General features: G+C 39.6%; 4 protein-coding genes and 1 non-coding gene across 11 annotated transcripts; 1 reads left to right on the forward strand and 4 right to left on the reverse strand.

The window, feature by feature from the left end:
- The first annotated feature begins 19,091 nt into the window (after positions 1 to 19,091).
- On the forward strand, positions 19,092 to 32,407 carry PTGER4 (prostaglandin E receptor 4). 2 transcript variants are annotated; one of them, XM_032415310.1, is made up of 4 exons: positions 19,092 to 19,371; positions 19,470 to 19,662; positions 20,107 to 21,028; positions 30,445 to 32,407. In XM_032415310.1, the coding sequence occupies exons 3-4, from the start codon at positions 20,150 to 20,152 to the stop codon at positions 31,033 to 31,035; spliced, it is 1,470 nt and encodes a 489-aa protein (XP_032271201.1). In that variant the 5' UTR covers positions 19,092 to 19,371; positions 19,470 to 19,662; positions 20,107 to 20,149; the 3' UTR covers positions 31,036 to 32,407. The 2 variants fall into 2 exon arrangements, with proteins under 2 accessions (XP_032271201.1, XP_032271200.1); XM_032415309.1 differs by having other exon boundaries at positions 19,092 to 19,662.
- Positions 32,408 to 39,331: 6,924 nt separating this feature from the next.
- On the reverse strand, positions 39,332 to 76,022 carry TTC33 (tetratricopeptide repeat domain 33). 4 transcript variants are annotated; one of them, XM_032415297.1, is made up of 5 exons: positions 75,901 to 76,022; positions 71,804 to 72,025; positions 49,239 to 49,320; positions 47,634 to 47,765; positions 39,332 to 44,417 (listed from the first exon to the last, which is right to left on the reverse strand). In XM_032415297.1, the coding sequence occupies exons 2-5, from the start codon at positions 72,022 to 72,024 to the stop codon at positions 44,064 to 44,066; spliced, it is 789 nt and encodes a 262-aa protein (XP_032271188.1). In that variant the 5' UTR covers position 72,025; positions 75,901 to 76,022; the 3' UTR covers positions 39,332 to 44,063. The 4 variants fall into 4 exon arrangements, with proteins under 4 accessions (XP_032271188.1, XP_032271189.1, XP_032271186.1 ...); XM_032415298.1 differs by lacking the exon at positions 75,901 to 76,022 and adding an exon at positions 75,815 to 75,859; XM_032415295.1 differs by lacking the exon at positions 75,901 to 76,022 and adding an exon at positions 75,671 to 75,808.
- A 2,905-nt stretch (positions 76,023 to 78,927) lies between these two features.
- On the reverse strand, positions 78,928 to 112,629 carry PRKAA1 (protein kinase AMP-activated catalytic subunit alpha 1). 3 transcript variants are annotated; one of them, XM_032415293.1, is made up of 10 exons: positions 112,498 to 112,622; positions 111,160 to 111,283; positions 97,102 to 97,243; positions 95,360 to 95,453; positions 91,153 to 91,297; positions 89,732 to 89,819; positions 87,419 to 87,643; positions 85,572 to 86,058; positions 85,340 to 85,466; positions 78,928 to 81,981 (listed from the first exon to the last, which is right to left on the reverse strand). In XM_032415293.1, exons 4-10 carry the CDS (start codon positions 95,417 to 95,419, stop codon positions 81,737 to 81,739), a joined length of 1,377 nt encoding a protein of 458 aa, XP_032271184.1. In that variant the 5' UTR covers positions 95,420 to 95,453; positions 97,102 to 97,243; positions 111,160 to 111,283; positions 112,498 to 112,622; the 3' UTR covers positions 78,928 to 81,736. The 3 variants fall into 3 exon arrangements, with proteins under 3 accessions (XP_032271184.1, XP_032271183.1, XP_032271185.1); XM_032415294.1 differs by lacking the exon at positions 111,160 to 111,283 and adding an exon at positions 94,876 to 94,920 and having other exon boundaries at positions 79,010 to 81,981; positions 112,498 to 112,629; XM_032415292.1 differs by lacking the exon at positions 111,160 to 111,283 and having other exon boundaries at positions 112,498 to 112,629.
- A 24,971-nt stretch (positions 112,630 to 137,600) lies between these two features.
- Positions 137,601 to 140,231, reverse strand: RPL37 (ribosomal protein L37). Its single transcript, XM_032415415.1, has 4 exons — positions 140,112 to 140,231; positions 139,320 to 139,455; positions 138,994 to 139,078; positions 137,601 to 137,720 (listed from the first exon to the last, which is right to left on the reverse strand). The coding sequence occupies exons 1-4, from the start codon at positions 140,112 to 140,114 to the stop codon at positions 137,651 to 137,653; spliced, it is 294 nt and encodes a 97-aa protein (XP_032271306.1). The 5' UTR covers positions 140,115 to 140,231; the 3' UTR covers positions 137,601 to 137,650.
- LOC116639296 lies at positions 137,801 to 137,881 on the reverse strand. The gene has a single exon (XR_004300806.1). It is a non-coding gene; the product is annotated as a small nucleolar RNA SNORD72 (small nucleolar RNA).
- Positions 140,232 to 144,179: the final 3,948 nt, after the last annotated feature.

Below are 144,179 nucleotides of genomic sequence, written 5' to 3' on the forward strand. Positions count from 1 at the left end.
ACAGTTTGGTGTGTAAAACTCCCTGCTTTAAGTGAAGCAACCTATTTTTTTTTTTAAGATTTATTTATGTATTTGAGAGAGCAGGGGAGGGGGTGCACGAGGGGCAGAGGGAGGGAGAGAGAATCCCAAGCAGCACCCACACTGAGCAGGGAGCCTGACTCAGGGCTCAATCCCACAACCCTGAGATCAGGACCCGAGCTGAAACCAAGAGTCGGATACCTAACTCACTGCACCACCCAGGTGCCCCAAGGGAGCAACCTTTTTAAAAACATATTTGCAATACTCTACAGTGCTCTGTAGACTGCTCTGCGAAAGGCCTCACTCCCTGCCAGAAAAGATACCTCCTTCATTTCTAGAGACACAGACCCAGTCATGGCTTCATAACATGGGTATGCGCCACCCAGGGAAGAATATCAACCTTTACAGAAAGCCTTCCACAAAGTCCTAAGAAAAGAATCCTAGGATTGCTTAAACATGAGACTAGTAACTGTTACGATTTATTTTTTCCTAACACAATCTATCAACCCTTGTCGTTGAAAATTAAACAATAATATACTTCTCCCTCTGCTCCACAAAGCAATAACCTGTTTCCCTGCTGGATGATCAGAGGCCAAAGGGTGGGTAATTTATCACAGAAGAGAAATTGGGGGATTGCCAAGAGTAACAAAGGGGCAGTGATATCCTTGCTCCTACTGCACAGCACCAGCTTAATTAAGGAAAAGCTATAAACTTTACCCCTGATTCGCAACCACACAAGACCAAGTTCAGTCTTAAAGCCAAGATGGCCAGCCAGATCCCACAACATATGTAGGATGTAACAGATATACCATGTCAATCACCCTTTTTCATGTTTAAGAGCTATATAATCTGGGAATCAAAAGACTGCTATGTTATAATCTAGCTGGTTTCTTCAACAATCTCGGACAATATTTTATATAGTTATGTAAATTAACATAGTACCAGGAACTAAAAGAAACCAAGACAGGTCTCAGGAAAAAGAAAAGTTCTGTATCTTTTTAAAAAGAAATATATTTTTAAAAAGATTTATTTACTTGAGAGAGAGAGAGAGAGGGAGGGAGAGTTCACGCACATGCATGCAAGCGGGGGAGGGGCAGAGGGATAGGGAGAAGGAGGAAGCGGACTCCCCACTGAGCGTGGAGCCCAACGTGGGGCTTGATCCCACAACCCTGAGATCATGACCTGAGCTGAAATCGAGAGTTGGAGATTTAACCGACTGAGCCACCCAGGCGCCCCTAAAAAGAAATAATTTATAGATTATTTTTCATGAGAATTATGTGTGTGTGCATGTGTCTGTTTGAAGCCTCTGTGTTCATTCTCATAATCAAGTGATAGCTCAGCCTATTTAACACTTGCTGGAAATGACACTGAGGAAATAGAAAGTAATATTAATAAACAGATGAGGAGTTAATGCAAATTTCATAGCTGCTAAACTCTTTGCAGTTTCAAGCTTATATATATGGAAAGGGTGACGGTGGCTTTACATATAAAGTGAAACATGAGAATTCAAAGTCAGTGCTTAGATGATATAAACGTATGTGTATTGGTATAAGTAGAGAAGAGATTAATCGCATGGCTCATGTGGGGCACACATGTACATGTCTGTTAATTCAGACGGAAATAATCACTTTGGGTCGTGGAATCCTCAAATTGAAAACATCTTAAAGGTATTCTATTTCAGTCCCCCACCAAAAACTTGAACAGAATTCCCCCAGCTCCCTCTAGCTATCTCTTCAGAGAGAAGAAGTTCACCGAGGAAACCTCTATATGAGCAGTTTTGACGACTAGAAATTTCTTTCTAGTTGAGCAGCACTCCTTTCCCCTATAACTTTCACTTATGCATTCAGTGTTTTGTCTACAAGCTAGCCCTAGAAAAACTCATTCCCCCATTCATTAGACAGCTACTGAACGTTTGTAGAAGACCCTCACGTTTCCCCAAGGCTTCTCGTTACTATATGTTGAAAGTGATTTTCCCCTAAAAACAAACCAGATCACATCACTCCCTATTGGAAACGACTCTTCACCTATGAGATAATTTCCAAACTCCTTTGCATGGCAAGCATATGCCATGGCTCAAACCCAAGGAGTCTGTTTCTTACTTTTCTTACTAATACTAAATCCAAAATGAGGGTTCGTTATCTGCAGGCACCTATGCTCCAAAAGGTGAATCAAGAACCCAGGTGTTGTCCATCTTGTGACTGTGTTATCTCCTACAAGGGGCTTCTAAGGCTGCCAGGAATATCTACAGGGAGATGGAGACGAGCTTGTAGGAGACTTTGAAGGGCCAGACCTAGAATGGTGCAAATCACTTCCACACACATTGTAACCGTGAGAGAATTCTATCACATGGCCTCACCTAACAGCAAGAAGGAAATTTGTGTACTCAGGAAAAAGAGGAAACAGCCTGGTGAGCAGCTAGCTACTCTCTGGTGAGTCCTTAACTTCTCCTTTCTGCCTCATATCCTACCACTCTCTCTTAAGCAACTATATTCAAATCCAACCCAACCTCTTATCATTCCAAATCATATCAGATCCTCACTTAGCTTTATGCATGCTCTTTGCTACATGTAAGTTCCCTTACTTGTTTTGTAACCTCCTATTCATACTTGAAGTCCCAGGTCAAATATCACTCGCACTGTTCTCCATCTCATTTCTCGGACTACTAGTGTTATCTTCTGCCTCCTGTGTTCCCACAAAACTTTACACATATGATGCACTATAAATTTTATATATTTATACATTAATACATAAAAACCTCATTGTATCAATCTCCTTTGTGTTACCTTCATTATCTTTACAACTCTTAAATTTTCCTTTTTTCATCTCCATAGGCCTTCCATTTTCTCTTACAGGACCATCAGCAAAAGCCTCCAAACTGATCTCCCTTTCTGACCATCTTACCAGCCTCTGTACAGCTCCCAGAGCAATTTATTTAAATTGCAAATCATGCTGAGAACCTACTGAGAACCTTCTAACACCCTTAGGGCAGCTAACCTTAAAACTCAAGGGTCCTTGAGTTCCTCCTCCAGAGGGTCTAGAGTACGACTCCAGTAAGTCTAGAGTAGGGTTCAGGAAGCTGCAATTTTAATAAGTGCCCAAATGATTTGGATGTGAGAGGCTGGTAGACGATGTTTTGAGAAATACTGAGTTACAGAATAAAATCTAAAAGTCTTAGCACGGGAAGCCTGGGTGGCTCGGTTGGTTAAGCACCTGCCTTCGGCTCAGGTCGTGATCCCAGTGTCCTGGGATCGAGTCCTGCATCGGGCTCCCTGCTCGGAGGAGAGCCTGCTTCTCCCTCTGCCTGCTATTCCCCCAGTTTGTGTGCCTGTGCTTTCTCTCTCTCTAAAAAAAAAAAAAAGAAGAAGAAGAAGAAAGAGTCTAAGAGTTCACACTAATATAAACAAACACATAAATAAATAAATGTCAGAGAAAGGAAAGCTCTTTAAAAAAAAAAATAAAAGTCTTGGCATGCCATACGTTCTATCAATAGCAAATTACACAGACGTCCCTGTATATATGTTACAATCTCAGTCCAGTGGCGCTTCTCTACATGTTCTTCCCTATATTCAGATTGATCCTCTCCGGGTGGTCTTCCTAACAGATTTCTACTCATTCTTGAAAATGCTGCTTAAATATCATCTGTACTGGAGCCGTCCCAGTCCCTCCCTGCTCACAGCAGAATTAATCTCTTCCTCCATATAATTTCTGTGTCTTGTAAATACTTTTATTTTTACATATATCACATTGACATAGACACCACCAGCTTGGACTGAAAGTTACAGTGTTTCACGTAGCTACCACAATAATACAGATCATACCCATAAGATTGCCAAGATAAATAAGCTAAGGGTGATCCTTTGAAAAGCTAGATCCATTCTACCAGGTCAGTTCCAGAGATTTTGCAATCAAGGGGTGTGTTTTGAGCTAGATGTTTCCTGTTCCGGTTACACAAACTGCACCACCCCTATGTTAAACACCATGTGTCTAGGTCCACAGTAAGAAAACCTAGAAAGGACAGAAGAATGAAAAAATATTTTACTACATGTTTTTGTTTTTTTAAAAGAGATTCCATTTACCTATTTGAGAGAGAGAGAGAGAGAGAGCACAAGTGGAAGGAGGGGAGAGGGAAAAGCAGACTCCACACTAAGCAGGAAGCCAGACGAGGGGCTCGATCCCAGGACCCCGAGACCATGACCAGAGCCAAAATCAGACACTTAACCAACTGAGCCACCCAGGCGCCCCTATTTTATTACATGTTTTTAGAAACTGAGGTCATGCAATGTAGAAGGGTTGTCTTAGGTAACTGCTTCAATTACCAACATTTGCAGAATGTCTTTCTCCAAAAGAGACATTTATCCTCTAGAGCAGTATTACTGAAGTGTAGTCCAGGGGCTACAGCATGCATCAGCATCACCCACATGCTCATGAAAATGCAAACGCTGACATGGAACACTACATCACAAACTAATGATGTAATGTATGATGGTTAACATAACAATACAAAATTAAAAAAAAAAAAGAAAACGCAAATGCTGATTCAGTGAGCCTTAGCTGGGCCCCTCGAATCTGTGTCTAATCCATATTTACATACACTATCACTTAGGTGCCTGCATTATAGGTTATACTATTATGGCTTGCATAACTGAGTAATTACAAAGTTATGTGGTTTGACAGCCAAATGACATCAAGCCATTTCAAAAGAGAGATGTTCAGTCAGAATTATAAATCCACTATTTTACTTTATGAGGACAGTAACAGCGTTAAACGCGTATAAACCTTTCAAAATCTTCCCTGCTTCATAATTCAAAAACTTAGTGCTGGCTCTCATAACTAAATTGGTCAAAGCAAGGTCAATTTTCTTTCTTCAAAGGTTTTAGCACACAAAAAGGTCTTTAAACTTAAACTGGAAGTGAGCACAAGGACAGTGGGTACCGATATGTTTCTTGACCTAGGTGTTAGTTGTGTTCTCTTTGTGAAAATTCATCAAGCTAAACAACTGTGATATGTGAACATTTCTGTAAACAGAGTATCCTTCAAAAAAATTTATTTGACCTTTTAAAATACACAACCTTTTTAGGAGTTTTATAAAAACATGATATTTCTTACCTTTCAAGTTATTAACCTTCAGTGTTGATGGCTATTGAACTTTAATGGTCATTCTTATATACATTGCTTTTGAGGAATATAAATAGATGCAAGCCTTTTGGAAAGCAATTTGACAATCAATATTTGGCCAAAGGTTTTAAAACAATCAGAGGCGCCTGGGTGGCTCAGTCGGTTAGGCGTCTGCCTTCGGCTCAGGTCGTGGTCCCAGGGTCCTAGGATCAAGCCCCGCATCGGGCTCCCTGCTCTGCGGGAAGCCTGCTTCTCCCTCTCCCATTCCCCCTGCTTGTGTTTCCTCTCTCGCTGTGTCTCTCTCTGTCAAATAAATGGATAAAATCTTTCGAAAAAAATAAAATAAAAAATAAAACAATCGTACACCCATTGGCCTAGTAATTCCACCTTTCAGAATCTAGCCCAAGGAAATAATCTTTAATATGGGAAAGCTTAACTCCCAATATCCAAAATATAAACCCATATAAATAATCACAATAGGGGAACTATTAAGTAAATTGTAATACATTCATATGACAATATTTATACACTGGTGGTAAAAGTAAAAAGGAAAGCAATAAAATGATGGATAAAAATTCTTGAGGCAAGTGGTGAAAGGCAAAAAGAGCTCCTAAGTGTCTCCTAATATTCTGTGTAAGCTTGGTATATACACAGATGCTCCCATTATTATCATTATTTAAACTATACATATATTTTATATTTTAATATATTTATATATGCTATATTTTATAATATATAATTTTTGATATAATCTAGAACAAATAATGTATACCAAAAGTTTACTAACATGAAAAATGCTCATGTCATAATGGTAAGTTCAAAAAAGGACATAAAACTGATTATAAATTATAGTAGATAGATTATGCAAAAGAAAGTTGGAATCATCAGTACAAAGACAAAGAAGTCATTTCAACTACTATTTGACATTGTGCTGAAGATCCCAGTAAAGAATTCCTCTAGAAAAACAAAGAAGGAAAACATATCTAAACTGATATCCTTTTCATGTGATATAATTACGTATCTAGAACTTTCAAGACAATCAACTGACATGATAACAATTCAGTAATCTGACCAAAAATTGTCCTGGGGTGCCTGAATGGCTCAGTCGGTTAAGCGTCTGACTCTTGACTTCATCTCAGGTTGTGATCTCAGAGTCCTGAGATCGGCCCCGCATCGTGGATGGAGCCTGCTTAGGATTCTCTCTCTCCCTCTCCCTGTGCCCCTCCCCTTCCCCCCACTCCTGCTCTCTCTCTCTTAAAAAAAAAAATTGTCCTTGGGATGCCTGGGTGGCTCAGTCGGTTAAGCGTCTGCCTTCGGCTCAGGTTATGATCCCAGGGTCCTGGGATCGAGTCCCACATCGGGCTCCTTGCTAAGCAAGGAGCCTGCTTCTCCCTCTGCCTGCCTCTGTCTCTCTGTCTCTGATAAATAAATAAAATCTTAAAAAAAAAAAAATTGTCCTAGACACCAGCTGTAATAATAATAGCTAACAGTTTCTTGAGAGCTATTTACCAGTTACTGTACTAAGTACTTTCTAATGTGTTTACTATTTAATTCTGAGGGAGATTAGTATTATTATCCTGATTTAATTTATTTTTTTATCCTGATTTTAAAGATTGAAAACACTCAAAGGAAGAGACAGTTAAGAAACTTATGTAAAGTCATACAGCTAGTAAATGACAGAGCCTGACAGAGTCTGTGTACACAACCATGATATTATCTTGCCCTAACAATAAGCCATTAGAAATGTAATAGATCACAGGATCCTATTCATAAATCAAGAATCATTAAAAACACAAACAAAAAAATCAAAAAAAAAACCAAAGAGCTCTAGGGATAAATGTGACAAAAGAAAGTCATATTTTTGAAATTTTAAAACAAGACCAGATTGTTAGACTAAATATTACATTATATGTATGTTGATTCTCCAAAATAACAACAAAAAACGGCAGGGGAGGAGGGGTGCTGTCTTAAAACCAAAGAAAGTAAGCCTTGCCCTCCAGATAGTCTCCTCCACAGGCCAGTCAGAGAAGTCCCTGAAGCTAGAACTGCAAGGTGCTCCATTCACACAAAGAGCTCAAATCCAGGAACCTGGCTCAGCTACTTTGAGAAAAGGGTGTAAAGAGATCCCAAACAATGGCACACCAAAGAATGAAGTGTTCTGCTTCACTGCCACCCGGGAACCAAAGCAAGAGCGTGACAGCCCAGCCAACATTCACCAAGGTGCGGTCGGTACAACATTTGGCCACCGTTTTCCTGGTACAGAGACCTCCGGGATTACAATTCTCCAGCTACACAAAAATAAAAGAGCTTTCCCTGAGTCCCAGAGGGCCTGAGCGGAGTTAGCAGGATCAGACTGCCACTATCACTTCCATTCACATCAATGTTGTTTTTTGGTTTGTTTTTTTTTTTAAGATTTTATCTGTTTATTTGCCAGAGAGAGAGACAGACAGACAGAGCACAAGCAGGGGGAGCGGCAGGCAGAGGAAGAAGCAGGCTCCCCACTGAGCAGGGAGCCCAATGCAGGACTTGATCCCAGGACCCCGGGATCATGACCTGAGCCGAAGGCAGACGCTCAACGACTGAGCCACCCAGGCATCCCCACATCAATGTTGTTGAGCTGAAGTCAACCACAGGTGTTCTCCAATCCAGCTCTCCCTGCTTACAGATAAGCAAACTGAGGTCCAGAACAGGCTTCTCTTCCCAGGTCACAAAATTATTTTAAGCCAGAACCAGAGAGCTACTATCTCTCTTCCCCATGTTTCCTGATGATGAGTCTGAATATATATATATATATATTCAAATTACTGCAACCTATTTATCTTTCTCAATCTTCAGATACTCACCTACCACCCTCATGATTTTGCCATATCTATATGTTATTTCTACTATTATTCACTGTACATTTTCTTTAAATCTACTTATTTTTCACATACACAAACTTAGCTTCAGTCTAAGCAACAGTATCCATAAAACCATGAATGAGATACGCATTTTCCTAACACATAAAAATAAATACATATCTACTGTAACTACAATGTTTGTCTCTGAACCACTCCCCCAAATAATAAATTATCCTTTGCATATTAGGAAAGATCCCGAGTGAATTCCAAGGAATTCTAATCTGTATTATGTTAATAGGTATTACTGATGAAAGAATGCATGATCATATAAACCTGGGGGAAGTTAACTAAAACAAAGTTAAACAGTTTTGAATTTTTTAAATTGTCAGACATCTCAGGGCCTTTTATAACAATATGCAATGAGACTTTCTAACAGGGGAATAGAGTACAGCATCTCCAAAATGTATTTGACCATGAAAGCCTTTCTTCTAGACAGGATAGGTATTGAAAACAGGTTCTATGCCGTATTAATTTTCAAAAAGTTAGCTTTTCTTTTTGAGTCCATAAATTATACAAATAGATATTGTAAATAATAATTTATACTGTATCCCTATTAGCGTATTCAAAATACTTTTATAGTAGTAAAAAAGACTAGGTAGGAAAACATAATATTTCCTCTTGTCATTCTCGAAGGGTTGGTCTCTCCGAAAGGTAACTCAGCTTGTCCGGAATGAAACACCTGCAATGATACTGGGCATTCTAAAAGAATATAAATAACTTCTAACAAGTCATCCAAATCTTCTACATTATTAATAGTAGTTAATGACACACACGCTTTCCATTCAGGTTTGTATTTGTTGCCTTCAGGGCTTGTAGATGGAACTTCAAGAGCGACATGCCCGTAACATCAGATTTGATCTATGGGTGTGACTCTGAGAAAATGTGCACCTGATTTACCACCCAGTCATTTTCTTTTTTTTTCTTTCTGTCTCTCTCCTTGGTCCTTCCCCTCCTTTCCTTTTTCCCACACTCCCCCATTCAAATGCTTTGATATAAAACACTGAATTTTGGGGCACCTGAGTGGCTCAGTCATTAAGCATCTGCCTTCAGCTAGGTCATGATCCCGGGGTCCTGGGATCGAGCCCCGCATCGGGCTCCCTGCTCTGCGGGAAGCCTGCTTCTCCCTCTCCCACGCCCCCTGCTTGTGTTCCCTCTCTCGCTGTGTCTCTCTCTGTCAAATAAATAAATAAAATCTTTAAAAAAAAAAAGAACACTGAATTTTTGTCTTCTTTAGGCATTCTTATCTTTACGTGTTTGTGTTATCATGGAGAAAATATCCATAGTTACTAAGCTAATGCTTTTTTAAATATTTATTATCTGAGTGTAGTTGACAATGTTACGTTAGTTTCAGGTGTACAGCACAGAGATTCAGCTTCTCTACACATTATGCTCTGCTCACCACGAGTGTAGCTACCATCTGTCACCATAACATGCTGCCGCAATGTCACTGACCATAGTCCCTCTGCTGTGTCCTTTATTCCTGTGACTTATTTATTCCATGACAGGAAGCCTGTATCTCCCACGGCCCTTCACCCGTTTTGCCCGTCCCCCACCACCCTTCCCTCTGGCTACCATCAGTTTGTTCTCTGTACTTACAGGTCTGATTCTGCTTTTTGTTTGTTTTAAACTAATGTTTTAAAGCCAAAGTATATGAACATTTCTTTCTACTGCATTTTCAAATAAAACTAAGAACTAAGACTCAAAGCAAAGAAAATGCTAATACCCTTTCTTCAGTATTCATTTTAATGAAATTGAGTATTAAATGCTGATGTGTTGAGAAGAAAGTGTTTCTTCATCCAATCATACACCAATTCAGACCATTTTGAGTATATTACTCTTAAATACTATTTCCCAACAACCAAAGTTTCAATATATTCTTCCTCCACACCTTACAGAGGTTATCAACTTATCAAGTGAATTTTTTTAAGATTTACTTATTTATTTGAAGAAGAGAGATAGAGAGAACAGGGGGAGGGGCAGAGGGAGAGGGAGACAAGCAGACTCCCCGCTGAGTAGGATGAGCCCTAAGTGGGGCTCGATCCCATGACCCTGAAATCATGACCTGAGCCAAAATCAGGAGTTGGGACACTTAACTGACTGAGCCACCCAGGTGGCCCTCAAGTGAATTTTTGTTCTATAGAATGTGTTCTGTTCTCTTGTTCAGAAATATTTATTTAACTACAAAGCTCTATTCTTCTGAGGTTCCTCACCAAACACTAGAGGTCAGGAAAACATTTAGGAAAATGATTCACTCTTTCAAGTATACACATCTAACACTGATGCACTGCAGCATAACCAGCCTGAATAAGCTCAATCCTCTGGAATTTAAGGTAGGTACAAACTGAGACTAAAAATGGAGTTTTCTCCTCTCTCCAGTTCTACAATTGTAAACTGCACTGCATTCATAATGAATAAATAAATAGCATTTTACCCTTTTGATAAAGTAGATAAACAAGAGTTCAATTTGTAGAAATGTAATTAAAAATATATATCCTACTTTATACAAGTGAGAACTGTTAAAATACACAAAAGCAAAAGATAAAATAGATATAATTAATAAATGTTTGATCCTTTAGGGAAATAGTCCCAAAGGGCTCTATTATTTTAGCAAACTTCTATGCTATAGGTCTTAAATAATTCAATTTTCCAAATATTCATTTTTGTGTACATTTAGACATCATAGTATCTACTGAATAAAGTTAGGTTTTAATGATTGCAATTCATCTTTTTTTCAATCATTTACTCTCTACTTGGCTCCCAAAATTCTATTTGAGGTCCTGGAAGATTTAGCCAGCTAGAGCTGAAAACATTCAGACTTAAATGCCACAGTTTGACCCAAGCACATCTGTTTCTGCCTCTTCAGTTTGTGTCCTGCTACTCCCTGACTTGCAAATGTGGGTATTCTGCATAAAGTCATTTATTACACTATTAGATACATTCCAGACATTCTTGAAGTATCTAATAGGTGAATATGCTTTGCAAGACCCTCTATCTTGTGTGAGATTTTTTTTCTAGTTACATAATGATCATGATCTCTCTCCTGCTATACCCATTCACATTCTCTTAATACAAAGTTTGCCCTTCAAAGCAAAAAATCCCGATAAAAGGTCTTCATAGCCCTTCCATAATCTAGGCAAAAAGGACCACATGCACATATCGTCACCATCTATTAGGGTCTCTTAAAGCCAACTCCATACACATCACATGCTAGATCGAGCATGGCAAATGAGTTTCATTTCTTGTGCCATTGCTAGTAAATTGGTGGTGGGCCCTTAAAGGAAAGAGTGATGCTATTGATTAGCAATGTCTGTAATGAGTCTAGAAAGACAAAAAGGGACAGATGATCTATTTCTCCCCCCACCCCCATCCCTGAGTTATGCTAATCTTTCTTGATTATGCCCATTCCCACACCACCTCCCATAAAAGAGAGGTACCAAATGAATGGCAGATTTTCTTACTGACTTTACATCCTGATAGAGCTGCAGAGGCAATAATGCCAACTCCCTTGGAAGTTTACCATAAGTTTATTTAAGATAAATATAAAGGGCTTAGTATAACATATGGCTTATACTTTATACTTGATCAATGCTTTTTCATCTTTGGACACCACTGTCTGCTATTAGCTCAACCTAAGCAGGAAAGTTGATTTGGGCCCTGTCTGTGAACAGAGTAAGCCAGAGCTTCATAAAGAAGTATTTGATCAGGGTGCCCAGGTGGCTCAGTTGTTAAGCGTCTGCCTTTGGCTCAGGTCATGATCCCAGGGTTCTGGGATTTGAGCCCCACATCGGGCTCCCTGCTCAGCGGGAAGCCTGCTTCTCCCTCTCCCACTCCCCCTGCTTGTGTTCCCTCTCTCGCTGTCTCTCTCTCTGTCAAATAAATAAATAATCTTTAAAAAAAAAAAAAAGTATTCGATCATTTAAATGTCTTAGAAATTGTTATCGATCCCCTTGCAAGTTGCAGAAGTGATAACCTACTCCACATAAAGTAGAAAATTAAAATAAGTGCCTATAAACTCAAATCAGAAACTGTGAATTTTCTACTTCCTGCTTTTTGCACCTGCTTCTTGGCGGCACAGGGATGGCAGGTGTTTAGACTGAATATACCACTATTATTCAGAGAAGTTTTACCTGTATCCTTTATTAAAATGTGGTAGCCTTTTTGTTTGTTTTTTAAGGGATGGGCTGAGGTGTTTAGGAGTGGGCCCCTGCCCAGTGCTGGGGAAGGAGACTCTGTAATTCAATGGTCAATAACTTGCACTCTCTATCACAGCACTTATGAGCTCTGTGACCTTGAAAAATTGGGGTACCTGACTGGCTCAGTCAGTGGAGCATGCAACTTGATCTTGGGGTTGTGAGTATGAGCCCCACATTGAGTGTACAGATTACTTAAAAATAAAATCTTTTTAAAAAAATCACTTAACTTCTCTGTTTCAGTACCCTAATTTGTAACATAGGTAAAAAAATTCACCAAAAACACTGTGCACATTGCCTGGTACATGGTAAGTGCTTAATAAATGTTAGTTATTGATATTGAATAGGGAAATGGAAAGGGTGGGGAGAAAAAGAAAGAGGAAAGATCTGCTTGGCTTCTTTCAGAAGGTGTCTAGAATCCTGGTTGTCTAGATCCCAGGGTTTGTGGATTTAAGGCTAAACAGGGGACGGCTATGCTCAGGAGGCGCGGTGGGAACCCATTGTTGCAGAGCAGGGGGGGAATGTGTAAAGGAAATCTCTCAACAGTGAGCCTTCATTTGAATTATAGGAAAGCTTTTATCATTATTATGGCTGGAAGGGGGAAATGAGATGTTAGCATTTGCCCAAAGCTTAAAATGCCACTACAATTAACACATTAGCTCAGGGATTATAGACGTGATACTGGCTCTGCAAGGGAAATGATTCCCTCAAATTTCTAAAAATAAACAAGAGCTCCACAAACCTCCACACAGCAGTGTAGGGGTTACTTGGGCAGAACTGATAAATTCCTGAAAGAGGAATTTCTGATAAATACAGCTCTTCTAAAGCTACAGATCTCAGGCCTCTTTCTCTAAGAGTGGTGTTTGTGCAAATCAGTAAAACAGCAGATGCAACCCTCTAACCCTCTTGTACAGATCTCATCTTAGAAAAACACCAGGAGGGGAGCCTGGCTGGCTCAGTTGGAGGAAAATCCGACTCTTGATCTTGGGGTCGTGAGTTCGAGCCCCACACTGGGTGTAGAGATTACTTAAATAAAACTTTAAAAAAAATAAAGAAAAAAACACAAGGGAAAAGAAGTCAATGCAAAAACACATTTTGTTGAAGTCCTAAGAAAGTAAACTAGCCCTTAAAAACTGCAAGGGAGGGGCTCCTGCGTGGCTCAGTCGTTAAGGTGTCTGCCTTCTGCTCAGGTCATGATCTCAGGGTCCTGGGATGGAGCCCTCATCGGGCTCTCTGCTCAGTGGGAAGCCTGCTTCTCCCTCTCCCACTCCCCTTGCTTGTGTTCCCTCTCTAGCTGTGTCTCTGTCAAATAAATAAAATCTTTAAAAACAACAACAACAACAACAAGGGAAAATCCTTGAAAAATACAAATAACTGAGTTTTTAAAAATATATCTTTAAACCTTTCCTCTGTTAAGACTCAACGTTGGCAAAGCTAAAAGATTTGCTTTGGGGTTAGAAACTGAATGGTCTGTCACCTAAGCCAAAAAGAGAGATCCCCGGACTTTCTCTGACAACCTAGGATTTATGGACACTTCATAAAATGGGCATTTCTAGCACCACACCTTCAAGTTCAGGTGACCGCACAGCGTTGTAAGAAACTAAAGGAGCCTGTAAACAGGATCTCCAAAATTATGGGCGTCCAGGTAAAAACCTTATCTAACGTATATCCTCCTCCTCAAGAGGAAAATATATTTTATTTCTTTTCTTTTGGGGGGATTTTTTTAAAGTGTTCAATTTGGGAAACAAAAGATGAGATGCAAGCCAGGAAAAGGAAGGCAAAACTAAGTAATTCTTTTTATAGTTTGTTTGGCAGCAAAAAAAGCATTTTAATCCATAGGTAGAATACTCAGGTAAGAACTGCTATCAAAGTTTAAATTAGGGGCACCTGGCTGGCTGGGTCTGTAGAGCATGCAACTCTCGATCTCGGGGTTTTGAGTTCAAGCCCCACATAGGGTATAGAGATTACTTAAAAATAAAATAATTTTTAAAAAACCAATAAAGTCTAAATTAAACATATGTAGTTTAGAGTGAACTGCACTTTAGACAATGCACTGCCACTGTTCTTTTAAAAAACACTGCAATACTGGTGTAATATGATCAGAGATGAAGACAAATCATTAACACAGCAAGACAATTTTAAGAAGTATATCCTGTTCTTTCAGCTACTAAAATTTCACAAATTTTTTTACTTCTTAACAACTGACACCTTATACTAATTCATTATTGAGAGAAAAAAATCCATAGTTGATGCTCTGCCCTCACATGAGATAACCTCAAAATATACTTGCTTTTCTTCTATTAGATTCAATGAATGAATCTTTCTGCAAAAATGCTTTAGGTAAATTTTATAGCTCTTTTTAATATATAATCTATTATTTTATAGGAAAACAGACACTCAAAATAACTTGGCATCAGAAAATCATATTTAAAATTGCTTTTTTTATGTGAATAATCTAATCTCATTTCTTGTTAGATCAAACACTGTAGCTACTAAAAAAAAAAAAAAAAAAGATCAAGTTTTCCTGTAAAATTAGCTGTCCATCTAATTCATTTACTTTGAAGAAGGTGACCTGCCTCAGACTTTCATATCTCCAGACCTTCTTAAACTACAGTAGAGTTTCGATTCGGAACTTTAGCATGCTTTGTGATTAATACCCATTAAGCTGGAGGTCAAGGAGCAGGCCAGGCCAGAGACTAAATTTTGGCCTGAATTTCAACAAATGGAAATCCTACTTCATTTTGCCCTCTGCTCCCCAATTAAGAGCTCTGAACTTCTGTTGCAGGGGTTCACTAAGTATCATACAAGTGATGGATTCTCTCAAGTCACAGGTTCCTCCTTTCAATTGGCCTAGACTGATGCCTCAGAGAGATAGGTGGGTGTGAGAAGAAACTGAAATATAAATCAGAATGTCCATCTTCCTATAGAAAAGACTCCTGAACTAGTAAGGCTTTCCCTCTCCACATAAATCCTCAAGAATGGGCAACACTAAGTAATCAATCCGCTTTCTTTGCCCATTGGCCTATCCACAATGGCAGTGCAGTAGAAATACTTGAGAAAAAAGAGGGGAAAAATAAAAAGGGTAGAAAGCCATCACTTTGAGGAGTAAAACCGCTGGAGAAGGAAGCAACCTGAAGGAGTCAGTTGATGGCAACCAGCCTTGACAGCAGTTAATTTATCACCACAAGAAGATGTTGGCGAGTTAAGCACAGTACTGACATGTGTACAAACTAGGTCTAGTGCCCCAGCCTAAAATTCGTCAGAAAATGGTAATAATTGGGGACCACACATTTGCAATATACCACTCAAAAGGGAGGGCAGTCATTGGAGGGCCACAATCACAATGGTGGACCTCTCCTCATGCCCAAGGTCAGGTTAATGCCACACTTGTCATCCACTGAACCAACTGGATGAACACATGGAAGGCAAACGTGTCCAAGGGCACTGTGTTATTTGCACCAGATAGATGCCTTTTTCACTGTTTTTAGTATTCACATGGCCTGTCAGGAAAGAGGGACAGCAAACACAATTTGCTCAGATTTGCTACGTGAATGTTACTGCTTTAGGAATGCTCCAAGGTCTGGCCAGGTTAGGCTTAGGAAGCAATCCAGGCCAGATCTGATGTATCCTGCTGCCTTCCTCCCAGTTTTTACCTCTTCCTTACCCATTCCTTTGATCCAAGGAGGATTCAACTTAGTCAAAGGGAATGTGGTTGGTAGCCTCCAAGCAGCCTTTGCTTTTAAACAGGTTCCCACCCTCGGGTATTTACTCAATAGAGTAGTCAAATAATTAGCTAAAACAGAGCAATCACACTGATCAGTCAGGCAATTCTTAGACTAGTTCAAATCTCCAAAGAGGATTTAACAACAGTTCTAAAGAATTGAACCCAGGGGACGCCTGGATGGCTCAGTCGGTTAAGCGTCTGCCTTTGGCTCAGGTCATGATCCCAGTGTCCTGGGATTGAGTCCCGCATCGGCTCCCTGCTCTTTGGGGAGCCTGCTTCTCCCTCTGCCTGCTGCTTCCCCTGTTCATGCTCTTTCTCTCTTTCTCTGACAAATAAATAAATAAATCTTAAAAAAAAAAAGAATTGAACCCAGGTCTTCCAATGCAGAGAAGTAGGAATTGAGGTGAAAACTGCAAGGGAGGATAGAAAACAATTTTTAGAATAAAAATCTCTTCATTAAAATATACAAACAATGACAAGAACTGTCTACATGCTCATGAAAATCCTTCATTTCCTTTTGCAATGTAGATTCCTGGCAGAGTGTAAGGGCAATTGAACTACAATGTCCCAGTTTTCCAAATTAAGAAAATAAAATAATTGTTTCCCTAACCTTCAAATTCTACTTCTGAAGGCTAAACTTAAGCTTTAAGAATCACACACCAAAAGAGGGCACAGGTAAATCTCGTTAAATTTTTTTCATCTGCTGTCCTGGTTTCTCATCTATATCAATCTTCCTAGAACTACTGTGGAAAGAAAATTTAAAGGACCAATAAAAAAAAGATAGTTCCATTGATAAGAAGCCCAGCTTATCAATGACATGCTAAAACCTGTAACCTCACTAATCATTTCACCAGTGTGCCTCAATTGTTATATTTAATATACTCTTCATCCTTAAAAATTTAACAAGTACCAGGATGCCTGGATGGCTCAGTCAGTTAAACATCTGCTTTCGGCTCAGCTCATGATCCCACGGTCCCGGTCCCAGTCCCGGTCCCAGGATGGAGCCCTGCACTGGGCTCCTTGCTCAGCGGGGAGCCTGCTTCTCCCTCTGCCTGTCACTCCCCCTGCTTGTGTACTCTCTTTCTCTCTCTCCCTCTGACAAAGTCTTAAAAAAAAAAATTTAACAAGTACCAATCCTGTTTTCCATTTGAGAAACTTCAAATGGAAAGAAAACTGGAAAAAATATTTTTATTAACATAAAATGAGTGTAAGTGGAACTTCCCACCCTCCCCTTCATATATTTACTGATAACCACCTGACAGGGTGATAGTGATATAATGTGGTTAGGGAAGAAGGGGGGTAGGGTCTGCAGTTTCCTTTTTCTAGTGTTGACTTGTTTTCAGTGCTGACACAACCAACCCTAGAGGTTATACTACTCAAAGAAAGCATAGACAACAGAAGTGGTTATTATGGTGATTGAGAGAAGACTGAGAAACTGACCAATTGCCAGCAATTATTTTTATAGATTCCTTCCAAATCGCTGATATTCATGAGGAAATAGCATAAACAATAGAATAATGCTATATTAATACATCCATATGGTATCTTTAAGAGTGATTCCAAGTATTTCATGTCCTGTAATTAGCTGAAGTCTGGAATGCCCTCTCTGGTTCTCCTACTGCTCATTTGTTACTGTGCCATTTGACAGTAACAGGAGAACCAGATCAATTCTTAGGAGGTTTGTTTATTCATGAAATAACATTTAAGGAATGAATACCCGCTTATCACATAAAAGAATCGAGTTATTTGCTTAATCTATAAGGAGATGCAATATGTTAAAATGCATGTATCCGGCCCTTGGAAACAGATTTTTCTAGGAATTTAAAAGGCCCACAAAATCTCTTAATGGTTTAAAAAAACAAAACAAAACAAAAAAACGGCGAAGCAGTTATAATTACACCATGGAGTTTTGCAATCGTTTCTTTTTTGTTTTCAGTCCTGATTTTAGAAACCAGAGTACAAAGAAGTGAATAATGAGTTTACAAAAACACTGTTCCCACCACCAAATAAATCAAACTGTTAAATTAAAAAAAGGTAGAGCAATGAGGCGGTTCCAAGAGTTAATCGTGGAGATAATGACTGTTGAATTCCTTCACTGGAAAAACTTTCAACTCCCCGTCGCACCCTCCATCTGCCAGCCGCTCAAAGGATTCGTGGTGAAAGTATCCAACGTGCATACAACAGGGCCAAGGCTCGAAGCTCAGGCTGCCGTTCTTACTGGGAGGAGTAGTTCCCGGGAGGAGGAGAGAAAGATCTCCGCGGTTACACAGCCCTCCCACCCTAACTCTCCCACGTGGTACCTGCGGGTCATCTGTCTCCACCAACGCAGGGCTCCGCCACCGGCGTCGGGTGAGGCTGTGGTCCCGTCTCTCTCTTTTTTCTTTCTTTTCTTTTCTTTTTTTTTTTTGCCCGGGGATGCCCAACAGAGCGAAGCCCACAGCCTGGGCACTGCCAACCAACTAATTTCCTGGATGGACTGTAATTACTTTCGAAGGATAAATTCGTCGTTGTTTCCCCTGCCCAAACCTGGCACGCGCCCGCCCATCCACCCGCCCCGTCCGGAGCGCTCTCCCGACTTCGAACCCGGGGCCGCGCGCGCGCACCGCACCTCTCCACCCTACCTCCCCCGGGGCCGCGCGCGCGCGCGCACACACACACCTGGGCCGCTCTAAGGTGGAGTTCTAAAGCAGTCGACCTCCCTTCCCAGCGCCCAGGTGTTGAGATCCACGTGCAGAAGGTGCGAGAAATAGCTCACTCGGAGCGGGAGGCAATGGGGGAGAAGAGATGCTGGTTTCAGAGTTAGCCCCCTCTGGAAGCCGAGTTCGGAGTGGCTAAGAGCACCAGGGCCTCCCAGGGTCCCCGCCGACGGCGGCACTCGGCACACTAGGCTGAGGCGCGCGCCCAGTTCTTCGCGACCCCAGACCCGAGGAGGCGGGGCAAGCCGCGGGGAGGCGGCCCTCGCACGCAGCTCGGAGCCCCGCCTCCCAGCCCGGCGCGCGGCCTCGCGGCGCAGAGGACGAAAGACACGCCCCGCCCCCTTCCCGGCCGGCCAATGGGTTTCCGGGCCGCGCACCGTGTGTCCCCGCCTCCACCAGGGAAACTTGGAGCAGGAGAAAAGTTTGTACAGAGGCTGGAAGGGCGAGAGCGGAGCTCGAAACCCGGCAGCCAAGAGGAAGAAGATGAAAGATCCCAGGTCAGAGCCTCAGGCCGAGCGGACCTCAAACCGCCCCCGGGGCGTCGGAAGCAGCCTCAGTGGCAGCCGCCAGCCCCGATAGCCGCCCGTGCTGCCCAGGGCTGAGGAGGAGGGCGGCCCGAATCCGGGACTGAGGCTCCGTGCCACCTGCGCGCGCGGCCCCACACCTGCGCGCTGTCCGCCCGGGGACCGGACCTGCGGGCTCCTCAAAGTTTGGTCCCGTCTTTGAAGGTACGGAAGAAAAAAAGAAGAAGAAGAAAGAAAGAAAGAAAGAAAAATCCAAGATCAGGTTGCATTGACCCATCCCGCTACCCTTCTGGTTCTGCCAGGTGTTCGAAAGCTTGCCATTCTGACCCCAGTTCCGGAAAATTGGCAGCCGCAGAGACCCGGCTCTGAGAAGACAAAGGCTTGGCAAGCTCCACACTGAGCGGGCGAGACTGAGGGCAGGTTGGAGGCGTGTGGTGGACATCTGAGTCTTGACCCTGGGGTCCTCCGCGGCCGCCACCGCCGCGGCTCCCACAGGTAAGATAAGGGTTTGGGGGCACTGGGCCGAGAGCGGTGGGCGGGCGCTCCTCGAGCGGAGCCCAGGAGGAGCGAGTGCGCTTTCCAAATTGCCTTCCGTAACTTGTTTTGAGTGAGGATTTTATTGACTCAGAATCTGTCGGGAATAAGAGCGAACCACTCACTTATCCCTAGAGATAGGTCTTGTTCATTTTGGCAGTGGAGAGAGTTGGGCTGGGGGAGGAGGAAAGAATGGTAGTATCAACTGACAAATACCAATGGCAGGAGAGTGGTGCTTCTGGCAGGACGTATCCGGAGCCTGGCGATTTCGGTAGCTACAATCCACGATGCAGGATCCAGTTATTCCTCTTGTCTCATCAGCATATTGTTTCTTGGGCGCGGGTCTGACACCTTGCAAGTGGTCATTTCCGCTCACCGGGCCTTTGTCTTTCCTACCATCCCCAGACCCAGCCTCGAACTCCAAGGCTGCGTACCGAGGGCCACCACCATGTCCACTCCTGGGGTCAATGCGTCCGCCTCCTCTACCCCTGACCGTCCGAACAGCCCGGTGACCATCCCGGCGGTGATGTTCATCTTCGGGGTAGTGGGCAACCTGGTGGCCATCGTGGTGCTGTGCAAGTCGCGCAAGGAGCAGAAGGAGACGACCTTCTATACGTTGGTGTGCGGGCTGGCCGTCACCGACCTGCTGGGCACGTTGCTGGTGAGCCCGGTGACCATCGCCACGTACATGAAGGGCCAGTGGCCCGGAGGCGAAGCACTCTGCGAGTACAGCACCTTCATCCTGCTCTTCTTCAGCCTGTCCGGCCTCAGCATCATCTGTGCCATGAGTATCGAGCGCTACCTGGCCATCAACCACGCCTACTTCTACAGCCACTACGTGGACAAGCGGCTGGCCGGCCTCACGCTCGTCGCGGTCTATGCGTCCAACGTGCTCTTCTGCGCGCTGCCCAACATGGGCCTGGGCAGCTCGCGGCTGCAGTACCCGGACACCTGGTGCTTCATTGACTGGACCACCAACGTGACGGCGCACGCCGCCTTCTCCTACATGTACGCGGGCTTCAGCTCCTTCCTCATTCTCGCCACCGTGCTCTGCAACGTGCTGGTGTGCGGTGCGCTGCTCCGCATGCACCGCCAGTTCATGCGCCGCACCTCGCTGGGCACCGAGCAGCACCACGCGGCGGGCCCCGTCGCGGTGCCCTGGGCCCACTGCCGGAGCAACCCGACCGCCGCCTCCCCCGCCCTGCCGCGCCTCAGCGACTTTCGCCGCCGCCGGAGTTTCCGCGGAATAGCGGGCGCCGAGATCCAGATGGTCATCTTACTCATCGCCACCTCCCTGGTGGTGCTCATCTGCTCCATCCCGCTCGTGGTGAGTGGCCTCCCGGGAAGGGGGCCCTTCTGGGCCCTTTCCCCACATCCACCTCCCTTCTCCGTCTACCGCTTCCTCTATTCCCTCTTGTGCCTTGGCGGTGAACTTGTCCTCCAGGTCCAAGCTGGGCTTTCGACACTCGGCTTCTCACAGAGCAGGCCCAACCTCCCCAATGAGATGTAGCAGGTGCTTTTCTCCTAGGCCCCCGAGTTTCTTTCTCCGAAAGCCTGGTTTCCTTTCTCTCCCGGGACAGCCCCTACCCCTGCTGCCTGACATTGGCCTTGAGCCTTCCGAGAACACCTGCCACTGTCAGATGTGGAGGGGAAACCGCTGTAGTGTGACTTAAGTCCTCCACAGTGAACCGCAGAAGCCCGAAACCTCCGGGGTGGTGATCTCTTTGTTATACACCATTCCTTAGGGCAGTGGGTTTTTGGTGCTTTGATTTAGGCATGGGGTTTTTTTTCCTTTTGGTTTGTTTGTTTGTTTTGATAGATTATGTAGCAGTTTAGAGCTAGAGAGATTGGATGTGTTTTCTTCTAGTCTGACGCCCTCACATGACACAGGGCGTGACTTGCTTAAAATAATCTAGCAGAACTACACTGTCAGGCTAGATTCCCTGCTCTTTACCATGCTGTGTGCACTGCAGGTGGGGGTCACAGTTCCTACTAGGGCACGGCCCAGAGTCAGGTTCCTTCATTCTTTCTTGGGACCAGGAAAGCCAGGATTCTCAAGGGGCCTATGAAGGGCCGGCTGATGTACACGGGTTATTGAATTTGCATTCTCAACAACTGTGAGAGGTACTGTGCCACTCTTAAGAAAGGAAGCTTTAGAGATGGTGATCTAGTTACTGCCAAGCCAAAACCCTGCAGCTTGTGATGAACCTCAGACCCACCTGACTCCAAACCCTGTTCACATAATATTACATCATGTCTCACTCCTAGAACATTTCTAATTTTGGCCTTCGTACAGTGTGTGCATTTGAGTTTTGGCACACTTCACTTTTAGGACACCGCCTTCTTTAAAATTGCCTTTGGATTAGTTTTTAAAATGTTATAAGTAGAAAGGCTGAAAACGCACCTAGTTCTCTACTTTGCCTGTCATTAAACCAGAATGCACCAGAAACTGATGGGCTTATGCGCATAACACCTTCTCCAGAGCTTCTCTTGAAAGCAACAGGTTCTGAGTTTTTCCATCTCTCAAAACACTGTATTTCTAGAAATTCTAAACTACCAACTCAAAAAGAGAGGACTTTTCTTTCTTCTGCTGATTGGGAACAAGAGAAAATAAATGTAATGAGCTATTCTTCCTTTCTTTCTCTTATTAATATGGTCCAGGGATCTTTCATATAAAAATATTGCGTCTCTGATAAAAGTGAGTGTAAATGAAAGGAACTTAGATGAGAGCCAGCATACAGTAGCTTCTTGACAATTTGTATAAACAGAAATAAATATAATTGGCCAGAACGGCCTTTAAACCATTCCAGGATCCAATATAATTTACCGAGTTAAGTCACACTTGAGCCACATAAATATATTTTACTGTCTGTAATGGCAACTCAGAATACAGTGAGTTGCCTTTCTCTGGCTGCACCTTATGTTTTACAGAACAGTAAATGACAAAGTGAGAGGCTGTTATGTACAGAAGAACATCCACTTTAAGGAACTAGCATTACAGCTAGTTCAGCAACATGCACATACTTCTAAAATATGAAGGTAAGCATATGAAGCTGTTGATTGATTGCACAGTGACAGGTGAATTGTTTTCTTGGAGCATCTAGAGAGGCATAAAAAACTTCATTCATTTTATGGGCTGAAGTGGACCTGCCCCTGTGGTATAGGGCCATTTATCACAAAGCCTTTGAAGTTATTTGAGAAGCTAGAGGCAAGAAACTATAGGAGCTCTACTTGTAGTCTGCAAATTAGCCACATTGTAACTAACAAATACTATCCACTATTATATAAAGTCAGTAACGTACAGTAGATACTAAGTAATTTTACTCTGAAAATTGAAACTGGCTCAGCTAAGAAGTAATCATAGTAAAGTACTCATGTGCCTTTGTAAGTAATAAGGAATCATACAAATAATAGTAGCTTCAGTGTTTAGCCTTTAGTTCTGGCTACCAGACTCTTAATTTCAGAATCAATTTAGTTGTAAATTAATGATAAATCAAGGAGGTCATTATACTACCCACCCACCCACAGTTCGGCTGTTACTGAAAGAGTTAAAAGGGGAATTTACCCATAACTATAGTCTTCCTTGGCTTACTTTTACGAGTTTCTTGTATTTTAATGTTTCTCATATTCAGATTGTAATTTAAGTTTAAAGTTTCTGAACCCTGACATTTTAAAGCAGTCGGGCCTATCTGCAGTTCCAAGGAAACTAATGAAGCGCCTTTTTTACCTTTATCAAATCAAGTTGGTTGCTAATCCTATTTGAGGAAAATCAAACCCTTCAAAACACTTAAAATGCTTCGGAAAGGCTAATAGAGCAAATAGAGTTTCCTTGGAGTTTCAGAAAGCTTGACACATTGTATAAGGTTAACAAGCAGCCAAATTTTGTCTTTTGGACACCAGGGAAGAAAAACTACAGTGGCTCTTACAGGGCACTTGATACTGAGTTTCATAGAAAAAAGTTAATTTTAATTTGTTATCCAAAACACATGTCTCATAAATAGAGCTTGGAATGGAAATTTGAGAAAGCTTGGGAAATTAATCATGGATATAAGAAACTGTGCTAAACTTGAGAAATTTTCTAAAATGAACAGAGAAGGTTCATAAGTACATTTGACAAGGAACATTACATGACAAGATTTGGTGGGAAGGTGGTTCTTGTCATTTTGCCTATTCTTCCATTTAAAACCAGTCTCTGGTTTTTTTAAACACAGCTTTTAAAAAGCTGAAGAAATGAAAGAGTCTACACGTAAGATAAATGTAAAAGGGATTGAATTCTTCAGAAATATGCAAACAAGGTCCCAGTGTTAAATACTATAGCTAGATCAACTTCTGGTGCCCAATTTTACAATTACTAATGTCGAGATAACAATTAAAATCAAATCTTTTGCTTCAGGACTGAACAGTGAACGCTGTAGGATTTGAAAAGGCATTTTCTCCCTTGCATAGGCAAGCCGAGGTCATATTTACCGCTTACTTCCTTCTCTTACTTTCTTTCTTCTTACTCTGAAATAACAAGGATTCATCTCTGTTAGGGGTAGAATGGCCAGTTTGATTCATCTTCTGCCTTGGACAAGTAAAACATTGATCTTTAGAAAAATAGCTTCCTGTGAGTGTTTATTTGGTTGTTTACTATAAACCAGTTGTCTCTATAAAGCCTTCACCAGCATTCAATCAAGAGAGATTTATTAGAGCAAAGGAAAACTGGAAAAAGATAGACTTTTGTTTACCAGAGGCAAACTGGAAGTGGAGTCATCTGATGGGATTTCAGATGAGTACAAATCAGTTAAAGGCATAAGAGTAATGCCATAAATTCGAGTACTCTTACAGCAGAACCTGAAGGGTTGGATTATTTTTCAAATAAATTTGGCTAAGTTAAAAACGTAGCAGTTCCTGAAAGCGGTGTTTTAGTCATAAGCATGGAATTGCGGACCGAGTTAGTGCTAGAACCTTGAACACTGCAGAGTAGCATATGAAAGGGATTCCCACCTCCAGCATCTTCTCTGACTCGTGAAGAAAGCAGGGCTAGCCAATATTTTCACTCTGCTCCTCAGTCTTCTCAAAGGCACATGAGGAATTTCTATCCTTCTGCAACTTGCTGGGGGGCTGGGGGGGATCCCAGTCTTATGGACTTTTACACCATGCTTTGCTGACCTGCCAAGGCTCGGTTTTATGGAACATCTACTAACAAGATTTTTCCCCCCAGAGACGAAGTGATTCTTGTAATCTCCCATTAGAATATTGAAAGTTCAAGTAAAGAAAAAAAAACAAAACACAACTTCAGAAATATATTTTCAGTGTGGAGACAGACGTGTAGAGATTAAGTAATTTGCCTGCAGTAAATGGCTAGTTAGTGACCCAGAGGGAAGGAGAACAGAGCACTCTTACACCATCACATGGGCAAGACCTCTTTCCACTATCCTTTACTTAAAGTTTTTTTTTTTTTTGGTCATTAAAAAAAAAGTGGGAAGAATTTCTAGTAACAGCTGTGTCAATTTTGGATTCTTCACAGGACAGTTAGATAACTGAGCACACACAGATAATTCCATTTATGTTCTTGGAACAGAACACATAGCACACACAAATCCCACTCTAGGATCTTGTCATTTATTGGAAGGCATTTGTACTTTGACAGTCAGTGACTAAATCAGTCTCATCAAAATTTCAACATGCTTTTTCAATTAGACATTCCCTGCTAACAGGTTTTTCTTACATAGGAAGTACATGTTTTTGATACCAAATCCTTTACACCCCAAAGCTACTTCTAAGCTGTGGTTTTGAAATTATTCCTATATTCCACAGTAGCCAAACTTCCATGTATGGGTTACCAAGAAAGCAAGGACAGCAGACATATATGTTGTGCGCCAGGCATCATACAAAGCACTTTCATCATCTGCACGTTAATTAGAAGGAGCAGAGCCAGGATTTGAAAACAGGTTTGTTTGATTCAGAGCGTGTGCGTGTACCTCTACAACATACAGCCCCCCTGATAGCTCTCCTGTCCTCACACCTTGTTTTGAATTTATCATATTTTCTCCAAGTTATGTTCCAGTGCTCCTGAGTCCTAATCTCTAGTCATCTTCAAGCACTTTAGAATACGGTAATGTCTGCCGGTGTTAAAGATAAACCACACGCACAAATCTGCGGCTCCTAAAAAATAGATTCGCTTTTAAAATTGCAAGAAAGTATATATGTTGTTTGTATCCAGTGAAGTGTTTTAAGGTGTCTTTTTCCCCCAATGCAGAGGTTCTGTTTTATCACACTCTTCCAGCACTGAAAACTGCCTGAACATGCATACAAGGCCTGTTGCACAGGAATACCAGAAAAGTGCTTTCTCCTCCCCACATGACATTGAACTACTGCTGTGGATATTCCTATCCCTGCTTTGGGGAGAGCAAACCAAGTAGCCTTTTAAAGTGAGGCAGAGATTGCTAGACTTTTTAAAACATTATGGAGTGCATGGAGCTTTTGTTCATTTTTGTCTTTTTCTCCACCTCAAGTCAATCTCCAATGAGGACACGCTGCAAAGGAAAACTGGTTTGTCTTGATTTGTTTTTTTCAAACAATTTGACCAACTTTTGCAAATGTTTTTACCTGAACTTGAAATGTTGCTTTTCATATTCGTCTTTATTGCTACCTTATGGGCTCCCCTTTGCTAAAATGACATTAAGTGACCAGGCTCAGTGGCTTATATTAATTCTAAGCTTGTACACACACACACACACACACACACACACCCATGGAACTCTAAAATAGGGCTTCCTTCATTCCCTTGGACACGAGTCAAAATCAACTAGGGCCGTGGATGAAGTGAGACACAGATTGATGTGATGCTTTCCTTGCCTCTCGTCACCTTGGCTTACGAAAGCCCAATTATTAATTTTTTACAACTCTCTGGCTTTTCTAAAACGTCATAGAAATTTTAAAATAAAATGCTAACTCCTAGTACATTCCTGTAAATAGCTACAGATTTCATTCCTTTTATATCCATTTCAACCATTCAAAAATTTTCCTCGTTTCAGAAGTAATCCTGTTTCTTTTGAGGTAGGGGTGGGAGAGGCAACCAGCAACAAAAGATTTCAATGTTAAAAATCTAAGAAATGCAAAGTTCAGACTTAACCAAGGTTCTGTTCCGAAAGAGGGTCTCAGAGATGGCTGCAGACTGCTGCTTAGGGAGAACCTGTGGAGCAAAAACTCCCAGGTGGAGCAACACCGCCACCTAGAGGCTACAAGTCTCAAATTCTCACAGACCCTGCCTAGGTTTTTTTCCTAAAGGCTACACGCAGGTAAGGCCTGATACTAACAGATTTAAGTCCATTATTTCTTTTACCCTTAGGAACACAGTAGGTGATATGAGTAATATAGTAACCTCATGCTTTGTACCAGTGATTCCACTGTCAGGAAATAATTCTTAAACAGAAAGCCAGCCAGCCTGTAGAACAGAAAAAACAACATGGGATTCATCGGGAGACCTGGGGCCCAGACCGGAATCAGCCACCGACAGCGTGGCTTGATAAGTTCCTCAAAACCTTCAGGTCTTGGTAACACTTCATCTGAGAAAAGGCCTGTAGACCAAACACAGCTCAGTGCCTCAATAAAGATTATGGTAAGAAGAAACCAAAATGCTTTGCTTCACTAGTTTTTTTATAAAGATAGACAATCAATCCTGCTTTGTCTTGTTAGTATCACTTATCCAAGCAGTTTCTGAAAGTCTTTTAAGACATCATATACTTCTGTTGTTGTAGTTCACTTTTGATTTAGCTATCTTCCAGAGATCCATATTAATTTCATGCTAGTGAGAGCCATTTGACCATCTTACTTTATTCTGTGAGATTTACAGGATCATAATCCCTTATCCAAAACATTTAGGGCCAGAGGTGTTTTAAAATTCAGAATTTCTTGGCTTTTAGAAAACCACTTTAGTAATATACTGTATAATATATAATTGGGACAATATCTCTGAAGCAAAACACAGGAATACTTATACTCAGTAGAATAAATAAACTGCAAATAGCCTCACTATCTAGTTCAGTTCAGGTTTTACTGCCGAAAAAAGTTTAGGTCAGGTTTTGCAACCAAAAACAAAACAAAACAAACAAAAAACCAAATGAATAACAACAAAATAACCACAAATGAGAAACAATAACTTCTTAGAAAAGGACTATGGACCTGAGCTGATCAAGGTCTGAATTCCCACTAAGGAAGAAATAGAAGTACGGTTACACCTCACTGATCTAGCTTCATCTAGAAACAAGTTTCTCATGAGTTGAGTTTTGCAGATTTATTTCCTTCATTTTAAGCTTATCTAAACTGTTATAAATCTTTCTAAAATATCCCTTCTGTTTCATGGTGATTGATACACCATGAGTATTAATTATTATACTATATGGTAAAGTAGCAATGTCCTCAAGTCTTGTTAAAGTTAGAGATATTTGCCCCTAGTTAAATGGCTCCAGCTCTGCTTTTGTGAGTTCCTTCTCCTTTTTATGGTTTTTATGCATCCTCCTTGGCTGAGACTCCGCTCTTACTTCTCCCTAACTTAAAATAATTACTACAGGCAAGTGATAATTATTAAATAATTGCTAAAGACAGAGGTCAATTATCTTAAAACCACTTTTTATGTGAGGTGAGATCTTTCTATAAAAATCCTAGTGGAATTAGAAGTAAGATTTAGGCAATAATACTCTTAAGAGTAAATTTAAGGGGCACCTGGGTAGCTCAGTCGGTTGAGTGACTGCCTTCAGCTCAGGTCATGATCCCTGGGTCCCAGGATCGAGCCCCACATAGGGCTCCCTGCTCAGTGAAGAGTCTGCTTCTCCCTCTCCCTCTGCTGTTCTCCCTACTTGTACTCTCTCTCTCTCTCTCTCTCTCGTTCTGTCAAATAAATAAATAAAATCTAAAAAAAATTAATATAAGTAAATTTAAGAGTGTACATTTAGCAAGTGCTTTTTCCTCTAAGGAGTAAAATATAGTCATCCTTAAGTTTACATAAATTCATGCTCTCTTCATTAAATCATTTGAAGTTCCCAGAAGTTGGCATATTATTTCATTCTTCCATGACTTTACACATGGAATTACCTCTGTTTGAAATGCTATGTCCTTCCTTCTAAATTTAGCAAACTCCCCCTCATCCATCAAAAACTCCAGGCAAGCTCCCTCCTCCTGCAGGAGGAATCCTCTGATGTTCTCCCCTCCTGCCCTGGATTAGTCGTGCCCCCTTAGATTCTTCTCCCGTTTCATTTAATCACCTTGCAGTCACAGCTGGTTCTCCTTCCTGCCTTCTGCACTGTAGGTTACTCTGCCTTCAGGAAGTCTGTGGTATTTAATGCAACTTTTTGTGGCCAGACTTACCGCAACGCCTAACACACAATAAGTGCCTACTCTTAAATGATTAAACGCGTGAAAGAATATGAGTAACTAAGTGATTATAATAAGAGCAAAATTTGTGAACTGCCAAAAATAAGACTCCAAAATAGCAAACAGGTTGTTAGGGTCTCCTTGTGTTCCCTTCATTTATGCCTACCCGTCCCGTGGTGGGCTGGCAGACGTGCCTTTTGCCGTGAGTAGCTCAAACTGCGGTAGAACCAGCTGTCTTCCCTACTGCTCTGTGCAGAGGTGCTCTCAGCACTTGGCTGTTTACTGGCTCAAATGCTATATGACACAAAGGAGGGACGGGTTTTTTTTTTAAGATTTTGTTTATTTATTTATTTGAGAAAGAGAGAGCATAAGCAGGGAGGCAGAGGGAGAGGGAGTGACAGTTGAGCAAAACTAGAGTTTGCAAGCAGCAGGGAGAAGGAAGGTTGAGCAATTGAGCAGCACAGTCAGATCTGCTTTCTAGACAGAATCCTCTGGTGGCAGTTTGGAGGATGGATTGGAGAGGAGAGGAATTGGAGGTGGGAAAGCTACTTGGGTGGCTGATGCAATAATCCAGGTGAGAAATGCAGTGCGAGGGAAAAGACTGGAAGAGGTGTTTGAAGGAAGACTTGGTAGCACTAGGGGATTACTATAACTGGGAAACAGCCTCTAGAGAAAATGGAAACTATTCTCTGGTCATACTGGATGATAGGAGATTCAGATAGTGGTTTAAAAGTTTCCAGTGTATTCTTACTGGACTCTATAATAAAGGAATCTCTGGACTTTTCTGTGATGATTGGATGGTTAGTTGACTTACAAAATGAGTTTCATTTACATATATAAAAAGGCAACTGGAGGGACTCCTGGCACCCTGCTCAGCAGGGACTCTGCTTCTCCCTCTGCCCACCACTCTGCCTCCTTGTGCTCTCTCTCTCTCAGGCAAATAAATAAATAAAATCTTTAAGAAAAATTAATAAAATTAGAAAAATTAAAAGGCAACTGGCATAAGGGAAATTGATGGCTGTGGAGGAGGGGAAGATACTTCATTTGAATTGCAAAAACTTAAAAGCACTCATAAAAATGAAGTTAATAAAATGTTTCTCAAGGACACTTTATGCGTGTGTTGCCTATATATACATTGCATTTTTGTATACCATCTTTGAAGGAAGATACTCAAGATAGTTACAGAAATATTAAAGTTAGACTAACTCAAAACAAATGTGATTACACAATTACCGGTTTTTCTGAGGCTTATTGTGTAAGCTGCTCTTACTCGGCACTTATTAATAGAAAAGAGGGCAGCTAGCTAACGTTCCTAGGTTATACACTGATGCAACTATTTCCCCAGTTGCTTCATGACAAAATCTAAACGTGGGCATCTCATTTACGCAGGTACGGGTGTTCATCAACCAGTTATATCAGCCACGTTTGGTGCAAGAAATCAGCAAAAACCCAGACTTGCAGGCCATCCGGATTGCTGCTGTGAACCCCATCCTGGACCCCTGGATCTATATCCTTCTGCGGAAGACCGTGCTCAGCAAAGCAATAGAGAAGATCAAATGCCTCTTCTGCCGCATTGGCGGGTCCCGCAGGGACCGTTCGGGACAGCACTGCTCAGACAGCAGAAGGACATCGTCCGCCATGTCTGGCCACTCCCGCTCCTTCCTCTCCCGAGAGCTGAAGGAGATCAGCAGCACATCTCAGACCCTCCTATACATGCCGGACCTCAGTGAAAATGGTCTTGGCGGCCGGAATCTGCTTCCGGGTGTACCTGCCATGGGCCCGGTCCAGGCAGACACCACCTCCCTGAGGACTTTGCGAATATCAGAAACCTCGGACTCCTCCCAGGGGCAGGATTCAGAGAGTGTGTTACTGGTGGACGAGGTTAATGGGAGTAGCAGGTCTGGGCCTGCCCCCAAGGGGAACTCTCTGCAAGTCACATTTCCCAATGAAATGCTGAACTTATCAGAAAAATGTATATAGTAGCTAAGGAAAGAAATACAGCACTATTTCTGCTATTTCTGGAAGCATATAAAATCCTGTGCAATAGACACATAAATGAAGTGTTTCGCTGTGCGCAGAAGGGCTGTTTTGTCCTTCAACTCACATTAAAGAACATCTGGGCTCTTTAGCACTTTCCAAACAATCAAGTTCATTCATAGGGGACCCAGGGTCTGAAGCACAATGGTTTTCACTTCTTCACTATGACACAGGATTTCTGTCACCACTTGATGGCTGGGAAGATCTACCCTCAGTTTTTCTACTTGATAGGAGGATGGCATAAGTTTTGCTATTTTCATAACATCCAGAGCTTTATATCTGGCATACAGCAGAAGGCCAGGTACGGAAGGGCTCTATTCCAATAAACTATGAGGACTATCTTGTGATTTAAGTGTCTCACTAAAGCATGAAATGTGAATTTTATCGTTGTAAATATGACTTAAGGTATTTAAAGTATTTTCTTCTCTGTGAGAAGGTTTGTTGTTAATACAAGGTATAATAAAATTATAGTAACCCCCTTCTTCCCAGTATAACCAGCTGAAGTTGCAGATGTTAGATTTTTTTCATAAACAAGTTCAGGCCAAGGTGTGGAAAATACAGTGAGACTCATAGCTATAAAAATATATATATAAATTTTTAAAAGAAATAGTTTAATATTATAAAAGGAATAAAGCAAAATACTATTTTAAGACATGAACATTATAGTCCAAAATATTAAAGTTCTTTCAAAGCTATGTGTAATACATAGTGAAAAATTTTTAGTGATGCTACATGTATTTATCCAGAAAACTGTGATTTCGGGAGAAGCTAACCTGCTGGTTAAAATATTTTTTCTACTTTTGTCCCCACTGATGCTTTTAAAAATATAACAAATTTGTAAAAGTCTGAATAAATAACCCATAATTGAAGTGTATAATATAAAAGGAGTCTAAGCAACTTGTTTTTGTTTTCCCTCTTAAAGTGTTCATAGTTTTACTTTCCTAAGGAATGATCTAGAGTATCCTTTAAAATTTAAGAGGAAGGCAGGTTGCACCATGAAGGCCTTTGAGATGTGGAAGTATCACAGATGCCGTAAGAGTTTAACAACATAAGGAGCGCAGAACTTGGACACATGAGGGTAGCCTTCTTGCGGTTTTGTGTAACACCCAGTGATGCTGTACACATTTGAAGGACCTTTCTCAAGGAAATACTAAGCATGTTTTGTTGCTTAAAATGTTTTTGTGAATTGCTTGGTTGTAATTAAATTCTGAGCCTGGTAGTGATACGGTTTTAAGAAGCAGTTGTACCAACTGAAATTATTTTGGAGATTATAATAAATAAATACACTCAGTCTGAGTTCCATATCATCAGTTTTGGAAAACTTGTGTGATTTTTGGGTTTCAGGTCATCGTCTACATCCTTTTAAATTGGAATCTTTAAATTGTTTTATTTTGAAGTGATGTCAAATTTAGAAAAAAAGTTACAACAGGACAAAGCCTTGGATCCACTTAATGGCGAATGATACTGAGAAACCAAGATCTGGGTGTAAGGTGGACTCAAAGTCACATTTGTATGGGGGGAGGAGAGTACAGGGGAGACAATATTATGCCTAACTTGCTGCATGTGGAGAACCCAAATATTTATTACAAAAAATTAGCATAAGCTTGTGGCCCCTCCTACTTGTAAATTCTCTGATTCAGTGCTTCTCCAACTTGATCATGCACCAGAGTCATCCGGAGAGCTTGTGAGAACACAGTTTCTGCTTCTGTAGGTCTGGGGTGTATACACTTCTGAAAAGCTCCTAGGTGACTCTGATGGTAGCCGTCTGAGTACACACTCGGAGTAGTCCCCAGGAGTGAGGTGGTGATTTGCCATTTGCAAGTTTTTAAAGGTATTTTTGGATGCCGTCAGAAAAACAGGACTGGCATCTTCACAAGCCTGAAGGCACGGTGATTCTCAGCTGAGGTCGAGGTAGCTTAGAAAAGGAGCTTCTGGCCCAAGCCTGAGATGTTCCATTTCCCCATGCTAACCAAAGCCTAAGAAACAATGTTTTCAGAGAATATTTTACCTGTGAAAGAGGCTTTCATTCTTCTCCCATGTATGTGGACAATGAGGCAATCCCTAGATTTGTATATAAATGAAATCTATATATTATAATATACTACACATACTATATATCACTGTGTTTATGGAGGAAAAACTAAGCCTCATTCACAAGTTAGCATTACTAATACTCAAAGCATAATCTCACTCATACTTCACTTCAGAGGTTCACCATCCAGAATATGGACTCTGGCTTATTCTGTTTTTAATTAAAATAAAATTCACGTATTATAAAATTTGCCCCATATTTTAGTACATTCACAGAATGCAACCATCACTGCTGATTCCTGGACATACTTATCATCCCAAAAAGAAGCCACATGCCCATCAGCAGTCACTCCCCATTCTCCTCTCTCCCTAGCACACGACAACCACTCTATCTCTACGGATTCTCCTGTTCTGGACATAAATGGCATCATACAAGATGTGGCCTTCAATATCAGGCTTTTTTCACTTAGCATAATATTTTCAAGTTTCATCCATGTTGTAGCATGAATCAGTTCTACATTTCCCTCTTATGGCTGAATAATACTGCTGTATTTCCTTTTTTTAAAAAAATATTTCTGTATTTCTGATAGTAGCATTTGTATACAAGTTTTTATGTGAACATATGTTTTCAATTCTCTATATACCTGGGAATAAAATTGCTGGGTCATATGTTAACTATTTGTTTAATTTTTTGAGGAACTGCCAAACTGTTTTCCCAAGTGCTTGCACCATTTTATATTCCCACCAGCAATGTACAAGGGTTTCGATTTCTCCATATCTTCATCAATTTTTTTTTTTCCTCATCAATATTTCTTACTGTCTTTTTTGGTTCTAGCCGTCCTAATGGATATGAAGTGGTACCTCACTGTGATTTTGATTTGCATTTCCCTAGTGACTAATGATGTTGAGAACCTTTGCAAATGCTTACTGGCCATTTGTGTATCTTCTCTAGAGAAATGTCTTTTCAAATCCTTTGTGCATTTTTAAATTGAGTTCTATGTCCATATTAGTTTGCTAAGGCTACCATAACAAAATACCACAGACTGTGGGGCTTCAAGCAGAAATTTATTTTCTTACAGTTCTAGAAGCTGGAGGTCCAAGATCAAGGTGCTGGCAGGCCTGGCTTATCCTAGAGCCTCTCTCCTTGCCTTGAGATGGCCATTTTCCTGCTGTGCTGTCACATGGCCTTCTCTTTGTACACCTGCTTCCCTGATGTCTCTTTTGTTATAAGGACACTACTCATACTGGATTAGGGCCCACCCTTATGACCTTGTTTGACCTGAATTACCTCCTTGAAGGCCCTACCTCCAAATACAGTTACATGAGGTCAGGGAGAGGGCTTCACCATCTGAATTTTAAGGAGATACAATTCAGTCCATGACAATGCCTTTTGATTGTTGAGTCTGGCTTATTAAAAGAACAGCCAAGGAAGAAAAACTTCAGCATTGTTCGTCATCCATTCCACATCTATTTATAAAATTTACCAGCTATGTGATGTGAAGATAGTTTCTTGTGGGAAACTTGTTCCTGAACATTTACAGCTTCAAACTTTCTATGCAAGAAAATTCTGATTGTCTAACTGGCTGGTATTAAACTCTACCTGGTCCCAGTAGGATATAGTGGAGAGAAAGATAATCGTAACTCCATCTTATAATCTTTAAGACAATCTAACCAACATGTCAAGTGTGTTAGGAAAGATGGTTAGATTGGCACAGCTATTAAAGTGGTACTTTGATGAGAAGACCATGGAACACAAAAGTCCTTTCCCAAAGTGCAGCCACCCTCTCCATGGTTTCTTATTGGGGTCACAAACACAAAGGCCCATGGGAAAACCAAGGCATAGTGGTATTTACTGTTAGCTATGCCTTTGGCCTTAAATCTTAATGCAGAAATAGCCGCATGACACGGGACGGTCATTTTTCCTAAACTACAGGCAATCCCTACCTTCCCAAGGTTTGCATTACACCACTTCACTCTTGCAAAAGACCTACATTAGTATGTTTTCACTAACCCAAAGAAATCCAAAGATTTTTGCTTTTGCCAAAAAAGGTGAAAAGCAAAAATAGCATTCAGCGTTGGTTTTGCATCGAGCCATTCCAGAGGCAGCACAACCCTGAGCAGCGACAGTGGCCCCCCAACTTCCTGCCCCAGAACCGACACTCAGCCTCTCAGGACCAAGCCGCCAGGGCTTGAACTGTGTCTGTGAGCATCTGTGCTTTATCTGAAGTTCTTTTGTGTGTTCGTTGGCAAAATGTGTCCTACAATATCAAAAAAGTCTAAGAGAGGTTATTTTGGGGGTTTGAGAAAACTCAAAATTTTTTCCATATACGTTAATGGTCATTGCTTCTTCACTTTATACTGTTTCAACTTATGAAAGGTTCAGTAGCCATGCTCTCCTTCCAGATAGCAGTGAACCTGTCCTTGTGATTGCTTCAGAACAAAACACACCGTGAAGTGTGCTCTCTTCCACTGCTCTCCCCACCACGTGCCTTTCCCAGCACCTCCAAACCTGAATCTGAGATACTGCAGGTATGATCGCAAGGTGGCTTTCCAGATACACAAGGAATGGAACCAGAGAGAAAGAGAATCAGCAAAAGAGCACATTTGACCCTGTTGTTTAGCATGGGTCCTGGGGCATACCTGGGGCTTTAGCTGCAGGCTGGAAACACTTTGGAAAAAAAGAAAGATAGTTGCGCCTCTTATCCTCATATCAGTATCAATGTCTCTACCATTCATTCATTACCCTATCTTTACCTTTCTAGGTCATCTACCCCATTCCACAGCATGGGAGAGAAAGAGGAGTATGCCAAACATTCCTATGTCCAGAAAACATTTAACCATGGCAAGTCCACACACTAAAATCTGAACAATTTGGTCAATATTTCTTTTTGAGAAGGGGTGAAACAAGATTCAATGCAAGGGAGAAGCAAAGAGAATTCCCAGAAGCATGATGAGAAAGCTCAAGGCAACAGCTCGGTAGCAGGCCAGGGGACATGCATCTAGAGGAGTTCTAGGATCTCTCTAAGGTTTAAAAAAAAATTGACAGATTATTTAATGTTTGGCAATATTGAGAGTAGTATTACATCTCTATTAGAAAATGAAGGGAAAAATTAGTCATACATATATGGAAAACTACACAACAACAAAAGTAATTATCGACTCCATGAGCAACAAAGTACAAAAAAGGTAAACTAATAATACCTGAGGTGAGATTTACTATGTGTGATAATTACATAGCCCTATTAAATAATGAATATAGATTGAAGCCAAAATGATAATCAATTTTACTGGGAATGGAGGCAGAAGTGGTAAATAAATATACTGGGGGGAATGTAAGAGGGCTAAATCATATCCATCTATAATAAGAAATCAAGTTCATAGGGTACCTTGGTGGCTGTTGGTTAAGCGTCTACCTTCAGCTCAGGTCATGAGCTCAGGGTCCTGGGATCAAGCCCCATGTCGGGCTCCTCAATCATCCACGAATCTGCATCTCCCTCTCCCTCTGCCCCTTGACCTTGCCACCCACCCCCCCGCCCCCGCTCACGTGTTCTCTCTCTCAAATAAATAATGTCTTTCTTAAAAATAAAAAAAAATGAAGAGACATATCAACAGATGCAATGAATGGACTTTCGGTGGATCCTAATTTAATCAAACCATACTATCACTCAATGTGATGTAATTGACAAGACCTACAATGTGGCTATTTTAAAACTGAACTTATAATTTATTTATTTATTTTTTTTAAAGATTTTATTTATTTGACAGAGAGAAACACAGCTCAAGAGGGAACACAAGCAGGGGGAGTGGGAGAGGGAGAAGCAGGCTTCCCGCTGAGCAGGGAGCCCGATGCGGGGCTCGATCCCAGGACCCTGGGATCATGACCTGAGCCGAAGGCAGACGCTTAACGACTGAGCCACCCAGGCGCCCCTGAACTTATAATTTAAAACCCTCCCCAGAAGAAAACACTAGGCCTAGGTGACTTCACTTGCTAGTTCTATTAAGCACTATTGAAAGAAATACTGAATCTATAGAAACTCTTCGAGAAAAGAGTTGGTGGAAATACTCAACTTTTTTACAAATGAGCTCAGCATTATCCTGATTGGACAACTACAAGAGAACTACAGACTGATATTCTTCATAAACATAGACATAAAAATCCTTAATAAAAATGTTACGAAATTGAATCAAAAAAGATCTAAAAAGGATAATCCAGCATGACTAAATAGGGTTTATCCCAGAAACGCAGTTGATTTGCCATTTGAAAAATAAACATAATTCATTATAAAAGAAAAATTATAAGATCTTCTCTGAGAGATGCAGAAAATACATTTAACAAAATTTAATTGCCCAGGGACTTCCTCAATTTAATAAAGGACATGTATTAAAAAAACTACAGGTGCCATCATACTTAATGGTGAAAGACCAAAAGATTACAAACGAGGCAAGAATGTCCATTCTCACTGCTTCTATTCAACATTGTCCTGGAGGTTGTAGCCCGTGCAGTAAGGCAAGAGATGGAAATAAAAGGCATACGGTAAGAAAAGGAAGAACAAAAACTGTCTTTATTCACAAAGACTTGTTATTATAGATAGAATATTGTAAGGAATCTACAAAAAGCTAATTCAACTAATAAATGAAGCACCAAGGTGGTAGGCTACAAGGTCAATACACAAAAAAATGGATTGTATTTTTATGTAATAGTATCAGATTGGAAAATAAAATTTTAAAAACATTCCCTGTAATAGCATCAAAAAATATGAAAAAAAAATTTAGGGATAAACGACAAACATATGGGCAAGACCTATTCACAGAAAACCAAGAAGCATCACTAAGACACATTAAAGACCTAAAACAATGCCAGTTATGCCATGATCATGAATTCAAATATATGATATTGTTAAGAAGTTAATTCTTCCCAAACTGATTTGTAGATCCAACGCAATTCCAATCAAAATCCCAGCAGACTTGTAGATAAAGTTGATTCTAAAATGTATATGGAAGGGCAAGAAAACAAAATTTAAAAAGAGAAAAAAATGTATATGGAAGAGCAAAGAAACTAGGATAGCTAAACAATTGCGGGGGGGGGCGGATAAAATTGGAAAAACCACACTGATTTTTAAGACTACAATTTTTAAGCCACAGTAATTAAGACGGGGTGGAATTGGTATAAGAATAAACATAGATCAGTGTAGCAGAATACAGAACTCAGACCTGCAAAGACATAGTAAACTGATTTTCAAGATGCCAAGGTATTTCAAAGGAAAGAACAGTTTTTTCAACAAATAGTGCCTGAATAATTGGACATCAAAAAAAATGAACCTCAGGGCACCTGGTTGGCTCTGTCAGTAGAGCATGCAACTCTTGATCTCGGGGTCATGAGTTTGAGCCCCATGTTGGGTGTAGAGATTATAAATAAAAAAATTTTTTAAATGAACCTTGACCTTTACCTTATACAACACATAAAAATTAACTTCAAATGGATCACAGACCTAATTATAAAAGCTAAAACTATAAAACTTCTAAAGAAAACATAGAAAATCTCTCTGATCTTGGAGTAAGCACAGATTTGTCAGCACACAAAAAACACAACCATAAATATATATATATATACACATATGTAATATTTAAATATATTTACATTATATATATAATACACGTGTTTTTTATATATATATATATATATATATGTAAATTGGACTTCATCAAAATTTTGAAATTCTGCTCTTCCAAAGTTATCATCAAGAAAACAAAAAGGCAAACCATAGATGGGGACAAAATATTCACAGTGCAAATATCTTGTAGAGTTTTTATCCAAAATATAGAAAAATTCTTACAGCTCAGTAATTAGATAACCCAAATAAAAAACCGGCAAAATATTTGAACAGGCACTTCCCCAAAGATATACAAATGTCACGTAAGCATATGAAAAAATGTTTAACATCATCAGGGAAAGGCATACTAAAACCACAAAGAGGTCTAGTACACATCCACCAAAGTGGTTAAAATGAAAAATAATGACAATATCAAGCATTGACAAGGATATGGAGCAACTGAAACCATACACTGCTTGTCAGAACGCAAAATAGCACAAATACTTTGGAAAAGCTTGTTTCGTCAAAAGTTACACATACACTTACCAGAAGACTCAACAATCCTACCTCCAGGTATTTCACCAAGAGAAATGAAAACACATCGCCACACACAGACCTGCAACGTATATACATAGCAGCTTTATTGATAAGAGACCAAAACTTAGATGTTCATCAACAACCTAGATGCCCATCAACATACATGAATAGCTATAAATTGTGGTTTAACCACACAACAGAATAATACTCAGCAATAAAAATAAAACCTATTGCTGATATACACAATAGCACAGATGAATCTCGACATGGATGGATTTCAAAAGTATTATGCTGAGCAAAAAGTGTCAGACACAGAGTAAATACTGTATGATTTATTTGAAATTCTAGAAGAGTCGAATCTAATTTATAGTCACAGAAAGGAATCAGTGGTTGAACAATGCTGGTTCTTGGGGCGGAGGGGAACTCACGACAAATGGGCATTAGAGAACTTTTTGGGTGATGGAAGTATTCTACATCTTGATGGTAATGGTGATTGTGTGGTTGTTCACATTTGTTAAAACTCCTCAAACTGTAAACTTATAATATAGGGTGCATTTTATTATATGTAAATTACACTCTTAAGAAAGCTGACAGGGTGGACAGAGAATATGATTTATTTTACATTCTTTCCTTCTAATTAAATGTAGAGTCAATACTGTGGGTCCTTCACAATTCCCAGTGAGATCTTTGGATATGCTGAACAAATGTTTACATATTGTCTTGTAATTGACATTATCCATTTCCAATAGAATTTCCATGACTTAAAAAATATATGAAATTAGAAAAAAATTCCCAATTTGGTGTTTATCTCATGCTTACTTTGAAATATAATTTTCACTAATTTTTGTTGGAGTTTGAGGGAATCATGAAATAATATTCCCTGTGCCCTCCTGACTTCTGAGCCACTTGAGAGACCAAGCCAGGTAAATGGAGATATCAAATTTATTGCTGAAGGACGTAGGTTAAAGGGTGTAATTTAGGCTTGTGCCAATAATGGCCACCTAATATCTAACCCAGAATTAGACCTGCTCACCAAGGAATGGGCAGTCCTATACAACCACAGGGCTCCCCTTGCAGAGGCAGAGAGCCTTTCACTGCAAAGCTTATGCTGTGCCTGGCAAGAGAATACAACAGAGGCTCTCTGCAAGCATTATAAATCCCCAGAAAGGGGAGAAAGGTTTGCATGCCCAGTGCTTTATCCTGAACTCCCTTTCGCAGGGCAGTGGGGGTGATTAGAGAAGGGAGTGATCAGGACTCCTTGCTTAATGGATGAAAGGAAGCTATTCCTACCCTCTGCCTTCCCAACAAAATGTAGATCAACATTTCTCAACCTGTCTTCCACCGTGGCACACAGAGCAAGTTCACATACAACATGCATTAAGGCACAATTCATGGTACACCAGCCACAGGGCTACCCCTTCCCTTCCATTCAAGAAGGCATATTTCATTGCAAGTGACTAAAGTGACATACTTCATTTTAATTTACTTTGGTAATGAAATTTCTGTGTTTTGTTATTGATTTTAAAAAAACCAAACCCTTACTTTCTCAATCCTAAAATGTCATCAATTACAAAGTACACACCATTGGCTTAATAAAAATCTCTCAGAAAAAAACACATTTAATTTACCAATTGACTTAAAGATAATCCTGGAACTATGGTTCCTGTGTCAACTCAAAACTCATGTAGATACATGTATGTCATGAAATCAAAGCTCCAGAATGGCTGGTCCAGAGTCAATTTAGAAAGGCTACTGTCTCAGAGTCTGAAATAAAAACAAACAAACAAACAAAATTTTCTTACTGCTGGGAAAGGCAGTAAGACAAGCCTTTGACATCATTACATAAAGCATAATTTTCAAACTGAAGACGCTATAGTGGTCAGTTATAATCACGGCAACTCTAGCTTTCTCAGACAAAACTTTTTTATTTAGTCTTCCCTATAATTTTGTCATATAACATCAATTTAAAAGCTCTTTACACTAAGACTACTACCATAAAATTTTGTACCTAGGCCCCAACTGCAGTAAATCTGGGTTCTGTGATCTATAACTTGCATGACTTTTCAATGTTTGTGTAGTATTTGTTAGCACATTTAAGATAAATACTCTATAATCTAAAAACCTGTTGTCTAGAGAATAATACATGGATTCTCAAATTATCAGGCATGATCTGGATGTGTGGTGTTCTGACTAATGAGTGTCTATGCCATACAATTTTCAAATAAGAATAATACAAATTATATGCAATATACTGTTTAATGTTATTTCAGAAGGTATATTAAACATCTTTAATTATATCACTATTATGAGCATCAACTATTTTTCTTTCAGATTCAGAAGTATTTGTTATTGCAGTTAACAAGCTTAGCAAATGTCTCTGTATCAGTATTCACATCTTATAAAATGATATATGCATTTTTCTCTTCACACATAGAAGAGTGTTAGCTGAGCATCTTCTGGGGCATGAATAAATGAGCTGCCTTCCTTCTTCATAATTCATTATTCCTTTTCTCTCCATTTTATGTCTTCCAACTTATGTCTTATATCTGAGTAAGGAAAAGACTAATCTGGCCTACCGATATCAATACAGGAAAAACACTAGGTTCTTTAACAGAATCTTGTGGCTACATGCCCTCCATCCTGGGTCTTGCTTCTTTTAGGGTTGAGATAGAATTTATGACAAGAATAACCCCAACTGATAACCATCTGTCCTACAATATCAAAAGTAGTGACTCCTCACTTTCAGATAAAGATTACAAAGTTCTCCTACCTTCTTAAAATCAGAAGAAACTGAGGTTAAATACCTCCAAACTAATTCAAGTTCTTCATAGAAATAGCTAACATTTACTGAGTACATCCTATGCAAGATACCATCCAAGGTGCTTTACGTATTTTATTCCCACATAACAAAGAAATTAAATAAATAAATCTAATTTTTCAAAAGCTAACAATACAAAGAGGCAAATCTTTAAAATGCAGGGAAAAAAACCTATTTATTCACAAATTACACGATAAACAAAAACCCAATACTCAAAACAATATACCAAAGGGTGAATGCTCACTTCTGTAGATGCCCAAGTATCTACCCTGAGAGAATATCCTTTATTAAATGAAATAAAATGTAATTAGTATTTGTTTTTTGGATTACTCTAAAACTAACCTCTCTAACCAGAGCTAACGTTCTGATGTAACTTTGGGGAAAATACAACACTCTGGAAAAAAAGAGGTAAGCATTCCACTAAAGGAAAAATTTTTTAAATCATCTCAGAGGGTGGGGGATGGGCTAGATGGGTGATGAGCATTAAGGAGGGCACTTGTAATGATGAGTACTGGGTGTTGTATGTAAGTGATGAATCACTGAATTCTACTCCTGAAACCAGTATTACACTGTATGTCAATTAACTAGAATTTAAATAAAAATTTAAAAAGGAAAAAAAAAATCATCTCAGAAAAATGTCGACCATTACTCACATGCTCCAACAGGTTAAGGTAAGATTCCTTAAAATAAAATAGCTTACTTTCATTTCTAACAACGGTAAAATGAATTTTACAGCAATAATAGCTTCCTGAGTGTCAGAAGTAACAGTACCCAGTAGTCTATATAATTGTACTACAATATATGTAGTATAAAAATAATAATTCACATTAGCAATGACAGTTTTGATTTGTGAATACGACTGTGGCCTTTCAATGAAATATTTCTTTAAATATATCCTTCTCTACTCACGTATTGTACCATAGTCATGTTTCAGTTTCTATGTATGTTGTGCCTAAATTATTCATTCACTGGCACTCATTAACATCCTTACTTTTTTATTTTTAGAAAGATATAATCTAGCTATTTAAAATTGAAACTGTAATTTAATTGAGTAGTTGCAAAAAAGTTATCTAGAAAAGGACTTCCAAACCATTAGCTGGAAAGTTATAAGCAAAAGATAAGTTATTTTTAGAGTTTTTAAGCTTTTAAAAATAAGGAGAAGAAAATACTGCTTTTGACTGGGACAACACAGTAGTACAATTTGTTATGACACATCTATAAAAGCCATTCATTTTTTAAAAATGCACATCTGAAACATGACCTACCTGTGGAAAGGAACACTATCCACTTTAACAACTAAAAAAATAAAACCATCATTCTGACATTTATCAGTATTTTACATATCTAATACTGAAAGAGGCAACTACTATTTTCATAATAATCTTAAAGTCAAAATATAAGCACAAATCAGAATTCAGAGAAACTTCGAAAATGTTTAGAATGTACACACTTGCATGCATTTTCAGTCAAACTTTCAAAGATTCCACATATAACCAAATGACAACTTTGAATCAAAATGAATGTCAAAGATATTCAAGCTTTGTGACAGACTCTAATGCAACCGGAGAAACAGAAGAGTAAAGAGCAAGAGCAGTATATTTCTAAGGAGGGAAAGAAATCACCGACTTCCTTTATCATGAAACAAAAGTCAACAAGTCAGCATTTTAATAACACTGGCCATCAAGTGATTCACTAGTAGAGAATTCACTTTTCAAGTTGTGTCTTTAAAATGCATTCACTTATATTTTTGGATTACATTAAGTTTATTAATCAAAAGCCACCATACTCAGATTTCTAATCTTAAGAAGTTTAAATCATAACTTATCAAAGCATCCAAACACTGTACAGTAATTCTACCATTTAGTTTTTATATGTCTCATCTGCGAAACTCACTTTACAAACAGGAGTTTTGCTCTGTTTCTCCACAGTTAACGTCCCTATGCCTAAAATTTTAAGTGGCAATCAAAAAGACAGATTAAAGGATTCCCGCTACTTCATCGGGCTTTGATAAAAACAGAGCCATCTGGTGGTGTAGCACCATCTTCCTTCTCAGTGACCGTCTCTACAGTCCCAGAAGCCGACACAATAACCATCGTTTTATTTGCTGGAACCGTCTTCTGTTTCTCAGCAATCGCCGCACAAACAGCAACAATCTCATCACTTTCAAAGTCATAGTCAGGAATTGACTTTGGTGAGAAATGGGTTACTTCCACTGACGCTTCACACTTTTTAATCTTCTGTGCTACCTTCTGCTGCTCCTGGAGTGTTCTTGCCCAAGAAAGGTCTTCTTTCCATATTTCAGGGTTCATTGGATAGATGTGAAGGGCGACCTGAAAACTTCGAATTGCCTAGGGGAGTTAAAAAAAAAAAAAAATCAAAGTTTTTTTTTTTTGTTTGCTTTGTTTTAAAAAAATGAGTGGATTTAATATAATCCATAATATCTATATCTCTTTAAAATATATATATAAATATATATTTATATATTAAAACATATAAATATATAAAATAAATAAATATGTGTGTGTGTGTATATATATATATATTTTTTTTTTTTAAACATATTAGAATGTAAGGATAGAAATTAGGGCTGTACCCTAAACACTGGATGATGATTATGATGGAAATAAAAAAAGTTAAAGAAGTGTGAAAGAAAGTGCCAGACAAATCGCTGCTGAGGACTCCAAGTCCATTAAAGTACAGGTAATGCTACTATAGTTCAAGACAAGGCAAGTGCACTGTCCTGCTTCTGCAGGCCAGCAGGTATAAGAATCTAGGGATTTCTTGGCTAAAGCATGATCAGGAAGGTACCCGGAATGTCGACCTTTAACGCCAAGAGCTTAGATTCAAATAATGCTAACATATATTGACTGTCACAAGAGACAAAGAAGGACACTATAGAATGATAAAAGGGTCAATTCACCAGGGAGATATAATCATTATAAAAATATATTCATTCCAACATCAGAACACCTATATGTATAAAGCAAACATGGACAGAACTGAAGGGAGAAACTGACAGAAATAAATAGCAGGAGACTGCAATACCTAACTTTCAGCAATGGATCCAACACCCAGACAGAAGATCACTAAGGGAACAGAGGACCTGAACAACACTATAGATCAAAGGGGCCTAACAGACATAGACAAAACATTCCTCTCAACAGCATCAGAGTACATACTATTCTCAAATACAAATAGAACATTTTCCAGGAGAGATCACATGTCAGGTCACAGAACAAGTCTTAACAAATTTAAGGTGACTGAAATCATACCAAGTATCTTTTCTAATGACAACGGAATAAAACCAGAAATCAATAACAGAAGAAAAACCAGGAAATTCACAAATAAGCAGAAACTAAACAGCACAATCTTAAACAACCAGTGAGTCAAAGAAGTCAAAAGGGAAATGAGAAAACATCTGGAGACAAACAAGAATGAACATATAACATATTAAAACTTATGGATGCAGCAAAAGCAGAACTAAGAGGGAAGTTTATACAAGAAAGATCTCAATTAAAAAGCTAATTTTACACCTCAAACAATTAGAAAATGAAGAACAAACTAAGCTAATCATTGTTTTCCAACACCCAACTCTCTCTCTCTCTTTTTTTTAAGTTTCAAGTTTTTATTTACATTCCAGTTAGTTAACATATAGTGTAATATTAAGTTTCAGGTGTAGAATTTAATGATTCATCACTTCCAACACCCAAGTCTATGTAAAAACCTAAATAATTACTCCTGGGTCTATCCCCACCTACTGACTTTTAATGTACTACCTGTTCTATTTATCCATTTATTTTCTTGTGTTTTTGTCCAAATATATGCAAATATCGGAAGAATGGTTAGATGTTAACATTTTTTAGCTTGCTTTCAATATATTTTTCATAGTGACCCTTCCTTATGACATTTTGAGTAAAGTTATTTTTTTCTTACCATTCCAGTCTTTCAAAAGAATAGCTTAAATTTACATAAAAATTACAAATTTAGATTTTTCCAAGTACAGCCCTAAAAATTACATTAAGTGAGGAAAAAAATACCACTTTTAACCCCTCCAAGAATTTCATAATTTTAATGGACATAACCGTATCAACAGGAAAAAAAATAACAGTTGAACAACTGGTTCCCTTATTCAAAAAAACTTAAAATCTTAAACAAATTTACTTTTACTGATTGACTGAAAATATCTCTACAATGTCACCTGCAGTATTTTCTTTCTTTATAGGACAATCTTTGCTAAACATTAAATCCTACAGATTTATTCCCATTACCATAGATACTTAACAAGCAAAAGAGATAATGCTTTGTAAGCTTTTAAATAAAGCAGAAATGGGGGGAAAGTATTATGTGATAGGCTTTGTTTGTTTTCCTGTTAACCCATTAGAAAACAAAATACCATGAATTTCTTTTTTCCAACTCCAGTATGATTTAAGTCTTCAGGTAAAAAAAAAAAAAGAAAAGAAAAGAAAAGAAAATGGACTTTGGTTCATCTGGTTTCCATCACTGTGAATCTCATTTCAAATTATAATGTTTACTAGTTACTTGACACCAACTATTCTCTCATCAAATTCTTTATTTATTATTTCTGAGAATTTGACAAACACCTTTTTTTGGTAATCAGAAATAATATATTCATCAGAAAAATCCAACTTAGCCATAACTTAAGCCATTGCTAGCAAAGGTAAATTCAGGGTTTACCAGTCATTTCATTAGCCTTTAAAGAAACTATTTTTAATTTTTTATTTATTGTTTTCTTTTCTAACATGAAAGGCAAATAAAGCCATGCAAAATCTTAATTAAGACAAACAGAAAATCTGGCACTACTGTATTAGATTTGAAAACACTCTTTAGGAAGATAGCGACCAAAACAAAAACAAAAACAGGATAACTGTCATAGTCAATTCTCATGTATTCAGCCTGTGCTACCTAATACCTGAAAAACAATTCTTTTTTTTTAAAGATTTTATTTATTTTAGAGAGAGAGAGAGTGGGAAGGACAGAGGGATTCTCAAGCAGACTCCCCACTGAGCACAGAGCCTGCCAGAGGGCTCAATCTCACAACCCATGAGATCATGATCTGAACCAAAACCAAGAGTCGGACACTTAACCAACTGAACCACCCGGGCACCCCCTGCAAAAGATATTCTGACTCTAATATAATTGATGTTTATAACAGAAAAAGATGTTCAATAATAACTTTGATCTGTGTCTATGGCTTAACACTTTTTTTTTTTTTTTTTAAGATTTTATTTATTTATTTGACAGAGAGAGACACAGCGAGAGAGGGAACACAAGCAGGGGGCGTGGGAGAGGGAGAAGCAGGCTTCCCGCAGAGCAGGGAGCCCGATATGGGGCTCGATCCCAGGACCCCGGGATCATGACCTGAGCCGAAGGCAGACGCTTAACAACTGAGCCACCCAGGCGCCCCTATGGCTTAATACTTTTAAGAGGTAATTTGTTATTTACTTTTTGCATAGATATGATAAATGGCTATTTACTTTTTGGTTCAGCTAATCAAAAACATGTCAGAATAAAATTTTGTCATTATAACAATCTAACTTCCTTACCAGGACTATCTCTCCTAATCCAAGCTGAGCACGGCCCAAAGTTTGCCAAGATTCCCATGAATGTGGATTTCTCTGGACAGCCATTTCAGCTGCATGTACTGCTGGGAACATTTCATGAAGAGACATTAGGACCTATAGCCAAAAAAAAAGAAACAAAACCTATCAGTAATATTCATAAACTAGCAAACTACTAATGAATAACCATATGTAAACTTTTCATTTTTAAAAAAATATTTTTAGTCTGGTAAATATAGCATCTCAGTGGTTCTGACCCACTCCTTCGCCATGCAGGGTCAGGAATGACTATTCTTCTTCCTATTTCTAAAATAACTATGAAAATATAAACTATCCCCTTTTCAGTTATTGAGCCCTGCTGTCCATCTGGTTAAAATAAGGTGGTCATGATCTAGCCATGGTGGCTCACAGGTATTTGAACTCTTAATTCCACTTCTGATTATTCTATTTACAATGTGGTTTTCAGGGGACCCCAGGTCTTTTTTTGCTCAACCACCCGTCCTATGAACATCTTCCTGCTACAAAAATCATTTAAACACTCCACCGGCCTCCCCACAACTGCATTCTTCAAACCATACAAAGAGAAAAATAGGGAGTGCCAGAACCTACCGCTTCAGTCTATGGGAAAGGGCTAGATTTTATCTATCATCTTTGGGACCATTCACATTTCACAAGATCTGTAACACAACTATCATTATCAGGTTACACATTAATTTATTTCATATAGTTTACCACAAACACTGTCTTTAATATATACGTAGTCAAGACTGAAAGTTAAAGACTTAACCAAACGAAGGTCTTCAACAGCACTTCATTCAGCGGACATAATTTATTTGGGGTTTTCTTGGATAAACTAAAATCAAAGCTGATAAAGAATGTCCCTTATGTTTGAGATCATCATCTGAAAGATATCAGTAAGGTGTGTAGATCAAGGCTGAACTGTAACTATGCCCTGCCAAAATATGTTTGATTCCATTAGTGATTTTAAAGTCTTTTGGATAACTTAATCCAAGTGCTCAGAGATTTTCTTTATAGACTTTCCCACAAAATAACAGAAATGTATTTTTAAAAATTCAAGTGTTATTTTTAAACTATTAAAAATTTGAGTCTATTCTGACCTTTTGCTAAGGACTGGGCCATTTTTAGAGAAATATCATCATTCAGAGTCCAACCATCCTTATTCTGAAGAAACAAAGCTATTGCTCAGTCCACTACAATTAATTTCCAAGGAAAGCAAACACATTTCATTTATTTAAGAAATCACCAGTGACTTCCTAAAAGATAGCCTTCTTTTCATATCTTACCATAGGTTAAAATAAGTTAACTTCATTGTGAAAATAAATGAATTTCTAATGTCATGCAAAAGGCAGAGCCATAAATAATATGGTGATAATATTTCACCCAGGGCCCACCAATAATAATAATACGGTAACATATTTAAGAAAGGAAATGTTGACAAATTTGAAAAAGACATATTCAACAAAGAAAATGGAAAGAAATGCCATTTTGGTTCATTACTGTTCACCAAACACATATGAACACAACACAGTGAGATTTCATAATGCAAATGAAATTCTTCATAATCATTACCTGCGATTTCATCTCATACAGGGTGGCATCATCTGGGGTTAACTGCAGTGCTTCATCCCATTTTTGAATTGCCTCTCGATATCTGTGGTTAAGTTACATTAGCATCATATTTTTAGTAAGTCCTTGAAAGTACATGACCAAATTTTAAAATCAGGTACTAAGGAATAATTGTATATCAAGAAATAGCTCTATTCAAGAACTGACACTAATAATAATGTTACAAAAGCAAGAAAAATTCCAAAGGGAAAGGACAGCAAAAGAGAAAAAGACAAATATAAATAAAAGAGATCTTAGAAATCTTTCCCCAATTTTACTTTCTGGGCTGAGAAATCACTACCAAAATTTCCCTTTTTCATCAACCTCAATGTCTGCAAATGTTGTCATACAAGTTAGAAGTACCACAAAGGACTTTTCTGAGGAATTTACAATCCAGTTGCAATCCTGGGCTCTACTGAAACAATCTAGCTGACACAGAACACTTTAAGAAGTTTAAGCCTGTTGATTGTGTAAAGACTCCAGTTTTCGGGCACATGGGTGGCTCAGTTGGTTGAATGTCCAACTCTTGATTTCAGCTCAGGTCATGATCTCAAGGTCATGGGACTGAGCCCTGCATCAGTCCCTGCACTCAGCAGGGAGTCTGCTTGAGGGTTCTCTCTCCCTCTGCCCCTCCACCCCCCACCCCCCCACTTGCGCTTTCTCTAAAATAAATAAATAAATCTTGGAAAAAAAAAAAAAAAAGATTCTTCAGTTTTAAGTTTCCTTGTCTGTAAATTCCATGAGCTCAGGAACTATAATATCTTTTCATCACTATTAATACATGGTAAGCTTATAAAAAAATGGGTCAAATGAATGAAAAACAGTTTAGAGATGGTGATCTCCACTACCACCTTTCCACTGATGTCCTCCTAGTCAGGTTTTTCTTGTGAGCTCCAGAGCCATATGGTCAACTAACATCTCCACGAAGATACTTCAAACTCATTCTGCCTAAAACTGATCTTAGCACATCACATGCCAAATCTGCAGAAGCACTGCAGCACTTTCTTTTTTAAATAAAATTAAGGAATGACGAAGTCCTCCGTGTTATCTCAAGCAGGCATTTTCACAGCATCCTTCACAAGTGGTTAACTCATGTATACTTGAATATCTCTAGAAAGAGAAAGTTCTATTTACCAGAATATTTTCCATGATGATGAGCTGAAACTTTCTATTCTGTACCTTTCCCCCAGTACTACTAATTCTGCTTTCTCAAGCTAAACAGAAAATATGTAATCCACTAGTTTTGATTCTTGGCTACACCAGAATGATCTAGGGAGATTCTGGAAGTGAAGAAATATCCCACACACACACACACAGAGCTGGCCCTTGCCTCAGCTCAACTAAAACAGATATTCTCAGAGGAGGGCCCAGGCATCTGTATTTTTTGAACCAGGAAATGCTAATAAACACCAAGGTTGTAAACCATTGATAATATCTTTCAAAGCATATTAAGACCTATCATGTACAATCTTCTCTTGAATCACTCATTGTTACCTGTTTTCCAGACCCTTCATTTCCTCTGTATGTGTTCTTCTGCATAATTTCCTACTTGAATATGTGAAGATCCAAACCAAACACAACAACCAAAATGTGGGCCAATATGTACTGATTATTATTTAAACAGAGGACAGTGAAATAAAGAGATAAAGGCGACATTTGGGAGAAAATGCAAAGTTGAAGAACATAAAAAAGTACATCCTGTTTTCACCTGACTAGAGAGTTCCTTGACTAGCAAGGAATACAAATGGGCAGTTCCATTTCCAGGGGTCTCATGCCATCTTGGCAAATGACAAACAGGCTATAGACACCTGAAACTAAGTCTACCACAGAGCCAACTCCATGGCTAGCAGCAGGGTGAGGGTGAACATGGTGGGAGTGTGCTTTACACAACCTGCCTGAGGCCATGATAGGCCGTACTAGTGGCTATTGCTACTTTGTAGTAGCCGGCTCTGTAGAGTTACACGCTTCAGATTCCCCCTGCAAAAGCTGACACCCAGGCAAACCAATCCGAAAAGGCAGACATGGCTATCAGAACTCCTGCCTAGACCACAGTTAATATCTTCTTCCCTAACAGGGGCCCCTGCTGAGCACTGAAAAGTTACCTGTTTGAACACTGTGTTTAATTCTGGGTGAAAGACTACTAGAATTTTAGGAACACCGTGTGACCATTATTCACTTCATTTTTATGATGTGCTACTACACTGTGGTGTTTCTCCCTGCTTCTGCCTGCATCAGAAATACTCTTTTTGGGGGAAGCCTAGGTGGCTCGGTGGCTCGGTCGGTTAAGCGTCTGCCTGCAGCTCAGGTCATGATCTCAGGGTCCTGGGATGGAGCCCCACATGGGGCTCCCTGCTCAGCGGGGAGTCTGCTTCTCCCTCTGCCACGCCCCCCTGTTCCTGCTCTCTCCCTAAAATAAATAAATAAAATCTTTAAAAAAAAAAAAAAAAAAAGAGGGCGACTAGGTGGCTCAGTTGGTTAAGCAACTGCCTTCGGCTCAAGTCATGATCCTGGAGTCCCTGGATTGAGTCGCGCATCGGGCTCCCTGCTCGGCAGGGAGTCTGCTTCTCCCTCTGACCCTCCCCCCCTCATGTGCTCTCTCTCATTCTCTCTCTCTCAAATAAATAAATAAAATCTTTAAAAAATAAATAAATAAATAAAATAAAAGGAAAAAAAAGAAATATTCTTTTTAAAAAATTTTTAGGTAGTTAACATACAGTGCAATATTGGTTTCTGGAGTAGAATTCAGTGATTCATCATTTACATAGAACACCCAGTGCTCATCATAACAAGTGCCCTCCTTAATACCCATCACCCATTTCGTTTGCCCCACACTCCCCCTCAATTAACCCTCAGTTTGTTCTCTATCGTTGAGTCTCTTATGGCTTGTTTCCCTCTCTCCTTTTTCTCTTTTCCCCCTTCCCATACATTCATGTTTTCTTTCTTAAATTCCACATAGGAGTGAGATCATATGGTATTTGTTTTTCTGTGACTGACTTATTTCACTTAGCATAATACACTCTAGCTCCGTCAATGTCGTTGCAAATGGCAAGATTTCATTCTGTTTGATGGCTGGGTAATATTCCATTGTGTGTGTGTGTGTGTGTGTGTGTGTGTGTGTGTAAATATAAATAAAAATAGATAGATAGATAGATAGATAGATAGATAGATAGATAGATAAATAGATAGACAGACAGATATCACATCTTTATCCATTCATCAGTCGATGGACATTTGGGTTCTCTCCACAGTTTGGCTATTGTTGATAATGCTGCTATAAACATCGGGGTGCATGTAGCCCTTAGAATCTGTATTTTTGCCACAAATCAAACCTCTAAGAGCTTTGCCAATTGAAAATGATTTAGTTATCAAGGATTTTCCCAAACTCAAGCATCTATCTAGAGCCAGGGTCCCCAAAGTGGAAAGTAATAGTGGAAACACGCAGTCTCACCGGCTGTTGTCAGTGCTCTTCCTCCATCTCACTCTCAGAGTTCCCTCTGGAGTGCTCCATACGTCTCTCTGCTTTCCACACATTCAGTCACTTCTGCACAGTGTCAGGCTATGCCCATTAGCATGGCCCATACAGGAGTGAGTGGCTGGCACACAATTTTCCATACAAACTCTGTGCTCAGCAGGCGACAGACACAGGCTGGTTAAACCACTGTGTCCTGCTGCTGGCCCCTAGTTACCCTCAATGGGAATCTGAAACTCACAGTTATTTTTAGATAATTCATATGTCAATGTTAGCTAGAAACTGCCTAATGCACTTCAAAGTAAGCCATTTAAGGTATCTTTTCAGGTACCATCAAAATTCTTATTTATCAATTCCCTATTAAAACACCATCAACTGGGGCGCCTGGGTGACTCAGTCGGTTGAGCATCGGATTCTGGATTCCAGCTCAGGTCATGATCTCAGGGTCATGAGAACGAGCCCTGCAGTCAGGGATTCTCTGTCTCCCTCTGCCCCTCCCCACCCTCCAACCCCCCACCCCCACCCCCTGGTCACAGAAAAGTAGCTGTTTCTGCAGGGTTACAACCTATCAGATCACACTGTTTGGATTCGTGTGCTAACCCCTCAAAGGTGCCATTCTTATAGTCCTTCCTTTCCCAGCCCCCCATATAAAGTAGCTTCCTTTAAGCAAAACATAATTTTATTTATTTATTTTTTTTAAAGATTTTATTTATTTATTTGAGACAGAGAGAATGAGAGAGAGAGAGCACATGAGAGGGGGGAGGGTCAGAGGGAGAAGCAGGCTCCCCGCCGAGCAGGGAGCCCGATGCAGGACTCGATCCAGGGACTCCAGGATCATGACCTGAGCCGAAGGCAGTCACTTAACCAACTGAGCCACCCAGGAGCCCAATTTTATTTTTTTTAAAGATTTTATTTATTTGACAGAGAGAGACACAGCGAGAGAGGGAACACAAGCGGGGGGGTGGGAGAGGGAGAAGCAGGCCTCCTGTGGAGTAGGGAGCCCGACTCGGGGCTCGGTCCCAGGACCCTGGGATCATGACCTGAGCCGAAGGCAGACGCTTAACGACTGAGCCACCCAGGCACCCCTAAGCAAAACATAATTTTTAAAAAGAATGGTGGCAGAGAAAAGATGTAAGGACCTCACCTGGTACTCAAGTCAGCAAAGGAGAAGATAAAAAGGAACTTACAGAGAAGGAACGAGAAAGTCTGAACTTTACTGGTGGGACTCAAGGGGATAAAGACCACAGCTTGTGGATAAGAGAGAAAGGGAAGGAGGGGGAAGGCAGGATCTGCAGATTCCAGTGGGGCCTCTTCCTTCTCTGATCCACACGTGTGAAAGGGAAGGAGGGGGAAGGCAGGATCTGCAGATTCCACTGGGGCCTCTTCCTTCTCTGATCCACACGTGTGAAAGGGAAGGAGGGGGAAGGCAGGATCTGCAGATTCCACTGGGGCCTCTTCCTTCTCTGATCCGCATGTTTACATCTATTCTGGCAACCTAAGACCGCAAATCCATGCTGCCAACTAAAACGCGTGGTTGGCTTACATGAAGTGTTTGATTTTTTTTAATATAAAATGTTCTTAAATCAGGTCTTCCTGGTATTCTATACCTAAGTAAATGACACCTGTTTTGATATAATTGTTCTGATATAAAAAATTATTTCCTAAATATACAAATAGAGAAGAATCAGAAAATACAGGAAAGTGCACACATACACACACATACCCCCCACACAGAAATTAAAGACAACCATAGTTAACATAGTTAACACTTTATTGTATATTCTTTCAGTTTGTTTTAATGTATATCACACATATGAAACATTTTTTATGTCTTTAAATTATCAAATGCTTCTTTCTGTAGCATAATGCTCAGAGACTGATTACTACTGTTTCAATACAAAATTCATTCAAATGAATTCTCTACTGTTAGACATTATACTTAAAAGCTGCTAAGAGTAAATCTTAAATGTTCCCACCACACCATGATCCTGGAGTCCCGGGATCGAGTCCCACATCGGACTCCCTGCTCAGCGGGGGGCCTGCTTCTCCCTCTGACCCTCTTCCCTCTCATGCTCTCTGTCTCTCATTCTCTCTCTCAAATAAATAAATCTTAAAAAAAAAAAAATGTTCCCCCCATACAAAAAAAGCAATTATGTGAGGTGATGGATATGTCAACTAACCTTTTACCATGGTAATCATTCTGCAATATATATGTTTATTAAATCATCTATACCTTAAACTTACATAATGTTATGCATCAGTTATATCTCAATAAAACTGGAAAAAATTACCCTCTGGCCATTGCAATTATCTTTTTGGAAGGAAGTGGGCTATGAATAATTGTTGAAGAAGAAAAACTATATTTTGGAGGTCAAATATACATGTATTATACTTGATATAAAACTGACTGGAAATGAGATCACTTTGGAAGGATGGTATAACTTAAGATAACATTCTCATTAATTTCCTTTAAGAAAAAAGCCAATGAGGAAAGAAATAAATATTATATTTACTTGTCTATGCTCCTCCCCTTCAGATTTTCTATTAATATGACCTGCTGGGGTGCCTAGGTGGCTCAGGGGGTTAAGCATCTGACCTTTAAAACCCATCTGTTATTTGTTAACAATATACTCAAAAAAAAAAAAAAAAGGAAAATATGCTTTTTTTTTTTTTTTAGACAAAGAGAGCATGCTCACTAGGGGAGGTGGTGGTGGAGGGGGGAGGATGAGACAGAGAATCTTAAGCAGAATCTGTGCTGCCCCACACTGGGCTCAATCTCAACCCTGAGGATCATGACCTGAGCCGAAACCAAGAGTCAGACATTTAACCAACTACACCACCCAAGTGCCCCAAAATATGTACAATGAAAAGTAAATCTTGCCTTCACTCTGTCCTCTGGTCTATTAGATCACTTTCCCACAGGCAACCAGTTACCAGTTCCTTGATATCCTGTCAAAGATAATCTTTAGATTTATAAGCATGTGGACCTATGTATCTTTTAAAACATCATTAATGGTAACATTCTAAACATATACACCATTCTCTCCCTTGCCCTTTTTACTTAATATATCTTGGAGATCATTTTGTATTATTATGTATAGAACTGCCTTAAAAAACAAAATGGCTGTATAGTAGATCTCTTACTATCCAGACTCTTACTTTCTAAAACCGGGAACCAGAAAGATTCAGATTTTACACAGCTTTAGAGTAAATTTTAATTACTTGTCCTGATTATTTAAATTCTTAATAAAAAGAAAAGTTGCATACATTAAAACACTACTAAACTCAAAAGCTTTATTCCAGATATAGTTGATTCTCATTGCCATAGTTATGTTCTATAAAGTCACTGTAAAGACTGAATTAGCAAATACTGAATCATTGCTCATAGGGAAAATACAGGGTTAAGTTCCTGCAAACCCCTGGTCATATTTTTATCAACTGATTAACATATAGCCTTGTTTTATGTGTTTCTGTTTAAAGACATCTTATTTAATAAATACTGCTGATTGATTAACATTGAACTCACGGCCAATAGCACTGTAACTCATGCCTGGACAAAGCTTACTGAACACACACGTATTTTCTCTGTAAAATCTGTGATCATTCACATCACAGCCTTCTTGTCCTTAGGAACACTAGACAGCACTTCTGAACTATATTTGAGGGCCATTTTAAACAGCAAAACCACGGAAAAAAGGCACATAAATGTGGAAAATATAACTTAGACCACAAAAAGGACACTTGTTTACAGTATAAGAGCTGAAACAAGGAGGCACAGTTTCACCTTGTGTGACTCACCGGGGAACATACATGCAGGCACTCAAATTTTTCTCAGCTCTGTGCATGGCCATTAATGATTGTGAAAGCACCATGAGTACTGATTTGGAGGTTACCAATATACTTCAGTGAGTGGGTAAACTCATAATTGCAGAATCCAGGGGCGCCTGGGTGGCTCAGTCGGTTCAGTGTCTGCCTTCAGCTCAGGTCGTGATCCCAGAGTCCTGGAATCAAGCCCCACATCGGGCTCCCGGCTCAGCAGGGACTTTGCTTCTCCCTCTCCCCCTGGCTCTCCCCCTGTCTCTCCCCCTGTCTCTCCCCCTGCTCGCTCTCTCTCAAATAAAATCTTTTTAAAAAATAAATAAATGCAGAATCCATGAAAGAGGGTTGACCATATTTAAGAAGAAATGTTACAGCATTTTTTCTATGTCAAATAAAATGTAACTAGCCACAAATGAGTATCACTTTCCACTAATATCATGACAGATTTCTATTTGATTTCTATCACACAATTTTACATCCTTATATGGAAATATCAAGACAAATTTAAATGCTATTTCTATCCCACGCTGGGTATAGAGATTACTTAAATTAAAAAAAAAAAAGAAGAAGTTTCCTAAAAGCTATTTCTTTCTTTCTTTTTTTTTTTTTAAGTAGGCCCACGCCCAATATGAGGCTTGAACTTACAACCCTGAGATTAAGAGCTGTGTGTTCTACCAACTGAGCCAGCCAGGCGCCTCCTCTAAAAGCTATTTCTATACAGCTACATTTTTAGCAAATCCCTAGCTAATAATTAACATTCATAATTTTATTTCCTCATTAAAAACTATGTCATCAATAACTTTCAAGTTTTCACCTTATTTTATATTGTATTTCTAATAATATTTACAATAATTGTACCCAAAAATGTTTCATGATAGAAATAACTTTTCTGGCTAAGTTTATATTTTCTTATTGGAAGTGGCTTTCCTTTGTTCGGAATACAATATTTGAAATTAAAAGTTTAGTTTACTTCTTTGATTTTTTAAGAGCTTTCACACAGACATTACAATGATATTGAAAGTAGTTTCAGGGGCGCCTGGGTGGCTCAGTCGTTAAGCGTCTGCCTTCGGCTCAGGTCATGATCCCAGCGTCCTGGGATTGAGCCCCGCATCGGGCTCCCTGTTCCACGGGAAGCCTGCTTTTCCCTCTCCCGCTCCCCCTGCTTGTGTTCCTGCTCTCGCTGTCTCTCTCTCTGTCAAATAAAGAAATAAAATCTTTAAAAAAAAAAAAGAAAGAAAGAAAGTAGTTTTAGATAGATTTAATTTGCGTGAAAGCTGTGTGACTTCCAATTGTATGGTAAATTAGGGTCCAACTTTTAGACAATGATCAATTTTCTGAATTAAACCAAAAAAAATGGGTAAGTTAAAAACTTTAAGTTCTCTGTCTAGCATCTGGAGTAGCATTCTGAAGAAAGCAAGGACAAAATAATGTGTAAATAATACAACGAACATTCATCATAAGGAACCTAATTTCCTTATGTAAGTTAAGCTCAGAAAGAAAGAAAAAAGAACGAAAAGGCAATAAAAGAGAAAAAACATACTTCCTAATCACTGCATATTTTCTCAAAACACACATATTTAGGGGAAGGGGAAATGGATTGGGAAGAAGTGCTGAGATGCTGCTCTGACCAGAGTCCCTGTGTGAGTCTATCAGGCAAGGGACAAGATAGATGGAGACTTTAAAAATAAATCCTAAACTGCTCCGAGTTTTAGTCACGATCACTTATTGAAATTATGTGGACACAGGATTAGGTTAAGTCAAAAAGTCCACTTTCAGTAATCATTTAAATTTCAACTATTCACTTACACAAAAGAACAAACATATCTTAAGAGTGTCTAATTTATTACAGACGAGAACAAACAACTTAGGGTGGATCAATTACCTCTGGAAACAGTAGGAAGGAGCTCTGAAATTACATCAAGGTGGACACACACTGAATAAAGGTCATTTTCCAAAGCAAATTAAAACAATGATGCCAACTCCTACCTAGTGCAGGATGTTTCTTAGTTGTTATTGTATTGAAAGCAACTGCCCTCTCCTCCTTACCACGCTAGACAACCTGTTTTCTAAAACAAGTAAAAAGTCACAATTTTAATCTCCCAATTTCTACTTCAGATATAGAGATCATTTAAAATTATTTTACCATCTCTATTATTCACTCATGGAGCATACACACAAATGTCACAAAATAAAATTCACCAGACATTAATTCCAGTATCATGGAATAACTTGAATCAAATTAAAACATGTAAGTAAATGGGCAGGACTATAGCAAGTGACCTTATTTTATTTTAATGACAAATATATGACAAAATCACAAAGTATGCAAAAGGCGAAATAATAAATAGGACTCCCTTCCCTAGCTAAACCCCATCAACTTGCCTTCTTGCTTTGTCAGAGAGGCTCACTCTGACCCCCTTGCCTAAATCATCCTTGCGAATATTGGCTCATGATACCCAGTTATTTTTCTTTATAGAACTTGAAACTTTACATTTATTTCTCTGTCTGTTTAAACCAGAAGCTCTGTGTACACGCCGGTACACGCAGGTGCAGCACCTAACACGATGGGACCTAACACATATCAATAATTTCTGAAGGAATAAGGTAGACACAGGAGTGGCAAACAGTCTTCGTGGGATAAATGAGGACATTATGGCCCTGACCACGAAATAGCTGCCACTGCCTAAGCCACAGTTTTAAATACCACAGTTAAAAATGTAGTCTTAAGAGTCCTAATGCGTTTCAGCATATTTGGACAATCTAGCAATAAAAATAAAGAATGCTTTTGTCCTGAGAAAGATACATTATCTGAAAAAAGAGAATCCTAATAATCACTGAAGACTTTCTAGTGCATAAGCTAAACATAAAAATCCCAAAGTATTAACAAATTAAATCCAGCAACTTGTTAAAAAGTATAAAGTCCACATGACCATGTAGGATACATCTCAGAAAAGTACTAGAAAAACTCATATGTAACAGATAATGGAGGGGGGAAAAAAGTACATGACACTCAACAATACTTAACACCCATTTCAACTCTTTATAGCTATTCCTTATAATGTTCTTAACAAAAAGTATATACAGCCCAGAAATTTAGTCTCCTGGGGCGCCTGGGGTGGCTCAGATGGTTAAGCATCTGCTTTCGCCTCAGGTCATGATCCTGGGGTCCTGGGGTCGAGTCCTGCATCCGGCTCCCTGCTCAGCGGGGAGCCTCCTTCTCTCTGCCTCTGCCTCTCTCTCTCTCTCTCTCCCCCTGTCTCTCAGGAATAAATAAATAAAATCTTAAAAAAAAAAAAAAGGAATATAGTCTCCTGGTAAGACTAAGCTTTAATGATACTATATCTAAAATCGGTAACTATGTCACCTAAAAAGAAAGCGTTTGTACTTCTTCAGGCAAATTATGGGTGGCTTCCAGCCTATCTCTAAATATTTCCAAATGTTATTTCAGACACAACATGAAAAACTTTGCAAATCTGCTATGTTCTATTCTCTGAAAAATTAAGTTATTCCTTCATAATAATCCTCCTACTCATAATATTCTAAGAAATGGAGTAGCAGTAAATTCTATAGGACTTAAAACTAGTGAATCTATTTCTTCTGGTATTAGCTTATCAGTCCTATCTTTTTTCTACTACCCCCCACCCACAACTCTGCTCCACTCAGCTGCGTATGGGCCCAATCCCCACCCACATATCATGTCTTTCTTTGTTCATGGGGGTCCCCCAGTACACAAACATATGAATATCTAGGATTTCCTTCCTCCCCCTCTTCACTATTCAAAGGCTCTCTCTCCTCTAAGACCAAGTTAAAATTCCGTTCTTTTTTTTTTTTTTTAAAGATTTTATTTATTCATTTGAGAGAGAATGAGATAGAGAGAGAGCATGAGAGGGGGGAGGGTCAGAGGGAGAAGCAGACTCCCAGCCGAGCAGGGAGCCTGATGCGGGACTCGATCCAGGGACTCCAGGATCATGACCTGAGCCGAAGGCAGCCGCTTAACCAACTGAGCCACCCAGGCGCCCTAAAATTCCGTTCTTCATGAAGACCATATGAGTACCACTCACCTGGCCACATAGTATCACTTGTGTTCCTAAAATACTTTATGTTTTACAAAGTACTTTCAATACCATCACTTAATAAACAATTATTCTCACAAAAAGTCCATTCACTTAGTGTTCATAAAAGTCCTCCAAGATTGGCATTACTTGTTCTCATTTTACTGAAGAGGAAACAAAGGTAGAGAGCAGCTATGGGACCGGTCCACAGGCACGTGGTACTAATCCTGTGAAAACCAGGAAGCTAGCTCTTACAGTCACGAAACTAATGCTTTCCCAACTACCCCAATGCTGTCTCCCACTTCATTTTTCTCTAATTTTCCATGTATTTGTATCTTCTCTTCACTGAGTTCAGGGACCAAAGGGTAGATTCACCTGTACTCTCTACAACACCCAGAACATGGCCAGGCACACAGAAGGTGCTAATATCCCAGATTCTATCTACCTCATTTGTCTTATCTTCAAGAGACGTCTTGGAAAGCAGCAAAGAAAAGCATGAAAGACATGAAAAGTGGGACAAGAACTAGCATGCTGAAAATACATTAAAAAAAAAAAAAGAGGAAAGAAATGAAAACAAATTTTACCCTAAAACAAAAGTAGCAAATACCTTAATTCTTACTTCGTTCCAGCTTACCATTCCAGGTATAGAAATTACAAGAAATCCCAAGACTAGGAGAATGGGAATATGGGTAGAAAGAACCAAGAGATTAAAATTCTAGGTAGAGCAGAAGAACTTTAAGACCCTGGGATGTGTGAGGTTTCAGGAGTCTCTGGCTTTAGCGAAAGGGGCTGGTCCAGAGACCAAGATCAGTCCAGTAAAGCACCACATGAGTATTTCAGGCTCTGTGGACCATACAGTCTCCGTCACAACTGCTCAATTCTGCTGTCGCACAAAAATCAGCCACAGATAATACATAAACAAATGTGCATGTTTGCGTCCAATAAAACTTTATAAAAACTGGCTGTGGTTTGCCAACCCCTGCATTACTTGGTCCAACCACTTAAAATCTGTCATATTTGTCAAATGTCCTTTTCACCTTCAGTCCTATTTTCTGCCTAACTCAACCAGGAACCGTTACCACCCCATGGCAAGCATTTATATCAAATTACAGAGGCGGTTCTGGTTGTCATTATGACTTAGAGGCGCTAGCGACAAGGGTTTGGGGGTGCTAACAACCGGCAAGACAAGGGGCAGTCCTGATCAACAAAGACCTGTCCCGTCCAAAATGCCAACAGCGTTATTCCTGAAAAACAGGACAGCCTCCCCCATCCCCACCCTCCCACCCCTCAAGTTGCTTACATTATCACAAAATACAAAATGAGAAGTTCAGATAACACTGACCACCACTAGTTCTGTTTTTTTTTCATTAGGCAGCATGTATACACAGATACGCATACAAACATATACATGTACAAACACAGGCACACAGATTTGAGGGCAAAAAAAGTCCACTCCACCCCCTCAATGGTGCTGCTTTTATTTTGAAGGCTTTGCTAAGTGAAATGTGCTTTATGCCCACAGGACACGTGAAGGTTTAAAGGAACAAGTGAGCGGGTTTTCCACCAGCTAAAAAGCAGCAACTGATGGGCATTTACTTCACTACCATAAGCTTACTGAATTCCCTTTCCGCCCTCATTTTTCATCTCTCCCTGATAAACTTCTCCTGGCCTACAAACAAAGGGTGGCACCACCCAGTTCCTCCATTTTTGCATCACAGGAAACTTGGCACCCAATAAATCGATGGTCTCTCGTAACTGCTCCAGCATATCTCTTAATTCAACTTCGGTTTGGAACAGACTGAACAGACATGGCCCTACTGCAGCTGCTGGATAGGAAGTGTTACAAGATAAAAACTTGGTTTAAAGTCACTGTGGTTAATAAGTGACCAAAGTCTGATTCAGCCAGTTTAAAGACAACCTTAACCGTGTGCTGGTAAGCTAGTGCAAAGAGAATGGGCACAGCGATCACACAGGGGCAGCATGAGGTAAGCCCTACACCGAGGTCAAGAACAGCTGGTGATCAAGCCAAGCAAGTGAGCACACTCATTTATGGGACAGCAATGCCAAAGTGTTTAACTACTTGGTTCCCAATTAGACTTCTAATTTACTACCGCTTCAAGCTTAATGAGCTCTATAGTTATCAGCTTGTTCATTTGATATTTATTAATCATCATCTCTGGGCCAGGTAGTATTCTAGGTACTGAGGATGCAGCATTCAACAAGATATAAAATGGCCCTACTATTTTTCTAGATCTTCCATTCAAGAATGTTTGCATGCAGGAAGAAGGCAGAGAAAGAAAACAAACCTACGTTAAAATATGATGAGTGCGGATTAGAAAAAAAAAAAAAGTGGACGGATGTGAAAGGGAGTAACCGGATGGCTACTCCAAATGTGTGGTAAGAAAAGATCTCTCTAGAAAGGCATTTGAGCTGTGATCTGACTGACAAAAAAGTAGTCAGCTAACTGAAGATCTGGAGAAAGTTCATTTTGGACAAAGGGAAGTGCCCGAGGCAAGGGAGGGTCAAACACCTGACTGTTGGAGGAAAGGAAAGACAACCAGCACAGCTATAGTAGGAGGAGGGAGGGGAATGAGAGGTGCAAGAGGCAAACTAAAGCCACGATCACTTAGGAACTAGGAGGCCACGGTATGAGTGTGGCTTTAATCGCATGTGTGATGCGGAATCTGTAGAGATTTGATGCAACACAGAGACATGATTTATATTTTGAAAAGATCAATCAGGCCCAGGGAGGAGAATGGTCTGTAGAGGGGTAAGAACAAGCACAGGAAAGCTGTTAGGAGACCACCTGAATGACCCAGGTAAGAGATGAGAGTAGATTAGATTAGGATGACAGCAATGAAAACAGAGAGGATAAAGAAGATTTAAAATATGTTTCAAAAATAAAGTCAACTTAACCTGGATATGAGGAGCAAAAAAAAAAAAAAAAGAAAGAAAAGAATCCAGGATACCATCTTAGCTCGGGTTACCTGGGAAACAGAGCTTGAGGCCGAAGCTTACTCTTTGTGGGGGGCAGGATCCCAGGGAAGGAAGGGTGAGGGAAAAAAAGAGAAGTAAGGCAGGAAAGAGGGAGAATAAATACAAGGCATCTGCTAAGCTGGCAACAGCTTCAAAATCAAACAGATGACTGCTAATCTTGTAGAACTTCTTCAGAAGACTGTACAAAACCTGTGTGTCTTGGAAACTGTCCAGTAAGAGGAAGAAGGGAAAAGAATTTCTCTGCCAGCTCCCTTCCTTACCCTGTCTCCCACCAAATTCTACCCCACGAGGTTTTAACCCTTCACACTTCTCAGTGTGTGAACCACTTGCTCCAGAGCACCTCTGGGTCCAATCTGGCCAGTGTCAAGCTGTGAACCATCACTGGATCGTCAGGTAGCACCATGAATGCGGGCTGTCTGGGCTGACCAGCAGCAGCTGCCAGGGCTTTACGACCGTGAGAACAGCAGGTGCGGCGGGCAGTCAGGGCTGCCTGGGGCTGACCAGCTCTGTACTGGCACAGAACCCCGTGGAGCTGCCTCCTGGCTTTAGGCTTAAGTAACTGGGTAAATGGTGATGCCTTCTACTGACATGGGGAAGACTAAAATGTACCAGATGTTTGCAAGACAAATCAAGAGTTCTCCTTAGTACATGTTCAATTCGAGATATGAATTAGACATCCAAGTGGGTATAAAGTAAGCTCTGGAGATTTAAGAGTCTGGAATTCAGGCGGGAAGACAGCACTCCAGGCATACTCGGTAGTCATCGGTATAGAGAGGTACTGAAAGGAGGAGACTATGTAAGTTTAAGAAGGGGAAAAAAGGATATAGAAAAGACAAGAAGTACTTCCTAAATACTGCGGCCCACCAATATTTAGAAAATGAACACAAGAGGAGGAAGCAAAGAAGATTAAGAAGTGGACAGTGAGACAAAAGAGAAAACCTGAGTGTGGTGCTGTAGATGAGACAGCAGTGTATTTAGGAAGACAGGGGTCAACTACTCTGAATGATGACAGGTACTGTGAATGGGAACAGGGACATGATGACCAGAGGTCATAAAACCTTCACAAGAGTGGCTGCGGGGACCAGTGGGAATAGAAACATGACTGGAATAGACCCAGAGGATGATTCATCAAGAAATGAAGTTTGTGGTGAAAGGGGAGTAAAGAAATGGTAGGGCATGTGCAGGCAAGGGAAGCTTTTTAAATGGTTGTTATCAAGGTATTATTTGTACACCAGTGAGAAGAAACCAAAAGAGAGGGAGGAACAGATGCCATCTAAATGAAGATCACGGTCATTAAATAGATCCATGCTGATGTCAATAAAATGCGTGCCACACAGCCAGACTGCCTTCACATTCACTTTGATACGTATACTTTTCTAGACAAGAGCTAAGATTCACGGTAAATTCTAATTATATTTCTGCTTCACACACATACACTAATTCCCACAGAGGAAAATCAGACAACTTAGCTACATAATCAAACATCACCCTCTAGTGGTTGAAACCTTGAAAGCCAACATATCAAAGCTGGGACTCACACTGTGACTCCTGAGAGGTATATCCCAGTTAGGAAAGATTCAAGAAAAAGGTGTCTGCACAAAATAACTTATGAAAAATCTTAACATTACATGAAATGTGCCAATCACATATAAAATCCTAAAATACAATATCTGAAGTACATTTATTGAATGTTTCCGAGGTGCTAGGTGACATGTTAAGCTCTTTCACATGGACTTGCCTTTTAATCCCCCAATTGTCTATGAGAGAAGTCTTACCATTTTACACATGAGGAATTGACACTTAAAAAGTTAATAATCTGCCAAAGGTTTTACAGACAGACATGACAAAGCTAGGATCTGAACAGAGGTAAAACGACTTCAAAATCCACACTCTTATTCACTATATTCACAATACTGTCCCTGTGCATCAAAATTGCTTAGTGTTTAGATAGAAGAGAACACCAGTTTTTGGTTACAAAGAATCATAAATACTGTAAGTTAGAACTTCAGATCTTAAAAACCATTCAATTGCAAACGAAAGTTTTCTAAGAGTAGTTAGTTACCAATGAAGTAAACTGACAGCAGACTATAATGCCAAAAACTTGTGCTGCCTTTTGAGAAAGGATGACATTAACACACTTGGATTGCGCTACATTTCATGTGTTCAGATCACACTCTAAGTGCTAAATAAAACTAAATTAGAAAATATTAAGTGCAAAAAAGACAGAAAGACAGGGGAAAGAAAGAAAAGGAAGGAAGGAGGGAGAGAGGGAAGGAAGGAGGGAAGGAAGGAAGAAAATCACAAGGAGGCAAAAGCTTATATCCTAGGAAGTACAAGCAGTTCCCTCTTCTTCATCAACCTTCCTCCCTTCCTCCATCTCTAGCAATTCCTCTAGAGGCATCCCTACTTCTCTACCATTCTGATGATCAGTACTCATTCCAAGTTCAAAGCTGTTCCATATTTTGATGCACTTATCTTTACCATCATTTTACAAAAGAGAAAAAAAAAACTAAAAAAAGTGACATGATTTTATACAACCTCTGAGAGGCTAACTTGAGGAGGTGAGATTCTAACTTGAGAATTGGGGGTATGTGCAACTGCAAAATTCCCCCTCCCCACTTCCAGACGGGGGACTTCTGCCACTGCTCCCGGAGCACAGGAAATAATTTAAAAGGCTAAACGGTGACCCTGAGCCATGACCCAAGCTGAAATCAAGAGTCAGATGCTCAACCCACCAAGTTGCCTAGGCGCCCCTGATTTTTTTTTAATCAAATTTACTGGAGTATAATCTAGATGCCAAAACATGTACCCATTTTAAGCATGCCCTTCAATGAGTTTTTACAAATGTATACACCCATGTAAATACCACAACTATTCATAATAAAGAACATTTTTATTAACCTAAAATGTTCCCTAGGCCCTTTTGCAGTCAACCCACCCCAATTTCTGGCTCCAGACAAACACTATAGAGTTCCATTTAGGGATTTACATAGATGGAATCAGACAGTATGCCCTCTTTGACTTCTTTCTCTAAACATAATGATTTTTTGATGCACCAATCACTCCTTTTCATCACTCAATAGGATTGTCACTATAGATTAGATTTGTCTTTAGAGAGATTTACACAGAGGAAACAGATAATATACACTCTGATTTCTTTCTCTGAGCATAATAACTCTTGGATGCATCAATCATTCCTTTTCATTGCTCCATAGGATACTACTGGATAGATACACCACAATTGATTTATCCATTCACCTGTTGATGGACATTTTGATTGTTCCCACTTCATGGCCACTGTGAATAAAACTACTAGGAACATTGTTATGTAAGTCTTTGAGTGAATATATGTTTTCCTTTCTCCTGAATAAATATCTTGGAGGGAATAGATTGCCGGATTGTATGGTAAGCTGTATGTTTAACTCTACATTTTCATGAACAATGGCTTGAAAGTTTGAGTTGCTCCACATCCTCGCTTGATATTGTCAGTCTTCTCAATTTTAGCATTCTAGTGGTTATGTAGTAGTATGCTGTGGTTTTAATTTGAAGTTTTCTGGTGACTAATCATGCTGAGCAGCTTTTCATGTGCTTACTGGCCATTCATGTAACTTCTTTTGTAAAGCTTCAGGTCAAACTTTGTATCCATTCTTTAATTGGCTAGTGTCTTGCCACTGAGTTGCGCAAGTGCCTTATGTAGTCTAGGAAAATGTCCTATGTCAGATATATGCATTATAAATATTTTCTCCCAGTCTGTGGCCTGAATTTTCATTTTTTTAATTATGCCTTTTGATAACCAGATGTTTTAACTCTGATCAACTAGCACATAAATGTGAGTCATTTCTGTACCTTATATTCTTTTCATGATCTGTAGATGTCCATTCTCACAATGACACTATTAAGGCACAGCATTCAAGAATGTGCTGATGCAATAAAGAAGTGTAAGTTCTCTACATGTTTTTTGGTCCATAAAATTGTTTTGGCCAGTCTAGATTCTTTGCATTTCCATATGAATTTTAGGATAAGCTTGTCAATTACTACAAAATCAAGCCTGCCGGGATTTTGATCGGAATTTCATTACGTTTACAGCTTCATTTGAGGGTCTGATAGGTGCCACAAACTGTTCTAATTTGGGGGCACTACCTTCGACTGGATGCTCAGAGAAGGACTCACGGAGATGACCACATGTGAGTAGAGATAAGAAGAACAAGAAGAGAGACATCAGAAAACAGAAGATAAGAGTTTTTCAGACAGAGCATCATAGGACAAAGTTGTATAAAAACTGTGTTCAAAAACACAAGGAAGGCCAGTGTGGCTAAAATGTAGTGATAATGAGGATGCTTAAAGATGAAGTTGATTCATGGGGCGCCTGGGTGGCTCAGTCGTTAAGCGTCTGCCTTCGGCTCAGGTCATGATCCCAGGGTCCTGGGATCGAGCCCCGCATCGGGCTCCCCGCTCCGCGGGAAGCCTGCTTCTCCCTCTCCCGCTCCCCCTGCTTGTGTTCCTGCTCTCGCTATCTCTCTCTCTGTCAAATAAATAAATTAAAAAAAAAAAATGAAGTTGATTCAGAAGACAGGCACTGAGGTTTTGAAGTGTTTCTTTTTTTAAATTTAGCTTCACTATTCCTCCTTATATTATGTTTTATTCCTCATATTACTTAAGTTTAATATTATCTTAGGTCTTTTTAAACTATTATTTCTATTTAGTTTTGGCACAGAGTTCCAAACTGTTCAATCCCACTAGATTCCTTTTATTCTGTTTAGTTATCTTCTAAAGCTGTGTATATATTACTCCAAAACAAATGCTAACCAGCAAAAAAAACTCAATCATTTCACAGTGTTCTTCATTCAAAATAAAGCATCCAACCCAGCTGATTTTGGTGAAATGACTCAATGTTTTGGCATGCAGGCAGAAAACAAGAGTTATTTTGTTTATCTACAGAGTTACTATCTCCCCTGTACCACAGGAAATTCAGAGGGACTCCCATGGCAATAACTGAATAGCTTTTCCCTCCTGCTCACTAGTGTGGTCTAGAGAAAAGGGCAAAAACAAAGTCAATGAACTTTTAACAGGCATTTACAGGAATTTCTAAAGATGTTTTATCGATGTTCTAAAAACGATTTCCTAAATGTGGAAAATTTATAGTGGGTTTTCTTCTGAATAAGACAGAACAGTCAATCTTGCAAAGTTCTACAGAAGAAAACTTTTTATGCCTAAAATACCATAAATAGAATTCAGAATATAATGTAACATGTTAATTGTCCTTGATTGTTATTTATTTTCCATCATTCATTTTCAATTTGAGATGCTAATATATTATAGTTTAGGCACCATTTGATGTTTTATATTAAAATACATTAATAAAAGATTACTCCAAGAATCAAAAATAAAAACAGATCTAGAAACTAAAATGTTGTTTCTTCAACTTTGACTCATTCATGACAAAAATGACTAACAAGGAATCTTATACCCACCCTCACCAATTTTAATTAGGGAAGAAGAAAAAAGAACAAAGAGAAAAAAACTGCTTTTTATTCAGTACTATTTTTAATTTCTCAAATTTCTCATTACCACATGGAAGATACCAGTCAAAGGCACACAGGCCTGATTTTAGATCTTTAGATGATCTGAAGAGTATTGTCCTAAACACTGACCTATTCAGATACTACTCCTGCTGACCATACATGTATCTTCTCAAAATCATATCCTCAATGCAAATAAAACAACACTCCTTGTGTTGACTAGTGTAATTCTCTTAATATATTTCCTTCACCAAGGATAAAAAAATATATTTTTTAAATATTTTATTTATTTGAAAGATATAGTATATTTCCTTCACCAAGGATAAAAAAAATATTTTTAAAAACATTTTATTTATTTATTTGAGAGATACAGAGAGAGAGAGAGTGCATGAGTGGAGAGAGGAAGAAGCAGACTCCCTGCTGAGCAGGGAGCCTGATGCAGGACTTGATCCCAAGACCCTGAGATCATGACCTGAGCCGAAGGCAGACACTTAACTGACTGAGCCACCCAGGCACCCCAATGTTTCAAGATTTTTATTAAAATATGACTTTCAGCGATACTAAACACAGCAAACTGACACAGGCATAATGTCTTTCAAATGGCTGCATTGATGACAACCTGATATTATTCCTCTCCTAATATGATACAATAGAAAGTACAAACCTGACTATTAAGTACTCTTGCCAAAAAGTCAATCAGAATCTAAATCAAATCTCCACACCTCAGTTTATAAGAAACACATGAGATAGAGGAACAAATTAAATGACATCCATATGGGAACAATCAAATAGAAAATTGGTCTAGACTCTTCAAAAAGGTCAGTATCATGGGGGATAAAGTAGGGGACCTAAGTAGACACTAAAGAGATATAACAAAAATATGGAATGTATGAACTCTGATTGGATCCTGGTTTAAAAAAGAAAAACAAAACTGTAAAAGGCATTTCAATGAAAATTAGAAAAATCTTGGGGCGCCTGGGTGGCTCAGTCGTTAAGCATCTGCCTTCAGCTCAGGTCATGATCCCAGGGTCCTGGGTTCGAGCCCCGCATCGGGCTCCTTGCTCAGCGGGAAGCCTGCTTCTCCCTCTCCTTCTACTGCTCCCCCTGCTTGTGCTCTCTCGCTCTCTCTGTCAAATAAATAAAATCTTTAAAAAAAAAAAAGAAAGAAAATTAGAAAAATCTAAATATGGACTGCATATTAGTTTACAGAATTGTTAATGTTCACAGATTTGACAGTTATGGTCTTTAGTAAGAGAATATCCTTATTCTTTTTTTTTTAAGTAGGCTCCATGCCCAACATGGGGCTCGAACTCACGACCTAGAGATCAGGAGCTACACGCTTCACTGACTGAGCTAGCTAGGTACCCCAAAATATCCTTATTCTTATAAAAAGCACGCTAAATTAGGAGAGAGGTGTCATTACGTCTACAACTTACTTTCAAACAGATCACAAAAAAAAAAATTGTAAATTTATAATTACATGTCAGTGTATGTATATGTATGTATAGAAATAGATAAATAAAGCAATTACTGGAATTTTTTATCTAGCTAGCAGGAACACAGGGATTGAACTATTATTTCAACTCTAATATAGATTTGAAATTTTTAAAAATAAAAATGTCCTTCTCCACCTCTATGTTATAAAGATACCCTTCCATATTTTCTTTCATTAACTGTGTAGTTTTACATTTCACACTGAGATTTTTTTTTAGCTCTCTAGAGTCCATCTTTGTATGTGGTATTAGATACAGATCATTTTCTTTTCCTCTGTAGAGAATTCCAGCTTTCTCTATAGAATCTACTAATCAATGGGTCCAGTCCCCACTGATTTGTGAAAGAATGATTTTTGGTCCCAGTGAAAGACCTAATCAGAGACAGGGGAAAAGGAACAAGAAAGTAGGAAAAAAAAAAAAAAAGGAAAACAGAAAAGGGTAAAGGGAGGGACACCTGTGTGGCTTAGTTGTTAAGCGTCTGCCTTCGGCTCAGGTCATGATCCCAGGGTTCTGGGATCGAGCCCCACATCGGGCTCCCTGCTCCATGGGAAGCCTGCTTCTCCCTCTGCCTGCCACTCCCCCTACTTGTGCTTGCTCTCTCTCTCTCTGACAAATAAATAAAATCTTTAAAAAAAAAAAAAAGAAAAGAAAAGGGTAAAGGGTGAATAGGAGAAGTATAAGAGGTTAGCTGAGGAAGGCCTGAGGATAAATGAAACTGTTGTCAAATTCCTGTGCACCAACCATATTTATTGAAGTATATAAAAGCCAATGGAAAAGGATAACTGAACACCTTTTAAAAAAAAAAAAAGCACATGCCCTCAAAGCCCTTCAGGAAACACCTAATTTGTCTGGTATATAATAACACAAGGAGGAAGTTTCCAGAAACTAAACTATCTCCTACCAACCAAGAACTTGGATTACATTTTACTTAGCATTTACCCTTCTTCAGACAGAACAAAAATGATGGCAAAGCAGACATTCCAAGAATCTTAAAGACTCTTCTACAAACTTTCAGACTTCATGGGACTGTTTAAAGGTGTCTTTAAAACTTCTTACTTATTTGATTAATTTAGCACCTAGATCAGACTTTTAAAACATGAATTTATAGAATTCATAACTCTTCATCTCATTACTGACAGAAATGTAAACTGTTCTCTATAAGAAAACTCTAAAAACATACCTTTTATTTTCAGCCAAACTGGCTCCTTCATCCTTCAGCTGCTTACTTTTCTCAGCACAGCCCTCAAAGAGAATTTCTTTCCTACGTTTAATGGCATGAAGCCAGTTCCCTTCTTCATTCTCAACTACATCCTTCTCATCGGCAGCTTCAGCTTCAAACTGCTGGGAAGTGACCTTTGAGACCTTCTCGCCAATTTTCCTCTTCCATCCAAAGGAAGCCATTCTGGGAAATTACAAAGAAACAGCTTTAAAATTCAAAGTTGGCCTTTTATATAAGTTCCCCAAATAACAGGTGAAGAAGGGATAACAGAATCAGACTGTCACCACTTTTTAAACTCCTAATTAAATAGTGGATCAAAGCAATAACCAACAAAGGGTGCTCACATCATAAAGAAAGCCAACCGGACAGTATGTATCTCCTGGTGGAAGGGCCATTCCACCTATGACGTACCTATGAAGGTCAAAAACTTCTGACCTATATGAAGTCAAAAATTAATCCTGAATCAGATCAAGCCTACCAAACTCTACAGTTTATAAGAAACCTGTGATGTAGATGAGCATGCTAGATAACACGTCAGAGATGAAGACAGCAAATAACAAAAACTAAAGAAAAATAAAACTGGTTTCTTCAAGAAATAACCTTCCGGGGAAAAAAGAGAAAAAGATGGAGATAAAAAGAGACTACAGAGACATACTAACCAAATATAACGTGTGCATCTTGTTTAGCTCTGGATTCAAACACGTCAATGGGGAGGAAATAGTTATGAAATATCAGGGAAAATCAGAACACTGATATTTAATGATATCAAGGAATTATCACTATTGTTTAAGGTATGATAATACTATTGTAATTATGTTTATTAAAAGAATGCTTATCTTTTAGGAATATATACTAAAATATTTCATATGAGATTAAATGATATCTAGAAATTGTTTCAAAGTGATCACCAGTGGTGGGGGGGGGCAACAGAGGAGAAATATAGATGAAAAGATTGCTCTGGTTGATAATCGATAAAGTTAGTTGATAAGTACACAGGATTTCTTGTACTTTCCTTTCTTGTAAACATTTGAAATTTTCCACAATAAAGAAGTTTTTAAAAGAGTCAAACTTGATAAATAACTTAATTCACAGAACTACTGGGTGAATCTAGAAGATAACAAATGTTAAACAGTTTTGTAAAGCAGCAATGATACACAAATGTAAAGGATAAGAAAGAAAGGACAATTGATGAAACAAAATTAAAAAAAAACATAGAAGCATTCAACAAGTATTTATTTAGAGAAGGGACTTATTGAGGGATCCAAGATTACTGATGTACATGGCTGAAATAAAATATAAGTAATCAACAGAAGGAAGGGGACAAAAAAGTAAAGGGGACTATGAAGTTATTCACATGAAAAGGCCCAAGATAATGGCAGAACTTGGAGGGGTGGGGTGCCTGGGTGGCTCAGTCGTTAAGCGTCTGCCTTTGGCTCAGGTCATGATGCTAGGGTCCCGGGATCAAGTCCCGCATCGGGCTCCCTGCTCAGTAGGTCTCCCACTCCCCCTGCTTGTGTTCCCTCTCTCGCTCTGTCTGTCAAATAAATAAATAAAATCTTAAAAAAAAAGAACTTGGAGGGGTAAGAAAATTACAGGTCATGTGCCTAAATTCCTAATGAATACAAGGAAGTTTCAATAAATTGTAGCAATCAAGAAACGCACAGGCAGATTCGGGTGAACCACATGCTCTCCACTGGAACAGGAATTGTTCAAAAAGCCCAGGGGAGTAATGTATTATAAGCTATACTAGGGAATTAGGACAATGCCAAACTCTCTCCCCAGACCTGTTATAATATAGAAGAATGAGTTTCCTATGTTTGAAGGGGACTGTGAGTAACTTAGGGGAAGAACAAAGAAATGGCTCAAAATGAAGTGTGATTACTATGGAGCAGAAGGCCAGAGACACAGAGAGAAGACAATGTAAGAGAATAAATCATTAGGAAGGTCTCATAAGATATCAGGATATCTAGATAAGAACTCTTGTGTTTATGACTGTCCCTATGACAAGAAGGAGGATGATTACATTTTCTGGCTTCAAGTTTCCAAATGGAACTTTGTTTCTAAATCAGCAATGTGAGGAACCAGGTAGTATGGGAACCCTGTTAACAGATGAAAACCTGGTGTATTTACTAAAGGCAAATTACATTAGAAATCATTGGTCAGGTCTATATTATTGGGAGCAGCGGTTAAGGTGGAGAGGAAAGGAAAAAGGAACAGAGACCCACATATATTTTTTAAAAAAATTAACAGGTAATCAGACTCCCATTACCCTCCCCCATCCTCCAACCCAAACCATTGCTCTAAATGTCAAAGACCCCAGATGGTGGTTCTCTACCATGTATGAAAAAGTCACACACAACAGTGCCTCAGGTGTTTCTGCCATCTTCCTCCACAAATCCTTTAGGCTCTTCTAGAGATGAGAGGCTGTGGACGTGAGGAGAGAATGACATTACAGGGATATAAAAGGCCTAATGTCCACTAGTAATTGACAAGTTTAGCCTTGAAGAGAGCAAGAATACATTCCTCTCAGACAAGAGTTAATACTGAGTGAAAAGTACAGGCAAGTTCAGGGATAGGTGGAAAAGATAATGAAGGATCTCCTATCCCTAAGCTTCACATTTCCCAAAGAAATAGGCAGCTAGTCATCTGCTCCAAGTAAAGGGAAAAATAGATTTGAGTACTTGAGAAGAATAGAAAAGTTCCAAAATAGTCATTATAGAGAATGGGAAAATAGGAAAAGCAACAATAAGGGATGAATAAAGATAGAAAACAGTATCAACCTTTTTACCAGGTTAAAAAGCATGAATCTGTGACCAAGGCCATTAGCACAGCTTTGTATTTTCTTCAAAACTGTCTGGAGATCACAAGAGCATAGTCAATACACTCCAGAATAAGTGCTATTGGAGAGTAAACAAAGGATACTATGACTTCAGTGGAGACACTTGAGGCTTCTTGGAGGGGAGCCTGATAAATCTTGAAAAGTAAAAGCTAGCCAGCCTTCAAAGGAGGGTGAGTCCTAGGATATATGCAAAACAGTTTCTAGCCTGAAAAACTTAACACTCAGAGTTGATTCAAGTATCTTAATTAGTACTAGTTTATTGTTCCTCTAAGGTTATCTGACTTTTTATAAATAAGGCTTTCCTCAATCTATAATTAGATGCACAAGGCGCCAACATCCTAGCCTTTAGGTGTTTTCCCCTGGATAAGAAGTCATATGGGTAAATCATAATCATATAGGTTTCACGTTAAACTCATGAAACAACACAAATTCAATTTATACAGACTTATAGTTAATGAACACCATGAAAACTCTAAACAACAAAGTTGTGTTCTAAATTCTTCTGCTGGTACAATGATCCTTACAGTACGCATTCAATTACTGTGGAAGGCTGGACAGTTCACCCAGCCACAAGCCGAGAATGCCTGTCCTCACTGCATCGGAGGATGCAGCACCCAAGGTGAGAAACCACCAGATGAACACCATTAAGAAATCGAAACAGCATCCTTCGGGTACCGGGATGTATTCAGAGGTAAGAAATTCAAGAAGCAATTTACCCAAAAATGTCCCCGCAAGAGAGAAACCTGTATTAGCAAGTTCCCCGTGCGAAGTTCATAAAGGCTGCCCTGGACGTCACCCGCGAGTTCACCAGGCCGTCCTCAACTGCAGACACCCCCATCGCGGGGTGTGAAGCGAGCTCGGTGCCGCTCCTCCCACCGCTAAGGGAAGGTCAAAGCCGCACCGGCCGCCGTGGAAACGCGGAAGCCGCTCCTGACGCAGGCGTAACGGAGGGCCTGACCCCCTAGAACTGCTCCTCTCTAGAGACCAACCTTAGTGTCCCGGCTTTGCCACAGCCCTGTTGGGTGTCAACTCCGACGTCTGAAGGTCCTTTCTCCCCTAACCACAAGACCCACCAGCCTTATTTTCCTCCACTTCCTCCGGCTTCCACCACGGTCAGCGTAAACCCCCGTTACCTGATGACCACTCCCCTGGTCCCGTGTTTACATTGTGCTTGCCCTTTTCCCACCGGAAACGGAAACTAACATGCCCGACAGCCTACCAGCCTGCCTTTGGTGCCAGGTCTCCCAAGAAACTGGCCTGGCCGACCCGGGCCGTCGGAACCATGCAGCGAGGAGGGCAGGGAAGAGGCGACTCTCAGAGCCCTTGTGGTTGCCAATCCCTTTCTCGGGACCACAAATCCCAGAAGTCACTGCGGCCGTCCCTACCCCATTACCCTCTGGGATTTGTAGTTTGAGCCACCCGGGGCCGGAGCGCCCTCTAGTAGCAGCCGGGAGCATCTGGCGCACGGGTGACCGCAGTGCGTGAGCGCGGGAAACTACGGCTGCGCAGGTTGAAGTGCGCGCAGAGAGAGGCAGCCCGGGCCAGACTGCACGCCCCTTTCGGTCGGCAGGTGAAACAGATGAGGCTGGGGGATTGGGGGGTAGTTCATGGCATTACGATAGGACCCTGCCCTAAAGGACTTTACAGCCTAGCAAAGAGACCGGCCAGACACAAAGGACAGAAGCAAAACTCCATGGGAAGGAGGACCAGGGGAGCAGATCAGGGAGGCCTGTGGTTCAACTGTAGGCTTCATGTTGGAAAAAAACAAGTAAGTTGGGCCCAAAAGAATTATAACTTGAAAGTAGCTGTGGTTTATGTCTTGAAAGTAATTAAGTGGGGCAATGTAACACAGAGAACTGTTTAGGAAAAGATTGTTAATTTATCGATATAGCTATCTTGAGCAAAGGGATCATTTTTGTAGACCAGGCTTTCTCAACCTCAGCATTATATTTCAAACCGTATCATCTTTGTTGGGGAAAGGGAGTCTTTTCTGTGCGGGGTAGGATATTCAGCAGCATCCCTGGAATCTATCCACTAGATGCCATTAGCATCCACTCCCACACCACTACCACCAGTTGTGACAACCAAAATTGTCTCCAGTCATTGCCAAATGTCCCTGGAAGAAAAATCGTTCCCCCACCCCTGCCCCACTGAGAACCGCTGTTGTGGAACAATGATGCTCCAAGGTGATCCTCAGATCCCTGAGGGTTGCCAAGACCTTTTCAAACTATTTTCGAGTCGCAGGAAGACATCATTTGCCTTTTTCACAATGTTGACGTTGCACTGATAATGGGAAAGCAGTGATGGGTAAGACTGATGGCAGCTCAGCTGGAATCAAGGCAGTGATACCACACTCTGCTGGTTGTCCTTGTATTCTTCTCCACCACACTCATAGTACATACATACATACATACATACATAATACACTCAAGAATGTCCTTCATGAAGCAGTAAAACTTATTTTATTAAAATGACCCTTGATACTCATAAAGTACTTCTCCTGTATATTGGAGTATGAGGTCTCAAGTAAAAGCACTTGTGAGATTGCATTATAAACTGAAGTAGATACTTTTTTTGTGGAATACAACTCTTATTGAGAAAAACAACACCAGCAGTCCCGCTGGTTATTCAGGCTTGGGTTTGTGACTGGCCTTACCATGAAAATAAACAAATGGAGTCTGTTAATTTCAAGAAAAACAATTTACGGTGTTGCCAATAATATACTGTCATATAGAAATGTATCATATAGAAGTATATAACTTCTGATATTAGTTATAAAAGACACAAAGGCAGTGGCATGTTTCTTAATATGGGGAGAAGCTGACACGGCCAGGTTCACTGCAAACCTAAAACACTGAAAATTCATCAAGCCAAATATTTAGGATTTGTGCACTTTTATCTGTTATATACTTCTATAAGCCTTTAAAAAAACATGTATCTCCCTGACAAGACACTCAGAGCAGGATTTATGCCTTATGGTCACATTCTTAGTGCTTGGTTCATAGTAGCTATGAGGGGATACAGTTTGCAGAGTGAATAAGTGGTGCTTGAAGCTATACCCCTTTCTAGGGGTCTTTCCTAAAACTCTCAAATAATTTTCCTCTGGTAAAGGCTACCTCCAACACTAAGTTTTCACACTTCACCCACCACTTACTTTAGCCTATGAACTTGAGGTACCTCTTAATATATTTAATACATTTCTCATGCTGTTTATAGACAATATGATCATCTTCCAAGTTGCTAGAAACCCTCTAAGTTTATCATAGTTAACATTTACTGGCATTCACAATAAATAGAACAGTCTATTTGTCTACAATAGAACAGTTCAATAAATAATGATTTTTCAAACAAGAGAATTTATTGTACAATTTTATACAGTCAGGGTAAATAAATATCTGTAGCAATTTATAAATTCACTAAAGAACAATCTTATGTGCTGTTCATAACATTCTTTAGTACTGTTTTGTTACAATTGTCAAACTATTTTGAAGATTTAGAATGCCAACAATCTAGCCCAGTCAAGCCCTAACGATGCCATATGGGATATAAGAGTTCATCATAGTTGAATTCTAACAGTAGTGGAATTCTAACCAAATCCAATGTTAATAAGGAAAACTGGTAACCACTTTGGCTTTTATTGTATTTATCTTAATATATTGTTCAGGTGGTTAGTTTTTAGATGAAATCAAAGATCAGTAATTTAGTTGAGACAACAATCACAATGTTTGAGTGCTAAGGTGTGTCTAAGCATGACATTTTATATTTAGACACATTGTCAAAAAGGTGCACAGGTGGTCAGCTATGAACAAGTGTTTTTTTTTTTAGCTTTCCCAGAAGTTAAAAAATTTAAGCACAATGTAACATGAAAAATGTTTTTATCATCCGTTTTCTAAATCAAAGTATTTTAAATTATATGCTTAAATATACCCCAGTCAAAACATACATGAACACATCTCGGAGATACTGTACTACAAAGATTGATTTCACCCTATTACCAATTGATGGTTATGTTCTATGTGGAACTTCAATCATCTTGTCAGGAAAACTCACAATGAAAATGAGATTTCTGCTGTGCGTGGAGAAGATGAACAAGAGTTAGGGGGAAAGATTTAAACAACACACGTGTGTCTTTCATTCGGAGGGTGCCAGGCGGAGCAGAGATGCCCAGAGCTCGCCATCCAGCCATAGTCCACCAAGCATTCATTCAGTGTGAGTGGTAGGGCTGGAAGGTAAAGAGGGGGGGGGGGGGGGGGGGGGGGGTGGAGAGTGAGAGCACAGGACTTTTTAAGTATAAAATCATTTAAAACTCTGAAAAACTACAAAAGCATCTCGAGAAAATATAACCAAAGTAAAAGCAATGGAGTTTATTTCAGTGAAATTAAATTAGATATATTAAGCTCCCATATCCCCACAACCTGGTAGAAAAGTTCCTCTCGGTGAGAAATCATTTATTTTAATGGCAAAATTTTTACATATCAGTAAAATCTGTTATATTTAAAACTATGTATACAGTACATTTCTGGCAAAAACCTTATACATCTTTCAGTTGTCAAGACAAAGTAAAAATATGGTTGCATAAAATCACAAAAAATATAAATTGCTGAAAAGATAATAAAAAAAGATTAAAAATCATTTGCATTGACTCCCTGTATCTTCAGTTAGTAAGAATTTGCAAACTACAAATTTTTTTGAAAATTCTGATGCAACCTTGACATATTCAACCAAAAGTTGTCATTTCAAATATCCCAGCTTAAAAAAGAATTTACTGCAATAATCTGTGCATTTATCATACTATTTGTACAAGTGCAATATTTAAATATCTTCAAAATAAAATTCAGTAACTAAAAGGAATCACAATAACTTAATAAGAAGCAAAGTTTACAAAATTAACAATTTTTAGAAGGTCCTATTTAATTGGTTCCTCCTTTTGTTCTCCCCACCCCCCACAACAGCTTATAGAGACATTATGAAGATGTCTTAGTTCTATATACAAATCTGTAACTTTAAAAATACAGTCTTCTGTTCTTAACATCAGAAACATAATGCTGCATATATAGACCCTACATTAAATCAATATCCCCAAAACACAGGGCCACATACAAGTTATAAACACAGTTTTGAACTTAATTTAAGTTGAATTCCTATTATTTTATACAGCTTTCAGATTCTAAGTTGAATAGACAAGCCCTGGACAAAAAGAAGCAAGATTTTTCTTTTGAATTCAGTGCATGTTTCTAGGGGTGCTGGAACCAAATCTACAACTACAGTTAACTATGCAAGCTATTAAGACACTTGAGTACATTACTGCCTGGTTACATAGGTGCTCACTGTATTTGCCAAAAACAGTCCTATAATACAAAGGTATGAAATGAGAAATAAGATAGCTCTTTTGCAATGGAAAAATGATTGATACCAAAAAAAATCAATACCTTGATGTTAAAATAGTATAAGGCAATTATGGGTGATATAGTATTTTTTATTTTTTATTAGCATACACATGACACCAATTTTAACTGAGGAGACTTTAAATTTTCATTTACAACTACTACAGAATGCTACTAGGAAAAAGGAAAGAGCAAGGAAAAGAAAATATAGAGATCTTACAAAGATTAATTAAGCATCTTTAGGTAGTTCCCATAATGCTACTTTTTAAAAAGTGATTAAAATCCAAAACATATGTGACCATTTAGAACTAACTGATCTGTTCCATATTTTACTGAAATAATAATGTCATATCTAAGGAGATATAACCAAATGCAATGTGTAAACTTTCACTGAATCCTGGTTTGAAATAATGAGCTGTGTAAGAAATTTGGAGGACAACTGGGGAAACCTAAATATGCATGATTAGATGACATTAGGGAATTACCAATTTTATAGGAGCATTATAGTTTTTTAGGAAAATGTCATTATTTTTAGATGCTTGAAGTGTTGAGAGTGATTATGTCAGCAACATCCAAATGGTTCAGGGGGGAAAAGCATATATATATATACACATATATATATATATACATACACACATATATATACACAACTATATCTATATACATATATAGATATAAACCAAACATGGCAAAATGTTGACCAGTGTGGAATCTAAGTGGTGGATACACATGTGATCACCCAACAGCCTTTCAATTTTTCTGTTTTTAAAAATGTTCGTGATAAAATTTGGGAGAAAAAGTCTTATCTGAGCATTTAAACACTTTGTAAGAAATGTTCTGTGTGCTAAGTCAATTTAAAAGATACATAATTGAATAGCTAGAAATTTTTTATATACATTCAATACTGACTGACATGAGCAGCGAAATTTGTGAGATTGACGAAAACATGATTTATTTATAGTATATGCAACTCAGCTCTTGTGACAAAAAGAGAAATTTATGTACAGAATATAGTGAGACAAATTGTAAGATTTACCTTAGTGCCTAGAGTATCTGAATATTTAAGTTCTGTGCGTTTTTGGACTTACCAAGCTAAAGAGAAAATTTTAATTATGTCTAATATCTTTGATGTGCTTACCAGATACTAAAGAATATTAAGGGAAGAGACATGGAAGAGTCATCCAGACTGTCACTACTGTTGGAAGATACTTGCTATTTAAGAAGATAAGGAGCCCCCAAAACAAAATCACCTATAAAGGTCTCTGGGGATTCTAGGCAAATATTTATTGAATAAATTTGTGAAGCAGTTATGTAACACATCAACATGTAATAATATATGAAGGCCTTTATGGTAAATTAATATTCTACAAAGCCCTGTGTACACTAAATATAAAATAGCCAAATATCAAGTGAGCCTGAGAGACCTATAATTCATTGTGAATATTACATTATGCTATATGCCTACGGAACAATGAACAACAAAATTATCTTAATTCATTTTTGCACATTAGGCTTTTAACTATTAATCATATTCCAATTCCTGTGCAAACTGCATTCCAAAAGGCCAATCCTTAGTTATAATTATGTATAACTTGATTATAAATGGAAGCATTTGGCTATGATTTATTATGCATGCTTATTGCTATCAAAGAAATAAGCAAAATTTTAGGTTTACTGTGCAAGAATTTTAATTAGATTTGCACACATCTCAAAAAATTCTATAGTGTGACTTCCAGGTCTTGGAGTTAAGTCAACAGGAGAAGAGTCAAGTGAGGTCACAGATGAGGTAAGAGAAGCTTCTGAGGATTTTCCTTGAGCCTCAGCATCTGAATCATTCCTTTGGCAAGATCGATAGTTGCTAACTGATCCCGATCTCTGTGGAGTAGCAGTCCCTGATTTGGCTTCAGTAATTTCATCTGTAGAAGAAAATTTCAATGTATTATAATCCATGACACCCCCCCAAAAGTTTAATAGTATTTAATTTGCTTCTTTGAAACCGCTGACCAGCTATCAAGACCATGTTTATGCTGAATACTTTCTAAAATAGAGGTGATGAGTCTGTGTTAAACCATTTGCCTTTTTTCCTTACAGTATGTATTCTCCTGATGGCTAATCAAGATTGGGTACAGTACATAGTTACTCATCAGTCTTGCAATCCAAAGTTAAGGGCCCAATAAACTAATAATATGGGGCTCAATAAACATCCTTCCCTAGTGATAAAAATTAATCCCTCTGTATTAAAATCATAGAATAAATGCACTTAAAATTTGGAAGTAATACTGGAAATCACCTCATCCAACTCTTTGTTCTACTGATAAAAAAAAACATAAACCCCAGAAAGTAAAGTGACTTGCCATAGGTAATAAGTGAACAGAAAGGTAAATCTAGAACCTGTATCTCCTATCATTTCAGTAGTTTTTACTCTCCCACTTTCTCTTCATATTTAAGATCTCATAAAAGAGCAACGATTCCAATAAACAGAAATCAAGGAAAGCCTAAAGTTGGGAACAGAGTACAAAAACAGTAAATGCTCGGGGTGCCTGGGTGGCTCTGTCGGTTAAGCATCTGCCTTCAGCTCAGGTCATGATCCCAGAGTCCTGGGATCGAGCCTGCTTCTCCCTCTCCCTCTGCCTGCCGCTCCCTGCTTGTGCTCGCTCTCTGTGTCAAATAAATAAATAAAATCTTTAAAACAAAACAAAACAGTAAATGCTCATTCAACTGGCAAACCCAGGGGCTAATAAACCCACGGTTATAAATTTGATCCAAATACAATGAGAAATACAAAATCCATTCCATATCGCAGACTAGATGAGTATGTGTTAGCAGATAAACAGCATCTGGACAGATAGATAAGCAGACAGACAGCTCTAGCCAGTATATCACCACTCAGATCTGTTGTCTTTCTGATGCTTGGAAGGTACTATCCTTTGGTTTATAAAGAAGACAAAAAATTCATAGGTAAATCTCATCTAATAGTTCCATACAATCTTAGATGACCAGAAGTGGTAATATATCTTAACTGATTTGGCCAATGAAGAACTGCCATAAACTTGTACTTAAATAAAGGCTCGGTTTATTTTTTTTTTAAAGATTTTATTTATTTGACAGAGAGAAAGACAGCCAGAGAGGGAACACAAGCAGGGGCAGTGGGAGAGGGAGAAGCAGGCTTCCTGCTGAGCAGGGAGCCCGATGCGGGGCTCGATCCCAGGCCCCTGGGACCATGACCTGAGCCGAAGGCAGACGCTTAACGACTGAGCCACCCAGGCGCCCCAAGGCTCGGTTTATAAGAGAACATTTATATATACAGTTATACTCTTTTATAATGCTGGGATAGAAAGAGTATTTACCTGAATTATGAATCACCTGTGTTCCATCAAGCTTTTTAACAGATAACATAAATTAGTTTTTAAGAGGGTATTCCCATGGGAAATCTGAATTAATATAAATTTCAGGGGTGCTTGGGTAGCTCAGTCGGTTAAATGTCCAACTCTTGATTTTGGCTCAGGTCATTATCTCAGGGTCGTGGGACTGAACCCCGCATAGGGCTCCATGCTCAGTGGGGAATCTACTTAGGATTCTCTCTCTCCCTCTGCCCCTTTCCCTCTCAACTCTCTCTCACTCTCAAATAAATAAATAAAATCTCTTTTAAAAGATTTATTTATTTGAGAGAGAGGACGTGAGAGAGCATGAGCAGGGGGAGTAGCAGAGGGAGAGGGAGAAGCACACTGCCCGCTCAGCAGGGAGCCCGATGCAGGACTGGATCCCAGGACCCTGAGATCATTACCTGAGCCAAAGGCAGACGCTTAACCGACTGAGCCCCCCAGGCACCCCTAAATAAATAATTTCTTTTTAAAAAAATAAATTTCAAACCATGTTTGGTATCACACCATTTACTAAAAGTCTATTATAGTCTACTCATATACATACACTGAGATATAAGATATTCTTCCCATTTAAAAATAAAAACAAGAACAAAAATGTCTACTTTCTGCAGTTAATAATTTACCTCAACTTAATCAGTCTAAATAGTTAAGATATTCTAGCAAACTATACATAATGGTAATCAAAGACATTTTCCAAATACAGGTTTTCATTTTCAAAATATTAAAACAGTAAAACAATATTTAACATTTCTTTAAAAAAATTCAAGGAGGTACTTTAAAGATTTTATGCTGCAGTAAGGTCATCATTTTGATGACCAATTAAAATAGCCAACTAAAAGTTTGAATATTTCAGTGATTTAATCATCAGATTGTCTATGATTGTTTATGACTGTAGGTAAATAGAAATGCACAACAGTCTAAAATTAAGGTTAACAATGTCACTTTTAACTAATTATGACAGTTATCTTGAACATAAGATGCCTTAGTCCCAGGAATCCTTATATAGTGCCTTCATATAAAAGTGATCTATTATTGCGTGCCTGGGTGGCTCAGTCAGTTAAGCGTCTGCCTTCAGCTCAGGTCATGATCCCAGGATCCTGGGATCAAGCCCCGCATTGGGATCCTTGCTCAGCAGGGAGTCTGCTTTCTCCCTCTCTCTCTGCCTGCCACTCCCCCTGCTTGTGCTCTCTCTCTGTGTCAAATAAATAAAATCTTTAAAAAAATAAGTGATTATTTAAGAACACTTTATTGAGAGATAGATAAAATTGGAATCATGTTAACTCTCACAAAACTAATAAAGGATGCGTATCTCTGATATGTCTCTAGTGTCAGGCTGGGAGTAAAAGGCTGGGTGAGAGGAGAAAAATAACCGTAAGTCCCTAACCTGTCCAAAACATTTCTCTCTCAGTCCCCTGCAAGAAACCTTACTCGACAAATAATTTCTTGTCCTATGAGCTACTAATCAAATCTGTTCACATTGCCTTATCAATCAACTCTAAAAGCTACTTGTACTTCAATTCTTAAATGAAAAATAAAAATATTAAATAACAGATATAAAAAAATACTAGTCAACATTTATTTCCAAATAAAACATTTTATCTTATCAAAATGAACCACACCAAAAAACAGAAATGTGGCAGAAACTATCACTTTAGGATCAGACTACACCTGGCTTTAAGACAATCTTAAAAGGACAATACACAGTAAGATTACAAGAAAAACACGATTCACAAATGTTTACATCACAGAGGCACAAAATCACATTTTATACTCTTTTGCTACTGAATTACTAGGATGAATTCAAGAAACTTCAAAAGAATCAAAGACTAAAAAGCCCAGTTAGGTAACAAGTCTAGTATGTCAACTATGTTGTTTTGTGGGATGTACATACCATCAATACTACGGAAATCCAGTAAGTACGTTCTACTATCCACTTGGTATAACTGTAAACTCATTTTGGAGTATGTACTTGTCACAGGATTCTTCCTTCGAACACGCAAATAATAGGGGTTTACAACCTAGTATGGACAAAAACAAAATCAAAAGCAATTCTTCCAGAAAAAATTTTATAGACTACAGGTTTGCCAAATGTGCTTAAAATCAGAATGCCCTTTCTTTCTTACCTTCCATTCATAATCCAGCTGTTTAATTGCTCTACAAACTTCTGCCATGATATCATTCGGTCGACTTTGACTTCTAATTCCCAAATGCCATTTTGCTTTCCTTACACCTTGGTGTTTGGATTTCTGTGGATTTAATTCATCGAGGGTGTGGCGTGCCCTTGGTGTTTCAGCAACCAAGAATGGTACTCTTTCAGGATGGGGCCGAGTCAAATGGTGATCATCGAGAAAAGAATCAGGTGGGCTTGTCGCCAAGTAAAAATCTTTGGCCTCATTCATTATTCTCCTGTTATCTATTATGAGGTGGTAGGCAACTGCCAAAGGGTCCTGGTGATTTCTGTTATAAAGGCAGCTGAGAACCTCCTCTTCTGAGCACTCAAATTTTTCACATACTTCTTTTAAGGCTTCATCATCGATCATGGTTGAACTATATGATGGATCCTCGGGAAAAAGATATTTTGGAAGGTCTTGTTTAAACCATTCATGTTCCCTGAGAGAAAATGGCAGGGTCAGGAGGAGGATTTTGAGTAGAGATGAGACTGCAAGTAACAGTTTGGGGAATTTAGGATATGAATTCATTTATATTTATATTCATATTGTATTTTCATTTTTTCAAACTGAGACTTTCCTCTTCTGGCTCACATTTCATTGTGTATACTGGAGGAAATGCTCCAACCACCTTCTGGTTTTAAGAGGGAGAAAGCAGTGCTGTACCAACAGGAAAAGAAATGTCTACACTTTTATTTAAAGTTTTGGCACAAATGAAAAAGAACAATATTCCATGGCTTCATTATAATTCTCTTCTGATATAATGTTAGGTGAAAAAACCGTAACAACAAAAACAGATGAGTATCATTCACTGAATGCTTACTATGTGGTAGGTTTTAGGCTAAATACTTACTATACATTATCTCAACTCATAAAACAATTCTATGAAGATAATAACATCTCCTCATTTTTAATGAAGGAACTGAGAGTTTCCTAACTTCATATATAAAAGGATATGTTTGACCTGAACTATGTCAAAAACAGCTAAAACTAAAAACATCAAGAAAGGAAAACACCCAAAAGAACAATGACTATCTTCTGGGTGACAGAATTAAAGATCATTTTAGTTTTCTATTTTTTGGGTGTTTTCTAATTCCAATTGTCACATATTACATTTAAATTGCAAAAAATACGTAAAACACAAGAAAAAGCATCTTTCACTTAGATATTTTAAATTTTAGAGAATGATTTGTCCTTTTCCACTGGTGGTATAAACATGCCCTTCCATATGAAACTTACAAACCAGTAATTTCACATGTGATTCAGTGTATACTACCCCAAAACCACACATGTCATTAGTTAAGTTAAAATGTCCTCATTACTTGAGATAAACAAAAGGAAAAACAGAGTAATTCAAAAGATCAGAACTCAAATAGCGACACAAATTTACTACTACTGAAAAGCATTAATCTTAATGAGAATACATAAAAGTCAAATATGAGGCATACTACAGAAAATCTTGAAGAACCACTACAAATGTAAAATCCCACCAGGGTCCTTTTTATTTCACATTAGCTATTTTTTCAAATTTAAAAACATGTAATATTCATTGTTACAATTTCAAAAGAAAGATGCATAAGTAAAAAGCCTTGAAAGCCCTTCCTACTACTAATCTTCTTTCCCTAAGGCAGCCTGTTCAGTGTGTATTTTTAAATACCAAAATAAAATAAATGTGCCTATATACTATATTTTTTAACATAAAAATGGCATTACATTGTACATACTGTCCTGCAACTTTTTCTTTCACTTAACTTGTGTCATTGAAACTATCAGATGTGATCATCTCCAAGCTGCATAATTACCTGATATCTTTGATTGTGGCCCTCTTCATGGGATCCACTTGTAGCATATGTTTCAAAAGGCTAATCACAGACGGATTTAAGTACTGAGGGGTATAAAAGATCCCATCACATATCTTCTTAAAAAGAGTTGGCACATGATCATCATCAAATGGAAGGGTTCCACATAATAAAGCATAGAGAATAACCCCACTGCTCCATATATCTACCTCTGGACCTGCATACAATCTGTAACAGGAAATATCAATTGGATTAAATAATCATAGTAACTTGAGAGCCAATCAATTAATCAAAAATTTTAAATATGGATACTTCATAAAGAATTATTAGAGTATGGTTTCTATAGCCATTGCTACACACTACACATAAAGATTCTATACTAATTCTATCAGTATTATCTTTGAAAACAAGTCAAGAATTTTTGTTAAGTTTAGACTATAGCTAAAATTCTGTTCTTACTACCTTACTGTGGTCCTTATAAAATCAATTAAGAATGTACTCTAAACCCACTGTCTCCCAATAACCCAAGACCTCCTACCAAGGCAAAAGGGGCCTGAGGCTATGGAAGAAAGCCAAGGTGACTGGTTCACAGAAGGTTCTAAACTGGTATTTGCAATACACTGTAGCCAACTGACTTAACTACCACAGGCTCTTAGGTCAAAGTCTGGTTTTGGGGAAAGGATGTTTATAAACTGATCAAATAAATTGTTGAACTGATCCATAAATACTGCTTTGAGTACAAGTTCCCACTCATCCAGACCTCACAGGAAGACCTTATCCAAACTGGAAAAGCAGACTTCAGTAATGGCCCATGTATATATGCATATTTACAATACATTTCTTTTGTTTATTTAATTAACACGGCCGCCAGGTCTTGAACTGTTTTCTTCCAAAACAAATTACATGACACAAATGAAGTAATTTAAAAACATTTTCTGAACATTAGGCTGATATAAAAAGATAATGATGAACCTTGATAAATTTAAAATTAGATACTTCTGCCTTATTCACAGCCATGCCTTTACCCAAATATAATTTCTCTGAGCACACTAGGCAAGCAAGCTTATGAAAACAGACAGAAAATATTGTAGTATTTCTGCATTCTGAATTAGGATGTGAAACATTCGAACAAAGAAACATGGTTTTAGTGTAAAGTTAATAAAAGTTAATTACAAAAATTAGTAAACAAACTTAACCGTCTGTTTTCAATTTCAGTAGGAGAGTGAAGAACAATAACTCTTTAAAAAATTAAATTTTCCTGCCATCTAAGCTATTTGAAAGCTGCACGTTATGTGTAGTGTGTAGCAATGGCTATAGAAACCATACTCTAAGATCCTCATGTTCTCAATGCTGGTAATTGAGAGGTTCGAATTCTTATAATACCGTAGTCTCTAGAAGATTTAAAAATGAAAAATTCAAAATAAATGAGTCTGAAGATTTTATCATACTTCAGTCTAATTCCCCAAGACACCTTATCATAAACATAAAGCTACTACAGAATGCCTTTCTATCAGGGTGCCTGGGTGGCTCAGTCAGTTCAGCATCCAACTCTTATTTCAGCTCAGGTCATGATCTCAGGGTTCTGGGATCAGGCTCTGCGTTCAGCAAGGGGTCTGCTTGAGGAGTTCCTCCCTCTCCTTCTGCCCCACCCCCAACTCACAGGCTCTCTCTCTCTGTAAAATAAATAAACATATCTGAAAAATTAAAGGTACACATTACACTTTTAACTCTTCATTTCCAACTAGTAGGTATTTCTATACTCAAGTTTTTAATGTCTGACCTTTAAAACTTGCTAGTTTTAGGGTGCCTGTGGCTCAATCGGCTGGGCCTCTAACTCTTGATTTTGGCTCAGGTCTTGATCTCAGGGTCCTGAGACTGAGCCCCCCCATTGGACTCCATGCTCTGCAGGGAGTTTGCTTAGTATACTCTCTCTCCCTCTCCCCTCCCCAACCTCACACGCACACACCCACATGCTCTCTAAAATAAATAAATAAATCTTTAAAGAAAAAAAAAAAACTTCCTAGTTTTAAACCTTCAATTTCTTCTACTGGGGGAAAAAAGTGAGTATTCTCATCTAACTACTTTATATATGATATTGACTTGCAAACCAATATTCTCTTCTATAAATGGAATCTTTAATTCTTACTCACTTATGTTTTATTCTTAAAACATAACACTTTCTGGATAAGGAAATAATAAGCCTTACATTTCTTTCTTTCACTAGAATTTAGTATGACACTACAGACAGACAAAATCTAAGAGAAAAAGACAATTATATAAATGTACAGGGGTGGAAGAAAGGGTGTCAAATACTACCTTCCTGAAATTACTTCTGGTGCAGCATAGTTGGGTGAACCACAACTTGTTCTTAAAAATTCACCATCTGACATCATGTTTGAAAGACCTGAAAATGCACAAAATCAATATCCAAGACTTCCCAAGGACAAAAATAAAAACAAAACTCCATTGAACAGTAAAACTGAGTTTGCATTGAAGTGATAAATCATCATTTTGTCCTTTGCTTCAACAAATTCTGTCTTTACTGTTTGCAAATATTTTGCCATTATGCCCTAAAACTTGTAATCTATTTCAGCATTTAAAGTTAGTGCATTATTGAAATTTAATGAGTATATATTAAGCTACTGGTTATTCCACTTACTAGAATAAATTTGGCATATTTAAATTTATTAATACAGAAACTACTAGGGAAAAAATGTACAACAGATGAGTAGAAGAATTAAAATTCAAAGTTTCTATTAACCCCTGTTCTGATTCTTTAAAAAAAATAAAATAAAATAAAAAACAGTAACTTTGAGTACCAAAGTTTCCTCATAGTTTTACTCCAAGAAGAAACCTCTGCCTCCTCAAAAATGCACTAGGTAAAAATAATCATGACAGGAGCGCCTGGCTGGCTCAGTTGCCAGCATACAGCTCTTATCTCAGGATTATGAGTTCAAGCCCCAGGTTGGGTACAGAGATTATTTAAAAATAAAATCATTTAAAAAAAAAAATCATCATCATGACAACTGAGGAGTAAGGAAGTCAAATAATTTGTCAGCAGCAAACCAGTAGCTCAGAGCTGATTGGCAGTGCTCAATGAATCTCTACAGATTATAATACATATATCCCAAACTGAGGAAAATAGTTATAACAATCTCCTCTGATTTAAACTGAAGCTAAGCAAAAGAGAGTTGCAGAGATTCATTTTCTTAGATTTAATAATGTCAGTGGCAATTTACATAGAAAATAAAGAAAAAATAAATTCACTTTTGACAATCAAAATAATGTTCCTCCAAGCTGAAATTATGCTTTTCTATCATTTAAAATATTTTACTTTTTTTTTTTTTTTTTAATAATTTTGTTCATATAATTTACCTTCTGGCTTTCAGAGTTTGAGTAACTCCATTCCAGTCTCTCCTCTTGCTCTATACTTGATCAAAAGAACACACTGGAAATAAGGTTGCTAACTTCTCCTTCACAAATAATAGTCTCAAATCAAATGATGCTTCTAAGGCTACCAACTTATTTACCTACTGTCATAAGACTCAATTTTAAAGACATAAAGCTAAGAAGAGAATTCCTTATCTCTTCTCTTTTTTGTATGCTCACAGACAAAATGGTGAGGATACACTATTTGGGGGTACTCAATCCATTGCACAGAAGTAAAAGTTATCTGAAGAATGCTATTGATGTTCGTTAAACATAACGAATACGTGAAACTATAAAAATCTCCTTACCAAAATCAGCTATCTTTGCATTCATGTGTGCATCGAGCAGGACATTTTCAGGTTTCAAATCTCTATGGACCACCATATGCCTGTGACAATAATCCACACCAGAAAGGATCTGTTGAAACAGACGCCGACTTTCTTTTTCATCCAGCTAAGAAAAGTAGAGAGGCATTTTAAAAGTGTGTTTTTCAGAAGAAATTCTTATACCTACAATTCTCCAACCTATAAGACTGTCAAAATGCATGAAATCTTCCAAATGAACCTCATCCTGAGACATTTTTGAAATGGGGAGGAGATGGATATATACAGCACAAAATGCTAAGAGGATCTTGGAACCCAAATCAGTAACTCAACTTTGTTATCACCTTTGTGACTATATTGTCATAGCTTGCTTTCCTCTATATTTCATGAGCTATGTCAAATAGTTTCAATTTCTACTTGAAACTAGACGTGTTTTCTCCTATAAATTGGAAATATTTAATCCTTCATTCCTTTAACAAATATTTATTGAACATCTTCAATGTGCCATGCACTGTTTCAGAAACTCGAGATACAGCAATGAATAAAACAAAGGTCCTAATCTAGTTGATGAAAATCGACAACAGGGACGCCTCAGTGGCTCAGATGGTTAAGGGTCTGCCTTCGGCTCAGGTCATGATCCCAGGGTCCTGGGATTGAGCCCCGCATCAGGCTCCCTGCTTGGCGGGAAGCCTACTTCTCCCTCTCCCTCTACTGTTCCCCCTGCTTGTGTTCTATCACATAAATAAAATCTTTAAAAAAAAATCGACAATAAAAAATAAATATAAAAAAATAACATCAAGGAGTGTTTTGAAGAAAAATAAAGCAGAATAAGGGCACAGAGAATTATGTTGGGGTGGATGATACTATTTTAGACTATATGAGGAAGTAACATTCGAGATTTTTAATGAATTAGCAAGCAATCAAATTATATGTCCTGAAATAAAGACATTCTAGTTTTAACAAAAGAAAAACCTTTATTCATTTGTTTAATAAAATATAAAAAGCATGTATCTGAAAAAAGTTATCTTATGTAGCAACTAACATTTTAAAAAATATTCTTGGGGTGCCTGGGTGGCTCAGTTGTTAAGCGACTGCCTTTGGCTCAGGTCCTGATCCCAGGGTCCTGGGATCAAGCCCTGCATCGGGCTCCCTGCTCTGCAGGAAGCCTGCTTCTCCCTCTCCCACTCTCCCACTTGTGTTCCTTCTCTCGCTGTGTCTGCCTCTGTCAAATAAATAAATAAAATCTTTAAAAAAAAAAAAATTCTTTAAGAAATCTCACTCAAAAAAAAAAAAAACCTTCTCATTCCATTTATCCATATTTTCTTGTCTTATGATTTTTTTTCTCAAAAGTAATAACCATTACTTGAATGAGCCTCTACCAAGAAGTCACATTTAATAAACAGCCTATTAATTCTCTAGGCAAAGGACTCTAATATGCAGTTCTCTAACAGAGGCCACAAATTAGCATTCTAAAACCAGACTTCTACACTTCACATGACAGGGACAATCTAGGAAAAAAGATAAACTAGTAATTTCTTTTGAAAGCAAAATTAAAACTACTGAAGAACTATGAGATACCCTTCCTCTAGAGAAAATAACAATGTGTTAGCAGTCTCATTTATTTCTAGAAAAAATGTAGTGTTCACTTTTTTAATACAACTTTATATCAAACATACTAAGTGAAGAAAAGAATGTGTTCTAAATGTGAAAGAAAACTGATTAAACAAAATATAATAGGTAAACTAAACAGGCTACAAAAATTAAAATTATATTATATTGACAAATACAGTACAAAAGATGGAAGGGAAGTCTACAAAAGTATATAAGAAAAGTTAAAGCATATTTCCAGTTAAACATGGCAGATCAAACCTTTTGTCTCCACCCTTCGAAACATCACTAAAATGACATTAGCATATAAAGACAAAAAGAGCAAGAGAAGTGACAACAGTCATCAAGAGGAGTCGGTGGGCATTAAGGAGGGCACTTGAAGTCATGAGCACTGGGTATTATATGCAACCAATGAATCACTAAATTCTACCCCTGAAACTCATAATACACTATATGTTAACTAAACTGAATTTAAATAAAAAGTTAAAAAAAAAAAAAAGAGGAATCACTGAACTGTACAATGGATGAACAGTGATAAAGACTTCACCAACAGAGAGAGCAGAAACCTAAGCCCACAGGGGTGGAAACCAATAATAAACTAGCCTGCACACAGAACCCTGGAAAAGCTTTTAGAAGCCTTGGAAATTTGGGAAGGGAGAAATGAGAGGAGGACTGAAAACAGGACAATCGGTTACAGTAAGAAGTTTTAAACTCACCCCACCTGAGGAATAAGACCCATGATTTACTCTAGGAAGGCTGAACCAGCTCTGTTCTCAAGGACACCAAGGCAGAGATGAGGCACCAGAAGGAAAACACGGGGATTAAGTGGAAGTCAACATACTAACTACTGAGACTTGCAGGCCTCTTCCCATTTCAGCTCTCAGAGTACTGACAGCTAATACCCTCAAGAAAATTGGAAGGTTTCTTCTGGAGCAACTTTCTGATCTAAGGAAAAATATTTGAAATTACGGACATTTGGTATATCCTAATAAAATGGACAGATCCCTACCTATTCAAAGGATGGGAAGGCCCACCAATCAATAAGTTCCACCTACATGAGCTTGGCATTCAGTACCTCACTCAAATAAATATAAGTAGACAACCACGAATCACCAGACATCTGAGGAAGGGCCATGTACAAAAGACCAAGACCAATAAAATGGAGCACAGAAGGTACAGTAACAATGCAGGAAACAGATGAAGACTTAAAAAAACAAAAACAAAACAAAACAAAAAAACACTACAATTGTTGACTCTTAATTATAGATAACAAACTTATGGTTACCAAAGGGGAGATGAGTGGGGGCATGGGTGAAATGGTGATGGAGATTAAGAGTACACTTATCATGATGAGTACTGAGTAATGTACAGAATTGCTGAGTCACTAGACCGTACACCTGAAACTAATATAACACTGTGTGTTGATTATACTGGAATTAAAATTAAAAACTTTAAAAAAAAAACCTAATTGTTATCCTCAGACAGATAAGGTTATTGTATCTGTTGAGCAGAACTGGCTATTTAAAAAAGAAAATTTCAGAAAACAAGAAAGATCTTTGAAAGAGAAAATATGGCAGCTGAAATGTTAATATGCAACAGGTAAAAAATTGAAGAAAATTCCCATAATGTAAAGCAAAATGACCAAGAAATGACAAACGGAAAAGATAAGAGAACAAGATGCCAATTCAACTTTTGCCTGTTTCCATTATTCCAGGCATAACATAGTGGGGGGGAAGGGAGGGTTAGTGAACAGAGAAATAGAATACCTGAAAATTGAAAAGAACCATGTTAAAAAATGGTAAAATCAAAATTAACTTGGTCATTTAATGAGCTTGGTTTTGATGAAAGTAAACAGATACGCTACATAGAACAAATGAATGAATGATATAAAGAACTTTAGACTGGGAGGGAAAAAATGGCTTCTCATTGCTAGATACAGGTCTTCTAGAAAGAGGTTTTAGCATACCACATAACCTGGGTATAAGAAAAAAAATATGGGTGGGGGGGCAGTGTTCACTTTTTGGGTCTGTAACTTAAGACCTGTTCCAAATGCCTTCTAAAGTTCCTTCCAACTCTAAATTTTTTAAGTCTAATTCCTACCTCCTTCATGGAGCCTGTTCTTACTACTCCAGGTACATCAGATTTCTGAAACCAAAAAATGAATGCAATTTAAATGTGGCTAGGGTTGACTAGCAAGGCCTAGATCTTTAAGTATTAATACATTTTGTAAGGATTAAATATATACTTCAAGATACATGTTACAAGTATTTGTATACCCCAAAAGCATGAGTTGGAGGATCATGAGTTCTGGGATCTCAATCCAATTCTGTCATTAATAAACCACGTGACCTTGAGTAAATATATAAATCGTGAGTCTCAGCTTCCACATCTGCATAAGCAGGCTAAGGAAATATCTTTAAGGTCTTTTCTAACTCTAAATAATCTATGATTCTAGACAAATACATGACTAAGGGAACTGGTTATTAAGTAGACCTCTTAACAAAATCGCTTTCTGACATCTTAAAGCTAGTAAGGAACAAGGGGAGTTACAAAATATATACAGGATTAAATCAGAACTGCTTACCCTTCCATTTTTACAGATATAATCAAATAGCTCTCCTCCTGAGACATATTCCATCACCATGAAAATATCAGATGGTGTACTGATGACCTGGTACCTGGTGAGAGAAAACATTATCTACCAATATTAAAACATGTATATTCATTCATTCATTCAGTAAATATTTACTAAGCGCCTATAATATAGCAGGCACTATGCTATTAGCTGGGAAAACTGCAGGGAACAAAACAAATTCTCTGCCTTCATGGAGTTCATGTTCCAGGAGCCAGGAAACAGACACTAAATAAACAAGCAATATCTCAGGTGGTGGAACATGCTATGAAGAGAAACAAAGCAAACTAAGGGGAGTCTCTCATACAGGGTGTTTAAGGAAGGACTCTGATAAAGTAACATTTGAGCAGAACCTGACAGAAGGGAGCAAACCATACCATGATCTAGGAAGAAAGTGAACCAGGCAGAGAGAACAGCAAGTGCAAAGGCCCTGAGGTAGAAGCCTGCCTGACATGTTTGAGGAATGGTAAGAAGGCTACAGCAGAGTGAGTTGGCAGAGAGAAACAGGATGTGGAGTCAAAGAGGTAACTGGAGACTAAAGGACAGAGAACCTTACAAGTCAGGATGAAGCTTTGGCTTCTACTCTAAGGGAGATGCAAAGCTACTGAAGGTTTTAAGCAAAGTAGTCATGTGGTCTGATCTATTAAAAGGGTAGCTTTAATTTATGGCAGCAATGTGAAGAACTGACTGCAGATGGTAAAGGGAGAAGCAAGAGGCTACTGCAGGAGTCCATGACAGAGATGATGGTGGCTCAAACGAGGTTGATGGCAATGAAGGAACTGAGAAACACTAAGATCCTAGATCTATTTTGAAGAAAGAGATGGAATGGATGGTAGGAAGTGAGAGAAACAACGAAGTTAAGGATGGTTCCTACGTTTTGCCCTGAGGAACTGGATATTAACTCAGAGGGTGAGAACTGTGTGAAGAGCAGGCTGGGGGAGGATAACTGAAAGTTCAGTTCTGGCATCCAAATGGAGATGTAAAGTAGGCAGTGGGTGTATGAAACTGGGATTCAGGGAAGAGGTATGAAAGCAGGAGATGTGTACTTAGGGGTCATCAGCACCCATATGCACCTTAAAACCATGGCACCTCAGCAAATGAGAAGAGGTGAGAGTGAAACAAATCTGGAGCCAGCCAGTTCAGTATAAAAGCTTTAGCAGTTGTAACTGACAGCCCGCATAAGAAAACTGAGCAGTAAGTAAGTTCTATGGAGACCCTACAATTGGCAACTGTAAAACCACCAGAATTCTACTACTGCCCTTCTGAATACTGGATTCCTGAAATTCTGTCATTTGTGATTTGTTTTATCAGATATAAGCAGAGTGGGGGAAACCCTTTCTACTGCCTTTCTCTTGTCTCTAGTGAGGCTAAGTGACATCATGTGAAATGTAGAGGTCAACATTTTCTACTAGCAAATCATTGTTGGTTCTATAGCAATAGGAGCACAGAAAGTTATCGATCAGACGGCATGTACAGAGGACAAGAACGAGAAAGTTAACAGCTGATAAGCACAAGGGCAAAACATGGACATAGATTTAAGTGACCATGAACAGGGTTAGATGAATACATGAACAGGCAGAAATTTTAAAAACTTGAGGGATGATTCAAGAAATGTCAGTCATCTTTCTCACTTGTCAGATTAAGCAGGTTAACCAAAATGATTAAAAAATGATATGACTGTAAACAGATCTTACAGTTTAATTATATGAGGGTGCCTGAAAAGCTTGAGGTTCTGAATTTCTCTGCGGATTTTTCCTACCACATCAAGGCTTCGAATCTTCTGTCGATTGAGTATCTTCACAGCAACTTTATGCCCAGTCAATTCATGTTTGCCAACTGTAGGAGAAATAATTTTAACAAATTAGTGCCAGGCTTGATTAATAACATTTTAGATGTTATTCTAAGAGTAGTAATCTCAGAAAATACTGAGCAAATTTAACTTCCTTTCAGTTCTGCCTGATTTGCCCCTAAATGTTGTTTACATGTCCAAGAGTGATTAAGTGGTAGAATACATAGGAAACTGGTAACAGTGGTTTCTTCCAGAAAGGAAAACTGGAAAGCTAACAAAGAGAGAAAGAAAAGAAACTTCCTTTTTGCTGTATACCTTTTTGCGCTTTTAAATTCTTACTTATTTTTTAGTTCTTAAGCTATCATACATACAAACTGAACTTTTAAAAAAAATAACTATTTTCTTTTGGTGAACAATTCTATGGATTTTAACATATAGAAACTGGTAAAGCCACCATTAGAATCAAATACATAACAGTTTCGTCATCCCAAAAAACTCCCTCCTGCTACAGACACATTTCCCCTACCCATAACCCTTTGAACCTTCCAAATTCAGTTCATGAACATGCAGTTTCTATTTTTAAGAATTAAAAAAATTAAGTGATTTTCTTTCAATTTTGAATGCTATGCCCAGATAATCAATGGTGATAGCAGAATTTAGTCTCCAAAACTTAGCTTTTATTTACCCTTCCTCTAGAACCTACTGTAGAATATATATCCTATCAAAATCAGGAAAATAAGCCAAGGAAGATAATATCCAGTAAAGAAGGGATCCAGTACAGGAGAAAAACTAAGATAATCCCCAATATGGTAATGAGGCAAAGTCCTAGGTAACAGATGTGTAGATGGCCTAGAGGCAACAAATCCAGACAGAAATGTGATAGAGGATCCAAGATGGCTGCGGGAAGGGGAGACTGATAAATTATCTTACAGGTTTCAAAGTACAGAATATTGTATTGAGAGAGATTTTGACAAAGGCATTTGAAGATACAGGAAATATAGCCTCAGGTTCAAAGAAAACTAAGCAAATGGAAAAAAACAAGGTAATTTAATAACTCCAGGAAAAATTATAAATAAAGAAAACAGTCACAGTATTGGCTTGGCAAATAGTTTTTACACAGTCACAATTATGAAATGCTAAATACGGATTTTTTTAAGTATGATATAATTATATTAGAATAATGAGGGTGTACAGGAAAAGGTGTAAGAGAACTGAAATCCTTATGTATCATAATAGAAAGTCAACAACAACAAAAAAAATCCATCAACAAGAATTAAGAAATAGCTTGTATGCATGCATAGATTAGAAATATAGAGGTTAAAAAAAAAAAACAACTAGAGATAAATACTAGAAGAAAAGAGTTGAGAGTGAGGGTAAGGAATTCTGTTTTATAAATATACCATACCTCTTAACACTATTTGACTTTTTGAAATATATATGTATCAAGTTTTGTTTTGTTTTAATAAGTGACTTAGGGGTTTAGCTTTTTAGGAAGAAAATGTTCTCTTCTAACTTAGAACATAGTTTGTAAGACTAATAGCTGAGAGCTCTCCCTGGCAATCTTGATAATTACCAGCTGAAAAGCAAAGATAATGATAAGTAAGAAATCCGTTCTTAGTTATTAATGTTTGTTATGTACTAAATTGTGTCTCCCCCAAAATTCATATGTTGAAACCCTAACCCTGGTCTCAGAATATGACAGTATTTAGAGATAGGGGCTTTAAAGAAATGACTGTTAAAATGAGACAGTTTTGGTAGGTCCTAATCCACCCTGACTCATGATATCCTTCTAACAGGAAATCTGGACACACAGAGAGACAACAGGGTACACGCAGGAAACCGTGTGAGGACACAGGGAGGAGGCAGCCATCTGCAAGCTAAGGAGTCCTCTCCTTAGGACTCATAAGGCACCAACCCTACTGAAACCTCAATCTCAAACTTTAAGCCTCCAGACTGTGAGAAAATATGTTGTTAAAGCCATTCAGTCTGTGGTATTTTGTTATGGAAACCCTTAGCAGATTAATACAATACTTCTTACTATTTCCAAGTTGAAAACTCAACATTGATATTTTAAACTTCTTATGTTTAAAACATTATTTTAAACAAAGAATTTTTCCTCATTATTCCAATCAAGCTTTCCCGCTTGATCTGGGATTTGGGATGGAGTTGAGCCTGCCCACCCTTTAAAAACCCTCAAGGATTATGAACCACTGCAGGTTTTTAAAGCAAGGAAGCAACAAGATAATTAAACTATCTTTCTAAAAGACAAAACACTCATTGCTTGCTCCTCACTTAATATTTGCTCTTGATGATATAACAATAAAAAGCATAGAATTTTAGAAACTAAAGAGAACTCTACAGATCATCAGGTCCAATGGTTTTCAACAATTCAACATTTTCCCCCCACCAGCTAACCAAGATAACGAGTGATGGGCTCTTCTACCCCACCATAACCCCGGCATTTGAGAGGGGCAGGGGATGGGGTAATTCCTCATTATTTTGAGTTTTTTTAAGCATTTGCTACTTTCCTTAAATGTTTTAATTAATAATATTAAATCCAAGGTTAGGTTATACAGATATTCCACATTTGGAGAAAAAAGTCTTTGTTAAGTAAGACTCCAAGAAAAGTATTTAAGTCAGAATATGTCTCAATCCTTTTCAAAAATACAATTTACCACCGAAGTTCACCTTCCATTTTGTCCAGATTCTTGAACCTGCACAATCCCTCTATAATACAAATCTTTCCAGCAAGTGAGCAAATGTGTAACTGCACCATAGTCTACCCTAACCCAAAGCACTGTCACAGAATCAAAAGTTTTTAAACTACTACAATGTAAATGGAATCTCTAAATTTTCTTATAACCTCCATTTGTATAGCTCAACTAATCTCAAAACCATCCATGGCTAAGAAATTACAGAAGTTTCCTGAAAGATAGCAGAGTAAGAATGCACTGGACATACTTCCATCAAAAACTCATTAAAATATACATTGATATTTTACATTGGGGGATCCAGAAAAAGCTATAATCGTAGCTGAAATGGACTGTGGAAATTAGAAGCACATTCTAGTTTCTCATAAGGCTTTCTCCAGTCTCCTGTATCAATCAGATGCGATTAAGAGCAGTCAACTTGACTGTTAAACCCCAATTCAGGAAGCATCTTCTTTCTTAGACCTAGTGTATTGATACCTGAACAAGTAGTAATCTCATCTGTCCCAACTACCCCCAAAATCTCCAAGCAATGGCTTAGTAGAAACCCTCTCATTAATTGCATAGCTGAAACAAGACTAGGACAGCCACAATACTGGACACTACTGGCAGACTCAGATTTGGAAAGAATATGAAAGCAGAATCCATTTGGGACTGAACTCCAATTCATCACAAATCAACCACAGTTCCCTCATATCCCACCCCGAATTTCAACCCCAATTAACTTTAAGTAACAACTGGGTCTTACTGAAACTCCAGATGTATATTCTATCATTAAATAAGGAACTGAAATAGGAGATTCAAAGCATTCTCTCAAATGCATTCATGTACTGGGCATCTACTATATGCCAGTAACACTGCCACAGAAAACAGTAGTAACCAAAAGCAACCTGGTCCCTGGGACCTTCCTGGCCTCTGAAGATGACCAAAATAACTGTAAAGTAAGAAAAACCAAAAAGTTTTAAAGTGCAAAAGACTAAAGCAAAAAGAATAGACATTAATAATGCTCATCCAAGAACTACATGAATGTTGTAGAAAAAATTAACTATCCCAAGGTGATAAGAAATACAGATGTTATGGAGCATCGGCTGGCTCAATCAGTAGAGCATGGGACTCTTGATCTCAGGGTTGTAAGTTTGAGCCCCACACTGGGTGCAGAGATTACTTAAAAATAAAATCTTTTAAATTAAAAAAAAGAAATATAGAAGTTACAAAATAAGAGCAGAGCAGGATGAATTTTACAACAGAACAATTAAAATGATTTAGAAAGCAGTACATTGCAGAAATGTGACCGAAAATTTTATGGAACACATACCAAAAATGAGGAAGAAATTAGCAAGAAAAAGAGGGATTGCCGGAGTCCAGCTCCAGCCGGGGTGGGTCTCTCGTAGGAAAGGACGGCGTCGGCGAATGAGGAGACACAGACACAGGGTCAGGTTGCAAGCATCTCCTCCTGACAACCTCGGAGGAACTTTATTTATATGTTAGGCTATTTTTGTTTTTCCAAATCTTAGATCATTTTCTGGATTACAGCCATAGCCTTCTTTCATTTTTCCTTTGTAATGATTAACATGACCTTTATTGATTTCTGCTTATTGGCTTTCGCTAAAACTAAAAAACAGTACGCAAAGAGAAAGGTGCTAGACAGAGCGTGACCGTCTTGTTATTTTGTTCTATAGAAACTAATTCTTCGTGGAATTAGTTTCATTATGATTGCTTAGATAGGCGTAACTAAGATGAGTAGTCACTTTATCATGAAACCCCAGAAATATTCCCACAATTATAAAGATTGCCATAAATAAAATGAAAAAGAATAGCAGGAGCCAGCCCAGAAATATTCCCACAATTATAAAGATTGCCATAAACAAAATGAAAGAGAATAGCAGGAGCCAGCTGTGGAGTCTCCTGTTTTCAGGATCATCCCCCATACTTGGACTTTGTCAAACAGCATGAGTAGCTTGGCTCGCGCCAAGGAATGGTGATAAAGAACAGAGAATCAAGTAAAATTCAACTCACGCACAAGAGAGAGTAGAGTATTATTCCACCTGTGAATAATAGAAGCCCCCTCCAAAAGAAAGCTAAATGAACAGAATGAAATCAATAACCAAACAATCAAGGTACAACTGAAGACTTTTTTCTAATACATGAACATTTCATCAAATTATAAATTAATTAGAAGAAACAGAGGCATATCTTCTTCAGTTTTGAAGCAATAGAAATCACAAAAGTATGACTGTATAAATAGTATTCAAACAAAAATTGAACAGTAGCAAGGGAGGGGAAGGTGTCATGACAGCCACTGTAACGAAATCAAATCCTCTCTCTCTCTCTCTCTCTCGCTCACACACACACACACACACAAACACACACACACACTACTACTAAGTAAATAACTAAGCAGGGTACATGATCAGTTTGTTTTTTTAAGGGAAAATTAGTGCACTAATTCCTTTTTCATGGCTGGTATACCAATAGAACATTTTAGGGAAATAAAAGGGCAACTGGTATCTTAGAATAGCATTAAGAGCAATATATTTTTTTAAAAATCTGTAGTTCCCTTACTCAGAATTTAACTTAGAATTAAGTAGATTTAAAAATGTGCATAATTATTGCGCACCTGGGTGGCTCAATCGGTTAAGCATCCCACTCTTGGTTTGGCTCAGGTCATGATCTCATGGGTCCTGAGATCGAGCCCCAGGTTGGGTTCCACACGGGAGTCTGCTTGAAGATTCTCTCCTCTGCCCCTCCCCCCACTCATTCTTTCTCTCTCTCTCAAATAAATCTTTTTTTTTTTATTTATTTGAGAGAGAGAGAGAGAGAGCACATGAGAGGGGGGAGGGTCGGAGGGAGAAGCAGACTCCCCGCTGAGCAGGGAGCCCGATGCGTCCCAGGATCATGACCTGAGCCAAAGGCAGTCACCCAACCAACTGAGCCACCCAGGCGCCCTAAATAAATCTTTTTTTTAAATGTGCATGATTGTTTTTATTATAGTGTCTTATTTAAGAACAAAGACGGCAAATAACCTAAATGACCAATTTCAGAGAACAGTTTAATACCTTGCTATTCCAACATAACAGACTTTCTCATAAGACTATAGAAAATGTTCTTATAAATATGAAAAGAGCACACAAAAATTATATATGCATTCTACATTTTCTAGCTACATCAAAAATATTTATATGACAATGATAATGTGCTAAAGTGAAAATAGTTATCCTACAGTGATTTTTTTCAAATTTTACTTACTGTTTTATATTCTTTACAATTAAAAAATCTGAAAGGGAAGAAAAAAAAAAAACAATGATAGGTGTTAGATTCACCTTTTTTAGAAATAGGGCTGAACGCCCCATTCCCCTTCTACATGAGAAGGCAATCTGTGTACAAAACACAGACCTGGGTTCTTTCCAGTATGAAGGTTGTTTACTTAATGTTTGACCTGGGCAAGTTAAATCACTTCAACCTTCTATTCATTTGTCTATAAAAATAAGAATACCACATACTCCATATAAGAGTGACTGTAAGGAATGCATGAATTAGGGTTTGTAAAGCACTTTTCATGGTATCTGCCATAGTAAATGCTTGATAAATAAATGGTGGCTATCACTATTTAGAGCTATTTATTTTCCACTGCTCCCAAATCTGCCCCATCCCTATTTAATCAGCCCTAAATTTTCTGCTTTAATCCACATATGGCCAATTATCTCAGCTCTTTGATTTGTCCTCCTTATCCACTTAGATTCAGTAGCATTCCTTTAAGCCCTAATAAGTGCTAAATAATAGCTATAATTTCTATGCATCTAGCTCCCATCCCCATAAGCTTCAATTCCACAACCTGCCCCATCCTCCCCCCTTCCATCACCACCAATCCTGAGATTTCTACCTTCCAAAGTTCAACCCTTCCTTGACTTTGGTTAATTTTCAACATATTATTGCTAAACATACACACTTAGCACCAAATCCTTGACAGTGATTTCACCTACTATCTAAAAACTACAGGAACACTTAGTCAGTCATACAAGAGCACAGAGCTAAAACACAGGCTAATCAGACTTGAGTTTAAATCAGATTATTTAAAAATATAAATCTACTTGATTTGTAACACGTAACATAATTAAGATACACAACTGTGTAGTTAATATTCATGACATACCCACTTTATGCCCAAACCTACTGATGCTCTAACTCTAACCAACCCTAGAAGACTGACATTATTAGTAACACTTTACAGGTAACTGAGGAACAGGAAGAGATCCCTGAGATCATGACTTGAGCCAAAATCAAGAGTCGGACACTTAACCGACTGAGCCACCTAGGTACCCCTATATAGTTTTGAAAAGAACAATAGACTGAACTGCCCCATACCAGTAAAAATTATTCTAAAAATTCATTCATTCATTTAAGAAATAGTTGAGCACTGCACCTACTATATGCCTGGCCCTGCTACTATGATCTTTATCCTATATGAGAAAATTAATTCAGTCTACTAAAAACCTGCCTCATATCAATTTCAGTGTTTTAAGACAAGATACCAAGAACACATTTTATTCATTCTACCAGATCAATTTAAAAGTTTCTCAAAAATTAGGGGCACCTGGATGGCTCAGTTGGTTAAGCGACTGCCTTCGGCTCAGGTCATCATCCCGGAGTTCTGGGATCAAGTTCCACATCGGGCTCCCGGCTCAGCAGGGAGCCTGCTTCTCCCTCTGACCCTCCCCCCTCTCATGCTGTTTCTCACTCTCTCTCTCTCTCTCTCTAATAAATAAATAAAATCTTTAAAAAAATAAATAGAAGTTTCTCAAAAATTAAAGCATTATAAGGGAGAAAACAAGAACATAAAACCAAAAGCATATAAAATGACAAGTGTAATGGATTGAATAGTGCCCCTGCACCCCAAATTCATGTCCACCAGAACCTAGAATGTGCTCTTATGTGGGAATAGGGTATTTGCATATGTAATCAGTTAAGGATCTGAAGTTCATGTAATCATCCTAGATTTAGAGTGGGCTCTAGATCTAATGAATGGTATCCTTTATAAGAAGAGGAGAGAGCACAGACACGCCCACAGGAAGCCATGGGAAGACATAGGCAGAGATTGGAGTTTTGCTACCACAAGCCAAGGAACACCAGGAGCCACCAAAAGCTGGAGAGGCAAGGAACAGACTCTCACCACGAACCCTCAGAGGGAGTGTAACCCTACAAATCCCTTGATTTGGGATTTTTTGGCCTCCAGAACTTGGGAGAGAATAAATTTCTGTTGTTTGAAGCCACCCAGTTTGTCATACTTTGTGATTGCAGCCCTAGAAAACAGTTTTTTTCTAAAATATGATATTCACCATTAAAATTAACAAAAGTAATCTTTTTTGAAAACCAGTTTTCTAATTTGCACTACAAATGCCCCAAGAATTCTTAAATGGAACACACTGTACATAATGACTGAGAACCAAGCAAATGTCCACCTGTATGAGTATCAGTTACTCCCCTGTGCCCTCACACAGTGACATCTGTGGGAGTTTGCTGGATAGGACTTCTTGCTCCTAGGTATTATGTTCCAGCTCCATAGTTTTCTGCTTTTTGGTGTTTTTTTTTTATTTTTTATTTTTTAAAGATTTTATTTATTTGACAGAGAGAGACACAGCGAGAGGGAACACAAGCAGGGGGAGTGGGAGAGGAAGAAGCAGGCTTCCCGCCAAGCAGGGAGCACAATGTGGGGCTCGATCCCAGGACCCTGAGATCATGACCTGAGCCGAAGGCAGACACTTAACGACTGAGCCACCCAGGTGCCCCAGTTTTCTGCTTTTTGAAGTTGTCTCACCCTCACAGCCTACTAGGAGTCAACTTTTACAGCCCCCTCTCCAATGTTCTAATTTGGGAATTCAAATTTTCTATGGGCTAGAAAAATCATAAAACTAAAATTATTACAATGAATTTTAAGAATTACGCTCTACGAAATACTAGGACTGAAGCCTCTACACAGAAAAAGACTTTGTAAGCAAGGAAGTCTGGGAAAGGATGTATGCTCTCCGTTTTGAAAACCCACTATGCATATTAACACAATAATGGCTCTGGATTGCCTGGTAAAGAAACCTATTAAACATTTTTAACCTGTCTTACTTGGATACAGACTTTTCCCTCCAAAGTTTTCAAGTAATGTCCTAACACTGATGGCTCAAATATTTTCTCTTTCAGAGTAGGCAATAGCCCTTCTGAGTATCATCTTTCTCCCTCTTTCTTCCCAGCAAAATCTTGGTAATTTAAAGCTATAATATGATAATCTGTTCTTTTCCTTAATTATAGGAACAGTTATTTTGCCTTGAACCCAATTACCAACAAACTTCAATATCCGAATTTCAGGAACATAATACTTTTGAAAATAGTGTTTTAGGGGCACCTGGGTGGCTCAGTCGTCAAGCGTCTGCCTTCGGCTCAGGTCATGATCCAAGGGTCCTGGGATCGAGCCCCACATCAGGCTCCCTGCTCCGCGGGAAGCCTGCTTCTCCCTCTCCCACTCCCCCTGCTTGTGTTCCCTCTCTTGCTGTGTCTCTCTCTCTCTCTCTCTCTGTGTCAAATAAATAAATAAACTATTTTTAAAAAAGAAAATAGTGTTTTATAGCTTGGAAAAAACACATTATCACATTTGAGCCTCACAACAAACCTATGATATAGGTAATTATGAGGCTCTAAGAGATTATGTAACTTGATGAAGTAAAGTTATTAAGTGATCAAGTTGGGATAGGCCTTCTGACTCCAAGTCTTATGACCTATCTACTCTACCCCACCAACAATATGCAGTAGAAAATTGCAGGGGGGGGGGGACCGGGCACAATATCAAACCTCAAACCCTGAACTGCTTTCTCAAAACTAAGCAGAGGGGGCGCCTGGGTGGCTCAGTCATTAAGCGTCTGCCTTCGGCTCAGGTCATGATCCCAGGGTCCTGGGATCGAGTCCCACATTGGGCTCCCTGCTCAGCGGGGAGCCTGCTTCTCCCTCTCCCACTCCCCCTGCTTGTGTTCCTGCTCTCGCTATGTCTCTCTGTCAAATAAATAAATAAAATCTTTAAAAAAAAAAAAAAAAAAAACTAAGCAGAGGATTCTCTACTGACTAAATTTAGTTGCAGCCAAATTAACTGCGGCTCCACAGAATCAATGAGTATCAAGTAGACCCTGTCAGGAATATGCATTAAGAGAACCAGCCCCCTTTCCAAAGCTCAAAATCTTACTCTGCAGACTGTCACTGTTTTACAGTAGTGCTAAGATACTGGGTTTTTAAAAAGATTTTATTTATTTATTTATTTGAGAGAGAGCAAGTGTGAGTGGGGGGAGGGGCAGAGAGAGAGGGAAAGAGTGAGTCCTAACCAGGCTCCACACACAGTGCGGAGCCCAATGTGCGGCTCCATCTCACAACCCTGAGATCATGACCTGAGCCAAAATCAAGAGTCCATCACTTAACCGACTAAGCTACCAATGCGCCCCATGATACTGTTTCTGAACAAAACGGAAGACAAGTATTTCTGCCACAGAAGACTTGTAGGTCACTCACAGCAAAGGTTACCAAAATTCACAATGTCTCCCTCACAAGAACATTGGATTAGTCAACTACTAGCTAACAACCTGTTATTGCTTTCCAAAAGGAACTTTGTCTCCCTGTAAGACACTGTAACAAATGCTCTTCTAATCAGATATATAATCATGAAGTGAAACAAGATCATACTGTGAAAGAGAAAATTTTAAATAGGAAAGAGGTGCCATAAAGAATTATCTCCTGAAGATACTCTGATCACCTATTTCATTCCCGCTCTAAAATTAAAAGAGTAGGGGTGCCTGGGTGGCTCAGTCGTTAAGCATCTACCTTCGGCTCAGGTCACGGTCCTGGGATCAAGCCCCGCGTCGGGCTCCCCGCTCTGCGGGAAGCCTGCTTCTCCCTCTCCCACTCCCCCCTGCTTGTGTTCCCTCTCTCACTGTGTCTCTCTCTGTCAAATAAATAAATAAAATCTTTAAGAAAAATAAATAAATTAATTAAATTAAAAGAGTAAAAAAAAATCTCACTCCGGGGTGCCTGGGGGGCTCAGTCTGTTAAGCACAGGACTCTTGATTTTGGCTCAGGTCATGATCTTGGGATTGTAAACTGAGCTGCAGGTTGGGCTCCATGCTTAGCCGTGCAGCCTGCTTAGGATTCTCTTTCCCTCTCCCTTTGCCCCTCCCCCCAACTTGTGCATTTTCTCTCTCTCTCTCTCAAATAAATAAATCTTAAAAAAAAAAAAAAATCCCACTTCTAGAAGTATAAGGGAAATACCTTAATCCTGGAGAAGGATGAGCTTTAAAAGCTATAGTGGAAATCTGAGAAAGGCAGGTTTTCTTAATGTAACATTTCAGGCATCCCAAAAGGCAAACCAAATACCCATGTTCCACCCACCACCAGCTTAAGCAATAAAACATCACAGATGCAAGTGAAGCTCTGTATTCCTCCTCCCAGATCCCTTTCTCCTTTATCTTCCCCTAGAGTATGAATCCATAAACAATACTGTAACAATGTTTTCCCTACATTTATTTCTACAAATTAGTTTTATATATTCTTTTGAATACATAATACCTGCACTGCACAATTAAACAACACAAAAAGATATACAGTGAAATGTCCCCCTGCTACCTAATTCCCCCACTCTGAACAACTAATGTAACTGTTTCATGCGTGTCTTTAAAGGGACGCTCCATATATATATGCAAGTAGTTACACTTAAATACCTTATTTGCCCCTATTTTTTATACACAAATGGTAGGTATACTATACACATTTGTTCTACTACCCCCTTATTCTTCCTCTTAAAAATACACCTTGGAAATTGCTTCTTAAATTATATATAGTCTCTTGTTCTTTTCTTTATGTTTGCAAGGTATATCATTGTATGGATAGCCATAATTTAACTACTGTCCTACTACAAAGGTTATTTCCAACCTTTTGTATTTATAAATAATATGGCAATGAATAACTCATTATTTCATACACACACAAGTATATCTATAAGATAAATTCCTAGAGGTTGAATTGCTGGGTTAACTTTAATAAATACTGTCACACTCTATAGAGGTGGCAACAATTTACTCTCACTAGCAATGTTTGGGTGTTTTTGTATGATTTTAAAATTTATATAAATAACATGACAGTACATGTTCTACTTCTTTGGTTTTTGTGGCCTAACCTTATAAACTTGAGATCTACCCATGCTGATATATACATATTTATATAACATATAGATTGTTTTCCTAAGTAAGCTCTATACCCAATGTGGGGGCTTGAACTCATGACCCAAGATCAAGAGTTGCATGCTCTACTGACTGAGCCAGCTAGGAACCCCCTCCTTAAAGAAATTTTTAAATAAAAAGACAAAGAGAGGGCGCCTGGGTGGCTCAGTTGGTTAAGCGACTGCCTTCGGCTCAGGTCATGATCCTGGAGTCCCGGGATCGAGTCCCGCATCGGGCTCCCTGCTCAGCAGGAAGTCTGCTTCTCCCTCTCCCGCCCCCCCGTCTTGTGCTCTCTCTCTCTCTCACTCTCTCTCTCAAATAAATAAAGAAAATCTTTAAAAAAAAAAAAAAAAAGACAAAGAGAATAGTCACCTATTTACCTGAAATTGCAGTTTTATGTAGAAAAATACTTACCAACTTAATAAATAGGTTGCATGTATAAACAACTTATTTGCTGAAGACCACCTACACCACTAAAAAAACCGTCTTCTCTTCTCTTGGAAAACTTAATAAAAACTGCCATTTTAATTTACTGCAATAGAAACATGACTCTCTTTTCATCCATGCTTTTATAATTGCTGTACCTGGGGAAAGGCACGTGGACCCTGCAAGGGAGGAGAGACTAACACCTTGATAACCAGGGGGGGGGAAAAAAGATAACTTGGGAATAATAAAAGATAATTCAAGCATAATCCCAAACCAACCCTAGTAGTCTGTTTAAACTTTCTCCTCACAATGGTATCACTAGGTTACCAAGTGACTTTTTTAGCCTGTAGTAGGAAACAAAATCATCACTGCGAATTTTTAATCGCCTTCACCCCCAAAATTAAATTTCTTCTAAGCATGTAAAATCATATTGGGAATTTTTCTGCATATCAATATCATATCTTCTATTAGATTCCTTTTCTATGTTAAATTTACCAATGTGTAACTAATTTTAAAAGCTCTATCTACTCCAAATTATCTCCATTGAAATATATGATTAATCATATCATTGATAAGAATTCTTGTCAAATTAAGGCTAAGTTACCAACATCACCACTGTAATAGTTGTTTTTGCCTGCTCACTGAGCAGCTATGTCCGCCTTTCTCCTAACAATTAATACCCATTCTGTATAGATATTTATCCTGTCTCTCCATACTAAATTCTTCAGAAAAAGATGCCCCCACCACACACACATTCAACAGTGGGCCATATTCCACCAAGGGTAATGCAATCTCCTTTGCTAGTACCTACTTAGGAACACAAGCCTAACCCAATTAGCACATGGCATCCCTGGCCCCAGGGACAGGATGAGCCAGTGACACTCATGAGAGGTATGCTGAAGCTTCCATGCTTTGGAGAAAGAACCACAGAAAGAGATGTTCTTGGCTAGGTTGAGTTGGATTTTCTATTACTGCACTTGGAGCAGAAAGCATCCCAACTGTTTAACAACTTAAAAATGCACTGGTTGAGGATTTTGACCAATATCAACTAATGTATTTGTGAACAAATTTAACCCTATCTATGAAACCTGTGATTCTTTGATGAATATTGGCTTTTCTATACTTTGGAGAGGTTGACTTTGACAGTATAATACTTCAAGAGAGGCACATGTGGAAGAACAAAGGTTAAGGAACAGCACTCACTGGAAGGATTCATGTCACAGCCACATCACAGATCAAATCCAGAAAATGAAAAATTTCTCCTGCTTTCCTATCTGCCATGCCAAAAGCCACCTAGCAAATAAGAAAATGAGACCTGACTTTGCACAGGTCTTTAATAGAATGATGAGCATCCTAATCCAAGCAGAACCCTGGGAGGAGTGAGGGTATCAAGACTGTCATCACTATTTTGGGGCACTATTGAACATTTCTTACAAATATTTGTAAAGCAGTTTGTAATTGCTAACAAGTAAAGAGACAACATAGCCAAAGATAAATAATTTTAAGGGCACAGAGACATCTTACTGACCTAATACAGACCCACCCTGATGGCTCTTATTACCCTATTCTGGCATTTGCTTCTTACTTTCTTACATTGTTGGCCTTGCTGATTTTCATAAGAAGGCTTAGGCAGTTGCTTCCCTGTGGGCTATACAGCAATTTTCCAGTTCTATGACTCAGAAAGAGCAAGAGAAGGAAGGGTTCTCCTCTTCCATCCCTAGATAAAATCAGAAAATGTTTATTTAGCTCCGGTAAAGCAAGGCTCAGTTAGTTAATTCACTGTACACTTTCACAACTTTTTTTCTTTCAAGTCAAATATTTACCAAGAGCTTAGTATATGCAAGTCATTGGTTATTATATATCCAAAGCCAATGCATGAATTATATTTATCAGTTCCATGCTTCCTTCCTCTACATCCCTAATAACAAAGTCAAATATTTTAAAGAAAAAAAATATTTAGGCCTCACAAAGTTTTCAATTAAACTTTTTGTGCCAGAATTGGTGGACTGGTGATCAAGTTTGTTATTTCCAGAATACTGTGCTGAAACACAAGGGTAAGAGATTCCACACTTTCCTTAAAGAAAAAAGTTCAAATGATGTGCACTAAATTATTAAAATATAAATATCCTGAGAAAATAAATGGAAACGAACTACATTAATGAGCTAATAAATACTATCTGGAGGCAACATCTGCACTACCTACCAGGTTTGGCACACAGAGTCTGCAAAACTGATAATTCAGAAACACTGAAGGCACGGAGTCTGCATTCAGAACATAAACCATGCATCGCAAATACGGACCAGTTTACATTCATTACCTGCTCCGAAAAAAATTTAGTCATCCTTCCCAACGAGATGGCCCTTTTTTTTAAATTCTAAGCTACCCCCAAAGTAAGCTTACTTTTGGGGGAAGGTGGGGGGGGGGACACATTTCACACCTGAGAACCAGCCCGGGCAGGTAAGTCGAGAACCTCCTAAAGAGGACGGAAATACGGACAATACTGAGGACTGCCAGGGAAGCGATGGGCTGGCCCTGAGACGAGCGAGCACAGCCCCAGCGAACAAGAGGCCCTCTCCCCAAGGCTCCGGGCCGAGACCCCGGCGCCCCCACCCAGCGCTGAGAGCAGCTGCGCGACCCTAGCCTGCCCCACCTGGGAAAGTTCGCACCGCCGCATCCCCGCCCCTCGCACTGGCAAGCCCCTCGGGCCGCGGCGCCGTCGCCATGGCGACCGGTCCCCACCCCCACCCGGCCGGGGAGGGTCGCGCCGCAGTCCCGCGGTGGCCTCTGACTCCGCTCCCGCTGGAGCCACGACGGGGGCTGCCGAGCCTGGGAGAGAAGGAACGCCGGGGCGGGGGAGGATGAAGAGGTGCGAAAGGCGGAAGTCGCCCGGATCGCGGGCTGGGGCCGAACCTTGCCCCAGGGGTCCTCACCCTTGACTTTGCCGAAGGTGCCGACCCCCAGCGTGTCCCCCAGGATGTAGTGGCCGATCTTCACCCGCCCGTCGTGTTTCTGCTTCTCGGCCGTCGCCATCTTTCTCCAGGAACTGAGTCTGCGCATGGCGCCGCGGGAGGGGGCGGAGGGGGCGGGCAGGGCCGCGCCGGGGGCGGGCAGGGAGGGGGTGGGGACGCGGGAGGGCAGCCGCGCCGCCGAGCCACCGCCCAGCGCCGCCCGCCGGGTCCCCGCCGCCGGCCGTGGCGCAGACGCTCCCCCTGGCGGGGCGGGCAGGGGTCGCTGGGAGAGCCACCGGTACCCCCCCTTCCTCGCGCTGCTTCGTTTCGGCCTGGGGCGCCCGCCCACCTGCGCGCCGAAGAGGGCAGCCCCTCGGCTGCCACTCTCCTCTGTGGCGGAGTTTCTGCCCGCAGTGATCTCCCCTAATCGTTACTCCTGGGGAGGGGTACCGCTCTCCTTGCGATTCCGAGGGGACAGTTGGGCACTGAGGAAGCCCACTCGGGTGAGGCAGTTGTGTGGCTGGTTACTAGTGCAGCGTGAATTGAATCATGGCAGGGGACACCGCCCTGTCACTGTTTTCTAACCTTTTCATTTTCCCTGCGCGGATGGAATCTAAAAGCCACTGAGAGTTGTCACTTGCATCTTCGATGGAGTTTCCCCTTTTTCCACCCATCCCCCCTTGCTCTTTGTTGTTGTTGTTGTTGTTGTTGTTGTTACTTGGAACCAGTAAGTTGCTATTGGTCACCTCGACAGCTCAAGCAGCGTTGTCGGGCTTTCCTCCTTATGGATGCTTTTCTGAAATGTCCTTCCCAAGCAAGCTCTGTTGGAAGGAGCAGTTTGGGAATATTGTGAACGTACGTGTGCTCAGGAATGGGATATTACAGACATAGGAATTAATATTTTTAGATTACCGATAAAATGTAGACTTTGAACTGAAAACAAGGCTTATATTTGCAAACACCAAGTCAATCGACAAATATTTATTGTACTTGAAATGAGTAAAATTTAGTCTATTATCTATACAAATGGGATGTGCCGTATTACAGGGGAAGTAGAGAAAGTATGATTATTTGTATTAAATTTTTAAGCCAGTTCACTACTTAGTTGTATTCCGCTGACATGGGCAAAATGAAGTGTACAAAAAAACAAGATATGATTTCAATTTTGCAGTGTCATAGCATTTGGGCCAGTGTCAATGGGCAAAGAGTTGAACTCTTCGTGACTCAGTCGTTAAGCGTCTGCCTTCCGCTCAGGTCATGGTCCCCAGGGTCCTGGGATTGAGCCCAGCATCGGGCTCCCTGCTCCACGGGAAGCCTGCTTCTCCCTCTCCCACTCCCACTATGAGCTCCTCAAGGGTAGGGACCATGAATCTTCATTTTGTATTTATCCACAGTGTCTGGCAGTGTTTGAAGAAAGAAAGGAGTGAGAGTTTGGGGATGTATCAATGGGAGAATGAAAGGAAGACAGGGTGGAAGAAAATGTGACAAACTTTTTTTTTTTAAGATTTTTATTTATTTATTTATTTGACAGAGAAAGACACAGCGAGAGAGGGAACATAAGCAGGGGGAGTGGGAGAGGCAGGCTTCCCTCCGAGCACTCCCCCTGCTTGTGTTTCCTCTCTCGCTCTCTCTGTCAAATAAATAAATAAATAAAATCTTTAAAAAAAAAATAAAGTTAAAAAATATATATATATATGTAAGACTAAAAATGTTATCCTCTTTGTTCCTAAGCAAAGTTACCCAGCTCCTCTGATTTTTAGATACTTTCTGTTTATGAAATCAAAGTAACATGCATTAAGTACTGCTTTGTTCCAAGTAAGGCACTGCAAGAGAGGCAAAAGCTTGAGCTTAGAATTACAACAGTTACAACTAGCCTTGGATAATCAGTTGCTATTGTATTATGGACTGCACATAGTCTGAAGGACCATGAAGTTAAGAAGTCTTTGATTACTGACACATTTGGGGGTTGGGCAGTGGTTACTGTTTTAATTTTTGCTCTCTGGTTTCTTGACCTTTACTTGTTTACCTTGTGAGTTTCTGCAGCCCAGACATTTTAGAACTCTACAAAGCAGAAATAGCTTACTGGATTCTCTTAGAAAAAAAAAAAAGTACCTTACTGTGAAGTATCATCTTAAATTACTTTACTTTATTTTAAATTTGCATCATGTCTAGAGTTTGACCTGGGAAAGTTCTGTTATTTCTTTTAACCTAAAAGAAAAAAGTCATAAGGTACCTCAGCCCTGCGTGGTTAAGCCACAGAGCATCTTACAAAGGAGCAAACTGAAGCTGAATTTTACAAACCAATTGCCAAGCTCTTCATGAGCTTCATGAAACTATGAAAACCCAATTAAGAAAATAATATAAAGTTTTTTTAACCGAAACATCAGTTTGTTTCTGTTCTAATATTTTAGATTATAGTTTTATTTAATACATATTCATTAATTGCCACTATTCACTCAAAAGCATTGTTGGGGAAATAAAACCTAGAATCTTAGATCAAAGGATTGAGTAGGAACTTAGAGGTCACCTTATTTGGTCTTCCAATATCTCTGTTTAAGCAGCTTTTATTGCTGTTTTTTTTTTTTTCTTATGATGAGTTAAAAACTGAATTCAAGGGGCGCCTGGGTGGCTCAGTCGTTAAGCGTCTGCCTTCAGCTCAGGTCATGATCCCAGGGTCCTGGGATCGAGCCCCGCATTGGGCTCCCTGCTCGGCAGGAGGCCTGCTTCTCCCTCTCCCACTCTCCCTGCTTGTGTTCCCTCTCTCGCTGTCTCTCTCTCTGTCAAATGATTAAATAAAATCTTAAAAAAAAAAAAAACTGAATTCAATTAACAGCTTCTAAGAAGGTAAATGATAAGCTTCCTTTAATCCTTTGCTTTTTCTCTATCCTTCATTCCTTTTAAAAAGTTTTGTCAGGGGAGCCTGGGTGGCTCAGTCGTTAAGCGTCTGCCTTTGGCTCAGGTCATAATCCTAGTGTCCTGGGATCGAGCCCTGCATCGAGGCCCGCATCGGGCTCCCTGCTTGGAGGGAAGCCTGCCTCTCCCACTCCCCCTGCTTGTGTTCCCTCTCTCGCTGTGTCTGTCAAATAAATAAATAAATAAAATCTTTTAAAAAAAAAGTTTCTGTCACATTTTCTTCCACCCTGTCTTCCTTTCATTCTCCCATTGATACATCCCCAAACCCTCACTCCTTTCTTTCTTCAAGCACTGCCAGACACTGTGGATAAATACAAAATGAAGATTCATGGTCCCTACCCTTGAGGAGCTCATAGTCTAGGGTGACAGTTCTCTATATTCCTCCCACCCAGGATAGATAGTTTTCACATGCTCAACACTCTCCCACGGTAGAAGTGAAGATAAGGCAAATTGATTTACACCCAGATTCCAGACCCATCAGTTGTAACCCTACCCCCATCTCAAGCAAAGTATATTGGAATGTAAGTGGGCAGGAGTGACTTTACAGAAGCAACCTTGATTTCACACTAATTTAGGAGGGAGGGAAAGGTAAATTGTTTTCAGATTTCAGTACTTCAACTTTTATTAGTACAACTAAGTCACAGTACATCTCAGTACGGGTGAAGACATATCACAGGGACCCAACACCCTGATGGAGAACTTCCGGTCTCAGGAGGACGCTAAGTGACTGTCAGCTGTTTCCTCTGTGGCCCTTCAGAGAGTCTATGGGAGCTGTGCATCCTCTTGGTCTTTTCTTGTTAAGCCATCACAGTGTTAGTAAAGTGTACACTGTCAGGTGGGTATTATACTTCTTCGATCTCTTTCTCTAAATATAGTGGCCAGAACTAAAAATGCTAAGTACTACACTTCTGTTAATGCAGCCTAATATGTCCTTAGCTTAGTTGTAGTTACACTGTAACTAATACTCAATATTTATTAAACAACAAGTAGTATTAGTTTGCTAGACTCTGAGGACTCAAAAAACGAACATGGTACCGCCTTCAACATGGCAAAGCAATGTGATAGGTGCTACAATAAAAACATATATGGTCCTTTTTGTTTTAAGATTTTATTTTTAAGTACTCTCTACGCCCAACATGGGGCTCAAACTCACAACCCCAAAATCAAGAGACACATGCTCCACCAACTGAGCCAGCCAGGAACCCCCTATATATGTCCTTTGAAAACGGTTTCAGGAAGGGAAGGCACAACCTTTATCTGTGGAGGTCCATAAAGGCTTCAACTTGAATATATTTAGGGGAATAGTAAGGGGTATTGCACTGTACTCAAAGAAGGATGGCATGGGGAAACTTGGGGAACAAGGCATCCCAGGTAGAGGGAAGAGCATATGCAAAATCACAGAGGGAAAGAAGCTTTTGGCTTTTCAGGGAAGAACAAACTAGTTACAGGGGATGAAATCTGGATGTACAGAGGGACTTGTTAGAAGAAACAAGAGAAACAGGAGTAAATCCTGAAAAGCCTCATATGTACTTCTCAATTTGGACGTTATAGAGTGATGAGCCACAGAAGACGTGAAGTAGATGCATTTTAGAATTACTTTCTTTCCCAAAGAAACTGATGGCTATGGGTGCCTTTGGTAAGGGAAAAGAGTGATCAAGAAGTCAGGTGCAAGGGGCAGGATTTCCCTGTGTACCTTCTTAACTTTTTGGTTTTGCACCTTATGCATGCATATATTATAGAGTCAAAAACTCTTTAACTGTTAGAAAAAAATTTTAAACTCTGAATTCAGTGTGGAGGATGGATTGGAAAACGGCAAGACCAAAGTGGTGATAAAAAACAGGAGATCTGGTGAAGAAATGAGACAGGCACTATGTATGCAGAGGAAAAGCTTAAGACAAAGACATGGAATTAGCAACGTACAGAGATTGGTGTGGACAGAGAGGGTGTGGAAGAAATCTTAGTTACCTCTCTACCTCTGGAGGGATTATTGGGGGGATGGGGAAGAGAGATTCATGGAAATAATGAATTTTATTTGTAACATTAGGGCATCTAAGGGACATTCAGGTAAAGATATCCAGGATGATACTGGTAATACACGTCTGTTACTCCAAAGAAAGGTAAAAGAATGAGATCTCTCCAGTTCATAGAATTAAAGGATCCAAGGACAGAAGACTTACTTAGAGAATATGGATAATTAGAAGGGTCCAGAAGAAATATAAGTCTATGGAAGAGACAGAAAAAAGAGCAGTCAATTTATATTAGAAGCTCCCAAGAAGTTACAGTGATTAAAATTAGTCTGTGGATGATTGTCCCTGTTTAACTGGAGTAGATGATTCCTAATTAGAAACTTTTTAGGCAAAAATGTTTAGAACCCTCTCATGACAAATTTTAAGCTCCAATTACCCTTATAGATATGGGCACAGAACTGTTTTCTAGGGAAAATCTTAGCACTGTTTGTGAGGACTCCCTTGGCCTATCTCTATGTGCAGGTGGTTGGTTGATCCTGGTTGGCTTACTATTAATGAGAAAACGTCAACCCTGCCCTCCTCCCAGTTGATTCTCTGAGTATCAGGCATGTGGATCTATCCATGATCAGCAGCAGAAAGTGTATTCATTCACCAAAAAATGTGAATCTAAACTTTGCTGCCCTGTTCTTATCAGCTAAAGGAAATAATATCCTTGAGACTATAAGGGAGAGACTAGTAATTGAACTGTCCTGTTTCTGGTTGCTATTAGATTTGCTTTTACTCAATTTGGTAATAAAAGGAGCTGATAAATACTCAGGTACCTTGAATGAGCTAATAATTTGTCTCTCTATTCAGACTAGTTGTTTTGTTCCCTTCAAAACAATATTCTTTAAAAACTCGTTCAACATTGGGGTGCCTGGCTGGCTCAGTCAGAAGAGCGTGCAGCTCTTGATCTCTGGGTCATGAGTTTGAGCCCCATGTTGAGTGTAGAGATTACTTAAAAAAATAAAATCTTTAAAAAAATTTTTTTGTTTGACATTTATCTAAGTGGAAAGGCACAGAATAGAGGATTGCTAGAGCAGTGTCCCGGGGAGCAAAGACCCTGTTGTTACCAAACCCTCATTTCTTAGACAGCAGTCAACAGTCCATCTAAGCACGCGTTCTGGAGCAGGCGAGCTCTTATCCCACCCCAAGTGATTTAGCAAAGTGGTTCTTTTTTACCACCACTTTCCAGGAAGAGTTCAGGTAAATAAAAATTTGAGTGATATTTTGGCACCCCAGAGATGTGTAGTACCCCTTACAGAGTGACTCCTATGCAGTGGCCTGGCTTAGCTCCCTCTGGGCTTGCACTGCCATCCTGTCCTCGGAGCAGGGGTGTATTGTAAGAATGGACGAGATGCTGTAAGAAACAGATGTGCAAACCCTCTTCACTTCAGCTCTCCCAAATTTACAGCCTGCCTCTAACAAAGATGTAGTTACTGAAGGTCTGTTCTTTAGTGTTCTAACCTTATCCCTGGGTTTATCATATTTTCCTTCCCCTAAATTCCTTATTCCTCCATTATTTGTTATTTACTTTAAGGTAAATATTACTCTTTGAGGTTCCCAGATGCTTTTTATTTTCTTTTTCTCTTTTTTCTTTTTTTTGAGAAAGCGCGAGTGAGGGGAGGGGCAGAGGGAGAAAGAGAGAATCTCAAGCAGGCTCCATGATCAGTGTGGAGTCTGACATGGGGCTCGATCCCAGAACCCTGAGATCATGACCTGAGCCGAAATGAGGAGTTGGACGCTTAGCCTACTGAGCCACCCAGGTGCCCCCCAAGATGCTTTTTTTAATAGATTTTATTTTTTAGAACAGCTTTAGCTTTACAGAAAAAATGCGAAGATAGTACAGAGTTCTCATATACTCCATAGCCAGTTTCTACTATTATCAACACCTTACATTCTTTTTTTTTTTTAAGATTGTATTTATTTATTTTAGAGAGAGCAAGAGTGAGAGAGATCACAGAGGGAGAGGGAGAAGCAAACTCCCCGCTGAGCAGAGAACCCAATTCAGGGCTTGATCCCAGGGCCCTGAGATCATGACCTGAGTGGAAGGCAGACGCTTAAATGACTGAGCCACCCAGGTGCCCCAACACCTTACATTCTGTGGTACATTTGTAACAATCAATGAGCCAATATTGATATATTATCATTAACTAAACTCCACACTTCATTCCAATATCTTTAATTTTTACCTAATGTCCTTTTTCTGTTCCAGGACCACATTACATTTAGTTATCTTGTCCCTGTAGGATCTTCTTGGCTGTGACAATTTCTCAGGTAATCCTGGTTTGATGACCTCGACGGTATTGAGGTGTATTGGTCAGATATTTTGTAGAATGCCTTCCTTTCAGAATTTGGTTTTTCTCATGGCTAGACTGATGTTATGGGTTTGGGAGGAAGAACACAGACAATGGTCCATTTTAATCACATCATATCAAGGGTTCATACTGTCCATATGGTTTGTCACTGTTGATGTTGACCTTAATTACCTGTCAAAGGTTGTGTTTGTCAGGTTTTTCTACTGTGAAGTTACTCTCTTTTTCTTTCTTTCCAAACTGCACTCCTTTCTGTATTCTTTGGAAGGGAATCACTAACCAGAGCCCACACTTAGGTATTGGAGAGTTATGCTCCCCCTCCTTTAGGGTGTGCTAGCCACATAAATTATTTGTCATTCTTCACAGGAGATTTGCCTCTTCTCTCCCATTTATTCATTTATTCCATCATTTATAGCAGTGTGGACTCATAAATAGTTATTTTATAACTGGGTTATAATCCAATACTCCCTTCATTTTTTTGCTCAAATTGTTTCAGCTTTGATCAGTGGGTGCTTTTTCAGTTAGCTCCCGTATCCTTTTGACATACCTCCATCAATGTCGTTTTTATTGGTTTTTTGTTTAGCACTTTCTTACTTTCTGGCATTACAAGATCTTCCAGGCTCATCTTGTATATTTCCTGCCCCAGGGTTAGGATCAGCCATTTCTCCAAGGTATCCTGGTTACTTTTATTGGAGAATGGTATTAGAACCCAAGATTTGGTGTTTGGAGTGTCATTACTTCTAGACCCTCTCGGCTGACAGAGCAAGGAAATATATGTGTATATGCTAACCAATAAATGTACCCATATCTCTAAATATTTCTTTTTTTTAAGATTTAGTTATTTATTTGAGAGAGAGAGAGAGCAAAAGGGGGGGTCAGAGGGAGAAGCAGACTCCCCGCCAAGCAGGGAGCCTGATACGGGACTCGATCCAGGGACTCTAGGATCATGACCTATGCCGAAGGCAGTCGCTTAACCAACTGAGCCACCCAAGCACCCCTAAATATTTCTATATGTAGAACTGCCCCTATCTATAATAAGATAAACATGATTGCATACAACCGACTCTAATCCATTACTACATAGGTTATCCTAGTCTCTTCCCTTTGCTTACTTGTAAACTCCCACTCCAACAGCGAGACACCTAGCTTCCATTATCTACAATCATTTACTTAATTGCTCAGGGTAATGTATATATTTATGGAAGTATCAGAATTGTTAACCCTACTCCTCTGGATAACAGCTGTATCAACTTGAGTCCAGTGCTTGTGTGCAGTTCCTTTTGTCTTTAGTCTTATAGACTCCCCCTCATCTCCAAGTGCTAATCTGGACTCCACCATTTCCTTAGGTAAGCACCTTTGCCCTTCACTCTCCTCAGTGAGGCCGTTTTATACAGGGATAATACCAATGGGTTTTGTTGTCACAATCTGCACTCCATCCTGGGATGCCCCAACCTTTGTTTTAATCTCCTATGCACCTTGTTGATGAGGGAGGAATTCACTCCCTAAGGTTATGCAGATGGTCAAACCGCAGAACACCCAACACAGGACAGATGTATCAACAGCAGTCTATTGGTCACATATACTCACAACCTAGGGGAAGGGGGCACAACATAGCACTCAGGGCCACACAGGGGTTGCACTCAGGAACAGAATGAACAACCAGTGGCTTCGGAAGGCAGGCTTTGTAGTATCAATAGGGTGGGGTGCCTCCTGGTTCCTGTGAAGAATGTGATTAGTTATTTGAATAATTCTACAAGCTGACAGGGTTCTGAACCCACTACTCGGGGATTAGCACTACCTGTGCCTGGCCTTTTGGTAAGAAGGGTTGTTTGGCTACAGAAACTTATCTATGTGAATGGATAAAGAAGATGTGGTATATAAATACAGTGGAATATTATGTAGCCATCAAAAGGAAAGAAATCTTGCCATTTGCAACGACGTAGATGGAATTGGAGGGTATTATGCTGAGCGAAATAAGCCAATCAGAGAAAGACATGTATCATATGACCTCACTGATATGAGGAATTCTTAATCTCAGGAAACAAACTGGGGGTTACTGGAGTGGTGGGGGGTGGAAGGGATGGGGTGGCTGGGTGATGGACATTGGGGAGGGTATGTGCTACGGTGAGCACTGTGAATTGTGTAAGACTGTTGAATCACAGACCTGTACCTCTGAAACAAATAATACATCATATGTTAAAAAAAAAAAAAAAAGAAGATAGCAGGAGGGGAAAAAGGAAGGGGGCGAAATCGGAGGGGGAGACAAACCATGAGAGACTATGGACTCTGAGAAACAAACTGAGGGTTCTAGAGGGGAGGGGGGTGGGGGAATGGGTTAGCCTGGTGATGGGTTTTAAGGAGGGTACGTTCTGCACGGAGTACTGGGTGTTATATGCAAACAATCATGGAACACTACATCAAAAACTAATGATGTAATGTATGGTGATTAACATAACATAATAAAAAAATTAAAAAGAAAGAAAGAAAGAGAGAAAGAAAGAAAGAAAGAAAGAAAAAGAAAAGACAGAAAGAAAGTAACTTATCTATGGGAGCAGAATGGGGAGGGGAACTTATAGCTGGGCCATTTGAGGCCCTCTCAATAGTACCAGATGTCAAGGCAACATGTAATATTAAGCCTTAATATTAGGCCTTACACCACAACCTTGCAAATGACTTTTTAAAATTTGCATCATGAAGGTTCACTTTCTGCTGTAAAGTTCTGTGGGTTTTGACAACTGTTCAATGCCATGTATCTACTATTATGGTATCAGAATATTTTCACCACCCTAAAAATCCCCTGTGCTCCACATATTCAACTCTGTCCTCTTTTTCCTGTCTCTATCATTTTGCCCTTTTCAGAATGTCACTTACTTGGAATCATACAACATGGAGTCTTTTCAGACTGGCTTCTTTCCCTTAGCAATAACCATTTAAGGTTCATTTCTATCTTTTCTGTCACCCTTAAGTGGTTTTGAAATAAGGAAAATATACAATATTTAAAATTTTAAGATTGGTCTCCATTCTAAAATATTGTCTTCAGATACTTTAAAATATTCTATACTTGGGATGCCTGGGTGGCTCAGTCAATTAAGCGTCAGCTCAGGTCATGATCCCAGGGTCCTGGGATCGAGTCCCGCGTCAGGCTCCCTGCTCAGCTGGGAGTCTGCTTCTTCCTCTGTCGCTCCCCCTGCTTGTGCTCTCTCTCTCTGTCAAATAAATAAACACAATCTTTTACAAATAAAATAAAGTGGGGCGCCTGGGTGGCTCAGATGGTTGAGCGTCTGCCTTTGGCTCAGGTCATGATCCCAGGGTCCTGGGATCGAGCCCCACATCGGGCTCCTGGCTCGGCGGGAAGCCTGCTTCTCCCTCTCCCTCTGCCCCTCTCTCCCTGCTCATGCTTTCTCTCTCTCTCTCTCTGTATCTCTGTGTCTCAAATGAATAAATAAAATCTTTAAAAAAAAATTTTTTTTAAATAAAATTAAGTATTCTATACTTTTTAAAAGAATCTGATAATGGTACAGCTTTGCTAAAAGATATGTTAAATGTACCAAGAGGAGATTAGATAGATAGATGATAGATAGATAGATGATAGATAGATAGATAGATAGATAGATAGATAGATAGATAGATACTCTGTTATTTAGCTTTGGTGGTTTCCTCAATAACTAAGTTATATAGGCAAGGAAAGAGTTAAATACCTGATTTTGTTTATGTTTCAGTAAAGAATATTATTCCTTACACATGTAATCAGTACATGAAATTACTAATTTAATTATCCCTTTCTTTATATCTATTATTTCTCTTACATAGAGTAAAACAATTAAATTCAAGTACATTATCAAATGTGTAGAACTTTTAATTTCAGAGATTAAGATGGTTTTGGTTTTATGTGGGAATTTTATTTTCTTTGTGTTAGGAATTTGTTCTAAATCTAGTATATTTTATTTTTACTGAAATGGTTCTAGATTACTTGACTCTATTAAATTCTAACTTGGAAAATCTTCTAAGTGTCTTATTCAATTACATATATTATAATTGACCTTTAGTAGAAGACTTTGTTTTGTCTGTAACTAATACTTTGTCATGTTTTTTACTTCTTTAGAGTTCTATGTACTTGCCATAAATTCAACCCAAACTTTCTAACAATTGTCTAAAATCTTTTCTCAACATTAAAGTGCATGAGGTATATGATATGCAGGATGTGTTCATACTTTGTCATATTTTTTACTTGCTTAGTTTTCTATATGCTATTCCTCGATTCAACCCAATTCCTCCAATTGTCTAAAATCTCTTAAGACATTAAAACATGATATGCATTGGGCACCTGGGTGGCTCAGTTGGTTGGGCGACTGCCTTTGGCTTGGGTCATGATCCTGGAGTCCCAGGATCAAGTCCCACATCGGGTTCCCTGCTTAGCGGGGAGTCTGCTTCTCCCTCTGACCCTCCGCCCTCTTGTGTTCTCTCTCTCATTCTCTCTCTCAAATAGATAAAATCTTTAAAAAAAAAACAAAAAACATGATATGCATTATCAGTTTGATCTTCTTACACATGACTCTCCTAGATCTTTCTTACCTTATTTGCCTTCTACACCTGTATCAGAGTTATCACCCAAGAATTTCCCCCTTCGCCATCTTCCTCAAGAGTCCCTTTACCTTTCTCCTGTGTTGGATTTATTATTTTGCGTATACCATGGTTACCCCTTTTTTGCCCGTTTTTGCTTTTGTTTTCCCTGGTTTTGGTGAAACCTATCCCACCAGTAGCTTTATGAGAAAGGCTCAGGGAAGTGAATTTTTCAGAGAGCTTATGTGTTTGAAAATGTCTTTATTCCACCCTTACACTTTGTAGTTTGGTCGGATATAGGGTTTTAAGTTGTAAAGAATTTCCTTGAGAATTTTGAAGGCATTGCTCCATTGTCTTCTAACTTTCCTTCTTATTTTTAAACAAGTATATTGAAGTGTGATTTACATTTAATAAAAGTCACCTTTAAAAAAAAAGATTTTATTTATTTATTTGAGAGAGAGAGAGAGAATGAGCATGAGCGAGGGGTTGTGGGGGGAGAGGCAGAGGGAGAAGCAGACTCTTCACTGAGCAGGGAGCCCAACACGGGGCTCCATTCCAGGGCCCCAGGATCATGACCTTAGTTGAGGGCAGACGCTTAACTTACTGAGCCACCCAGGCACCCCTAAAAGTCACCTTTTTTTAAGGTATAGAATTCAATGAGTTTTGAAGAAAACATACTGCTGTGTAACTACCACCACACTTAAAATATAGAATACCTCTACCACCCCATAAAATTCCCTCATGCCCTTTTGATTTCTTTGATTTCTGTCCACATATTGTCTTTCCAGAATGATACACCAAGAAAATCATACAATATATAGACTTTTGCATCCAGCTTCTTTCACTTAGCCCAACCCTTTTGAGATTTATCCATCTTGTGGCATGTGTCAGTAGCTTATTGCTTTTTTTATCATTTAATAGTATCCCATTGTGTGGATATACCAAAATTTATTTCTCTGTTCTCCAGTCATGGTGTTTGGGTTCAGTTCCTACAGCAGGAATAGCCTGCTATACACATTCACATACAAGTCTTTGCATTCCCATTTCTTTTGAATAAATATTCAAGAGTCAGATTGCTGGGGTTGTATAGTAAGTATATGTTTAACTTTATAAGAAACAGCAAACTTGTTTTTCAAAGTGGCTATACCATTTTGCATTTCCACCAGCAATGAACAAGCAATTCAGATGTTCCTCATGAGCATTTAGTATTGTCAGTTTTCATTTGCTTTTTATTTTAGCCACTCTAGTAGATATATAGTGCTATGTCATTGTGGTTTTAATGTGCATTTCCCTGATGACTAATGATGTTGATCATCTTTTCATGTGTTTATTTGTCATGCACATTTATTCTTTGAATTATCTGTTTGAATTTTTTGCCCATTTAAAAAAGGGGAAACTTATTTTTTTTAAAGATTTATTTATTTGACAGAGAGAGATAGTGAGAGCAGGAACATAAGCAGGGGGAGTGGGAGAGCGAGAAGCAAGCTTCCCACTGAGCAGGGAGCCCCATGCGGGGGCTCGATCCCAGGACCCTGAGATCATGACCTGAGCCAAAGGGAAACGCTTAATGACTGAGCCACCCAGGGGCCCCAGGAAACTTATTTTTTAATTATTAACTTCTTCTAAATACAAGTAATTAATCATATATGTTTTGCATATATTTTCTTCAAGTTGTGTCTTATCATCTTTTTTAATTATTCTTTTTGGAGAACAGAAATGCTTAGTTTTGATGAAGTCCAATTTACCAATTTTTCTTTTATAGGTTGTGCTTTTTATGTCATATCTAAGGAATCTTTGCCTAACCCAAGTTCACGAAGATTTTTTCCTGTTTTTTTAATAGAATTTTCCTGTTTTTTTCATATAGTTTTAGGTTTTACGTTTAGACCTTTGATGCATCTTGATTTCATATTACAAGGTAAGGTTTGAGATTCTTTTTATTTAAAAATTTTTTTTTTGCATATGGATGTCCAGTTTTTCCATGACCATTTGCTGAAAAGACTATTCTTTCTCCGTTGAATTACCTTGGCACCTCTGTTAGAAATCAATTTACCAAATATTTGTGGACTCTGTTATGTTGCACTTATTTATGTCTGTTCTTACACCAGTACTACACTGTCTTTGACTACTGTAGCTTTATAGTAAGGTATTATTCCATTGTAAGAATCCGCCATAATTTATTTAACAACTTCTACTTAGGGGATTTAGGGTTTTTTAAAATATATATTATAAATAATGCAACAACAAACGCCCATAGGCATAGAATTTTCTGCCCTTGTCATAGTGCTTGGGTAGTATACACGCTTCAAGTTGGGAATGTTAGATCAGTGTTCCTGCACACTTTTCCCTAGTAATTGTGTCTACTTTAAGGTCCAGATCCACTTGGGTGGCCTTAGAATGTAATTAACTAGGCTATCTTGGCTGCGTTCCAAGGCACTGCATCTGATCTTAAACAGTCTTTCAACGTACTAGTTCTGTGCTAAAGCAAGGATATCCTGCTTTCTTCTTTGGTTAGTTCATGAGCTGTGGCAAGGTGCTTTCTCAAGAACACAAAGATAAGAATGCCCTTTCAGGGGCGCCTGGGTGGTTCAGTCAGTTAAGTGTCTGCCTCCAGCTTGGGTCATGATCCCAGGGTCCTGGGATCAAGCTCTGCATCGGGGTCTTTGGTCAGTGGCAAATCTGCTTCTCCCTCTCCCTGTGTTCTCTCCCTTGCAAATAAATAAATAAAATCTTAAAAAAAAAAAAAAAAAGAATGCTCTTTCAGAGTTAAAGAGTTTTTCTTTTCTTTTCTTTTCTTTTTTTTAAAGATTTTATTTATTTGCCAGAGAGAGAAAGCAAGGGAGAGAGCGTCAGAGTACAAGTAGGGGGAGTGGCAGAGGGAGAAGCAGGCTCCCTGCCGAGCAAGAAGCCTGATGTGGGACTCGGTCCCAGGACCCTGGGATCATGACCTGAACTGAAAGCAGACACTTAACCGACTGAGCCACCTAGGAGTCCCAAGAAAGTATTTTTCAAGACTTCCAGAGCATTCTGCCTCTTTGACAGTTATATTTTTGATTAGTTGGCAAGCCAATTTTCAAACAATTTTTAATTATCTGTGAGTGGGTTAATCAGTTTGCTGATTAACCATGGAGGCAGGTGAAGTATGTGGTGAGGTGGAGAAATTGAGTATGGAGAATGTATGACCTTGAGATTGAACCTGAACTCATGTGGTAGGCATCTCAGGATCATGTCTTCCTTGCTCCCTCTGCCTTTGAACTGAATCTTCACCAAGTAGCTGTAGATCGTCAATCAGAAATAATTCCCAAATGGTTAAACTACCCCTACCTGGATAATAAGAGTTGACGTCATTTTGTTTAAACATGACTTGGGCTTATCCATGACCACTTTCCTTTCTTCCCCTCTTGGTTCACTGATGTATCCCCAATGTCTAGATCAGTGCCTGGCACAAAGACAGTGTTCAGTTTACCTCTGTAGACAGAATGTTGTTAAAAACAAGTTTATTGGATATATCGTCATCTTGGTTACTCGGTTGATAGAAGCTTTACCTGAGAGATAAGCCACCTCATTGTTCTGATCAAATCAAATTTCTGAGCCTACAGTGCTATAGAGTTTATAGCATAAAGCATACATCACTGACTGTGGTGGATTCACCAAGATACATGTTGTCTTTACAGAGTTCTGTCTTTCTGCTATTATCAAAGTGATACCCCTTATCCAGGAATGACACCTGCATAGTAATAATGAACATGACCACTTATCAGACTCTCACCATGTGCCAGGCACGGTGCTGGCACCTTATATGTACTACCTGATTTTGTTCTCATAGCAACACTTGGCAACAAACATTATGAGGTGGGTATAACTTTTTGCCATTTTACAGGTAAAAAGCTGGGCTTAATTAACTTAAAAGCTAGTAACTCTTGTGTTTTGATTTTACCTATTTATTTTACATGGTAGATGCAGCACTCTTTTTGATTAAGGCTTTACCAAATGAAAAAAAAAAAACAAATGATCACTCAATCCCAAAATGCTAAACTTGGCATTGAGGTTCATGATACCCAGTAGGGTAACCCCTAGACACACGAAGCTATTGAGCATTTGAAATGTGACGTCTGAACTGAGATGTGCTGAAAGTGTAAAATACACACTGTATTTTGAAGACTTGGTCTGGAAAAGAACGAAAAATATCTCCAGTTTTATACTGATGACATGGTAAATGATGTTGGACGTATTTTTAAGAATATTAAAATTAGTTTCACTTTTTTTTACGTTTTTTTAAAGTAATCTCACACCCAGCATGGGGCTTGAATTCATGACTTTGAGATCGAGTCACATGCTCTACTGACTGAGCCAGCCAGGTGCCCCTTTTTTTTACATTTTTAAATGTGGCACCTAGAAAATTTAAAACTCCATGTGTGGTTTGCATTTGTGGTTCACATTTTATTCCTGTTAGACAATGATTGTCTAGCATATTTTACAGACACTTATATTGACCAACTCAGCACAAATTTTACTCAGGTTGAATCTGACAAAGAGCTCTAAGCTGGGGGCCCCTGGCTGGCTCAGCTGGTAGAGCATGTGACTCCTGATCTTGGGGTTGTGAGTTCGAGCCGCATTTTGGGTGTAGAGATGACTTAGAAATAAAATGATTCTTGGTAGGGCGCCTGGGTGGCTCAGTTGGTTAAGCGACTGCCTTTGGCTCAGGTCATGATCCTGGAATCCCTGGATCGAGGCCCGCATCGGGCTCCCTGCTCGGCAGGGAGTCTGCTTCTCCCTCTGACCCTAACCCCTCTCATGTGCTCTCTCTCATTCTCTCTCTCTCATATAAATAAATAAAATCTTAAAAAAAAAAAAAAAAAAAAAGTAAAAAAAAAAAAAAATGATTCTTGGTAAACTTCAGAGAGAGGCCTAGGATTTCTGCAGAGTCAGGCTCCTGCACTGGCCACAGGTGTTGAGTGACCAGAAGCTTCCCTCAGAGGCCCTCCAGGCAGTTTCACGGCAGCGCCATTAGGCAGCGCACCTCCCCGTGAATGGCTTTCCCAGCAGCATCCCCCTGGGCTTTCCAGCCAAGTCCCAGCAGCAAGGCCCTTCAACATCCAGGGAGCTATGCTTCACCTTCTCAGATATCTGGATCTCAACTCCGGGGGTAGGGAGGCCCTTTCCTTTGGTGCTGTATCTCAGCTTCTAGGGGTAGTGGCTGCTCCTTATTTCACTCTTCCTATAGAGTTCTTTCATTTTTACTATTTAATCCCTCATTACCCCAATCCCTTCCATTAAATGATTACTGTTCATATTACTGTGTGGTTTCTGCCTCACTGAAGCCTGATATACTAACTATTTTTACTGGATGTTTATATTTTATACTCTGCATGTTATTTCTGTTATTTATGTAATAAACCACCACATTTTAGTACAGTAAGTGAAGTTTTGTTATTTTGCAAATACTAAAGGCCTGTCTGTGCTTGCATCTACACAGATTTTAGTATACTCTCAACTCATGACATTGAAAAAAATCCAGGAGAATGTGTGGGATACTGCTTTTAAATCTACCTATAATCTATTCAGACTTTAAAAGTTATCTCCTTAATGCATATGAAATTTATTCAAAAATTTTATAAACTGTTCAAAAGTTTAACTATTGAGGATTTTACTCGATAATGTATTCTCTCACAGCACTTTCCTGAGAGGGAGTGGATCAGGAAAGGGCAGATTTGCTCTGATCAAGATTGGGGAAAATGGCTTGCTATTACCTTTTCAACGAACTAACTTAATGCTAAAATTATGTATGTGAATAGTATCTTAGATCTCTGTACTTTATGACATATGATTAGCCCTGTGGCTCCACATCCAGGCCACAGATGAGTAAGGATTCCATTTAATGAAGACAAATTTTCTACAAAAGTAGCCTTATATTGTGCATTCTTTTTAAAGGAATGCATTCCAATAACACTCACGGGTTGTCGGAATTTTTATTACCAAAGAAAATACGTACCTTTAGTAAATAATCTCTGTGCCTTAGTTTTCTCCTCTCCAAAATAAAGAAGTTACATTATGCCACCTCAAGTCTTCTGCAACTGGAAAAGCACAGTACCCTGATGTGCTGCCTCACAGGGCTAAGTTCCCGGAGGTTTCTCTCCCTAGAGCCATCCCTAATTAGACAGGACTTCTGAGGCTTCCTGCTTCCTGTCTCCTCTCCTGGGGAGCTGCTGCTTCTCTGAGGGCTGCTCCTCTGCGACACAGGGACCGTCAACAGTTTCCGCCCCGACTGTGCCTTCTCCATTCTGAGGTGGCTGAATCATATGCCACCCCTCCCCCCTTCCTCTCATTTGCCCAAGATAGTTCGTTTCTGAAATCATACCATTTGCCACCTGGCATAATATCATTTGCTTCCTCCTCAGCTACCTCGACCATCTCTACTCCCTTTCTCCTCCAATACCATTTTACCAGTTGTCTTTTTTTTAAAGACCTTTCCTCTAAAGGACTTATTTTCTCTGTATAACACTCAGGAGTTCAGATCACTCTAAGCATTTTTAAGGGCAAACCAAATACTTTTTACATTCGCTAGATGTTTATTTGCAGAGCTATATAAATATAACACTCTATCAGAATAGGACTTTTCTTGCCTCAGGGAACTACCAAAATGAGACATACATTCCATACCCCCCCCCCAAGAAAATATATCCAAAAACCCTGGTCATAGCTCTTAGAATCCTTAGATCAACGACAGAAGAGGGGTACAAGGGAGAGATTGGCAAAGAAATTCCTTTGAAACGAGTTTTCAGTACTTAAGCCAACCTTCTTAGAAAAGAGGGTTGCTACCTCTGCCGAAGGAACCTTCAAAGGCACCACTCAGAGAGCTCTGAAATGTGTTTCCTGCAACTGTTTCGGTGGCGTGCCAAGAGAGGCCTGCTGCACTTAAGAATTTGGTCGGGTCAGGAATGTAGCAATGTTTCCTATGGACCAAATGCGGGCCACCCAAGGAAAGAGAGAGCATGGGATAGTTTTGGATCCTGCCAATAGGGCCCTCAGAGGTTCAGAAAACCCTAGGAGAAAGAGGCTGGATACTAGGGGCTAGGAAGAAGTCACAAAAGACGATTTTGAACTGAGATGGGAACCACAGGAGAGGGATCTCAGTAGGGAATCTCCGAAGAGGTAATCCAAGGGCCCAAGAGTAAAAGTCAGCTTAATCCTCTACTAGGTCCAGGGGAGGAGTAAAATTGCAGCTGACCAGAGATGCACAGGAGAGAAAGGTGAAACCAGAGGACCATACCTCCTCCTCCCCTGCTAGCTTCCAGGCCAAAGGGAGCCCAAGCTGGAAGAAGTGAGGTAAGGTGAAGTCATCTTTGAATTTTGACTTATTACATAGGATTGGACATTTTATTTTTTTTAAAGATTTTATTTATTTATTTGAGAGAGAGAGAGTGAGAGAGAGCCCAAGAGGGGGTAGGGTCAGAGGGAGAAGCAGACTCCCTGTTGAGCAGGGAGCCCGATGTGGGACTCGATCCCGGGACTCTGGGATCATGACCTGAGCCGAAGGCAGTCGCTTAACCAACTGAGCCACCCAGGCACCCCAAGGACACTTTATTTATTAAAATAAAACTGTTTTGCAACTAATCACGACTGGAAGTTGTTTTGTTTTGTTTTTTTTAATTATCTATGAGTGCTCTAAAAATACACAGGCCAGACCAAGTCTTCATCCCGGGGCACTGGAGTATATTCCCAATGTATAAAGAAAGGACACAAAAACAGTTATGTTTTTATCTCAATCCACATACCATGCCTATTCTACAAACCACTTGCACACACAGGAACCATTTTTTCATTGGAATTTTCCTTGACAAAACATCCTTCTACCTTACTGTACAAGGAAATTTTTATTTCAGATTCCATTCGGCTGGGGGGGGGGGGGGGGTGGGGGGGGGGGGAGAGGGAATTTTAACCAGGCTCCATGCCTGGTACAGAGCCCCAGGCGGGGCTCAATCTCACCACCCTGAGATCATGACCTGAGCTGAAATCAAGAGTTGGACACTTAACCAACTGAGCCACCCAGGGGGTCCCACATTTTTTTTTTCTTTGAGAGCACGAGCAGGGGGAGCAGGAGAGGGAGAAGCAGGCTCCCCACCAGCAGGGAGCCCAATGCAGGGCGCGATCCCAGGACCCTGAGATCATGACCTGAGCCGAAGGCAGACGCCCAGCCACCCAGGTGCCTCTTTTTTAAAAGAAGTTTTATTTATTAAGTAATCTCTATACCCAACATGGGGCTTTAACTTACAACCCAAAGATCAAGAATCACATGCTCTACCAACTGAGCCAGCCAGGTACCCTGTTACTTTGCTTTTCTTATATGAATATACAGTATTACAAAATTTCAGCTAATTACAGCCTAAGCCAAATTTTGCAAGCAACCCAGAACTCAAAAAAGCCGAATATCTGCCTGAATGACTGTTGTCTTTGCAGGGGTGGCTCCTAACATTTAGCTTTCTTAACTACCTTTCTAAAGAAGGGTCCTCTAACCCCCCACATTCTCTATCACATCTTTGTTTTTACACATTTATCACTACCTGAAATTGCTTACTTGTTCCCAGTCACCCTCCAACACACACACACACACACACACACACGAGCGTATGTACACCCAACTGAAATCCGTCAGAGCAGGGCCCTTTGTCATTTTCTACCTATCTCCCGGACCTGGACCTGCTTCTGGCACACAGAGGTCACTGAACAGGTATTTGATTCAGGAGAAAGGGCACTACATCATCAATAGAAATGAAAGGAAACCATAGAATTTCCAGGTAACCTTCCCAAAGCATCTTTTTTTTTTTTTTTTAAAGATTTTATTTATTTATTTGACAGAGAGAGAGACAGCGAGAGAGGGAACACAAGCAGGGGGAGTGGGAGAGGGAGAAGCAGGCTTCCCACGGAGCAGGGAGCCCGATGCGGGGCTCGATCCCAGGACCCTGGGATCATGATCCGAGCTGAAGGCAGATGCTTAACGACTGAGCCACCCAGGCGCCCCCCAAAGCATCTTTTTTAAACTTTCCATTCCTCATTGCCTGATCTTTGCTGAATCCCTAGAAAACTGGCTTTATTCTCAATTCTCTACTGAAATAAAGCTTATGGAAAGTAAACACTAACCCAAATTTTACCAAATCTGGAAGTCTTTAAAGACTTTGAGAGTGTGTGTGCACACGAGGCGGGGGGAAAGGCAGAAGCAGACTCCCTGCTGAGCAGGGAACCTGACTCAGGGCTCCACTCAGGATCCCGGGATCATGACCTGAGCCAAAGGCAGACACTCAACCTGCCTGAGCCACCCAGGCACCCCTGGAAGTCTTTATTTTTAAAATCTTCATTTTCAAAAACCAAAAACAAACCAAAAAAACCCTTCATTTTTCTTGACCTCAGCCAGGTGACTGAGTGCCCCTCGCGTGTTTTTGTTCCCACTGCACCTCTAACATGGCCTGCCACATAGTAGGTACATTACCAGGCACATTTATGTTGAATAAATGAATGAACCACTCTCTCTAGTCTATGGACATCTCCCCAAATCTTTGAGCCTCTCTACATTGTCTTTTTTCCTTGAGTTTGTATATTTTCAAACAGCTTCAACTGTCAAGGATGGCTACTGAAGTTCCTCAGTCAGGAAATTGCATCCTCTTCTCTCACCACCATTTCTATATGCCCACTAGGTCTCACCATCACCTCTTATCTCTGTGTAAATTATCTTCACCATTCTAACCCTTAAAATCTCTTTCCCAACTCTATGTTCACTTCTTCCAGTGTAGAGCTCCAGCCCCGCCTTCTGCTCCAACTGCCACCAGGTTTACTCAATTCTTCCGGAACATTTCCTTGTGATGTCCCACAGGCATTGCAACAAAACCAACTTTAGTATTTCCCCCTCTTGCCTCCATTCTACTCTACTCCATCTCAGTGAAATGCACAAACCACCTCTTTGCCCTGGTCAGAACCCTATCATCCAAGACTCCCATCTTCCTGGTAATACTTTTGCACATATGACCTCATGGAATCCTCACACAGGCTATGTTACAGAAGGAAATGGGGCTCAGAAGCTCCCTTCGATTCAAATTTCAGGTATTCTCATTAGAGACCTTCCCAATACAGCCAGCCCTACTGCCACTACCTCAGTCCATATCCTTATGATTTTCACATAAACTTCAGAACCTGCTGCCTGATCTTCCAGCTTCAGTGACATCCACATCACCACCTTCTACACTTATCTTGCTAGTGAAAACGAATCATGCCACGGCAGGGTTGGAACCTTCAATGATTTATCATTCCTTCAGGCTCAAGTCCAAACTCCTTAGCTATGGTACTCGAAACCTTTCATGATTTGTTCAGCTTACCCCTCCCAGATGCTTCTCTTGCCAACTCTCTCCCTCTCTCCTGACCTGATAAACCACAGTATCTGTGATTAAAGAGCCAGGTAAACAATACACGAGACATGAAGCACTTGATTATTTCTGGATCTCATTTCAGCAACACACTGGTAATACTCAACTGGTCCGGAGTACCCTCTGCCCAAGAAACAAATTTCTCAGCAGTTCAGTATGGGTAACTGAGCTACCTGAGTGGGTCAGGTGTACCTTTTACTGTCTTAATATAATTAAGTGGGACATCTTTTGTCAGATTGGGATCCACTGCCCAAACCTCAACCAATGCTCAGGACATCATCAGATACATCAGACAAGACACGAACTTTCTGCAAACTATGACTCATCTGAATCCACCTGTTTGCTCTCTATTCTAAATGTGCCAACCCAGCATCATCTCTTTCCCATTGCTTCTCCCTGGGCCTTAAAATCAATTTAACTGAGCAGGGTGGTTTCATTTGGTCCATGAGCCTTCTATGATCTGCAGGGATAATTACCATAGCACCAGAGTAATTTTCCAAACTTAGTCCGTGCTAAGGGCCACAGACACTGGCAAATGAAGTCAGCTCACCTTACACTCAATAAACACAGGCCTTTGTTAATACATCACTGCCCACCTGGCCCCTTACCCTTTGCACCAATGCTTTTCCTGACCCAGAATTCATAATTTCACAGGTGTTCAGGTCAGTGCCCATTTGCCCCACAGCCTACTATTTATTCCATACTGGCCAATACCTAGCTTAGTGGGTCCCTCCATTACTCAGGAACCATTAGTGACACTGGAAGATTTCAGAAAGATGTTGACAGCTAATCAGATTTCAATTCTCTCAAGTACAGCTGAGCCTGAACAATGCAGGTGTTGGGGTACCAACAGCCCATGTAGTCAAAATGCACATGTAAGTTTCAACTCTCCAAAACCTTAGTCTACTGTTGATTATAAGCATTACTGGTTAACAGTCAACACACATTGTGTATATATATTATACATTGTACTCTTACAATAAAGGTAGATAAAATGTTAAAACTCAGTGAAGTTTATAGTACTGTACTGCATTTATTGAAAACTCACAATTCAGGGGTGCCTGGGTGGTTCAGTCATTACTCAGGGTCCTGGGATCGAGCCCCACATCGGGCTCCCTGCTCAGCGGAAAGCCTGCTTCTCCCTCTCCCACTCCCCCTGCTTGTGTTCCCTCTCTCACTGTGTCTGTCAAATCTAAAATCTTAAAAAAAAAAAAAATTCCAATGTGTTGTTCAAAGGCAACCTGTGTATTAAAATTGCTGTTTTTCAATTTCATTAACTTGACTCTAATTACTTTAGGTTGTGACTATGGTAAAAGCAACTTCACTTCCTTACTATTGACTGTGCTCACAAGTCCATAAAGTTACCATCAGCCCTCCAGTTTGCCAGTGAACAGAGGCACGTAAGTTAGTAAAATCACACTAACAAATGGCAACCAGCCTCCAGGAACCAGGCTCTAACAATACATCTCTGGAGCAGAGCTGCCACTCTGGTCTCACATCGGGAAGTCCAGTTATGTTTAGATGAGCTGGGGCTCCCCCAAGTGAATGTAAGCCGTGATCTTAAGGATGAGTTAGAAGCTAAAGAAAAAAAGCAGGACGGCGCCTGGGTCGCTCAATTGTTAAAACACCCCACTCTTGATTTTGGCTCAGGTCATGATCTCAGGGTCTTGAGATCACTCAGCAGGGTGTCTGCTTGAGATTCTTTCCCTCTGCCCCTACCCCTGCTCACACACACCTGTGCTTGCTCTCTCAAATAAATGGATCTTAAAAAAAAAAAAAGGCAGGAAGGCAGGACTTAGCTAGTATCTTGGGAAAGCATTACAGGGTGCAGTAAAGGTTAAGGTTGGGAAGGCACTGAAGATCATGAAAGTCCTTTACAGGTCAGGTTGTGATCAATGGGAAGCCGCAAATTACTCAGGACCTGGCCACTTTATTAACGCGCTCCACTTAATCTCTGTTCTCTCACTCAGCAGTCCCAACTACACTGGCCTTGTCTCCTCGTTGCAAAATACTGGCAATAAACCACCAGAACTGGGAAAGCATGGCAAAAAATTTCAGTCTTTTAACACAGAAAATTCAATGATCACTCGGTTGACGGTTAAAGAAACTCTACTGGGGACCTATTTATCATTGCCTTTCATCTACAAATGTTAAGTTTATCTCTTTGGCTTTCCTTTACTTTGTACTCAATCCACTGCATTTGCATGTGGCCCAACTTTCTCTTAACCCATCCCACTCAAGGGTTTTTGACTCACACCTAGCAAGTAGCTTCAAATACTCAGCTGGCCACCTACATCACACACAAGCCTATATGCTAGATACCAAGCAAGCATTTTAGAGACTAGACTGAATTAAGATCACCTTTCCAAAAACAACTCATTCAATCACTATCCTTCATGTTCTCACTGGTCTCCATACCCTATGACGTAAGATTGATGACCACTCCCCAAAGTCATTAGACTATAACAGATGGATATTACTAAAAGCAGTTATGCTTTTTCATTTATTTTTTTTTTTTAAGTTTTACTTAAGTCTCTACACCCCACATGGGGCTCAAACTCGACCCTGAAATCAAGAGTTCCATGCTCCTCCAACTGAGCCAGCCAGATGCCCCTACTCTTAACATCTTAAACACCCATATATATCATGAGCTCTGCTGTGCTCATACTGCATTCTTTAAATCGTTTCCCAGTGTTATGTGCTTGAAGGAATCCTGGAATTCTGCTTGTTTATCCTCCTAAGCAGTATCACAACCCAGTTCAAAAGGCAGTGCTCCAGAACAGTCACTTAACAAGTAAATCTAAATATTACGCTGTCCCATCCCCAATCCTATGGCAATTCAATGATACTATAAGGCTATTAAAAATACCTTAGCACACCAGGTATTTTTTTAAAACCAGAACGTTTATTGTGTGACTAATCGTTGAAATCCTTAAGATGAACTGGATGCTGCAACAGCTGCCCTCTTGGGCTTAGGTGTTGTTCCTTCACGGAATCCATGCCTGCATCGTATTAAAAATGAAAACCAGTTACTTCAGCAATAATATATACATTTCAATTTTTATTAATACAGATTTAAATGAGCTTATCTCAGTTAAATGCTGAAATCAGTATCAGATTCATATGTTCAGACATTTATTTTTACAACCATCATCGATAAGCTACAATATTTTATTTACTTCCTTCTGCTTCAAGATACCTGTTTTAAACATACACTTAACTGCAATTAGAAAAAAGGTCAAGAATTTATTTGGTTGTCCCGATCACCGGGCCAGTACTTCTCTCCTGCTTGCGTTAAGAGACCCATTTCTGAAAATGGGTCCCTAGGTTAGCAGGCAGAGACCCTAAGTACTTTCCTTTAGTCAAGGCAAAACAAAGAGCATGTTTAATCGCTGACATTTTCTAAACTGCTTAACTATGCTTTACATTTTAACTCATTTATTATACATACACATCCTAAGGAGAAAGTGTACTGTTACCCCACTTTTAAAGGTTAGTCTGCCTTCAGTTCATGCTCTCAAACTCCTACATTACATAGCAGTCCACTCACTACAAGCCCACACTATTGTATTATGCTTTGAAGTGCAAAGAAGGTCTCCTCAGCACACAAACACATCTAAGGGTGTTGTGTTTACAAAGCCCCAAAATGCCTGGTGATCTTTTAGAGCTAGAAAATCTGGAATTGAGGGGGCAAAGGCCAGGGATTCTGCTAAGTATCACACAGCACAGGACAGTCTACCCAACAAAGAATTATCTTAGTTGAGACCTACATGACTAACGCCTTAAAAGACACCGTTAAAATGCAGTTTCTCTCTAAGTTGGGGCTGAAATTCTCCATTTCTAACTCTAAAGCCTGACTTTAACAAGACAGTAAGATATCTTTCTTTCCATACAAATGCAGTAATTATGATGGTTTTCTACAGCAGATTTGCACAAAGCCACATTAAGTGAAGGCCCAATCCTGGACTTCAATCACCACTATTGTCTTGACAAATTTGGTAAGAAAGTGAGGTGTAACCTATCCCTAAGAAATATCATTACATTTTGGGGTGTCTAGCTCAAACCGCACTCTAGACATTTATTTATAATGTTGCTCATTGAGAGATTAACAAAATCCAGATTAACTGATCTGAAGGTTACAGTGGCAGCAGAAAAAAATACCCTCCAACACTTCATCCCCACTAACCGGGATAGTATCCTTATTTTACAGCAGATAAAGGAGGTTCTTCTCCAAGCTCACAGAACCAGTTGCGATGAAAACACAAAAAACTGTACCTGAATCTGCGGTATACAATTTTTAGGTGCCTCATTCGACCGGTCCCAGTGGTGTTTCGTCTTTTAGCCTTGGCACTCCAGTTATCTAAAACACAAATTCAGGTGAGGTTCTGATCTTCCCCACATACGTTATGGGCACCGTTGGTCAACATACTTAAAGACTGCCTTCCTTGTTTTTTTAAATCCACTTCCCCCGTATACAGATGCACTTTTACGTTGAGTACCAACTAATGTCTCAAGCCATGCCCACTTCCCTACATCGCAAACAGACTGCTGACCTCCATCCCAACCCCTGACACAGTCGGCCCGAAACACGTTCCACTTACACTTTCTCTTGCGCTTGGCAGGATAGCCGCACTTGCCACAGGTGGACTTCTGAAGGTGGTAGGCCTTCGAGCCACAGCGGCGGCACAGCGTGTGCGTCTTATTGCGACGCTTCCCAAACGATGACGTCCCCTTCGTCTGCAAAGAGGAGGAACAATTTTGAGATCTACTGATTTCTATACATATCCCGACATTTTCAGGAAAAGAAATTACTAAGACTTAAAGACAATTAGAGAAGAGTTTAAAGACAATCTAGGGCTGAAACTGTGGCGGCACTTCCTAACTTCTTAAATGCAAAGAGACCACTACCAGCATTTCACGGTATCTAAAGCCTTCTGCAGGGGTTGCTTTATTTTGAAATCGGCTACATTCTTTAAAGGAGAGAGAAAAAAGACAAGCCGCAAGACGAAATAACGTGGTGGTTTTCCTACCTACCCCGACCCCCAAACCTAAGAGATCCTGCCAGGCCTCACCAACAATGAATTTTTTTGCTTACAGAGCCAAACACTCCCAGACCACGCTTCTTCCTTCAGTTCTCATCCGAAGGCAACGCTTCTCCAAAGATCAAAAGAAAACAAGGAACCTAGAGTGGCTCCTACTCCACGACTGTAGACTCAGCATCCCCAGGTACAGTTAGGAGCCATTCTTCTGGCTCTTGAGGGCCACCGCATGCCCCTTTCCTGCCCACCCGCTCCCTCTATCAGCGACCTTGCCGGCCCCCTAAGGATGGCAGGGAGCGCGACGCACAGGACGAGGATGGAAGGCGATTCGGAGAACCACTGGAAACAACTCACCATCTTGTTTCCGCGGCAGACCCCAAAGAGACCGGAAGAGGAGGCACTTCCGCTATATCGTGCTCAGAAGCTTCCGCCCAGGGAAGTACTTCCGGCAGGGCGCGGAGCACCGTTCTCAAACGTCCGTAGCCGCAGTGGGGGTGGGGTCTAAAGGAGGATGCAGAGCAAGGCAGGGCCAATAGGGGTTTCGGCGCTCCGCCGGCGGGAGGGCTCACGGCTTCCTGGCGTCGGAACGGGTGTGTGTTCGCCGGACCCGCCGTGGTCGAGAACTGCCTTGATGCCAGAACTCGGTTCTTTGTGCGAATGCTCCTGCTCTCCCGCCTCCTCGTGTTCCGGATTTGTGGCCACATCGTGGATTTCGGTCCCCGAGCTGGTGGGGAACCTGGGGGTGCCTCCGCGCTCCCGGCGTGGAGGGTGCCGGATGGGACTGGGATTCCGATCTGGGAGAAACTGGCCCCTCCAGATCCCTCCTCACCCGGCTGGAAGCTTGTGGCTGACCCTGGTTCTCCGGGAGGTCGCCGGCGGTTAGGAGGCACGGACCGGCCTCTGAGGAGCTGGGCTCCGAATGTTAAAAAGAAAGGCGAATAATGTTTTTTCTTTCTTTTTTTTAATTTAATTTTATTTTTTTATTTTTTTAAAGATTTTATTTATTTATTTGAGAGAGAGAATGAGAGACAGAGAGCATGAGAGGGGGGAGGGTCAGAGGGAGAAGCAGACTCCCTGCCAAGCAGGGAGCCCGATGCGGGACTCGATCCAGGGACTCCAGGATCATGACCTGAGCCGAAGGCAGTCGCTTAACCAACTGAGCCACCCAGGCGGCCGAATAATGTTTTTTCTAACTGTAGTAGTTTAGAGGCAAATTTTTGATGTAAAATTTAAGTATGCTAAGGGATCACACGTGGAAACTTTGAATATAGTTTCCTGTACCCCGATGTGAGGAAATCTGATTCGCCCCTTTAGGTAGGTAGGGCCTGGAAGTCTGTACTTAAGCCCTTTCTAAATAGATTCTGAGTTGGTGGTTTCCAGATCTTGATAGACGCTAATCCAGTTGTAACCTCTTACCCAGCAACGCCCCCACTCTCGCAAAACAACAAAAAATTCAAACATTTAAGAGTTAACAGGGAAAAAGATCCCAAAGAGCCATATAATGTGCTTACATTCTATGTAAACCGAGAATTCTTTACCTGTCACATGTGAAATAGCAAAAGTGACGGACTAGTCGGTGGCAGAACAAAATGAACTCTAGGAATCAGGGGTTTATAGGACAGTCCCTGTCCTCATGGAAACAGTAAATAGGGGGTAAAGAGGAGGCCAACTTGTGAATGCTTGGACCAAACTGCCATTCAGGGGGCTTTCTGGATTAGATGCTGTCTTAGTTTCTTACTACTGTTCTAAGTAGTTACCACAAAGTTAGTGGCTTAAAACAAAACAAATTAATTAAGCTATACTGCTTTTTAAAAAATTTCATTTACTCAAGAGGAATAAATTCTGGAGATATGTTGTACCTCATTGTGCCTATAGTTAACAATACTGTATATGTACACCTAAAATCTGTTAAGAGGGTAGATCTCTATTAAGTGTTCTTCTTAACTGCAGTTAAAACACACATTACGGTTGTGGTCACGAGTCTGAGATTGGTCTCACTGGGCCCAGGTCAAAGTGTGGGCAGGGCTGCATTATTTTCTTGGAGGCTCTGGAAGATCTGTTGTCACTTTTTTAAGTTTCTAGAGGCTGTCAGCATTCCTTGGCTTATTTAAATCCAGTTAAGAGTCTCATATCACACCCTTCTGCGTCCCTCTTCTACTTTTAAGGCCCTGTTAAGTTAAACAAGGAGGTCATTGAACTGAGGTGGCTCTAATGCTTTGGGGACCTAAGCAAACAGAAATCTAAGCCTGTAAATGCCTCAGGATTGGAAAACCAAAACACTAAGGACAGGGTGCCTGGCTGGCTCAGTCAGAGGAGCATGGACTCTTGATCTTGGGTAGTGAGTTCGAGCCCCATGTTGCGTGTAGAGATTATTTAAATAAAAGCCAACAAACAAAACAACCACTAAGGACAACCAATCACAAACAACTAACTAGGCCTAAAGCTATAGCCAATCAATTTCCTTTCTTTACTTTTGCACTTTCTCCTTTCCCCTGGCTCCAGAAGGCTGAGCATTCCTAACCCACTTCTCATTGGGCACTGCCCTGTTAGAACTGAATTTTGCTCAAACTTCAAATTTTAAATATGCCTCAGTTTATTTTTTAACAGCCCCTTGTGATTGCATTGGCCCCGCCAGACAACTTCCTCAGCTCAAGATCAGCTGATTTAGCAACCTTTATTTGTAACCTTAATTGTCCCTTGCTATGTAACCTAACATATTTATAGGTTGTATTAATTAGGACATAGACATTGGGAAGGACAGTGGGAGATCATTATTCTGCCTAGTACGGGTGTTAGAAGAAATGCGATTAGGAAAGGTAGGGCAGGTGGCAACCACTGAGGACCCAAGCAAGCAGTTTGACAGGCACTGTGTGAAATTCTCTTTTACCTCAGACCCTCCCAGAACTGTAGACAAAGTGAAATATTTTTCCTGCTCCTTGATGTAAAGTGGTTGTTTCTGATACTACACTATTTTGGCCCTGATCAGGAAAACCCCTGGCTCTTCAAAGCCAGTTTATAACTTCCAGGTTCCTATCCAAATGCCAGGGTTAGGTGGCATGGATCAACTTTTTTTTTTTTTTTTTGACAGAGAGAGACACAGCGAGAGAGGGAACACAAGCAGAGGGAGCGGGAGAGGGAGAAGCAGGCTTCCCGTGGAGCAGGGAACCCAATGTGGGACTCGATCCCAGGACCGCAGGATCATGACCTGAGCCGAAGGCAGATGCTTAACGACTGGGCCACCCAGGCGCCCCAAAATTTCTACTTTTGAGGCACATTTAGTTAAAACTCTTACCTAAAATTAATTTTTAATATTACATAAGGATTTGCTTAATCTTTTTTCAACCTCAGGGACAGTAGAATTGAATTATTATCCTTGATTCTTAATACATCCTCAGCATTGGTCCATGCAGCATTGATCCCTGCCTTTATTTACATATTTAATTACCTTTAATAATATAGTAAGGACCTTTAAACTCATCCCTGGATGATATCCTACGTCTAACTCCATAATCTCCCTGTCCCCTTATCCCATCTTATCCCCAACTTCTCCTGAACCTAGGTAACCACCCTTCTTAACTTTATTATTTCCTTACTTTTCATTTTATATAATTTTTTTAAAGATTTTATTTTTTTTTAAGATTTTATTTATTTAACAGAGAGACACAGAGAGAGAGGGAACACAAGCAGGGGAGTGGGAGAGGGAGAAGCAGGCTTCCCGCCGAACAGGGAGCCCAATGCGGGGCTCGATCCCAGGACCCTGGGATCATGACCTGAGCCGAAGGCAGACACTTAATGCCTGAGCCACCCAGGCGCCCTAAAGATTTTATTTTTAAGTAATCTCTACGCCCAACGTGGGGCTTGAACTTAAAACCCTAAGATCAAGAGTTGCATGCTTTACCAACTGAGCTAGGCACCCACACTTTATATAATTTTTTTTTTTTTTAAAGATTTTATTTATTTATTTGACAGAGAGAGACACAGCGAGAGAGGGAACACAAGCAGGGGGAGTGGGAGAGGGAGAAGCAGGCTTCCGGCCGAGCAGGGAGCCTGATGCAGGGCTCGATCCCAGGACCCTGGGATCATGGCCTGAGCCGAAGGCAGACGCTTAACGACTGAGCCACCCAGGCGCCCCCACACTTTATATAATTTTAATTACTCCATGTATATTCCTAAAATGTGTGTATGCATGTGTATGTATTTAAGTTACATTCAACTTTTAAAAAGGGTATCATGCGGTATATAATCTTTTGGGACTTAAAATTTTCCTTTTATATTTTTATGATTATATTGTGGGTCACTGAAGTTCATTCTTTTTGAATAGTGCATACTGTTACATGAAATACTACAGTTTATTCATCTAGTATCCTGTTGATAGTTACTTAGATTGTCTTCAGGTTCTTGTGAACTATGGCACTGTAAATA

The sequence above is a fragment of the Phoca vitulina genome, unplaced genomic scaffold, assembly GCF_004348235.1.
Source record: "Phoca vitulina isolate PV1807 unplaced genomic scaffold, GSC_HSeal_1.0 scaffold17, whole genome shotgun sequence".
Taxonomy (NCBI): Eukaryota; Metazoa; Chordata; class Mammalia; order Carnivora; family Phocidae; genus Phoca; species Phoca vitulina.

Excerpts from the sequence above, each read along its gene's own strand:
- PTGER4 (XM_032415309.1), top strand. The coding sequence starts at position 20,150 with ATGTCCACTCCTGGGGTCAATGCGTCCGCCTCCTCTACCCCTGACCGT. Across the intron at positions 21,029-30,444 it reads TCTGCTCCATCCCGCTCGTG|GTACGGGTGTTCATCAACCA; the intron begins GTGAGTGGCCTC and ends TCATTTACGCAG.
- TTC33 (XM_032415297.1), bottom strand. The coding sequence starts at position 72,024 with ATGGCTTCCTTTGGATGGAAGAGGAAAATTGGCGAGAAGGTCTCAAAG. Across the intron at positions 47,766-49,238 it reads TGTATGAGATGAAATCGCAG|GTCCTAATGTCTCTTCATGA; the intron begins GTAATGATTATG and ends TTTTGGCTATAG. Across the intron at positions 44,418-47,633 it reads GATTAGGAGAGATAGTCCTG|GCAATTCGAAGTTTTCAGGT; the intron begins GTAAGGAAGTTA and ends TAACTCCCCTAG.
- PRKAA1 (XM_032415294.1), bottom strand. The coding sequence starts at position 112,624 with ATGCGCAGACTCAGTTCCTGGAGAAAGATGGCGACGGCCGAGAAGCAG. Across the intron at positions 86,059-87,418 it reads GCCACAATCAAAGATATCAG|GGAACATGAATGGTTTAAAC; the intron begins GTAATTATGCAG and ends ATTTTCTCTCAG. Across the intron at positions 81,982-85,339 it reads GGATTTCCGTAGTATTGATG|ATGAAATTACTGAAGCCAAA; the intron begins GTATGTACATCC and ends TTTCTTCTACAG.
- RPL37 (XM_032415415.1), bottom strand. Across the intron at positions 139,079-139,319 it reads TGCCAAGCGCAAGAGAAAGT|ATAACTGGAGTGCCAAGGCT; the intron begins GTAAGTGGAACG and ends TTTGTGTTTTAG. Across the intron at positions 137,721-138,993 it reads ATTGTATACCGCAGATTCAG|GCATGGATTCCGTGAAGGAA; the intron begins GTACAGTTTTTT and ends AATACGATGCAG.